Source organism: Schistocerca serialis, chromosome 1 (genome assembly GCF_023864345.2).
Source record: "Schistocerca serialis cubense isolate TAMUIC-IGC-003099 chromosome 1, iqSchSeri2.2, whole genome shotgun sequence".
In the NCBI taxonomy this organism is placed as follows: Eukaryota; Metazoa; Arthropoda; class Insecta; order Orthoptera; family Acrididae; genus Schistocerca; species Schistocerca serialis.
Genome location: NC_064638.1, coordinates 992,781,399 through 992,925,577, shown reverse-complemented (window position 1 = coordinate 992,925,577; position 144,179 = coordinate 992,781,399). Strand labels below are relative to the sequence as shown.

Here is a 144,179-nt window from a genome sequence, read left to right as displayed (position 1 = left end):
AAGACAATTGAACATTTGTGCCTTGCAGCTTTCCTGTCTGGACTTGCTTTTGACAATTTGTCTGACCTGATATTCTTTAGCATACACAATGTTGTATGCCTTGTGCCCTTATTGGTAACAATATTAATGTGACTGATCATAAGAAGATTATTTCGATGTGAACACATACGCCTCGGCCCTTAGTACTGGTTGTCTATGCAGTGAACCTGAAAACATACATATATATTTTCCTTGCCTTTTATTTTACTGGGTCACCTCTGGATAACATCATCTGACTGAGTGTCTGAATATACTCACTCTGATCTATTGTTGATAATTATTTGGGTTGACATTGGCAAATATGTGAGCTAAAACCATACTTATTACTCATTTGCTTTTTTGATTGAAGGTACTGGTGAAAAATTCAATGTCATTATTAAATTAAAAAATTGAGAAAACTCAACAAAAGTTAAATCTTGTGGTTACTAGGTTCAATGAAAAATAATACGATATTGACTGAAATAAACTGATATATTCTGAAAATAATTGAATATAAATTTTTAACTCTATATAGTGATTCACTTTATAAAACTTTAGTTTGGGGATCGTTTAAATAAAACAGATAAAAAATGTAACAACAAACTTACAATATGCAGTTAGCACTTAAATACCTATGATGTCTTCATGATGTCGATTTTTAATAATTCATAAATAATTACCCATTATATAATTATAGTATTCTTCAAGTAATATATAGCTGGTGGTGAACAGGCACACCACTCTGTCTCTACACACAACTGAACTGCACAAAGGTTGCCTCAAGAGTGTTTTATCGACAATGCTGCACGCTTTTCACCACACTCCCTATGTATCAAGGTGCAGGCTCTCCCGCCAACAAAGAGCTTGGTGCAGATACTTCACTGTCACTATCGATACACAACAAACTTAAATAAATTTTACAAAATATTTTTCTTAACTTTTTCTTACAAACTATAATTGTTATTTACATATCTTTACACACTATAATTGTTATTTACATATTTCTTAGCTTATAAATAGTTTTCATGGCCTGTTTGATTTTCTATTGAGGTATTTCAAAGTCGTCAGTAACAATGCCCCACTTTTCAGTAGCTTCTTCAATAGCTAACCTCTTCCCACTCTTATGCGGCAGAACAATAGAGGATGTCACAGTATTCATTAATGATGTACTCGCTACAGCCAGAAGGTATAACTGGTCAGACGAAATTACTCTGCGGATGGTCACCTTACGCCTTACAGATGAGGCCAAGACGTATGTGATGTATCATGTTGATCTGCTAATGGAGGGTTTGTGTCAGGGATGCAGTAAACAAAATAGTGCCAGGTTTTTAAGGAAAAGTTGAGTGGGTTGACAGGGAAGGCAAATGAGACTGTAGAAACGTTTTCTGACAGAACCCGTAAAATAAATGTGCAAGCATATGAGTTGATGGCAAATGCTGATGCAGATCGAGTCATACTAAGGAAGTCAGACAACAAACCACTCGATGTGTTTGTTTGAGGAATTTGTGCAAAGTTTTCACGAAGACTCCAAATGGAAAATCCAGAGGATTTGGCTGCAGCCCTGTGTAATACCATGCATCTGCAGGAGAAAGATACTGCTGTACAGGTATGCATTGATAAGCTACTTTTTGCTTCTGAAAAGAATTGTTACCGTTTTGGTAAAGAAAGGCATTTGAAGGAGCAACGCAATCAACTACAATGTTACAGATGTGGGCGTTTTGGTCACAAGGCAAGTAAGTGTGGGAATAAGAAGAAAAGTAAATAATCAACGGAAAACGTTAAACATTTAAATATAGATGGGAGTGTTTCGTCCATCATAAAACTTTCCCAGTAAGTCAGAACATTGCAGACTCTAAGGCACAGACGGATTGTTGTTTGATGGGCTCTGTAAATGGTAATGAATGTAAATTTCTAGTCGACACTGGTGCACATGTATCTATTATTAGATTAGACCTCACAGGTAGGAGAAGACTAGGGACTACGAGATATAAATTACATGGTGTGGGTAACAATGATTTGGTATCGCTGGGGACAACACAGTTCGTTTTTAGGACTGGAACAATAGTGTCATGAGCGTATAGAAGTGTTGCCAACTGTAGGACAAAGGTATTCTGCGATTCTTGGACTCGATTTCATGGACAACCATTATGCAAAAATTAATCTTTCACAGCACACGGTTGGACTTGATGGGAACTTATTTCCAATGGGTCCAACACCTATAAATGTTTCAGTGATATAATATACAGTACTCAAAAATTTCTTTTCGTATTTATACATAATTTTCATTAATTCCTTCACTAACCCATTTGAAAAATTCTCCACTTACTGTCAACAAAATAGTATTTGATAACGGAATGTGAACCTATGTGATATTCATTTTCACACATACTGAAGAAATGTGGAAAAAATCCTCTTTTAAATTCTTTCACATCAGATGTTTTTGGAAAATTACTAGGTGATGATTTTACAAAATTGATACTATCTATAATTTTTAAACCTAATTGGTCAATCTGTAATAACATTAATTTAATTCCAGAGCAGATAGTATATGGTTTTACTATCTTTTCAACACAGTGTTTCAGAACAAACTTGAATCATAACCTTGAGTGTAATGTGCTGTGAATGCATTTTTTTTCCTAGCTGATCAATGACAGAATTCATTGTCTTAAAATTTGTAAACAGTATCTCTTAAACATGCGAATAATTACAAGATTTGGAATATATGTTCCTGTTTCTTGCTGACATTCATAATAAAAAAACGTGTATTTTTCAATATATGAACAATGAATTTTCTTTGGTTGTCCTCTTTCACAACAAATAAGTTTTTTTCCATTAATTTTACTCTCATATTCGAAAAATTGAAAAACACAAGACTGTTTAAATCCTTCCATTATTATAACAACCATATTTACTACAATTTGGACAAACATTGACTTTATATTATTTAATTTTTCTTCTCTTTTTATAATCAGTATTTCATGTAACATTCATGATTTTTAATTTCTATTCCTTGTTTGCAGTTTTGATATATTTCAAAACCGCATTTGTATTTTTCTCATCCCAAACAGATCTTTTTACATTCTTCAGATTTATGAGCTGTATCACAAACTGATCTGGCCTTGAAACATTAACCAAAACGCATTGTTGTACTGGTACTACAACCAGATGAAAGGAAGAGGAAAATACAGCGATAATTTTTGCCAAGGGCATGCAGCTTTACTGTATGGTTAAATGAAATGTGGTCCTCTCGAGTAAAATATTTCAGAGGAAAAATAGTCCGTATTCAGATCTCCAGGTGGGGACTACTCAGTAGGATATCATTATCACGAGAAAGAAAACTGGCATTCTACAGATCAGTGTGTGGAATGTTAGATCCGTTAATGAGGCAGGTAGATTAGAATTTTTAAAAACAAAATGGATAAGTTAAAGTTAGATATAGTGGGAATAAGTGAAGTTCGGTGGCAGGAGGAAGAAGACCTCTGGTCAGGTGAATACAGGGCTATAAATACAAAATCAAATAGGGGTAATGCAGGAGTAGGTTAAATAACGATTAAAAAAGTAGGAGCGCTGGGGAGCTACTCCAAACAGCATAGTGAATGCATTATTGTAGCCAAGCGAGACACAAGCCCACACCTACCACAGTAGAACAAGTTTATATACCAAATATCTCTGCAGATGATGAAGAGATTGAATAAATGTGTAAAGTGATAAAAGAAATTAATCAGATAGTTAAGGGAGATGAAAATTTAGTAGTTATGGGGGACTGCAATTCGATAGTAGGAAAAGCGAGAGGAGGAAAAGAAGTAGGTAAATATGGACTGGGGATAAGGAATAAAAGAGAAGTCGCCTGGTAGAATTTGTGCAAAGTTTAACTTATCATAGCTATCACTTGGTTTAAGAATCATGAAAGAAGGCTGTATACGTGGAAGAGGCCTGGAGATATGGGACATTTCAGATGGGTTACATAATAGTAAGACAGAGATTTAGGAATCTATTTTTAAATTGTAAGACAGTTCGAGTAGCAGATGTGGACTCTGACCAGAATTTATCGGTTATGAACTGTAGACTAAAACTGAAGAAACTGCAAATTTAAGGAGACGCGATCTGGATAAACTGAAAGAATCATAGATTGTAGAGAGTTTCAGAGAGAGCATTAGGGAACGATTGACAAATACAAGAGAAAGAAATGCAGTAGAAGAAGAAAGGGTAGCCTTGAGAGATGAAATAGTGAAGGCAGCAGAGGATAAAGTAGATAAAAAGGTCAGGGCTATTAGAAATCCTTGGATAACAGAAGAGATGTTGAATTTCATTGATGAAAGGAGAAAAAAATAAAGACATAGTAAATTAAGAAGGTGAAAAGTAAAACAAACTTATCAAAAGTGAGATCGACAGGAAATACAAAATGGCTAAGCACAGATGGCTACAGGATAAATGTAAGGATGTAGAGACATAGATCACTAGGGATAGGATAGATACTGCCTACAGGAAAATTAGAGAGACCTTTAGGGAAAAGAGAACACCTGTATGAATATCAAGAGTGCATGCAGAAAACCAGTACTAAGCAAAGAAGGGAAAGCGGAAATGTGGGAAGAGTATATAGAGGGTCTATACTAGGGCGATGTAGTTGAGAGCAATATTATTGAAATGGAAGAGGGTGTAGATGAAGATGAAATGGGAGATATGACACTTTGCGTAGAATTTGACAGAGCATTGAAAGACCTAAGTCAAAAAAAGGCCCCGGTGGTAGACAACATTCCATTAGAACTACTGATAGCTTTGTGGGAGCCAGCTCTAAAAAACTCTACCATCTGGCGAGCAAGATGTATGAGGGGTGAAATACCCTCAGATGTCAAGAAGATTATAATAATTCCAATCCGAATGAATGCTAGGGTCGACAAGTGTGAAAATCACTGAACTATCAGTTTAATAAGCCACAGTTGCGAAATACTAACACGAATTCTTTATAGATGAATGGAAAAACTGGTATAAGCCGATTTCGGTGAAGATCACATTGGAATCCATATAAATGTTGGAATACGCAAGGCAATACTGACCCTACAACTTATCTTAGAAAATAAATTAAGGAATGGCAAACCTACATTTGTAGCATTTGTAAACTTAGAGAAAGCTTTTGACAATGTTGACTGGAATACTCTCAAATTCTGAATGGTGGAAGGGGTAAAATACAGGGAGCGAAAGGCTATTTACAATTTGTACAGAAACCAGAAGGCAGTTATAGAAGTCAAGGGGGATGAAAGGAAAGCAGTGATTGAAAAGGGAGTGAGACAAGGTTGTAGCATATCCTCAGTGTTGTTCAATCTGTATACTGAGCAAGCAGTAAAGGAAACAAAAGAAAAATTTGGAATAGGAAGGAATAGAAAGTTTGAAGTCTGCCAATGACATAATTCTGTCAGAGACAGCAAAGTACTTGGAAAAGCAGTTGAACGGAGTGGACAGTGTCTTGAAAGGAGGATATAAGATCAACATCAACAAAAGCAAAACGAGCATAATGGAGTGAAGTCGATTTAAATCGAGTGATGATGAGGGTATTAGATTAGGAAATGAGACACTTAAAGCAGTAGATGAGTTTTGTTATTTGGGGACCAAACTAAATGATGATGGTCGAAGTAGAGAGGATATACAATGTAGACAGACAATGGCAAGGAAAGCGTTTCTGAAGAAGAGAAATTTGTTAACATTGTGTATAGATTTTAGTGTCAGGAAGTCTTTTCTGAAAGTATTTGTAAGGAGTGTAGCCATGTATGAAAGTGAAACATGGACGATAAATAGTTTGGACACGAAGAAAATAGAAGCTTTCGAAATGTGGTGCTGCAGAAGAATGCTGAAGATTAAGTGGGTAGATCACATAATTAATGACGATGTACTGAATAGAAATGGGGAGAAGAGAAATTTGTGGCACAACCTGACTAAAAGAAGGGATCCATTGGTAGGACACATTCTGAGGCATCAAGGGTTCACAAGTTTAGTATTGAAGCGATTTGTGGAGGGATTTCTAGAGATTAATATACTAAGCAGATTCAGAAGGATATATGTTGCAGTAGACACTCAGAGTTGAAAAAGCTTACACGCGATAGAGTAGCATGGAGACCTGCATCAAACTAGTCTCTGGACGGAAGACAACAACATCACAAACTTCTTGGTGACTGTTTAAACATTTATCGTTATAAGGGTATCTATTACAGTTTTTACAATATATCTTATTTTCCACAGTTTTGTCTTTAAGTTCTTTACATAATATACATATTTTTCTTCTATTTTACATTTATATTTGTTGTTTCTTACTGTTGGAATTATGTAATACATTTATGTCGGATATGAGAAAGTTCCAGAACATCGTTCTAGAATAAGTTATATCGAGTATGTTCGAGAAGTATCGATTGTGGTGACAGCTATGTTTGTGTATATATGCGTGAGTGATGAGGCGCAATAGATAGTCTTCGTGTGTCTTTTGTAAAGTGAACATATGTATATTTTAATAAAGTATTTTATAAGTAAAAGTGTGAACGTGATTCAAAATATGGTAGCAGAGCGTGGTTATTGAAAAGAAAAGTAGAAGTTAAATATTATATTGTGGCCGTCGTGTGTTATTCAGAAAGTTCGACATGGCTGATATAACTATTCCTGTATTTGATGGCGAGGACTATGGAAACTGGAAGCAGCGGATAATCATGTACCTAAAAATGAAGAAATGCCATACAGTGACTACGAGGGCAAAAGTGAGCTCAGACAACGAAACGTGGGATGAAGAGGACTTGAAGGCTATCAACTATATTTATGGTGCAATCACAAATAAGCAACTAGAATTCGTGAGTGACAGAGAAAGTGCTTTCGAGATCATGAAGAAATTTGATGAATTATATTCGAAAGAGTCTACAGCCCTTCAAATATTATGCAGAAACAAGTTGGAGAAATTGAGGTTAAGTGATTATAGTGATACGGGGACATTTTTCAGTGCATTTGAAAAAACTGTAAATGAGCTGAAATCTGCAGGCGCTAAAGTAACGGAAAAGGACAAGTTAAATTATATGCTGCGAACGTTACCAGAGTCAATGAGCTATATTGGGGACTTAGTGGACGTCTTGAAGGAAGAGGACCAGACAGTTGAATACGTTAAAAGTAAGATTCAGTTATTGAATGCAAAAACTGGAAATGAAGAGGTAAAATCAAATGCATTTCACACAGAAAGAAAATTGAATTCAAGAAATCAGGAGCAAGTATGTTATCGATGCGGCAAAGCAGGTCACTTCAAAGGTGATTGTAACCTGGGAAGAACAAGTAACAGAGGCACATGGCATCGTGGACTACATTTTCAAAGTAGCGACAGAGGTAATGGAAATATGCAGCGTGGAGGCTATAGCAATGTACAGCGTGGAAATTACGGCAACATGCAGCGTGGAGGTTATGGCAGCAGGCAACGTGGTCGAGGAGAACAGCATGGTTATAGCAGCGGTCGGCATCACAGCAAGCAAGGTTACCATCAGAGTGATCATGGTATGAGTAGTTTTATAACAAAGGTTAATTCTATGATAGGTCAAAATAGAACAGTAGAGTCAAGTAACAACAATCAAATTCAAATCAATTGGTTATTAGACAGTGGCTGTACTGATCATGTTATTAATAATGAGGAATATTTTTCTAAGAGTATAACTTTAAAACAACCTATAAATGTAAAAATTGCTGATGGAAAAATTTTGCAAGCTACTAAAGTTGGTAATGTAATTAGTAATTTTCCTGTCTATGATCAAATGGTTCCAATTAATATGCGAGATGTTTTCTTTGTAAAAGACATAGACAAAAACTTCATCAGTTATGCCAAAATTACAGATAATCACAAAATTGTATCGGTAGGGAATAATGCTAAAATTTTTGATAAAGCTAATGGATTGATTGCGATTGCATGGAAAGGGAGTCGGTTGTATAAAATGAGTAGTACTATTAATAAAGGAGAAGTTAATGTTAATGTTATGAGTAAAGACAATAATATGACAACAAAGGAAAAATGGCACCGCATTTTGGGACATGTTAATTTCAATTATCTAAATACTTTATGTAAACATCAATTGTTAGTTGGGGTTCCTTCAGCACTAGAATCAGAATTTATGAAGTGTAAAATCTGTATCGAAATCAAAATTCATAATGTTCCTTTTAAAAATAATAGAACCAAAGCAAAAGAAATCTTAGAAATTGTTCCCACAGATCTAAATGGACTTCACTCAAATACTGGAATGCATGGGGAAAGATATTTTCTTTCTTTCATTGATGATTACAGTAAGGCAGCTCGTGTTTACACCATAAAATCTAAAGATCAAGTATACAATTGTTTTGTAGAGTATATTAATGAAGTTGAGAATCTCACTGGGAAAACTGTTAAAAAGATAAGATGTGACAATGGGAAGGAATATTTAAATGAAAATGTCTATGAATTTGTGAGACAAAAAGGAATTGTATTGAATGCTTGTCCACCTTATGTGCATGAGCTTAATGGTACTGCTGAAAGGTATAACAGATCCATCATGGACATGTCTCGGTGTCTGCTAGCCGAAGCGCGAGTAGACACGAGATTTTGGCCTGAAGTGGTTTGTGCAGCAGTGTACCTCAAAAACAGAACTTTAGCTAACACCATTGAAAGGAAAACTCCTTATGAGATATTACTGGGGAACAGACCTAATGTTAATCATTTGAAGTTGTATGGGAGTAGAGTTTTTGTAAGAGTACCTGAGCAACTGAGGAAGTCGAAATGGGATAGGAAAGCCGATTTGGGGGTTTTAATGGGTTATTGTGAAGTAGGCTACAGACTGCTAATAAATAATAAGATAGTTGTTGCTCGACATGTGGACATTGTTGAAAGTGGTGTTAAATGTATTGGGTTTAAAGATTATGATTCAGTAAGTGAATATTCTAGTGATTCTGAACACGAAAGTATAGAAAATGAAACTGAACTAATAGAAAAACAGAAGGAAATTGAGAAAAATGAAAAGCTTTCTGATAATCATGAACCACAGAAAGTACTTGAGTTGAGGAGATCATCTAGAGAAAGAAAACCAAAAATATTAAATGATTATGTTTACAGCAATTTTATTTATGTAAACTTTTGCAGTGCAAATAGCCCGGAAAGCTTTGAGGAGGCGATTAACAGCGCTGAATCAAATTATTGGGAAAAAGCAATGAAAAAGGAAATTGATTGTTTGAACAAAAACAAAACATGGGAATTAGTAGATAAACCAGTTGATAAAGAAGCCATTGATGTAAAGTGGGTTTTCACAAAGAAATCAGAAAGTGTTAACAAAACAAGATTAGTTGTCAGGGGGTTTCAACTAAAAGAAGTCGTTGAGGATATTCTCCAGTAACCAATATGCAAACATTAAAGATTTTGTTGTCATACTGTTGTCAAGAAGGTTTGGTTATAGAACAAATGGACGTAGAGACTGCGTTTCTAAATTGTAAAGTTTTATCTGAAGTTTATGTAAAGCAGCCAAGAGGATATGATGATGGTACGGATAGAGTCTGTAAATTGTATAAAGCATTGTATGGTTTGCGAGAAAGCTCACGAGCTTGGTACAATTGTCTTGACGAGTTTTTAAGAAGTTTAGGTTTTAAAAGGAGTAAATATGATTATTGTCTTTATGTATTGCGAGATGGAGATGTCTTGATTTATTTGATTATTTTTGTCGACGATTTGCTCATTTGCTGTGTGAGAAAAGAAAAAATTGTTAAGATTAAGAACTTATTGTCAAAACGATTTAATATGAAAGATTTAGGTGAGGTAAAAAGATATCTTGGTATCGATATTGATTATGATTGTGAAACAAGAGTTATGAGTTTGAGTCAAGAAAAATATATTGATTCGTTAGCTGCGAAATATAAAATTGAAGATTCGATTTTGTACAAAACTCCAATGGTAGTAAATTTAAAGTTAGAACCAGCGTATGAAGATTGTAATGACGTTAGATATAGAAACTTGATAGGTGCACTCTTGTACGTAAGTTTGGGTACTAGACCAGATATTAGGTATAGTGTGAATACTTGAGCAGATTCAAAAGTTGTTACAGTAGTACTCATTTTAAATATGCTTTGAGAATTTTGAAATATTTATATTTAACTAAAGATTTGAAATTAAACTATTGTAGGAATGAAAGTGCTGAGATATTAGATTGTTTTGTTGATTCAGATTGGGCAGGTGATAGTGTGGATAGAAAGTCAACTGCTGGTTATGTAATTAGATTATTTGGTAATGTTGTATTTTGGAAGTTAAGAAAACAAGCGAGTGTTACAAAGGCTTCAACTTTCGCAGAATATGTAGCATTGTCTGAAGCTGTAAGCGAGGTGAAACTTGTACATGATATTTTAGACATTTTTAATGTTAAATTTGAAAAACCTATTGTCATATATGAAGATAATTCAGGAGCATTAAATATAGCAAAGTTTGGTAATTTTACAAAGAATTCAAAATACATAGAAGTGCATTAACATTTTGTGAATGAGTATTATTTACAGGGACTCATTGATATTGTTAAAGTAGATTCAAATGAAAATGTTGCAGATATATTCACAAAGTCGTTATGTAAAGAAAAATTCATTAAAATTAGGAATATGTTAAACATCGCGATATAAATGTAAGGAGGTGTGTTGGAATTATGTAATACATTTATATCGGATATGAGAAAGTTCCAGAACATCGTTCTAGAATAAGTTATATCGAGTATGTTCGAGAAGTATCGATTGTGGTGACAGCTATGTTTGTGTATATATGCGTGAGTGATGAGGCGCAATAGATAGTCTTCATGTGTCTTTTGTAAAGTGAACATATGTATATTTTAATAAAGTATTTTATAAGTAAAAGTGTGAACGTGATTCAAAACAGTTACATTTATTATAGAAATATGACAATCCCAGAAATGCTTTCATACTGTTAATTTAATCAAAATGGCTGTAATTTCTATACAGATAAATTTTCACTACATGCTCTGGATCTTAATAAATAACCGAATTGAAATTTTCAGTACATACAACATTTGCTTGAATATCCTCTCAATATTCCACATTTTTAATATCGGCTAGAGTAGATCCCTCTGTGTTGTATGCACCAAACTGAGTATATAAAGCTAGTTAGTTCCTTCTGTAATTTGTATTTATCACCTCTTAATTTCTTAATTTCAGTAGTAATCAGTTCCCTTTCTAAGATTAAATTTGTCTGATTTGTTAAACCTACTATTATTGCTCTAGGACAGCACAGATTATCACCATCTTTAATTCTAGTAATACACCTTTTATTCTTTTTATCATCAGTTAAATTTATTATTTTATTTCCAGTACCACCTCTTGAAATTCCCAACATTTCAATATTAAATGAAGATTTGATATTTCAAAAGATTGTCAGATGTTGATATATCGCTGAGTTTATTGAACAAGACTTGAAGAGATCGTTTAGTATTATTCAATGCATTACATCCAGTGGAAATTGAATGATGTCGTTTTGGATTTGAAATTTTTATGTTCAACTTATCATCCTTTCCTGAAGTTGCTTCATTTTTAGACACTTGTAAAACTAAGTTAAGTCTTTTGTTGTATAATCTGTTTTGTCAATAACTGTATCAAGTTTATTAATATTATCATCGTTGAAAACAATTTTAGAGTTAACAGACCAGGTTTGAATTTTTTTAATAGATCTGCATTTCATTTCTTTAATATCCAATAAATCATTCTGCAACTGTTTTTTTCTCTTTTTCTTGTTCAAACAGTCTCACTATTAACAAGTCTCACTATTCACTCTTGTCCCCGTGATCAATTTTTTTTTCAAAGACATCGTCGTCAAATCTGTAAAAATAATTTATGTTTGGCGCACATCTTGATCATGATCTAGTCTTCCAGAATAATTCTTGATGAAAATGAAAATATTGTGAGGCAATTAAATTAATTATTTCTGATGATGTTTAATTTACTATATCCTCTAATACCAAGGTTTTTAACACTAGTTTTAAGTTATGATACTTTCAGATTATCAAGATTTCTTTTTTCAACCTGCTGTAGTTATTAAAATTAGTTCTTCTGTATATTTTACGAAATTGAGTAACAGTGAAGTGTTCCATTTCTTTTGTTTTCTACTTATAAAGGAAAAATGAGATTTTTCAAAAAAATGTGAAACTTTTTACTTTAGAAGCATTAGACTTTTTAATCAATCTTTGTTTATAATGACCCTTTAGACAAATCTTACATCTACTAGAAAGTTTGTCCCTAAATGTTGGATTTTAGTAAAAACAACCAAAATCTTTGACTTCTCTACAAATTATCACACTCACTATCGCCGTTTTCCAATGGTTCAGATTATTCATCGTTGCAAAGTCTTTTTAAATGTTTCTTGTATTAGTTGGCTGAAACATATTTTCAGGATACACAAAGAACTTGAAAATTATTATCATTTTTATAAAATTCTTTACAAATTAGTGTATCCTTATCCTTTGTATATTTAAGCAAAAGTTGTCAAGTGGCTTCTCTACCTCACATTTATTATTATTCTTCAGTTTCATCCATTAAGATGTATTTTCACTAGCTTAAATTTTTTTATGGAACAATTTTATTTTTATCGATTAAACTCTTGTGTGAATTATCAAATCCCAAACATTTAACATGTACATTATTGTCTTCCTTTTTCAGAACTTTATCGACAAGATATAAATCTGTAAAAGTCGTTTTCAGTATTTCTTGTTCATAAAAATTTCCTTTCCCTTCTTCTCCATTCAAAACACTTTTATTTGTAAGTTATTAGGTCAGAATTAACAATGTCGCCTATTTCAAAAATTACCATTGACCAGTATGCAGTATATCCTTTCTCTAATATTCCTCTCAATTTACTTATTCTTACTTTATCACCTAGTTTATATTTACAATCACTATCTGGTAAATTCATTTTGTAAACAGGTTTCAATAAGACTTCTTCATTTTCTTTGTTTATGTCTTTTGGTTTCATTTATAATGTTGAATGTTTTGTATTATTATATCCGTCAACTAGATTTTTAACTAAATCGATCTGTTTATAATTTCCTATAATACAATTTTTTAAAATCTTTCTTTCAGTGCTCTATTGAATCTTTCAACAACCATAGGTTTTAATTTAGGAAACTTAAAGCAATTATTAATATTGTAGTTTTTCATTATTTCTTGAAATTCTTCATTATTTAAATTTTTACCTGTATGTCTCTGCTAATTTCTTCCTTTTCTCGACTTTTTTTCCTATAAAATCAACCACATTATTACCTCTTTTGTCCTTAAGTCGAATAGCATAAGCACTTTTCGAAAAACCATTGGTAACCATTAATATATATTTATATATTTTATTTATTTTTGATAATCCTTTCAAATTACTGGTATCCATTCCAACTAGATCCGATTGCCACAAATTGTCAAGAGAAATTATAGGTCTTCTTTTAAAAAATTTTCTCGTCGGTTTTTGTAATTCATTAACAAGTTCCTCACAAATATTAACATTCTTTAATCCATTGTCTAAAAGTTTTTGAACAACTCTACTCTTTCTACACTGAAGTGCCAAAGAAACTGGTATAGGCATATGTATTCAAATACAGAGATATGTAAACAGGCAGAATACGGTACTGTGGTCAGAATCGCCTATATAAGTCAAGTGTCTGGCGCATTTGTTAGATCAGTTATTGCTGCTACAATGGCAGGTTATCAAAATTTCAGTGAGTTTGAATATGGTGTTATAGTTGGCACATGAGTGATAGCTTACAGCATGCTGGAGGTAGCAATGATGTGGGAATTTACCCGTATGACCATTCCACAATTATACCGTCAATATCAGAAAACTGGTAAAACATCAACTCTCTGACATCCCTGCAGCCAGAAAAAGATCCTGCAACAAAGGGACCAATGACGACTGAAGAAAATCTTTCAGTGTGACAGAAGTGCAATCCTTCCACAAACTGCTGCAGATTTCAGTGCTGGGCTGTCAACAAGCATCAACATGCAAACCATTTAACGAAACATCATCGATATGGTCTTCCACAGCTGAAGGCCATCTCGTGTACACTTGATGACTACATGACAAAAAACTTTATCTCTCACCTAGGCCCGTCAACACAACATTGGACTACTGATGCCACGAAACATGTTGCCTGGTCGTACGAGTCTCGTTCCAGATTGAATCAGGCAGATGGACGTTGTACAGGTATGAAGACAATCTCATGAATCCATGGACTCTGCATGTCAGCAGGGGACTGTTCAAGCTTATGGAGGCTCTGTAATGTGTGGAGCATGTGTAGTTGGAGTGATATGGAACACCTCATATGTCTAGATATGACTCTGACAGGTGACATGTACGTAAGCATTCTGGCATTCTATCTGATCACCTGCATTAATTCATGTCCATTGTGCATTCCGTCGAATTAGCGCAATTCCAAGTAGGACACTGCAACACCCCACACGTCCAGAATTGCTACAGAGTGGGTCCAGGAACACTCTTCTGAGTTAACACATCCACTGGCCACCAAACTCCCCAGACATTAATATTGTTGAGCACATCTGGGATGCTTTGCAATGTGCTGCTCAGAAGATATTCCCAACCTGTTGTTCTCTTACCGATTTATGGGCTACTCTGCAGTATTCATGGTGTCAGTTCCCTCCAGCACTACTTCAGACGTTTGTGGACTCCATACTATGTCATGTTGTGGGAGTTCCATTTTTTTTGTAACTAGTTTGATAAGTTACATGAAGTTGATTAATATTTCCATGAAAATGCGTTTTAGTAACGTAATTATTGATCTGTGTTAGAATACTTGAGTATTCTGGTTTTGTAACAATATTGGTTACTTCTTTTTCTAAATACTGATTATTAACAACATCTGTTTAATCGATTGAGACTGTTACAATTAGTATTGTTCTACCAAGATAACTAAGGTAACTATTACTAGAATTAAAAATCCTGCTTAATTCTTTAAGAAACTCTTTGATCATGGTTTTTATTTTTAGATCTACTGAAGGTTGAAAACTTGGGATAGATTAAAAAATGTTTCAAAAAAAATTGTTGTTGGGTTTGTTTTTTTCAGTTCTGAATGTAACTGTAGACTTACATCTCCTTCAGCCAATGCTAATTCTTTCTTAATTTATGGGTATACTGACTGAACTTCTTTTACTTTTTTCTAACAACTCTAATAATGGTTCAATTGTTTCCTTAATTTTTGGAACTATTGATGATTCAAAACCAAATGTCATATTTTTATATTCCGATTGGAACTCTTCAAATTTTGAATCATTTCTTCTTTAATCTTTGGTTCTAATGACTGAATAATTTTGATTCTTGATTGTAATATTATTATCTTCTTATTAAAGTTAGATAATTATTCTTTAATTTTTGGCTCTAGTGATTTGATATCTTTGATTCTTTAAATTCTCCATTGTCTTTAATATTTAGCTTATTTCCAGAAATATGCAATCATTTCATTTAAAATTTCATATCAAATTGTATTTTGATAATATTACCAAAACAAATAAACATAAATGACCAAAATAAGTTCGTTGATATTATGTATTAATTCAGTTTTATAATATAAGTCATTTTTCCCCACATTATTTACAAATTGTTGGGTGTTACTACCACCAATTGAATCAAATTCAAATTACATATTTTCAGATTTATAATTACAAATTACTAATCCAACATGATTATATGTATATAAATTAACTATTCCACATTCAGTAACTTTGAATTAGTAGGTAATTTGCCAATCATGAATACATCACAAAAGAGTCAGTACCTTTATGTCTACGTCTAATAAAAGATTCTTAAACTGTTTCTCAATTTTCAAGATTGGAATAGTCAAATATAACACCTAAACTATACTCACATTCTTCTAACAGAATCATTTATTCACTGTTTCGAATAAAAGTAGCAATTTTTTAATTAATTTATCTTAGTTGTTCAAACCCTTTCATAAATTTTTGATATTTTGGCTGATCTAAGTTTTTAGAATAAATGTACAAATCATTAATTTCATTCCAGTTCACCATCCTGGAGCTAGAATGTAATCATTGATCCTTAATGGTGTATTTCCACAATGACTGAGTCCTACTTTCAATCACTGAATAGAATTTTATAAAAGTTTACTGTGTTCGTCTTTTAATTTTTTTCTGGAATTCTTATTTTCAGTTTTATTTATTTACATTATTTATATAAATAATAAATGAGTTGTGTTTTTCATCTGAGAGGAAAATCCTCAGTTCTTAGGAAAATATCAGTAGTTCTTATATGCGGTACCTATAAAAACGTTACATTAATTGTTTTTTATTCAACTTTTTTAATATGGAATACTGCACTGAAAAGTAATAACAAACTGTGATCAAGATGTAATAGAAATTCCGGTTGGTCAGTCACTTTTAAAAAACTTGGAAAAATGTATAAATACTAAAAAACCAAATATACACATTAAAGAAGATAATATTTTAATACAGTTATTATTGAAAGTGACATTAAAATATTTATGTACAAAGAAGATAGTATTGGAAAAATTTTAGGTTTTAATGGTCAAGTTGTTGAACCCATTCGTATGCTGTTCAAATTACAAAATATAAATTTATATCTGGTTGATGGAATGTTTGTAAAACATTTTGATCATTTTCGTAGAGAAACTAATATTATTGCTTCATTTAAATCAAACAATGAATTTAAGGACCGATAATGTATGAACCAAATTTTCCTCTACATATTCCAGTTTATGATACTATTCAGAATATAGAAATAACTGTAAATCATGAAAATTGTACTTTGATGACTTCAGTGGTTCAACAGTTACAGTTATTCTAAAAATGTATCAATAATTTTTTCCATGACAAATGAATAAGATTGAAAGCTACTAGTTTTACTCTTTGTCTGTCAATGAAAATAATTTAAATGAACCAAAGAAGGAAACCGAGATTAATATAAATATTGGTGAAGAATGGATTCATCCAAATTATGCAGAGATTCATATGAATTTCAGTATTATTGGAAACGATGGAAAAGATTATCAAAATTACAGCAAAAAATTAAATAAAAAATTAATCCGTAATTATCTGGTAAGACTGTTCAATGTTATCACTGTCATAACAGGAAACAATATTGTGTCTCGAAAAGAAAATCCGTTAATTTCTTCATTGGTCCTTATTTCATTGACTCCATTTCTATTAATTGAAATGAGTACAGAGGGACATTCTTAATAACGATAAAAAGAAATGCAAGAAAAAGGATGGACCTCTTCTGTTAGAAATATTCTTTGGATTTTTTAAAGATTATAAAGAAATAATGTGAGAAGGAGATTAATTTTCACTTGGAGTTCAAGTTCTGGAGATTCTACTCATATAAGTCTTATCAAAATCAAGCTGGAGCTGCACATGTGACCACACGTTATAAGGAAGGAAAAAATGTAGAATTTATGGAAATCTGTGCTCCAATCATTAAATATGAACCTGTATATTCAGTCATACTAGAACAAGAGACTGAAAAATCCTAAAATTTCCATTTCTTTCTTTGAACCACAAGCGACTGAAACTGCCCAATTAAGTGACAAAAACTTTGAACTAGATATTACTAATTATTATAATTCTTCTGAATTTGATATGGTTTACTTTATTAATGTTGTTTTACAAACTACTCGAAAAATAATCAATTAATTGATTCTTCTTTATTCGAAGATATTAGGGTACAAAATATTTACATAAAGACAGGACATTTTAACCACACAGGAAATCGTAATTAAATTAATTGCAACTTTCAATAAAACTGGAGCAAATGTAGTCTCGATATATTGCTCACTTGCTAGAACAACAATTCACATGCACTGCGTAAGACATAAAATATCTTTGCCCTGTTAAAAGAGATCTGCAATAGAGGTGCAGGCCAGTACAGTCTCTGCAGCAACTGCAGTCACTCGCTGCTACAGTGTAGTTATTGTCTCTTGCTGGTACAGCACAGTTTATAGTTAGTAATTGTTAAAGTCACAGTGTAGAGCTAATTATATAATGTTATTATATGGAACTGAATAACAATTGTGATCAGCTGCTTAACAAATAAATAACTGTTAATATAATGAAAACTCAACAGTGTAATTGAATCAGCCATGTATTGTAAGGAAAATTTTGTTATTTTTATTGACATGCATGTAGTTAAGTCACTTGTTTGAGATGTTAATATGAATTTGTTTCAACCTTTTCTTTTTTGATTCGTCAGCACCAGTTGACCCAGATTTGTAATATATTCAATTTTCCTGTGTAATGGATTGTAGATCTTTATCAATTATGTAAAAAAATCGGAATATAATTCTTTTTACCATTCAACTATAAAAGTATAATTTCCAATTAAGTCATTGACAGTCCCGATCCAGGCCTTTATCTAAATTAAAATATTCCAGAATTTTTGTCAGATCATAGTCATGTGTTCTTTAGTAATCAGACGACCAGCTGTGGAGCTGTGTCACTAAGTAAAGTCAGTTTTTCTCGTAATTCAGATCTTAGACAAATGTTATCCAGTAGTAGTAGATCCGCCAGCATTGGACCAAGCTGTGCCATTTACGAGGAGATATATAGATAGCATTATCAAGCGATACCATCAAGAGGTAAGAATTTTTCAGTTTATTTCTCATGGACAGATTCGGATTGATTTCGCAGGGCCATGACGTAGCGCTGCTTACGTCAAAATTTATCAGTTTTGCATGAGTTAAGATTTATCAGTTTTTGTACATCAGATATAATTATCCAAATTTAATTGTTTTTATTTTTTTATTTTCTGTTTGCTAAGGTTACACATTATAATTTTCTTTTCATTTATACGGGAAGGTTACACTACTGCCTGATCGTAATTTTTGGGAATTTTCTGAGAAGAAGTCAGTTATATATCTGCTCTTATTTATCTAGTGTTAAGTGTTGTTTGAATTTGGCACAACGCATTTGCTAATTTGTCATATTTTTTTCACAGATCATCGGCAATTTATTGCTCTTTGTTGTCATTGTACTTGTTCCACTTTCTGTCCGCTTTATCTTTATTTGAATTTGTGTTCACCTTTAACTTATGAAAATGCTGTGAAAAACTGCAAACAGTATATCGCGAAGTGCAATGTTTGAAAGCGCCAATTTGAGTAGTTTAACTGACAATACTAGGAACATTCAGTCTCAAAGTTAAGTCCACAGTAAATGTAACAGCAATAGATGACACAGTGCGTTCCACTACTTCAAACAGTGTCCAGTCTCATGTATCAGATGTGCAGAATTTAACAGTGAGCAACTAAATGTTACTAGTGAAAACGTGCAAAAAATGGTTCAAATGGCTCTGAGTACTATGGGACTTAACTACTGAGGTCATCAGTCCCATAGAACTTAGAACTATGGCCGGCGAAAACGTGCAATTTACTCAAAATACCTCAGATTTATTTGGGTCCGAGGTAGTGACCAACAGTGCACAGCCAGTCAGCAGACCTTTTCATGAAACAGACAATGACCAAATGGTTACAGAACATGTATCAAATGCAGTTACACTATTACACAGCACAAGAAACAGAGTTGCTAATTTTGATGTTAATCAAGTTAGGGCAATATTGCTATACATTAATGAATCGAACATACAACCTAACGAAAATTTCAAACAGTCGAATGAAAAACTAGGCAACAATTATAAACAACTTAAGAAACGCCTTGATTAGTCGGTTGAAAAACGCAATGAAAATTTCAAACAGGTTAACGAAAAACTTGACACCTCTATTGAACAGTTTACTGAACAAATATCAGCCGTTGCCGTGCAATGCAATGAAACTAAAAAAATTACATGAGGAAGTTAAGGCGTGTGCCAGGAATAGTAGTGAAGAAATCAGATCCATTGCACAAGAGATACGCAAACCACGCGAAGCTACAACAAAAATACTTAGTGATGAAACAAAGCAGTCGCCAAAGAATGTTCAGAAAGCACAACACAGTTACACAATGAGATTAAAGTAGTATCAGCAGAACTTTCGCGCTCTTTGCATGCAAAAATTGACGAGAAATTTGAACAGGACGCGCAAATAGACGAACATTTTAATTATCATCTACAAAACAGTGAAATGCGTTACTGCAAATTCATACAAGAACAGAATAAAGTAAAGAAAGAATTCATGCAAACAATTACTACAAAGAGAAAGGAAGATAAGCGTAAGTTGTTCACTAATGCAAAAACATACGTTGACACCAACATTGCTACTGTATCGAATGAAATTAACACAGCAAACAATCGAACACAGAACTACAGGATAACCTTATCGATCTGAAAACAAAAGCAGACACTAGTGTTCAGACCTTAGAAAACAAATACACAGAAGTCTTTCAGATAGTTACTAGGAGACTTGAACAACTGGAATTAGTACAGGATCCCGATGCCATTAAGGCAGACTTTAAGAAATTAAACAAAACCACGCGTAAAATGCAAAAACAGGTTGATGCTTGTGACGCCAGAAATGACAATCAGGTAAAAGCACTAACCAAAAAATTCGATGAATTAGCTAGCCGAGTTGACATTATCGAGAACATTAATGACACTGAATCAAACGATACGTCATCAGTTTCCTTCAAACAGATATCCGAATTTCAAAATATGCAGCAAACAATCAGTCAGTTAGATATATCCAAAAATATGTTACGTCGCAAAGTGTCATCTTTACAGCATGAAGTCACAGAATTGAACATTTGTCACACTCCCAAAGCCAACACAACTTAGGTAGATTACAGAGTGTACATGACTTACATTCCAAACAGATGCAGACAAACACATTCTTATACAACCATGCACTTGCTTAAACTTATAGAGACGGTGACTTTGACTACAATCACTTTTTAGCCATTAGGAAATTTAAGATATTTAAGAATGACAGAACATAAATTCACCCCTTGGACTGGATACAATAATTTACTTTTGCATTTCCAACAACCTGGCCTGTAACACACAAGCTAGAATTTATTTGCAGCCTTTTAGAAGGTGAACTGGCAACTCTAATGAGACCAATTGCAAGACAACGTAATTTAGTAGTTGAAGAATTTCAAAATACTTTTCTGTCAACTTGTTCATCGAAAACGACACAGCGCGGTATCAAGGATCAATTAATCAGCCAACTGAATTTTGAAAACTCAGATTTCGCCACTATCACACAATTATTTGAACATATGGTACAGAAAAACCAATATTTATGCGATCCATACAACGAGTCAGCACTAATCCAACTATGTATTTCGAAATTACCACGATCGTTAAGAGTATTGCTCTTAACTGGACAACAGAAACAAAACATTGGCATTTAGAGATTTATTACAACTTTTGGAAGTCCAGCAGTCAGATTATTCATTCATAAATAAAAATTTTCCACAATATAACCAAGGCCAACAGGTATACGGCAACTACGATCAGTCACGCTATTTAGTAGCGAAAGAGATAGACGTTCCCGAAATGACAAGAACTACCAGCACAATTTTAATAACAGACAGAATTTTAATCATCAGTATCCACAAAATTATTAGCAACCACAGACATATTTTGGAACAATCGAGGGTTTTCCCCACAACAGCAACAGAACCAGCCGGATAGCATACCTAACGAACAATGTAATTTCCAAGGTCAGCCAAACCTTAATGTTACGCCGCCTGCACGTATAGCATCGGCTCCGCCGAGCAGTAACGCTCAGCAAGAAGAATACCAATACGTGGAGAAAAACCAATATTTCAACTCTCATCGCAGTGCGCCATATAACAGTAACTATCATGACAAACGCAAATGCAATGAGCACAGTTTTCAGCTCGCATTTAATAACAGTAGGTTTTGTCAGCAGCAGAATCATCCACAACCACAGATTATCTTGAATGAACCAGACAGTCGATATCATCTTCAACCTAGTATGTCAGAATGAAGTAACTGAACAGTACAGATATTTGAAATGCCACAGCATCCTCCTGCAAATAACAGCACGCCAGATACAGTACCAGTTGCGTCTTCCAGGAACGTGAGCAACGCTTTTGATACACAAGATTTTGTTCACGAAAATGTCATTACTTTTGACGATATCCGAGATACGCTTTTACATGAAAGACCAGTTATACAAAAAACAATTCCCACTCTGTTATTGAAGTAAAAATTGGATCATTCACATTTCCAGCAGTAACCGATTCTGGATTCCCTATTTCGGTAATAAATTAAGAGACTTTCAACAAATGTAACAACGAAAACAATTATCCTACGTTACCACTAGGCAGAACTAAAGTAAGAGTTGCTGTATCCGGTAAAGGAGTAGATGAAAAATTACAGACACACTTATCATTTTTTATTGCAGGTCATATGTTTCACACAAACTTTTGGATTGTTCCTTTATTGACAACAGGCGCTATTTTAGGCACGAATTTTTTGGTACAACACAACAAAATCTTTGATTTCAAAAAGACTTATTTGATGTTAAAGAATGGAAAAGAACAACTTGTACTGAAATTTCATCCCACATTATCAGCAGAAGAACAGGCAATTAATCGAATAGAAGTCATTTTTACATCCCGTTACACGGACTGGCATTCCACCTTTTTCACAGATACATATGTACACAACTACAATAAACCAGAGGAATTTGATTACGACATGATACAAACGATTTCTGAGGAAGTAAAACAGAGCAACGCAAATACAGATGATGAACGTGGTCAACTACACCATATTCTTTTACAGTAAGCCCCAGTTTTTGACAACATCACTGGTACTGTGTCCGGTTATATGTACGAATTTGAAGTTAAACAGCATGATACATTTAAAGCCAAACATTATCCTGTTCCTTATATCTATGGAGAACAAGTCAAGAAAGAACTAAAAGCTATGCTAGACCAAGGCACTATCGAATCGGCAGTTAGTCCGTATGTAAACCCGCTTCACATTGTTAAGAAGAAGGATGGCTCACTTTACCTTGTACTTGATTCTCGTCACGTTAATGACAGTATCTTTACTGAAACCGTTCGCCCACAGACCTAAAAGAACTTCTTCAGAAATTTCATGGTACTTCTACCTATTCCACCTTAGACTTAAAATCCGGGTTTTGGTAGATTCGACTCAATCTGAACTACAGAAAGTACACAGATTTTCTCTGTTTTGGTGATTGTTATCAATTTTTCAAAATACTGTTTGGTTTAACAATTTCTTCAGCAGCATTTATTCGTGGTATGAACACCATACTTCCGAAAGCACTTAAAGATAGAACTACAACGCTAATTATAGCAGAAGCTAACTGGTCTCAACATAATTTCATTCTTGAACAACTGTTACAAACTTTTCGTGCACAAGGACTCACAGTTAACGTTAGGGAATCGCACTTTGGCAAAACCTCGATAAAATTGCTTGTACATGTAATCTCAGCAGAAGGCATTGCGCCTTACCCTTAAAAACTTCAAGCTATACGCGACATTTCCGGTCCAATGGCTAAGAAACAACTCTGTACTTTTCTTGGATTAATTAATTGTTTTGTAAATTTATTCGTTACTCTGCTTTGGACACCCCTATAATATGCCAGTTGACAGGCAAAAACACTATTTGGTCCTTTGATAACCAGGCACAATCTGAATTTATTAATCTGAAACATGTCTTGTTGAACGCATAACTTTTATCACACCCAGATCCCACCAAAAATTTTTGCATTGCTACAGACAGTTGTAGCACCGCTCTAGGTGTACACATTTTTCAGGAAATCGAAAAATATGGTACTACAGTAACCAAAAACATCGCATTTGCAAGTCGCTTTCCATCATCTGCTGAATGGAATCATTCGGTTACAGAGCTTGAAACCCTATGTGTTGTTTGGGCATTTACCAGAATTAGGCATTTTCTTTATGGAAAACATACTACTATTTACACAGACCTTAGAGCTATACCGTTTTTACTTTCCGCCAAATTCACACATGACAGATTAAGTAGATGGAAACTTTATTTACAGGAATTTGATTTTAAAATTGTTCACATTTCCAGTACCAAAAATATTCTAGTAGCCGCGCTGTCCCGTTATCTCAGCAATAATCAGCAAGACGTCGCAGCCAACCTCCGCCAAACAAATTTCAGCCTCATATACAGGGTGAGTCACCTAGCGTTACCGCTGGATATATTTCGTAAACCACATCAAATACTGACGAACCGATTCCACAGACCGAACGTGAGGAGAGGGGCTAGTGTAATTGTTTAATACAAACCATACAAAAATGAATGGAAGTATGTTTTTTAACACAAACCTACGTTTTTTTTTTTAAATGGAACCACGTTAGTTTTGTTAGCACATGTGAACATATAAACAAATACGTAATCAGTGCCGTTCGTTACATTGTAAAATGTTAATTGCATCCGGAGATATTGTAACCTAAAGTTGACGCTTGAAACCTCCGACGTTCAGTTGCGTGTTGTAACAAACACGGGCCACGGTCAGCGAGCAGCATCTGCAGGGACATGTTTACGATGACGACCGTGTTTACGAGTGTGGCTGTAGTGCACCATTGTGGTTTGGTCTAGCTGTCGCGGTGTCCGCATGTAGCGCTTGCTGCTATTGTTATTCTGCATTCGTCTCCGCACGCAGACCAACTGTAGTACACTGTGTTACCAGACGTCTGTGATAGTGTAGTGTTGCAGGAACTGTGACCATGGTGTATTCAAACTCTGAAAAGGCGGAGATGATACTCATCTACGGCGAGTGTCGACGAAATGCAGCTGAAGCTTGCAGGGTGTATGCAGAACGGTACCCGGACAGAGAGCATCCAACGTGCCGCACATTGCAAAACATCTACCGCCAAATGTATGCAACAAGTATGGTCGTAGCACGCAAACGGGTCCGTAACAGGCCCGTCACAGAAGAAGCGGGTGCAGTTGGTGTGTTAGCTGCTGTTGCCATGAACCCACACATGAGTACACGGGATATTGCGAGAGCCGGTGGACTGAGTCAAAGTAGTGTCATGCGCATACTGCATCGTCACCGCTTTCACCCGTTTCATGTGTCGCTATATCAGCAATTACATGGTGATTATTGGTTATTGGTTATTCTATTGGTTATGAACTGCAGATTGAAACTGAAGAAACTGCAAAAAGGTGGGAATTTAAGGAGATGGGACCTGGATAAACTGAAAGAACCAGAGGTTGTAGAGAGTTTCAGGGAGAGCATAAGGGAACAATTGAAAGGAATGGGGGAAAGAAATACAGTAGAAGAAGAATGGGTAGCTCTGAGGGATGAAGTAGTGAAGGCAGCAGAGGATCAAGTAGGTAAAAAGACGAGGGCTAATAGAAATCCTTGGGTAACAGAAGAAACATTGAAATTAATTGATGAAAGGAGAAAATATAAAAATGCAGTAAATGAAGCAGGCAGAAAGAAATACAAACGTCTCAAAAATGAGATCGACAGGAAGTGCAAAATGGCTAAGCAGGGATGGCTAGAGGACAAATGTAAGGATGTAGAGGCTTGTCTCACTAGGGGTAAGATAGATACTGCCTACAGGAAAATTAAAGAGACCTTTGGAGAGAAGAGAACCACTTGTATGAATATCAAGAGCTCAGATGGAAACCCAGTTCTAAGCAAAGAAGGGAAAGCAGAAAGGTGGAAGGAGTATATAGAGGGTTTATACAAGGGCGATGTACTTGAGGACAATATTATGGAAATGAAAGAGGATGTAGATGAAGATGAAATGGGACATAAGATACTGCGTGAAGAGTTTGACAGAGCACTGAAAGACCTGAGTCGAAACAAGGCCCCGGGAGTAGACAACATTCCATTAGAACTACTGATGGCCTTGGGAGAGCCAGTCATGACAAAACTCTACCATCTGGTGAGCAAGATGTATGAGACAGGTGAAATACCCACAGACTTCAAGAAGAATATAATAATTCCAATCCCAAAGAAAGCAGGTGTTGACAGACGTGAAAATTACCGAACTATCAGTTTAATAAGTCACAGCTGCAAAATACTAACGCGAATTCTTTACAAACGAATGGAAAAACTGGTAGAAGCGGACATCGGGGAAGATCAGTTTGGATTCCATAGAAATGTTGGAACACGTGAGGCAATACTAACCTTACGACTTATCTTAGAAGAAAGATTAAGAAAAGGCAAACCTATGTTTCTGGCATTTGTAGACTTAGAGAAAGCTTTTGACAACGTTAACTGGAATACTCTCTTTCAAATTCTGAAGGTGGCAGGGGTAAAATACAAGGAGCAAAAGGCTATTTACAATTTGTACAGAAACCAGATGGCAGTTATAAGAGTCGAGGGGCATGAAAGGGAAGCAGTGGTTGGGAAAGGAGTGAGACAGGGTTGTAGCCTCTCCCTGATGTTATTCAATCTGTATATTGAGCAAGCAGTAAAGGAAACAAAAGAAAAGTTCGGAGTAGGTATTAAAATTCATGGAGAAGAAGTAAAAACTTTAAGGTTCGCTGATGACATTGTAATTCTGTCAGAGACAGCAAAGGACTTGGAAGAGCAGTTGAACGGAATGGACAGTGTCTTGAAAGGAGGATATAAGATGAACATCAACAAAGGCAAAACGAGGATAATGGAATGTACTCAGGTTAAATCGGGTGATGCTGAGGGGATTAGATTGGGAAATGAGACACTTGAAGTGGTAAAGGAGTTTTGCTATTTAGGGAGTAAAATGACTGATGATGGTCGAAGTAGAGAGGATATAAAATGTAGACTGGCAATGGTAAGGAAATCGTTTCTGAAGAAGAGAAATTTGTTAACATCGAGTATAGATTTAAATGTCAGTTAGTCGTTTCTGAAAGTATTTGTATGGAGTGTAGCCATGTATGGAAGTGAAACATGGACGATAAATATTTTGGACAAGAAGAGAATAGAAGCTTTCGAAATGTGGTACTAGAGAAGAATGCTGAAGATTAGATGGGTAGATCACATAACTAATGAGGAAGTATTGAATAGGTTTGGAGAGAAGAGAAGTTTGTGGCACAACTTGACTAGAAGAAGGGATCGGTTGGTAGGACATGTTCTGAGGCATCAAGGGATCACCAGTTTAGAATTGGAGAGCAGCGTGGAGGGTAAAAATCGTAGAGGGAGACCAAGTGATGAATACACTAAGGAGATTCAGAATGATGTAGGTTGCAGTAGGTACTGGGAGATGAAGAAGGTTGCACAGGATGGAATAGCATGGAGAGACAGGAATAACGTTACCATTAGAAACAATTATACTGTATGCAACAACATTCTGTTTAGGCGTTCTCGCCCTAACAGCAATGGTTGGTTATTCTGCATTCCTGAAGAGCTTGTTAACAAATTAAAGTGATATACTCATTTAAGCTACGCCCATTATGGAGCCAGAAAATGTTTTCTCATCCTAAGATAGAACTGTCATTTTGCCAACATGGAGAAACATATTCGACAAGTGTCATGTAAAAAAAAAATGGTTCAAATGGCTCTGAGCACTATGGGACTCAACTGCTGTGGTTATCAGTCCCCTAGAACTTAGAACTACTTAAACCTAACTAACCTAAGGACATCACACACATCCATGCCCGAGGCAGGATTCGAACCTGCGACCGTAGCAGTCGCACGGTTCCGGACCGCGCGCCTAGAACCGCGAGACCACCGCGGCCGGCTGTCATGTAAAATCTGCCAGAAAGCTAAATCATCCAATACTTCACATATTCCACCGTTATATCCGATTGTACCAATTAAATTAAGGCATATGGCCGCTGTAGACATCTTTGGACCGATTCCTAGATCTAATAGAGCTTTTTGTTACATCTTTTTCGCTGTTGAAATCACTTCTAAATTTGTTACCTTTACTCTGCTACGCAAAGCTACTTCTAAATCCGTTTCAAATGTATTTATGAAACATTTTCTACTCCATGTAGGTCATGTACTGGAAGTAATTTCCAACAATGGACCACAATTTCGATCTGCAACATGAACACATATGTTACAAGCTGGAAACATCTCTCAGATTTATATATCCAAATATCATGTTTCCTCCAACCCTTCTGAATGTTGGATACAGGAAATTGGTAAATTATGTAGAATATACTGCCATAAGAAACATATTGATTGGGACAAACATATTTTTTCATTCCAAGATGTAATTAATTCTATACCAAATGAATCCACTATGTTATTTCCTACTGTTATTTTGAAGAACGTTGAACCACCCAATAAAATTAATGAACTTGTATCTTTTCCTACATCACGTCGACTATGTCACTATGAAATAATAGACATTGCCTTCAACAATCTCATGCGTGCCGATCAGCGCCGCAGAAGACAGCAAAACAGGTTTGTAAACTCCTTGAATACCGCATAGGATAGAAAATATTGGCACGCACTCATTATTTGTCCAACAGAGGAAAGAGTAGATGCATTAAATTTGAACTTCTGGTCTGTATAGAATCTGCAGCACTCCTCACCTCAATGTAGTACATATCGAAACTTAATGAACCAGAAAGTCTAAAGGTAACCACCACATTCCAAACGTGAAACCCTTTATAGGATGAACTTGTCTTATGATTTATCACACTGTAACGCCATTTCCAGTTACATTTACATTTATATCGCCACATACTGATTATAATTGTATTTATCTTGGCAAATTCCTGGCAAGATGACTTAGCAGGTCGCTTCTCTTGTTGTGATATCAGACTACGCACATTTTCTAAATAACATAACTTTTCTTGGCAAATTTCTAGTAACTTGAACATAGCAGGTCAGTTCACAGACCTAGCACATTTTCCACTTTATAATGCATGTATGATTGTTTTCCTATAGAAAGTAGAATATTCTCTATAAATACTATGTTGTTTTTAAGATATAGCAAACATCATTTCACTTTTAAATTTTGCTTTATGATATCCCACTATCTTTTTATTTCATATTTCTTTATGGCACTACATTATGATACTGAGTATGCATTTCTGCACTTGAATATATTCTTGTCTATGGATTTGTAACTTCCTCATTCTTCTATTATGTTATTCTCTACGCACATACCTTGACGTATGTTATAAAAAATTTCTATGTTATATTTGATCATATCTTAAGAAATAAGTTTTCCCTTAATCTGTATATAATGTAAATACTAGATATTGATCCATATTCATCATTTTCAGAAAGCAATACCCTGTAAAAGAAATAAGTTAAATATTCACACTGTTTACTGTAAACTGACGTGAATATTTAACCATCAGAATGAAAAGGAGAAAATGCAACACTTTGCCATGAAAAGTAATTGGACCGAAATTAACAAGCATTAACAAGAAAACACTATACATATGGTATGCCTTGACTACTTATCTTTATTTTGGAGTATGACACGATTATGGCAGGCTATCAAGTAAAGCTATAAATGTAGATTTTAGTAATGAGGTATGTTAGATGTAAGAAACTCTATAATATGTGAAATGATGATGAGAATGAAATAATATGAAAGAGAAAGATGCAATGCATGAAGTAATATAGAAGAGAATGATAATGGTAATAATGTTATATGAAAGAGAATGATATTAGAGAAGTCATGCCTTGAGCTGACAGAAACAAATGATGATGATGAATACTGAAGTCTTTATTTTTTACATGTGATGATAATGGTGAAGTTTTCCCTTTAGTTATGAGATACTATGTAGTTGTTTATGTATTTGTTGTATTTTGGCAGTATATTGCATAGTATAATGAATGAATATTTTTGGGAGGGACTGCTAGAATACATTCATATTAAAACAACTTTTCATTACCTGTTGATTTAGAGTTTATCACTTTTTCTGCATAATACGCAGCTTAATAATCCACATTGTATTTTTTCCACGAATAACATTTCATGCCATCAGAATCACTTTTGAAATATGTTTCTTATGGTATTTGCTACAGACACTTAGTTATTAAGCTTGTTCCACTACTTGTATTTTATATACATCTTTCTATCAGTCACGAATGTGATCACATATACTTTACTTATTTGATAACCTGGCAGCAGCTGACTCATGACGAGTGACAAATGACGTTAATCATATTATTTCCAGCAGTAAATCAAAAGCAAATATTCTCATGCACCAGCAGTTAACCATTAATTCCAAAGCAATGCATTGCTAGTCCATAATACAAAAATATACGTACTATATACTCCAAAATTCCGTTCTTGCTTGTGTACAGATTCCATTACCTGTATGTATCATCATGCTAGGCACCCTGATCACTAGATTAAATGGCATACATTTTACGTAACTCTCATGCCAGTTACACAATATTACATGTACTTACTAGCAGCTAAATGCTACATATAATAACACCTGTTTCTCGAGAATAAATTGTATATCATTTGTTTCAGTTAATGAAATTTTGAAAGGCCACTGAGTGCCAATATTTCTCCAGCTAAGAATATATAAGATTACTTCTGCTGATTTCTATGTTACACTTATTTAATGTTTCAATTTTACTGCTTGGTCTTCGAACGCCACAACATTTTGTAAAATTGTCATGTAAAGCTTCCTAGAAGCCATGCAAATGAGTGACATAAAAAATTTTTCTTCATCTACTAATTACGTCAAATCAAGTATATATCTATGTAAAACCGCTAATGAAACGCTCGTGTGAGCTTAACGTACATATGTTATGGGACAGCAACTCAGCTTATATTTTATAACTACGGACTGACATCAGTAACGTAATTTTCACAAAATGTTATAAGACTAAATGTATCCTTCAATATCTGACCCAATTATCACCAATTAATAATAATTGTTATCAGCTGCAGAGCTAAATGATACCATGGAATAGGCCAGTATTGCACTAATCTGTGCCATTTACGAGCAGATATATAGACAGCGTTATCTGGCGACACCATCATGCGGTACGAATTTTTCAGTTTATTTCTCATGGACAGATTCAGATTGATTTCACAGGGCCATGGTGTAGCGCTGCTTACATCAAAATTTATCAGTTTTTCATGAGTTAAGATTTCAGTTTTCATATGTCAGAATTGAATTAACCAAATTTAATTACTTTTATTTTTTGTTCAAGAAGGTTACACATCATAATTTTACATTTTTTGTTTATACAGGATGGTTACAAGCAAACCAAATGATACAGCAGCATATGTAGTTATGTAAAGGAAAAAAAATTTAACTTATATGCCACAACACAGAATTTTAACTGAAGATTTTTAAGCTGAAAAATTCATTATTTTAATAAATTAAAATGGTTATGTGAATACCTTGAGCATTTCTTATGAATTATCACTGTTTCAAATTTAACCATGTTTATCTTCGTTTCAAATTTTCAAACTGTCCAGATTTTTCTAAAAATTAACTCTACTGCCTTCAGTGAAGTAGCAAAAATAATTCGTCAAAAGTTAATTCACGAAACTGCATTCTGTGCAGTAGTAAAAATAATTCATCAAAAGTTTCTTCACGAAACCATGCTCAGTGTAGTAGTAAAATAATTCGTCAAAAGTTTGTTCATGAGCTTATATGCAGTGTAGTAGCAAAAAATAGTTCATCAAAAGTTTGTTCACGAAATTACCACAAATGCCCTCAACATGCTTTTATACTACTGAAGGATCCAGGTAGGAATATTTGTAGCTGCATAATAAAAGAAATAATAACATATTACACATTTTATTACCGATACCACGTTACAGAGATAGTCTAACGTAACAGTCGCGACACTGCTGTAAAAGTTGTTACCATTTGGCCGACCGTGGTGGCCAAGCGGTTCTAGGCGCTTCAGTTGGGAACCGCGCGACTACTACGGTCGCAGTATCGAATCCTGCCTCGGGCACCGATGTGTGTGATGTCCTTAGATTAGTTAGGTTTAAGTAGTTCTAAGTTCTAGGGGACTGATGACCTCAGATGTTAAGTCCCATAGTGCTCAGAGCCATTTGAACCGTTTTGTTACCATTTGACAGTGGGAGCGACACTAGCGTTCCAAGAGGCGAGAATGGAAAACTTCAGATGTGTTGTAAGCATAATGTTTGTTTTGCATCCCTTTCCTACGTGATTTACGAACTATTTGAAATATTTTTTGACTCCAAGTGTTTGTCTTTTATCAGAAGACATAGATGTTTCTAAAAATGAGTGTAAAATAAGTGCAAGTAGGGATAAATCTCATGAACGCAGTAGTAAGTTACAGCAGGTTCGTGATGAAACACCTGTAATGTTGAATAGAACTGCAGCTTACCACGTTGATATCAATGGGATATAAACACATAGATTCACACATAAGAAGCACAGTGATGCACCTCTATATGCAAAAGGGATCGACGCCTCATTTGTTGGTCTGTAGGCCCACTGTGTTTTACTCATTGTTGCCTGTTGCTACAAGAACGACCTTCATCTTCATATTATTCTAAGTGGGACAAGCAACTGTCAAATAGTGGGTGAAATATACTGTGATTGTAAATCCCAAGACCTGAAAGCCAGTAACACCGTCAGAAGTGCTGTCATATGATAAATTTGCCATTAGAGGCTTTTCATCCAGTGACATATGCTCTAGTTTATCAGTGTAGGAGAAATACTGCGCCTTCTGCATTAAAATGTGGAACATATTGTTTTTTATACAACATTTTAGTCTTATGCCTTCCACATACCTCTGTAATGTATGCACTGATGGAAACATGAAACAGCGAACAGTTTATTTTTGTCTTTCCATCTTGCAGATGGCATGCTAATCTGGCTTAACAACAAGACAATTGCATCTTTTTTTAAATATCGGGGTCCTATAGTCATCAAAATTTATTTGTCCTTCTTCACCTCATGATACTGATACAGTTTTTATTGCTGGCTCTACTTAAAATGATAGGCACTTTCCTTGTCCCGTAACAGTTTTGCACGAAGTCCTGCTATCTGCACATTCTGATACTCCACACGCTTTTTCTAGACACAAATAAATGCACTTAATTTTACCACTTCATCGTCAAGGCAGGTCTGTGGTGGCGATTCAGATGAATCTGGGACTGACAGATGGAGAATTCAACAGACTGCCTCTGTGCCACAGGAGTGTTTCCAGCTTAAGACGGATTGTCGAACCTTTGTGGCAGTTTCCTATCCACTGTTAGTTGAAGTGTCTTATTTGGAATATCAAACAATGTGGTTAATTGCATTCTACGCGAGATTATTATTGTCTGCATTCATGAAATGGTTTTGTTCGACGTGTGACAAAAATTAACATTGTTATAAAGGTAAGCAAGGTCCTTTTTCATAAGATGTTCTGGTCTGCTATTCACTATCCATTTTCTACTTCTAAAACGGAACATTAGTCACCAATAAACATTTAGTTTGCTAGAAATCCTGACGATACAGTTTAGTACCATTGTGGTATATACCTCTAGGGTCCTCCTCAGGAAACCTGAAAAAAGGCGGATGTGGTATCTTCTTCTTGTATTTGCTGTAATTTATTGCATTACACTACATTCTCATTTGCAAAAACCATTGTACAAACCAAATTAAACAACTACTATTAGCTTTCGTTTTCACGATAGTGCCGAACTCTACAGTTCAACTTACTAGCAGCCTGGCGCATTACTGGCGCAGTAGGCAACAAAACCGAAGCGAAGTGTGACCACTATTATGTTAGATTGTAACACACTGGAGAGTGAATGCGCACACAGCTATTGTTTAGAAGGTACTGCTAGCCAGTGATGTTGCTGTAACAGAGTTCTGCCCTGCTGACCTCAGAGTTTTATAAAGCAATCGATGGCTGAACGCCAACTCACACTGATTATCATGTTACGTCAGAAATACTGCCCAATACATTACAAAAGACGGCATTCACACAGGCCATTTACGGACCGTCGCGTAACGTCACGTCTTGTCAATGTTACCCAGGAAGAACGTTTTAACAGTATCCTTGTCTGCTAACATCGGAAGTTAACCTACGTTCGCCGTGTACGTTCATGCTGTAGTAGCTAATTTTATGATTTTGCCTCTTCTTAATCTATACTTTGTTATTTTGTTTTGTTTTCTTGACAAACTGCAAATGTTAGATGACGACTTGGATATTTTTTCCATTGAGTGGTCTTCCACTAACGAGGTCAGTTACCTGAGAGTGAAAAATTGTTTAGATTTTGCAATAATTGCTTGGAAGACAAAAGAGGGCTGTTTGCAATGCTTTAATTATGGAAAGGATGAGTGAACTATCTCCCACGAAGAAAGAAGACCTAAATGGCAACTGCAGCGGAGATGGAGACATTAGCATAGTGCAATTGACAAATGATTTTTAAAAAAAGAAAAACAACAAAAATGTAGTGTCTGTTCCCCAGAGGAGCTGCTACAAAAGGGTACTGTTCTCCATGTCAGGAGTGATCTAACTCGATGCTGGCTGCAGCTTCTAAAATACTTGCCACAGGCTTTGTGACGACTTGTTGTGTAGGTACATGATGAAGAACCCCCAGTGTACTGTAATGTTAATGTTTATTTTTTTTTGAAATTGAAACACCGATCGATCATTAGCATTGGCAAAGACATTAATTGTGAATGCGCGGTGGGGTGCAGACAAATGAAGGGACTTTCATTCAATTATTTGTGTATTAATTTGTTTTAGACAGTCTCAGTCAGGGCTCTCCAGTATGTAGAAGTTTTGTTACGCTGTACTGCTCAGAGTATAATGGACTATGAGTCTTTTGTATCATATGTGTTTCCAAATAAGAGAAGTCTTAATAACAGTGTTAAGCATTTTTATTAAAGTGAAATAGAACCAAGTCAAAAACAATTCCTTCATATTTTGCATCATCTTGGGAGTCACTGGTCTTTCCTGGAGTCGGCAGCCTGCATCTACAATTGAAATGGAAGAAAAGAAGTCCAAGGTCATATTTCCGTAGAATTAACAGAAGGAGAAGCTTTCCAAAGACGAGAAATATAATTAATATGTGTATAGGGACGGATTCAGAGAAAGAAACGACGCAAGGTAAAGTGAATGAACAATAGCACAATTTTGTACATGCAGAACATTTCATAAAAATGCAATTGTACTAATATTCTCCCTTCATTGAAAGCAAAAGGTCAATTACTAATCAATTTCTTTCATTCTTTTCCTTTAATATTTTTAATTATATGTTTTTTATTATATTACACTGTCTGTAAAACCATTGTTACATCCTTATGGGAATACTGTCCCAATGATATGATCCCAAAGTAGAGTGTCCCCCAAAAGTGACGCCCCTTGGTAGGGCCCAATCAGCGTGGAAAGTATGCAAGGTTTCCCATCGCAAGGACAGCGACAGATAAACAAGGCGAGTGCACACATTCTATCTTGCATGTCTGTCTGAACGTTGGGACTATAACTGGACGATGCAGTGCACTAGCTAAGGTACTCGAAAAGAAACATATTGACATTTGTGCAGTGGCAAGAAACAAGGTGGAGTTGGCAATAGCCATATGACTTTGGTCGTGGTTACAAACTGATGTATACAATGGAACCCACAGAACAAGTAACAGCATCGGCATTGTCATATCATTGAAATTCGATGGTTCTGCCTCTGAGGTAGGGTGTTACGACGATAGCCTTATGAAAATTATCTAAATTTCAGACAGCCAAAAAGTCCACTTCTTCAATGCCTCTGAGCCATAAACCAGCCTGAGTACAGAAACGGAAGATGCCTTCTGGACAGCACTTGACGAGAAGACTCCTGAAATTTCAACAGAAGACTACCTCATCGTCGCTAGTGACCTAAATGGACATATCGGATAAAGAAAAGAAGATCATGACGTCCATAGTGGCCATGGATATAGAGAGAAGAACGATGATGGCCAGCATCTCCTCGATTATGCAGAAAATCATGATATGATCATCACAAACACTTTGTTCAAAATATGTGAAACTCATCTAATCATGTACTACAATGGATCAAACGCATCTCAGATTGACTATTTCCTATTAAAAGGTCAGAACCTTAAAATTATGTTAGACACGAAAGTTGTTCCATATGAAACCGTCACAATGCAACACCGACCAGTCATCTGTAATCTTAGAATAAACCCACCAAGTCCTGGGTACTCTGCCAGGAATGGACCATAAAGAATCAAACTGTGGCGCTTCAGAGAGAAGGAGGCTGACATTACGACAGAATTTACAGAGCCACCAATTACCACAATAGATTATTGCTGGAGTAAACTGAAGACCACTATTCATGAAGCTACATGCTCTATCCTCAGAATAATAAAACTGGGACGACGAAGGATCAACAAAGACACGTGGTTCTGAAATGACAATGTAAAGGACACAATATGCAGCAAGAAAAAAATTATACCATGAGTTTTTTGGAGACAAAACACTATCCCAATAGAACGCCTGCAAACAAGATTGTGGAGAGGCGAAGAAGGACATTATAGTAAAAGTCTTAAGATTTCTACACAAAACAAGACACACACAAAGGAGAACGTGACATTTATCGACAAGTCAAATCAAAATACTGGAAAACGGAAGACATATAACACTTTAATTGCATCAATAACGAAACTAGTGAGCTACTGGTCGACTGGAGGAAACCAAGGGAACGCTGGCGAGATTACTTTGAGAGAATTTCGCCTGAGGAATTACCCCATCCAACAAACCAACCATGTTAGCTGTTAAAGGACTAGTCAAGAAAATCACCATTCCTGAAGTCGAGGCTGATCTCAAGAAGAGATGGAATGAGGTAAAGCCACTAACACCGACGATCTCCCAGCAGTGTTCTGAAGGCCGGTCCACATGCAACGATCTGTCTGCGCAAATGTCTGCGCACATCACTTCTGCGCAGACAGATCGTTGCGTGTGGACAGAAGATTTGCACCGACCTGAGGTGTGTGCAAACCTGGAAGTTGGAGTTGGAGGTTTGAGCGAAACCTCTCAAATCCGTGGGTTCAAACCAAATCTGTGCAGACAAGTTGGAGCGTGTGGACAGGAGATCGCCGCAAATCTGGCGCGAAACAGCTGTTTGTTCAGTCTAGTGTTTGTATTTGTGCGCACAGGGCATTAAAATGGCTGATACTCGTCAGTGTTCTCGAGAGTTTGTAAGTGAATTCATTGAAATATATAGAAACCACCCATGTTTGTGGAAGATTAAAGTAAAGAATATAGTGACTGAGACAAAAAGACAGCAGCATACAATGCTCTAATTGAAAAATTGCGGGTATTATTTCACTCAACTCTTGTTTCGATATTGCAGTTGAAAATTCCAAATCCTTGTAGCTCCTTCCTGTTGCTAGGAATCTTAATGCTACCGCCAGCCGTTCATGAGGAGAAATTGCTCTTCTCTATACAAGTATTTCTTCTCATAATATGAGGGGCAACAAGCTTTAAGAGATAATTATAAGTTTCGACATCCACCCGAAAATAACTTCGCCAGTCGTTAGGTTCGCCCTGAAACTCCCGCAGTAAATTTACGTGAGAAAACTGCTTTCGCTTTAGCAGCCACTGTCTACACCATTTTGACCGCTTTCTCTGTTTTCTGCGGTTGGTCTGAATGTTTTTTTCAACACAGGTTGCGAACACAGACCACAACAGAACGTCCTCCATCTCTGTATTTCAAAATAAGTGAATTAAATTTTTGACGTTTACGTGGAGCGTAGTCGCTTGTTACTGATTTTTTTTCTACACCGACAGATGGCGGACGAGTAGTAGATTGGGGTTTGTGTCGTGTGCACACACTACATTTGCAGCGATCTTTTGCATGTACAGACATCTGCGCCGATGTCTGCGCAGACAGATCGTTGCGTGTGGACTGGGCTTGACTCCAACTCCCAGTTTTGCGCCTATGTAATATCTGTGCTGTGCTATGGTACTTCAGCTACTCAAATTAAACTCCAAAAATTAGTACAGAGTGACATTTATTATAAGATTAACACAGTTTTACGTTTGTCTGAAGCGTTACCAAATACCTCATAACAAAGTCTTCACAGGTAAGATAATGCCATTAAGTTCCAGAGCAGGAACAGTTTATGAGCAATATGCCATTACAGAAAGACAAAGTTCATGATGCTTCAACCATGTGGATTCCCTAGCAGTTATTTCCAGCCATATAAGTTATCCCACATTTCACAATGATAACTTCATAATACTAACAGCACCTATATTGCTCCAAAACGAGATCAGCTCAGAATTATTAAAATGCAAATTTTAGTGTAAACATTTCAAGTTTTCCCAGTCGTTCTGTATCTGCACATCTCTATGTTATAGTTTTCTGCAGAAGACCCCTGCACTTTTTTTTTTAAATTTTTACTTAAAACCAGTAATAGAATTACTAAAATCTGAAACCAACGATAACATTACTAAAATCCAAATCTACAATCTAATCCATTCATTAATAAATTGAAAAGCACATTAATATAGGTCATTATGATCATCAAGATACAAAATAATCTTTACATAGCTTGCAATCATTGGCGAAATGGTTCTCATAGTTGCATCTTCTGTCATCAGCATTGTACGTTTTCATTCATCCAGTTGCCATTACTTGTTTGGGGACTTTTTGTTTTCTGCCTAAACAGGTAACACTAATTACCATATGTAAGGTTCATCTGAAACACAGGTGGTGTACGATACAGCTCCTGTTCCATAGGAAGATACAGAAAAATCGTGAGGTCTGATGATATAATTAACAATCCACAGTTAGGTAAAAATAGTTTGATACCAAAAATGCACTGAAACCCAGACTCCACAACACTGTGCTGCAGACCGTATACCCGCACCACAGCATGTACACTAATCTGACAGGTAGACAATCACCAATAACGTCTCTTGTGTTACATTAGTTCTAAGTTGCTTAATGGGCCATAATGCAAGGACCAACTATACCTCCCATAAGTCTGTGGCAAAACACCTTGATAACAAGCAATGAACGATGTTAGTTCAGAGCAGCAAATGCCCTTCCGCATGGAATTACTCAGAAGGTGTATCACATAACAGCCAATGACTCAGCCCATCTGTACTACAGAAGAGAAAGCTGCTCCCATCTACCACGTTCCATGAAAAGAAACATACCATCATGTCCACGCTAGATGGGTCTAGTTCCTCGCTAAAGATAGTGACCAAAGTCCACAGACTTAATCACAGCGACCACTACACATTTCCACATGAGTCACAGACACTGACTGCTGTAGTCCCACTTGTTACACAGAGGTTCTGTTATGAACTGCCCCACATATAGCCCACACTTACTGGTTACCTCTCTATGGTCTCCCATGTAACAACCGTTCTGGCTGCTATAGCAGTCTACCCAGCAATGCACGACACACAACCCATCAACTGACACAAACCTGTCAAAAGGCAAAGATGTGCCAATCGGCACAGTGCAAATGAGCCATTCACATTATGCAATCTGTCTACATAAATGTGAAGTATGTGGATAATCTTGAGAACAGATCGTTGCCTGTGGACTTTAAATACATAGAGAATTTATCTGTGGCTGTAAGATAAGTTGCACAAAGGCCATTCACATTGACTGTCATGACACCGTTACATTACAGCACCACCACATCTAGATGTACATATTCACAGTGTCTGTCACGTCACATCACATCAAGTTAATTTAAGTCATGTGATCTCAACTTCATTGCTGTCTTCAACTGTTTTTTTTCATGGGAATTGCGATCTTCACAAGATGATTTTCAACTGATTTTATATGTGAAATGCACATACACAGTGTGGTAGCTTAGATATATGGATACTGGAGTCCACATTTGTACAAAAATGACATTTATTGGACTCAAATGATTTGCAGCTTGCAGGGAGAGCTGTATATTAGAATAGGAAGACAAAAGTGCAAAGCAATGCATAAATGAGCATAGAAGCGAAAATTATCATTACTTAGTGCAGAAGGAGGATTTCCGTCACTATACAAGGAGCTCGAGGAAGATGAATTTGCATTTTATAAGTATTTTGAGAACTCGAAGAGCAAGTTTTTTCATTTGTTACATCAAGTTGCACATAAAAATACTAGAAGAACGAGACCATTATGAGCTAACGCCTCGTCTCATAAAAAATTGGTTTGTTTAAGGGTAAGTTTAGTTGCCAGTCCAGCACAAATTTTTGTGCAGTAGTCAAATCTCCCTCAATACCTTTCCTTTCACGATTTATAATTTTTCTTGTATTTTGTTTTTGGTAGTGCAAGTGTCTTATTTGTATTGGGTTAGCTAATGAAGACACATAAATATTGACCATTGATGCTTGCAAAACTGTTTGACACACAGTCCAGAGAGCCACTTAACAACAACCAAACCAGCCACAAATACATACATACACAAACAACTCTAATACATTCCTTAATGTACACTTCACAAAAAAATTTTGGGCCACTGTAACAGTGTCTGAAGGCTTCAGCCCATTTCTTTATGAAACATTACACATGCCTGATAATATAAAAATAAATTCCACTTACTAATCAATCTGATTCTATCTGCAGTACTGTTTTCACCTCAAGTTGCAGCTGTATTACAGTCCATTTCACTGTAAAATGTTAAATGCAGTACCTGTATCCATAAAAATCCACTTTATAATTGTAGTAGAGGGCAAGTAATTCAGTACACTCACGTTTTAAAGTTCAGACTGCTGTCTCACTGCTTCAGTTAATCTTTCATTACTAATTGTAAGTTGCAACAGAAAAAATTACGAAACAAAACAATTTGTAACAAATAACGAAGAACAAACAACTGATATCAACCGTAAGAACCATGTTGAAACGAAATATGGAGATGTGTGAATGGCTGTGAATCAGGAGGAAGTTAGCTTGGGGGGATCACGTGATCAATAATGGATCGATGATGTCGGCCATCAAAACTGACTTCCAAAGAAAACTTGACGGCGCCATATGTGACGCCCAGAGTGGATGCTGCTATTTGAAATGCATTGCAAACTCTTATGATGTGACAAGACATAACGTGATGGCCCGGGTGAATTGGCCTTAAGTCAATGTAGCAAAGAAGTAATTTGTCATTATTTTCAGAAATTTGTTCATTTTTCTTGTCCATGATAAAGAATTTTTTTGAAACCTTTCAAAACAATATTTACATAAGCAGCGATAATTTTCTCTAAGTTTTGGAGCTCTGCAGATTAAGGAAAATTAACACTGTCTTTTACAATACCGTCAAATCACAGCACCATCACATCAAGGCGTATTAACACTATCCGTCACATTGCAACACGTCCTTGGATAACACAAGAGATATGGAATTTAATTGATGAAAGGAAAAAACACAAAAATGCGAGAGTGATTTGAAAAGTTCTCGGAATCACCTCGAGAGATCAGCGCTAGTGCAACGAATTGTTCATGTGATATACATTGGACTGTTGTCTGTAAACACGTGCCACATCACTGCTCTTGGAACAGAGTTGTGGCAGTGACGTGGCTCTGTTGTTGTTCCCGTATAGTGATTTGCGAAGATGGAAAAAAATCGAGATTTGAGCAATGATTAAGTACTTTGTATAGAAACCTATGAAAGCGAAGGACATTCATGCCGATTTTCAGAATACGTTGGGGGACTCTGTTACTTCATATTCAACTGTTGTAGAAAATGGTTCAAATGGCTCTGAGCACTATGGGACTCAACTGCTGAGGTCATTAGTCCCCTAGAACTTAGAACTAGTTAAACCTAACTAACCTAAGGACATCACAAACATCCATGCCTGAGGCAGGATTCGAACCTGCGACCGTAGCGGTCTTGCGGTTCCAGACTGCAGCGCCTTTAACCGCACGGCCACTTCGGCCGGCCAACTGTTGTAGAAATTAATTTAAATTAGGTCGGGAGAGCTTAGATGATGATCCCTGCAGTGGTCAGCCAAGATGTGTCACTTTTCCAGAAATCATTTCAAAAGTGCACAAAATTGTCATGGAGGATCGACAATTGAAAGTGTGTGAAATTGCTCATGCTTTACAGATGTCATCTGAAAGGGTACATCACATTTTAACTGAAGAATTAAAAATGAAAAAAATTATTTGCAAGGTGAGTGGAGCAACAACACAATGCGCACCTGCTCACATGTGCTGTCGCCATGGCAAATTTACACGAACTAAGGTATGAATTGTTGCCACACACGCCTTATTTACCTAATATGGCTCCGTCAGACTTCCATCTATACCCAAAATTTAATTTTTTTTTGTGGACAAAGATTCACTTCAAACAGAGAATTGATAGCTGGAGTTGACAACAGTTTTCAGACCTGGAGGAAACTCATTTTCGAGATGCGATCAAGGCACTGGAACAACATTGGACCAAATGCACTAATCTACAAGGAAACTACATAGAAAAGTGAAAAAAGTTTCAGTGATTTAAGTACTTTTTTTCTATTCCGTTCCAAGAACTTTTCAAACCACCCTGGTACATCAAATGCAGCTGGCGAAAGAGAATACAATCGTTTAACAAGTCAGATTTACATGAATTGTTATATGGGTAAGCAGAAATGACTAGAGGACAACCGAGCGAGGTGGCGCAGTGGTTAGCACACTGGACTCGCATTCGGGAGGACGACGGTTCAATCCCATCTCCAGCCATCCTGATTTAGGTTTTCCGTTATTTCCCTAAATCGTTTCAGGCAAATGCCGGGATGGTTCCTTTGAAAGGGCACTGCCGATTTCCTTCTCAATCCTTTCCTAACCCGAGCTTGCGCTCCGTCTCTAATGACCTCGTTGTCGACGGGACGTTAAACACTAACCACCACCACCACCACCACCACTAGAGGACAAATATGGGGTTTAGAAACATATTTCATTAGGAAAAAAATAGATACCACTTACAGGAAAATTAAACAGGCCTTTGTGGAAAAGGGGTGCAACTGTGTGAATATGAAGAGCTCAGATGGGAAACCTGTTCTAAGCAAAGAAGGGAAAGGTGAAAGGCAGAAGGAGTATATAGGGGTCTCTACAAGGGAGATAAACTTGACGACAATATTATAAAAAGAGAAGTGGACGTAGATGAAGGTAAGATAGGGAATACGATACTGCAAGAATAATTTGACAGAGTCTGAAAGACCTCAGTCGAAACAAGGCCCTGGGAGTAGACAATACTCCATCAGTGCAGCTCATAACTTTGGGAGAACCAGCCATGATAAAACTCTCCCATCTGGTGCGAAAGCTGTATGAGGCAGGCGAAATATCCTCAGACTTAAAAAAGAATATAATAATTCCAATTCCAAAGAAAACAGTTGCTGATGGGTGTGAAGATTACGTAATTATTGGTTTAATAAGCCATGGCTACAAAACACCAACACGAATTCTTTACAGAAGGATGAAAAAACTGCTAGAAGCTGACCTTGGAGGAGAACAGTTTGTATTCCAGAGAAATGTAGGAACACATGAGGCAATACTGACCCTTCGACTTATCTTAAAAGGGAGGTTTAGGAAAACCAAACCTATATTTGTAGCACTTGAAGAATTAGAGACAGCTTTTGACATTGTTGGCTGGGATACTCTATTTGAAGTATTGAAGGTAGCATGAGTAAAATACAGGAAGCGAAAGGCTATTTAGAAATTGTACAGAAACCAGATGGCAGTAATATGAGTCAAGGGACATGAAAGGGAAGCAGTGGTTGAGAAAGAAGTGAGACAGTTATTCAATCTGTATATTTTTCAATCTGTATATTGAATGTTATTCAATCTGTATATTGAATAAGTAGGAAACGAAACCAAAGAAAAAATATAGTTGGAATTAAAATTCAGGGAGAAGGATTAAAATCTTCAAGGTTTGCCAGTGACATTGTAATTCTGGCAGGGATAGCAAAGGACTTGAAAGAGAAATCGAATGGAATGGACAGTGTTTTGAAAAATGGATAAGATGAACATTAACAAAAGCAAAACAAGAATGTAGTCGAATTAAATCAGGTGATGTTGAGGGAATTAGATTAAGAAACAATACACTTAAAGTGGTAGATGAGTTTTGGTACTTGGGCAGCAAAATAGCTGATGACTGCCGAAGTAGAGAGGATATAAAGTGTAGACTCGAAATGGCAAGGAAAGCGTTTATGAAGGAAAGAAATTTGTTAACATCGAATAAAGATTTAAGCATTAGGAAATCTTTTCTGAAAGTATTTGTCCGGAGTAAAGCCATGCACTGAAGTGTATCTCGGACGATAAACAGTTTAGAATAGAAGAGATTAGAAGCTTTCGAAATGTGTTGCTTCAGAAGAAAGTTAAAGGTTAGATTGGTAGATCATGTAAATAACGAGGAGGAACTGAGTAGAATTGGGGAAACAAGAAATTTGAGACACAACTTGACCAAAAGAAACGATCAGCTGATAGAACACATTCTGAGACATCAAGGGATCACCAATTTAGTACTGAAGAGAAGTGGGGGGGAGGGTAAAACTCATAGAGGGGGACCAAGAGATGAATACAGTAAGGAGAGTCAGAAGGGTGTAAGTTGCAGTAGTTATTCAGTTATGAAGAGGGTTGCACATGATAGACTAGTGTGGATAGGTGCATTAAACCAGTCTTTGGACTGAAGACTACAACAACAACATTAAAGAATTATAAATTTTAACATAAGAAATAACTCAATGAAACAGTTTATAACAAAAGTAACAAACCAGGAACAATTCATATTAACTGCGAAAATCATGGCAAAACCTAATATGGAGATGTGCACATGGCCATGTGTCGGGAGAAAATGAACTTGTGGGTCAAGTGATCAACAAAGGATGGATGACGTTTGTCGCCAAACTTTCTCTCCTAAAAACCTTGACGTTGCCATGATGTGCCATGATGTGACGTGAAATGACGGTCATCAGTGTGGATGCCGCAATCTGAATTTATTTATTTATTTTGCGTTCGATATGCCAGAAGCAAGGAACAAGAGTGGAAGGATGTTTATAGTGCCAATAACATAGATGATAAATATAATGCTTTCCTTAACACATTTCTCATACTCTTTTAGAGTTGCTTTCCAATAGAACATTCTAATCGAGGTACTACCAGTAACAGGCAGCCCAGGCAGCTGACGAGTGGGATAAGGATATCATGTAGAACAATGCAGGAATTATATCTAAATGTTAGAAGTAGCCACAATCAAGCTGTAGTAAACCACTACAAACAGTATTGTAAGGTGCTTAAAAATGTTATTAGGAAGGAGGGGAGTATGTGGTATGCAAATAGAATAGCTAATTCACAGGATAAAATTAAACCCATATGGTCAGTTGTGAAGGAAGTCTCTGGTTAGCAATCAGTTGGATGATATAAAGAAGTCAGATATATGTACAGTATTTAACAATCATTTTATGAGCATTGCTGGTGAATTAAATAAAAACGTAGTTTCTACAGGGAATCATATAACTCTGTTGGCAAAGGCCTTTCCAAGTTTGCGGTATGAAATACTCGTCTCTGATACAGACAAGGGGGAGACTGAGTCAGTAATTGAATCACTGAAGAATAAGGACTCCCATGGTTATGGTGGAGTGCCTAGCAGAATATTAAAGTACTGTGCTGCACATGTGGGCCCTGTATTTATCCATATTTGTAATTTTTCCTTTAGGAAAGGTCAGTTTCCTGGAGGATTAAAGTACTCAGTAGTAAATCCGCTTTATAAAAAGGGAGACAATTTTAGACCTATTCCTATTCCATCAGTGTTCGCTAAAGTTATTGAAAAGGCTGTGTATTTAAGGATAATTGATCATTATATATCATACGATTTGCTATCAAATGTACAGTTCGGCTTTAGAAGTCAGTTAACAACTGAAAATGCTATATTCTCTTTCCTCTTAGAGATACTGAGTGGGTTAAACAAAAGGTTTCGTGCGCTAGACATATTTGTTGATTTAACTAAAGCATTTGATTGTGTTGATCTCAAAATATTGCTCGAGAAGTTGGGCCATTACCGAATATGGGGAGTAGCTCACAATTAGTTCCCCTCTTACTTTAGCAACAGACAGCAAAAGGTCATTATCCACAATGTTGAAAATGGATGTTATATGGGGTCTGAGTGGGGTGTGGTCTAGTGGGGGCTGCCCCAAGGATCAGTATTGGGTCCACTCATTTTCCTTATTTATATAAATGATATGCCCTCTAGCAGTACATGTAACTCTAAAATATTTCTGTTTGCTGATGACACTAGCTTGGTAGTAAAGGATGTTGTGTCAAACACTGGCTTGGTTTCAAATAGTGCAGTTCATGACCTAAACTCGTGGCTTGTAGAAAATAAACTGTCTAAATCATAATTACACTCAGTTTTTACAGTTTCTAACACACAACTCAACAAAATCAGACTTTTAATTTCACAGAATGTGCTTCTGATTAGTGAAACTGAAGAGTTCAAATTTATAAGTGTACAGACGGATAGTAAACTGTCATGGAAAGCCCACATTCAGGATCTTGTTGAAAGACTTAATGCTGCCATTTTTTACTATTCGCTTATTTTCATTCGCTTATGTCATATGGTATCATAATCTGGGGTAGCTCTTTCCATCCTAAAACGATATTTATGAATCAGAAATGGGCGGTTTGGGCACTAAGTGGTGTAAGTCCACGAACCTCTTGTCGACCCCTGTTCATGAGTGTCGGTATTTTGACATTAGCCTCTCAATATATATATCCCTTATTGTCATTTCTTGTTAACAGTGTTATCTTATTCCCAAGAATAAGCAGCTTTCACTCAGTTAATACTCAGTAGAAATCAAAACTGCATTTGGACCAGATTTCATTAACTCTTGTGCAGAAAGGTGTGCAGTATACTACAGCATCCATTTTCAATAAGCTAATACTCGAATTCAAGAATCTTAGCAGTAATTCACGCGCTTTCAAATGGAAACTAAAGAGTTTCCTAATGGGTCACACCTTCTATTCTGTCGAGGAGTTCCTTGAAAAAATAAGCTGATTCTTGTTGTATTGTGGTCTGTGTTTACTTAAACTTATGGACTGAATTTTTTGAGTCCATAAAAATTTTATTTTTATCTGTTATTACTTTTATATTGTAATTTCATGTACTGACACGTACCATGAGCTTGGAGATAAGCTCCTCAATTTGGTCCTATGGAGCCTGAAGTGTAAATAAATAAATAAAATACCTTCCAGTACTATACACAACCAGTACGGGAAACTTAATCAATATGCATATGTAACAAAACATTATTTATTATAAATTTAGTTATACATATTACAGTACTTACAAGCCTATAGTACATACATGTTGTAATCTGTCAAAAATTAACAATTATACAGAAACACTTAAATTACAAAGCCAAGAAACGGGACAGCGTGTGAGTCTAGGCAGATTCTCTAGTGAACCATCCTGAAAACCATGAATTTCACACTCAGTTATGTGCTGCATCGCCTGTATTTCGCCGCAGTCACAGTGAGGATCGTCCACATATCCCCACTACGCCATCAGCTCGTTTCACCGTCCAAAACCAGTTGTACATTTACATCCATACTCCGCAAGCCACCTGACGGTGTGTGGCGGAGGGTTCCTTGAGTACCTCTATCGGTTCTCCCTTCTGTTCCACCCTTGTATTGTTCGTGGAAAGAAAGATTATCGGTATGCCTCTGTGTGGGTTCTAATCTCTCTGATTTTATCCTAATGGTCTCTTCACGAGGTATACGTAAGAGGGAGCAATATACTGCTTGACTCCTCGGTGAAAGTATGTTCTCGCAACTTCAACAAAAGCCTGTACCGAGCTACTGAGCGTCTCTCCTGCAGAGTCTTCCACTGGAGTTTATCTATCATCTCTTTATCTCTTTCGCAATCACTAAATGATCCCATAATGAAGCACGCTGCTCTCTGTTGGATCTTCTCTATCTCTTCTATCAACCCTATCTGGTACAGATCCCACACTGGTGAGCAGTATTCAAGCAGTGGGGAATAAGTGTACTGTAACCTACTTCCTGTATTTTTGGACTGCATTTCCTTAGGATTCTGCCAATGAATCTCAGTCTGGCATCTGCTTTATCGACGATTAATTTTATATGGTCATTCCATTTTAAATCACTCCTAATGCCTACTCCCAGATAATTTATGGAATTAATTGCTTCCAGTTGCTGGCCTGCTATACTGCAGCTAAATGATAAAGGATCTTAGCAGAACATAACACTTGTCTACATTGAGATTCAATTGCTATTCCCTGCACCATGCATCAATTCGTTGCAGATCCTCCTGCATTGCAGTACAATTTTCCATTGTTACAACCTCTCGATATACCACAGCATCATCCGCAAAAATCCTCAGTGAACTTCCAATGTTATCCACAAGGTCATTTATGTATCTTGTGAATAGCAACGGTCCTACGACACTACCCTGTGGCACACCTGAAATCACTCTTACTTCGGAAGACTTGTCTCCATTGAGAATGAGATGCTGCGTTCTGTTATCTAGGAACTCCTCAATCCAATCACACAATTGGTCTCATAGTCCATATGCTCTTACTTTGTTCATTAAACGACTGTGGGGAACTGTATCGAATGCCTTGCGGAAGTCAAGAAACACGCCATCTACCTGGGAACCCGTGTCTATGGCACTCTAAGTCTCGTGGACGAATAGCGCGAGCTGGGTTTCACACGATCGTCATTTTCGAAACCCGTGCTGATTCCTACAGAGTAGATTTCTAATCTCCACAAAAGTCATTATACTCGAACGTAATATGTGTTCCAAAATTCTACAACTGATCGACGTTAGAGATATAGGTCTATAATTCTGCACATCTGTTCGACGACCCTTCTTGAAAACGGGGATGACCTGTGCCCTTTTCCAATCTCTTGGAATACTATGCTCTTCTGGAGACCTACGGTACACCACTGCAAGAAGGGGGGCAAGTTCCTTCGCGTATTCTGAGTAAAATTCCTCTTTTGAGCGATTTAAATTGTTTTTCTATCCCTCTGTCATCTGTTTAGATATCTGCCATTTTGTCATCTGTGCGACAATCTCGAGAAGGAACTACAGTGCAGTCTTCCTCTGTGAAACAGCTTTGTGAGAAGACATTTAGTATTTCGGCCTTTTGTCTGTCATTCTCTGTTTCAATACCATTTTGGTCAGAGAATCTCTGGACATTTTGTTTTGTTCCACCTACCGCTTTTGACATAAGAGCAAAATTTCTTAGAATTTTCTTCCAAGCCAGTACATTGTGTTTAGTACCATATAGGTTCTTCGAGGGACATTGAGGCCAGGAACATGATGAGCCGAGTTCTTAATGAGATGTCTATAGTTAACATTTGCCTGATGCCATACCTGTTTCCATTCTGCTATGGTGTCCTGATTGCTTGAGGAGTGAGTCCAGAAAGGATTTCTTGACTTTAATCGTGTCGGGCCATGCAGATCAACGTGTATTGGGAGTGTGGTGTCAGCAGCAGTTTTTTGCATTTCTCTTTGGACTGCTTGTTGTCTGTGGAATAAGGGAGGTTCAGTGTTTGCCAGCACACAGACCCATGGTGTTGGTGTAGGTCTCACTGTTCCAGTTATTGTTTGCAATGTGTCATTTAGGCGAACATCTACTTTACTGACGTGTGAACTGTTAGCCCATACAGGCGCACAGGAATCTGCAAAGCTGTAGACCAGAGACCAGAGCATAGGAGGAGGTGCGAAGTGTCGTAGCATTACTTCCCCAGGTAGAAAGCTACAGATCTCTCTCTCTGCTATGTGTGATATACAGACTTCTCGAGAAAATTGTCCTAAAGAGAGTAATGCAGCAATACCCGTGGAGCAAGCTGGTTTCAAGTCGAAGAGGAGCTGCTGCGATCAAGTCCTGGCGCTAACCACGCATATTTAACGTGATTTTCAGAACAAGAAAAAGACCGGTGCAGTATTTATAGATCTCTCAGCTGCATATGACACAATATGGCTTAAAGGATCACTGTGCTACAGTAGTCAAATGTAAGAAGCCGCCATCTGAAATGCAGTGCAGACTGTTGTGATGTCGCTGTTGTGATGTGGAGGCCTTTAGTTGAAATCAGAATCGTCAGCATTTATCGATTTGCCGAAGAAAAATTTTGAAAGTGTGTGTGTAGGCACTGGAAATTTCACAGTCGATCTAAATTTCCTTGTTTAATTAAAATTCATAAGATTCATGTCGACATTGCTTAGTATTATCTTTCTTCGTACCAATAGTTAATTTGGTGTATAGTGAAATATCGTTGGTGTTCCCTGTGTTGCACTGTTATCACTGATCATTTTGGAATGACGAACAGCGTCTTTGATTATTGGCGTCGAGGTGTCCATGTTGTGATAGTGGTGAAGCCGAATGCTTGTTAAATATTAATTTATAACAATTTCGAAACTTCATTGCAGTCAAGGAGGGTTAAGACGAGGTTGGACGCGTTTCGCCGAACTTAGATAGGTTTAAATGTGAGTAGTTGAGATAATGATGTTGCTTTTATGCCTGTAAACGCCATTTTATGATTTGTTTGAAGTGCCGAAGTTTTTTGTATATTAGCCCTTCTTTTTTTGTTATTAGGTGTTTTATTTTGATTTATAATTTTAAGTCGTTATAATTTCCAAGGAATCGTTGAGGATATTTCATTGTAGCATTTTATGCATAATAGGAAATTGGTCCTGACGCCATTTTGAATCTGATTCCTGGCCCGGCGCCGGGTAGTAGACTTTGCTGTAAGGTGACTGGTTAAATTGTTTATTATTAGAAAAGCAGGGTAAGTAAAAGCATAAGGGAAATAGAAAATTATTTTAATGTTTGTTAAAGCAAGTGAACCTTTAAGAGTTCAATTATGTAAGCGTACGTATGCAGCTGAACATTTTGAATTTAGCGGTAGGTATTTATTGCGATTGATGATAAAACATGTTTTATGGTAGACTGCGGTTTATTTTCCAGTTTGTATTGGTATGAGAGTTACAACAATTAAAACGGGGACAGCGGTAATGGCAACCATTTTGTTTTTCTCCTTGATACAGATTTCTCACCAGTCGTGTCATTATCCATGCTTTACGGGTTTGTCCAGTTATTTTCTTCGTACGTTTAAGTACGCCCTTAATGCTAAAATGAAAGTGCTGTAGTAAAAGTTGTGCCAGTCGTCATGAATGATTTACTGCTTTTGTAATTTGAATGTTTCCAAATGTTGATTTTTCTTGTATAAATCTCAGAAACGAAGGTCGTAAAAAACTCAGTAGTTGGTGTTTTTTTTTTTTTTTTTTTTTCGTTTTATTGGTATAACATTTGATGATTCTTCATTGATTTCTTACCGCACTTTTCCATGTAGAATGTCAATCGATGGTAAAGTTCTTCGCGGAAAAACGGGGCAAATGTGTCCTGAAACTTTCTTCTTAATAAGTGAAAGTTGACGCGTACTTGTTACCTGGTTTTCGCTGAATTTGAGCGGTTTGTGTAATGTGAAGTTTATTGAAGCTCTGCAAATAGATTACGTAGCTAAGTTTTACGTGTTTTAAAAACTAGTATGCACATAGGATAATGCAAAAATACGTTGTTACACAGATTGCAAGCATACCAGCTCTAGAGATCTGTTTTGCCTTGTATTTTATGCTTTTAATACTTTTCATTGACAAGATGTGTGCTGTAGGGAACTGTCATCTGGTTCTAATTCGCTGTGACTGTGTTGTAATAAACAGTTGCTCAGTATGTAACACTGTTTTCTTAAAAGGTAGATAGTACTCGAAATTAATTTTTAAAAAGCTGTATTAATGTACATTCATAAATGGCTATTTAATACCATATTATGCATATAGGCCATACTCCACACGTAAAATATGAAACATGCAAGTGAGAGCCATTATGGAGCTCTGTTACAACATTTCCTTTGCGTTCGGTGTAAATGATAGCTCTCCAACTTAATGTACGTCATGGGGCTATGGTACAGATTAATCTGTTCCATCAGCTAATATTCCAGAGGCTAGCTGCGGTATCACAATCTAGTCACAGGCTATTCTGCAAAAGGCCCTTATACTCAGTTTACAAACCTTGCTTGTCAAATTACTTGGCTGTATGGTGACACTGTGGGAGAAATTGATAGCAGATTTTACAATCCAGTTTCATGTTTGTATCTGTCAAGAAGTAGAAAGTTGCTTACCTGATTATTATTCATAACTTTTTAAAAACTTAGTTTAGTTTGTTCTGCATTGCACTTAATATATTGTGCACTAGTGTCAAAATACTTCACACTATGGTATGCACAGTGAGATAGCTGCTTCAGAATTTGGGTTAAATTTGGCAGCCATATGGATAGCTACAGTTAATTTAGCAAATGAGTTTGATCATTGACAGGGGCTTTGACTTACTTTTGCACATGTTACTGTTTTAATCATATAAATGAAAACTGTAATGGAAAAGAAATGGATGGAGCATATCCCATTCCCACCTCCAAGGGCAAAAGTATGTATGATCAACTGATGTAGCTTGGTAGCATTCACCTCATTGCTAATCCGAACACAAAGGGGAAATTATGGCTATTATTTTTCCGAGAACTTGCAGTTCTGTATGCAGTAATGGTTGCATACTGTGGAATAACGTTTTCTGGAGGTCTCCATTTGGATCTCTGGATGGGATTACTTGGGTTAATGGAAACGTCAGATTCCACCTGTCGGTAATTTCCAAGAATGATTGCCTATCGAAGTCACGGGTTCCAAATGATACATATCAAATGTGTGATTGTAAATCAATCATGTGACTTTGGTGGTGGACGTTATGATCAATTATTTGTGATTGTCAGTTTTATTTGTTTTCAGTCTACCCCTTGGTTGTTATTAATTACATACCTCCACGAATTGCTTGTGAGTTGGTAGGGAAAACCAGACGGTTTCTGTCGGTAGTGAGTGGGATGTCTGGTGGTGTTGACATTTCTTAGGCGGATTCTCTCACATGGAAAAATGCAATTCCATGCTCATCCAGCATATAAAATTGACTTTTTGTCGCAAATATGGAATATTACTGGCTGAGGAAAGCAGGGACTGTGTAGACTAGTGCGAAGTGTGTACAACTTCGTAAGAAAAGTTTTGATGCAGAAATACTGTTAGTTTCATTGTGGACAGTGTCGAAAACGAAAGAGTATCGGTAAGAATACTTGGTTCGACTCTTCCAAATTATCCATCCAGACCAGCGTAAGTCTTTTATCTTGCTGGATTCGACACTTCACCTTGCAAGTGACTGCATCGGAAATTTACTTATCTGTTAATACCGTGTGGGACTATTTCCGGTTTTACAGAGAAGTGTTAAGTGGTAGTGCCGAACGACAGTGTATCGATTGGTATACCGAGTAAAGTTGTTTAAGTGAACGATTCTCACATAGCAAGAAGAACCAGAGAGGACGACCTTCAAAGAATGAAATCGATCATATTTGGGTAGTGGATGGAATAGAACGCGAGTCCCAGAAATGTTTTGTTGTCAGAGTATTATCCAGAGACAAGATCACATTAGTGTGTCTGATAAAGCACTTCATACTGCCTAGTAGTAAAGTCATGACAGACAGGTTTCAGTTCTACAAGACACTCAAAGCAGAAGGATTCGACCACAAGTTCGTCAACAACTCTGTAGAGTTTGTGTCTTTGGATGACCCCAGTGTGCACATGCAGAACATCGAGCGGCTATGGAAATATATGAAGTCTTCCGTTAACAGAGAAGGTCGTCCAGGACAGAGACGAACTGTACTTGTTTCAGTACCTCTGTTTCCACAACTTGCATTTGAGGGGAAAAATTAACACGTGACACTCTATACCCATATTCCTGCGTGATACTGGCAGAGTTTACCCAGGCTATGGCAAAAAGGTAATTGTTCCCGTAGCGTACACATCACAACACCAATGACAAGTAAGGTAAGTGGTCTCCTTTGTAATTATAAGTACTTGTGTAACGCTCATCTTGTGTTGTTGCTGTAATGACCACCGTAAACATACTCATAATGCCTGCCACTAGAATCGCATGATCGATTTACAAGATCACGTTCGATATGTATCGTTTGGACCTCACAACTTCGGTAGGCAATCATTCTTGGAAATTACCCGCCTGTCTGCTTTGACCAATGACATCACCATTCACAACTACTCCCATATCACGACTATGACGTCATTACGTAAACGTGACAACAAACACAAAAAGATCGAAAAACCATCAAACACACATTCCTCCAAAAATATAATGAAACTAATGGGACAAGCGGTGAAATTGGGGGTTTTTGGGTAGGAACAAACTAAAAGTAAACACATGCCACTAAACCAAATGACAAATATGATAAAATGACCACAACCTTCCCAAAACCAACTAAAAACAATATCCACTGGAATCGAACACTTCCCTTGACCTAAATAGGTCAACAGAAAATACAGATACCAAATCATGAGACCCAAAACTACAACCAAGTCCACAATCATCACTACCTCAAAAAGCACAACAAACCAACAAAATTGGAAATGAACACTTCCCTTGACCTATTTAGGTCAACAGCAACTACCGATACCACACTGTAAGTCTCAAAACTTGCACCACCACCACTCTTAATTTTACCACAAAAAAAAAAACTTGAAAATCAAAATTGGAATCTAACATTTCCCTGACCTGTTACTCTTACGACATCTCCACATATAGCTGTCCCTGATCTGAGACACCAGAACTTTATTAAGCCTCAATTCTTCACGACACACTGAATACTTCACGACTTCAGCCAACAGGCCGAATAGCTAAAGAAATTTTGCTAGAGACAACGCACTGACCCCCATTATTGCAGACAACCGAAAACTGTTGACCTTGTCAGTCATATCCATACCTACCAAAGACATAAGCAAAACGATTTACCAGCATTCACACATGATGAATAAAAAAACTATGGAAACGTTGACATAACAAAACCAAAATTGTTAACTCACTGAAAAATATTCCGCTGAAAGCACAGTCACCACTGATACCACACAAGTGCAATGCTACCACGCAAATGAACCCCATACGCCACGTAATGCGCTAACCATAAAAACACCACCAGAGAGGACCACCAACTGAAACAATATGCCACCGATAAACATGCAACACAAGCAAACTAAACCAAAAACATCACCTAACATACAACACACACACACACACACACACACACACACACACACACACACACACACACACCACCAGAGAGCACCACCGCTAACATCAAAACGACACTGAAACGCGCCAATGTAACAACCTAAACTCCGTGCCGCCGTGACTTCACAAACCACAACAGCCTTACGTCACGGATCAAAGCCGACGGGTGGAATCGGACTCTTCAGTTGGCCCAATTACTTAGTAGGATGTTAGCGGGAAAGAAAGAACTTTCATTCTGTGGATCAGTGTGTGTAATGTTAGATTTATTGTCGGGTAGACAGGTTAGAGAATTCAAAGAAGGGAATAGATAAATTGAAATTAGATCAGTGGGTCTCGGTGAATTGCAGTGGCAGGAATAACAGGACTTGTTAACTTAGGATTTATAATAAAGATTGAACAGGGGTAATGCAGAAATAGGCTATAATGCATAAGGAAAGATTGGTAAGACATTGTGAACAGCTGAGGGAACATATTGGCTTGCTACTTAAATAGTATGACATTTGGTATTTGGACAGCAAAATAACTGACAAAGTCGAGAGGATATAAAATGCAGACAGACCAGTAGTGAGAAAACCACATTTTAATAGTAAAATTAGTTATCATAAATTCTAGATGTTTGGATGTTGGTCTTTTTCTGAAGGTATTCACCTGCAGTATAGCCTTGTTAAGAAGTGACACGTGGACAATAAACAATTCAGACAAGAGAAGAGCAGCTTTTGAAATGTGGCGCTGTGGTGGTATGTAAAGGTAAATGGGTTGTTCGAATAACTAATGTGGTAGTATGGAACCAAATTGGGGAGAGGGGGAATGTATAGCACATTGTGATCCAACAGGAGTTTATCTGTGATTCTTGAGTTTCTCCCGGCGTATTTGATAATCAAAATATCCACGGGTATGCTGCCGGTCTATAGTGTCCAACGGGCACAATATTTCGGCGATCATACATGTCGCCATCATCAGGTGAACTGACGGACTGAGCTCCTGTGAACGTGCCGGCACGGAGATCCGTGCCAGCACGTTCACAGGAGCTCAGTCCGTCAGTTCACCTGATGATGGCGACATGTATGATCGCCGAAATATTGTGCCCGTTGGACACTATAGACCGGCAGCATACCCATGGATATTTTGATTAGGAGTTTATCTGTTGGGTAATAGAACTGTGGTGGGGGGAGGGGGGGGCATAAGAACTGTAGATGGACTCTTAAAAGTATAGTATGCTGGTTCAAATGACTAGGTTGCGGTTATTGTGAAGAGGCTTGTGCCGAATAAACTGCGGTGAATAGATGCATTAACACATCCTGGTCGCTGTCCGTAGAAGTTATGGTTGTATTCTGATTACTGCAATAGTCAGAATCTGAGTGAAGCTCTCCTAATTAATTCATGATGCATTATTTCCAAGCCATGATGGCTTGTAGTCAGTTGTTCACTCTTTCAGTATGTCGGACAGCTGCTAGATGGCTGTGCCTGCTTCCATGGGTGGCTTGACAAATTAAGAGTGTCATCAGTTCCTGTGTATTTTTTGTTAGTGTTTTTTCATAGTGGCCTGAACTGCAAATGTTTGTCATAAGATGGGGCACAGCTCGACTGACATATTCTAGTCATGTTTCAAGAATCTGGTTCTGATGTTGACGATGATAGTTTTGAAATGGCTGATAGTATTTGTGAAACACAGTAATATGCTTTTCTGCATCTTACAAGTAGGAGCCAAACAAACTTGAAAAAGTGTAAAACTTCTGGGGGACTGCAGCAATCACTTTGGCCCAATTAGAATGTGTTAAACCAGTCCTCCATCTGAAAACAAAATTCAGAAAATCTACACAATAAACGAGGCCCAGATTAAAGGTGTGCATTTGTACAAGCTGTGAAAAATGCAATTGTTTAACATTTACCCCTTTTCGTTTTTGGAAACCCTATCAAATGTTGGCTCAGTAGTGAGGACGGGAGGCAATGTGAATGTTGCCTTAACAGTTTATCTTGTTGGATGGTGTGAAACATCCAGCTGCAAGCTGGGTAATTCCATGAAAAGCCATAGCAAAATGGAAAATATTGAAATGCAACAACTTGTCTTCCTGTATCTCAAACGAAGTCAGATTCTGCTGGTCTGCTTTGACCTGTGCTGGCAAAAAGTGGACATCCGTTTCCAGCATTTACAAGGTGATTATAATGCCAGTAAACACATCCACAAAAAGATATAAACAGTGTAAAATATTTCACTCCATAAATAAAATGGATCCAACTGGACAGCTGTGGGAAGTAGCAGGTTTAGGTTGGTGACAAGCTTAATATTCAGTAAGAATATCACCAATCCAAAACAAAACAGAAAAATAACCTGAAATCCTCGAGAATAAATTGGAAAAAGAAAATAGAAAAAAACAATTGAAATCGAATATTTCATTTGACTTATACAGCTCAACAAAAAATAGCAATACCAGAGCCCCTCCCTCCCCAAAGAAAAACACACATGTGCATGCACGAAGAACTGACATTACAAATTTTGTGGGATATATAACTCAAAAAGAAAAATGATACCAAAAAGTGCCAACACAACAATGAAAACCAGTGTTGCAGAGTTCACTTGAACTATGTTGGTAAAGCAAAGCCCATGATATCAAGAACCCACATCTAGCAGAACTGTAAGTTGAGATGAAAAATTTTCCATCAGTCACAGATTTTTGTTTTTAATTTGACCACCACAGTCTACAATACCTACCGTTATAAAATAATATAATGGAGTATATATGCACAAGGAGTAAAGCTGGAATTTTTCCATGCAGAAAAAAATTTGAGAAAAACCCTGGAATTTTTAGAATTCAAGAAATTTTTCGTTACTGTAGTTTTCAGTTAATTTTTCGTATTTTTGACTCGTAAGAAACGATCAACAATAAATTTTACTTTAGCCTACTACTGCAGAATAATACTGCGGAAGTAAAACGTAAAAGAATAACTAAGAAAAAAATTTTGGTTGCAAAGAAAATGTCATATATAACAAAAAGTGCATATACATCTGCTGACAGAATATCAACGACTATAGGATGAAGACAGTGATACTTTCTAACAACAAACTGCTTTTGATGAGTGTGATTTCACTGTCATTTACGTTTGTGCCAGGTCACAGGAAAATATTGTGGATGAATGGTGGTTCAGAAGTGTTGGTGGTTCAGAAGTGTTACTTAAAGTAAACGTCCTTTCACACAAGATGAATTGTTACATGTGAGAATGTGCAATGAATTTCGTAAATCAGAGCATTAGAGCCTTTCAGAACTTCAGGTTTAGGACCAGCCACATAGGCTTTAAAGCCCAGCTGTTTATGTTATGCTTAAAATTTGACTGGCACATTTGTATTTGACGTATCTTAAAGGGTAATATACGCCAAAATAGACCAATATTATATGTAGCAGCTTGGCTTTTCTTGTAGCTATGTTGCATGTATATTAATTTAAAACATTGATTTCTATTTATCTGGTTATGCTAGCTATAGCATAGCAGCTATTGGCTGACTATATCACATGTCCTTTGCTCTGGATATTCTGTCATTGGCTGGCAAGATCATGCGACATGAGCTATGATTGATTGGCTGACAGAAGTGAATCACAATTTAGATTTCAATACTTCAGAAGTTACCGTGCTGTATTTAGTGGGATTTGTATTTATACTTTTGAAACACGGAAATAAGAAGTGGACATGTTGCTGCACATCATAGAGCTTTCCAAAAAGATGTTTTTTCTTACTTTTGTTCCCTGAAGTGGCAGAAGTTAGACATTGGTGTATAAAACCTTTACCATTCAACGGATTGACAAGTTTTACAAATTGAAAGGAACATTTGATAAGTGGTGTCGGCTTTGGCTGGTGACGAATATTAATGATTGCTGTCATGTAATTTTTTTTGTGTGTATATATTCAGATTTGTTGTTAGTAGGCGAAGCAAACTGACATGATGCAAAAAATAAAGCTGGTTGTTATGATAGATCTGTAGCTTCGTCAGAGGTGTGGGCTAGGTTGGGAGGTAAGTTTAATTCAGAGTTTGCAAAGCCAATGAATGTGGCACTAAAAATGTGGTTGTGACGGGCTGATCTGTAGTGTAGGCGATTTTAAAGAACACCATGAACATCATCTTATTGTCATCATATTGTTTACTTTCATCTATTTTATGTACTCACCATGGTGTTATCGGTGTTTGTACAAATGAATCCCAGCAAGAGAATGTCCTTGGTTGTTCTGCTGTTTTCCCTGACACAGTTTTTAAAATGTGTCTTCCAGAACAATTTACAAGTTACAATGTGGAATTATATGGTACTCTGATGGCACTGGAGATGGTTCACATATGTCATACAAGGAGTCTTGTCTGTTTGCACTTGCTTAGTGCACTACAAGCACTTCACCAAATGTATCCAGTAGACCAGTTGATTCAGCTCATCCATGACTCCTTACAGTGGCTACAACACTGACAAGGTGATCTTTTGATGGGTACCTGGCCATATCAGGACACAGGGAAATGACATGCTGACAAAGTTGCCAAGGAAGCATGTGAGGATGGTGCTCTCCATCAGTGTCCCATCCTTCTGTACGCCATCATCTCATTTTCTGACACCTACATACATACTCCACAATCCACCATATGGTGTATGGCGGAGGGTACCTCTTACCACAACTAGCATCTTCTCGCCCTGTTCCACTCCCAAACAGAACGAGGAAAAAATGACAGCCTATCTGCCTCTGTATGAGCCCTAATCTCTCTTATCTTTGTGGTCTTTCTGCGAAATATAAGTTGGCGGCAGTAAAATTGTACTGCAGGCAGCCTCAAATGCTGGTTCTATAAATTTCCTCAGTAGCGATTCACGAAAAGAACGCCTCCTTTCCTCCAGAGACTCCCACCTGAGTTACTGAAGCATTTCCGTAACACTTGCGTGATGATCAAACCTAGCAGTAACAAATCTAGCAGCCCGCCTCTGAATTGCTTCTATGTCCTCCCTCAATACGACCTGATAGGGATCCCAAACGCTCAAGCAGTACTCAAGAATAGGTCGTATTAGTGTTTTGTAAGCGGTCTCCTTTACATATGAACCACATCTTCCCAAAATTCTACCAATGCACTGAAGACGACTATCCACCTTCCCCACAACTGTCATTACATGCTTGTCCCACTTCATATCACTTTGCAATATTACGCCCAATTTAATTGACGTGACTGTCAAGTGCTACACTACTAATGGAGTATTCAAACATTACGGGATTCTTTTTCCTATTCATCTGCATTAATTTACATTAATCTATATTTAGAGTTAGCTGCCATTCTTTACACCAATCACAAATCCTGTCCAAGTCCTCTTGTATCATCCTACAGTCACTCAACGAGGACACCTTCCCGTACAGCACAGCATCATCAGCAAACAGCCACACATTGCTATCCACCCTATCCAAAAGATCATTTATGTAGATAGAAAACAGCAGACCTACCACACTTCCCTGGGGCACTCCAGTGCTAATTTCTTTAAAAGAAAGTGAACTTTTCTCAGGGGGAAAACGTCACTGAAGATGATATTAAAAAGTATGGTCTTCCGTTTTAAAAAGTTAGATGGACGAAAACTGTTACTAGAAAAACCTCATGTTGTTGCAGCTCGTACCATTGTCTTACGCAAAATTGTAGGAAAGGGCATACACTCAGTCATATGGTTAGGCGAAACCTGGGTCAACGCTGGCGGATCAGTTGAGAAATGCTGGTCAGATGATATTCTGAATAGCAGCAGTCATCAGTCAACAGGAAGAGGATCATGATCGTGGCCCATGCAGGATCTTCAAACAGCTTTGTGTCTGAAGGACTTGCAGTTTTTCGATTGGAAAAAAAAAAAATTGTGACTATTATGCGGATATGGACCACCCATGATTTCTACAGTGGTTTAAAAATTTGTTGCTCCAGTTTAGCGTTCAAACAGTTTTTGTGATGGACAATGCGCCGCACCATTCTGTGATTTTAGATCAAGCTTCCACCGCTAGTGACTGTAAAGAAACTATGGTGCAGTGGTTGCAGGTGAGACATTGCTGCGGACATGAGCATGATAAAACTGCTGTTATACTCGCTCGTGAAGCAAAATAAGCCTGTGACGCCTTAATATGTTGTAGGTGAAATTGCAAGCGAACAGGGTCACTTGGTAATTAGGCTACTGCCTTATCACTGTCATTTTAATCCAGTTGAATTGGTTTGAAGTGAAGTCAAGGCATACATTAGAAGTAACAAGAATACTTTTACTATAACAGAGGTGGAAAGACTGCTACGTGAAGGTCTTGCTATGGTAGACGCTACCTCGTGGAGGAAAAAAGTAGACCATATTTCTAAACTGATAAGAGAAGCACAGGCTATAGATGGCATTATAAATTAAAACGAACAGTTAATGATTTCTCTTAATGATGATGACGAAGACAACGGTTTTGGTGCCGATTCTGATGACAGTGAAGGAGAACTGTATGGAATTACACCATTGACATCATAAACTGGTTAGTGCAAATGTATACAAGATTCTTTTTTTCTCTCTGCAATCGGGTGGGCTGTGTGTGTTCTTTATTTCTTTCTATCAGTGTGAATAGCATATTATTCGGTACATGCAGTTATTACTGTAACAATATGGACGACTTTTCATAAATATTGTCATTAACTTCAGGTGTTATTTCCCGGTTTAATATGCTATCAAACGCTTCCTCTCCGTTGTCGTTCTCTCCATTGTTAGAAAAACGTACTTTGTTGCACTTACATATAAATGTTGATTGTGGCTTACATTTACAAAATGTACTTTGGAGTTGCGGGCTTGTGCGGTGGCAGCTATTGCAACCTCGCAATCACAGTGTAGCCAACCACATACGAGCTGTCAAGTGACATGTTTCACCTGCCTGGGTATAGTGTGACAGCACATTGATATAGTTAATCTGTGAGAGTTGATTAACTAATTCAGTATTTTGGATGGTGTAGATTTCCAATATAAAATTCAGTGCACCAGTTTTCAAGGGATGTAGTCAGTTAGAAGTTTGGATTCCACCTGTCTGCTTTGACTAGTGACACAACTGTGTTGTACGTGATCATGGTGGTGTATTTTTGAATCAAACTGTTTGTATATAGAATGTTGTGGTGTTCTGTGGTGCTTTTGAGTTAGATCTTTGTTTTGAACTTCTTTGTTAGGTATCTTAGTGAATTGTCATTGTTGTTTTAAGTGTGTGAGCTTTCTATGAAGAACTTTTGCTGGCTTGTGGTGAATTAGTATGATTTTGTGCTGTGTGTGTGTGTGTGTGTGTGTGTGTGTGTGTGTGTGTGTGTGTAAAGGGTTAGTGCTTGTTTGGTATTATTAATGCTGTGTGTTTCATATTGTTGGATTTTTCTTTTTTTCAGTTATGGGTGTGACAAAAAATTGGGCAAAAATATGGTGTTCATGATAAAAATTCTTCGTTATTTTGACTGATTGCTGAAGATTTTATTTTTTAGTGTACGTGTGTGGAGGGAGACCCAAATTTGTGATGAATTTGGTTGATAAGTAATATGTTGTTTTGTTTGTTGTATAATGTATGATATGTGGGTTAATAGTTGGTTGTGTATATGTTTTAGTTTAGTTTTTTTATTGATTGCTTAATGAAGTAGGATCAGTTTATTCTATCTCGTGAGATTTTTTTTTAATAAGCCAAAAAACACTTATCAGCTACTGAAGCATATTGGTGGAATAAGAAAGTGAAATATGGTAAAATAGTGAAATATAGATAAATGATCGCTTTTAGATTCACATTCAATTATTTTAATGATAGCGCTTACTAGAACACAGAACTGCTTTATTATCTATGCCTCGAAGTGAAGACATTACTATCTACGACTAAGGAATGACGTCATTGTTCAAAGCCGACGGGTTGTATCCTCTGCTACACTAGACTCAATTTTTGTTATTAGTTATGAGTTTTGGTTAGTAGGGCTGTGGACTTTGCTTTATACAGATGGGCTTAGTGAAGGTATGGATAATGTATTTGACAGTTTGAGTGTGTTTGTTTTGTGGGCTTTGTTTTAGCTGCTGTATAGATCAAGTGACATTTAGGCATCAAGTTTTGGAATTGTGTGGGGGTCCATGGTAGGTTCACAGTAGCTTCTATAGGTCAAGTGAAATTCGTGATACCAGTTGTGTGTGGGTTCCTTGTACCAAGGCATTCGTTTGAACTACATAAGTAAGCAGAATTTGTGATACCAGTGTTTTTCATTTTTGTTGAATGTTGAGAATTCTATTTACTTGATTTATGATAAATATTCGTTGTGAATGGTGTCAGATGTTGGGTTTCTGTCTGCCCAGAACCACCTGCTTCTCACAGTTTCCCTGTTAGTCTCATATCTGGAGTCTTAATATTTCACATACCGTTTGTTATATATTGTGTAATGGGTGGCAATAGGGTAAATATATTGCATACACCTGAAATAAGGGCGCAGGTCAATGTAGAAGTGTCAAATTGCAGCTTTTGGTAAGCCCATAACTTGTTACAAAAAGCATTTAAAGCTACAATTGTCATAAAAAGTTCAGGTTTTTGGATGTTGTTATCTAGTAGTTTGTGAGGCATGCAGAAAATTTTTTTGAGTGTACCCTTCGAAATAGTCTTCTGTGAAGTGTGTCTTGAAAGGTATTACTGTGCTCTTTGAGGGTTGTCACATCTTTCCCATCTCAACTTCATTTCCTCTTATGTTTACCGTATTTACTCGAATCTAAGCCGCACTTTTTTTCCGGTTTTTGTAATTAAAAAAAAAGCCTGCGTCTTAGAATCGAGTGCAAAGTAAGCGTAATTTCTGAAAAATGTTGGTAGGTGCCGCCACAACTAACTTCTGCCATCAAATATATGTAGCGTTACACAGGCATGCTTTGCAGGTGCAAAGATACATACTGGCGCCAAAACCTCTGCGTCAGTAAATAAATTAATAAAAAATAGGTGGAAGACGAGCTTTTTATCCTCTGCCCCGAATTTCGACCACTGCATTTTCATACATTATCCATCGAAGTAAATACAAATTCTGTATTGTTCATCTTCGAATGTTGCAATGTTTCAATGTACTACGAAAATCCGACTGGCAAGACTGTTAGGGATGTTTGTCAATATGGCCAACTCTACGTTCTGAATTTTTTCCTACCTGTGAGAAGAGATGGGATCTGGACTCACAGTGAAGAAGAACTCCAGAATTTCCTCTCCAACCGCAACTCCTTTGGTTCCATCAGATTCGCCTGGTCCTACTCCAAATCCCATGCCACTTTCCTTGATGTTGACCTCCACCTGTCCAATGGCCAGCTTCACACGTCCATCCACATCAAACCCACCAACAAGCAACAGTACCTCCATTACGACAGCTGCCACCCATTCCACATCAAACGGTCCCTTCCCTACAGCCTAGGTCTTCGTGGCAAACGAATCTGCTCCAGTCCGGAATCCCTGAAGCATTACACCAACAACCTGACAACAGCTTTCGCATCCCGCAACTACCCTCCCGACCTGGTACAGAAGCAAATAACCAGAGCCACTTCCTCATCCTCTGAAACCCAGAACCTCCCACAGAAGAACCCCAAAAGTGCCCCACTTGTGACAGGATACTTTCCGGGACTGGATCAGACTCTGAATGTGGCTCTCCAGCAGGGATACGACTTCCTCAAATCCTGCCCTGAAATGAGATCCATCCTTCATGAAATCCTCCCCACTCCACCAAGAGTGCTTTTCCGCCATCCACCTAACCGTCGTAACCCCTAAGTTCATCCCTATGAAATCCCCAAACCACCTTCCCTACACTCTGGCTCCTACCCTTGTAACCACCCCCGGTGTAAAACCTGTCCCATGCACCCTCCCACCACCACCTACTCCAGTCCTGTAACCCAGAAGGTGTACACGATCAAAGGCAGAGCCACGTGTGAAAGCACCCACGTGATCTACCAACTGACCTGCCTACACTGTGACGCATTCTATGTGGGAATGACCAGCGACAAACTGTCCATTCGCATGAATGGACACAGGCAGACAGTGTTTCTTGGTAACGAGGATCACCCTGTGGCTAAACATGCCTTGGTGCACGGCCAGCACATCTTGGCACAGTGTTACACCGTCCGGGTTATCTGGATACTTCCCACTAACACCAACCTATCCGAACTCCGGAGATGGGAACTTGCTCTTCAATATATCCTCTCTTCCCGTTATCCACCAGGCCTCAGTCTCTGCTAATTTCAAGTTGCTGCCACTCATACCTCACCTGTCATTCAACAACATCTTTGCCCCTGCACTTCTGCCTCGACTGACATCTCTGCCCAAACTCTTTGTCTTTAAATATGTCTGCTTGTGTCTGTATATGTGTGGATGGATATGTGTGTGTGTGTGAGTGTATACCCGTCCTTTTTTCCCCCTAAGGTAAGTCTTTCCGCTCCCGGGATTGGAATGACTCCTTACCCTCTCCCTTAAAACCCACATCCTTTCGTCTTTCCCTCTCCTTCCCTCTTTCCTGATGAGGCAACAGTTTGTTGCGAAAGCTTGAATTTTGTGTGTATGTTTGTGTTTGTGTGTCTGTCGACCTGCCAGCACTTTCATTTGGTAAGTCACATCATCTTTGTTTTTAGATATATTTTTCCTACGTGGAATGATTCCCTCTATTATAACCATATATATATATAAAGCTGCGGTAGTACGCACAAAAGCAAGCCATGCCATGAGCGGCGACAGGCCGTAAACACTCATCAGAATGCAACAAACAATGCAAGACACAGTACAGTAATGCATCTTCAGCTTAGAGTGATGTAAACACCTATAACAAAGAGAACGGCACTTATCAGATCAAAGAAAATTAAGCAATCAATTCAAACCAGATGAAGCACGTGGAAAAGGAAGGGCACCCGTATAAATACGGACGGAGCACTTGACACGTAGCAATGTCTACCTCGTAAAGCTTAACTGCTGAGCTTAAGACTCCTACCAAACTACTGTAGCTGTATCGTCATTCATTTGACCTAAATTGTGTCTCATATTACAATGGATCAACTGTGTTTCGATTTGGAGGTGCGGCCTAAAACTTTTATCTCCCCTAGAATTTAGTCTCAAATTTCAGGTGCGGCTTGGATTCGGGAAACATTTGTTTTCCTTTTATTTCGAGTCTCATTTTTCAGGTGTGGTTTAGAATCGAGTGTGGCTTAGATTCAAGTAAATACGGTATATAACAGCCTTTCCTTTGTATACTATTCCTATATATTCTTCCCCCTTTGCGTTCCTTTCTGATCTTCGTATTAACCTGCCATCTGAGCTCTTCATGCTCATACAGCTGCTTCTTTCTCCAAAAGATTTTGAATTTTTCTATAGATGGCATCTATCTTTTCCATCGCCATGCATAGATCTACAACTTTGCATTTTTCCTCTAGCCATACCTGCTTTGCCATTTGACACTTTTCCTCATTCGTTTTTTAGATGTGTTTACTCTTTGCTTGCCAGTGTTTCATTTCCTTGTTATGTCATTTGAAATACTGTTTTTGTTTCAGCTAATTGACGGTTTTGATTGCACTGGCCATTCCAAGATGAGCTACAGCAACTATAGGCAGAGGTGAGTGGCACATTTTGAAAACTTTGTTCAGTTCATGTAACTTACAGAAAAAAGCTGCTATTATAATTCATAAGTAACAATGCTTAAAGTGGACACTAGCTTACCAACTAGTGTTGGTAAGTTGCATTCTCTCCCCCTTTCCCCCTCCATGAACTACCACGTGGAGAGCAGTCCAATCACCTTCTGTGACTTCACAATTCTCTTATTGTCAATCTCCACATTTTGTTGCTTTCTCCCACATATACCTGTTTATTTACGCTGTTTCTAACTCCCCTTTCTCATCTTTTGTCATACTACCTCCAATTTTCTTTCCATAATTTTTGAGATGGTAATGTAATTCTTCAGCATGTAAGCAACAAAAAGTGACCTGGCTGGTATGATTTGAAAGTGGACGCTTCTACTGAAGTAGCTATTTGTACTTGAACTGGGCCCACTAAATATTTTAGATGGCAAAACAGTACCAGTTTACCTGCTGGAGGGATTCTTGGGTAAGAGACGAAGTATTTATACAGGTACCCTTCCATTTCCACGTGCTTCATCTGGTTTGAATTGATTGCTTAATTTTCTTTGATCTGATAAGTGCCGTTCTCTTTGTTATAGGTGTTTACATCACTCTATAAGCTGAAGATGCATTACTGTACTGTGTCTTGCATTGTTTGTTGCATCCTGTAAAATGTTAATAGCAATAGATTTTGAAGCTTAGAGGTCTTTTCTTACTAAAATCTAGACCTTGTGGGTCTATCTTCAAATCACACTAAGGTACCTGATGTACAGTAATTGCAAAATCTGACACATAATCTACCACGAGCAGTGGAAGAGTTATTTTTGTGGTTGTCTACATAATTTGCTTGTGTACTGCAAATTCTTTACACAGTGACCTGTGGTGTAAACTCTTGGGCATTTCATAATTTACTGTAACTAAAACGTTGTTGAACTTATAACAAATTTAGACCTAAAAACAGGACATTTTTGTGGGTATCAAACGTTCATGTGCTAGGTGATGAATCTGGATATGTTAATGAAATACACTAGGTGATCTAAAAGTACCCAGACACCCCCCAAAACATAAGTTTTTCATATTATGTGCATTGTGCTGCCACCTACTGCCAGGTACCTCCATATCAGCACCTCAGTAGCCATTACACATTGTTAGAGAGCAGTATGGGGCACTCTGCTGAACTCACGGACTTCGAACGTGGTCAGGTGATGGGTGTCACTTGGGTCATACATTTGTACTTAAGATTTCCACACAACATCTCTAGGTTCATTGTTCCCAATGTGGTAGTGAAGTGGAAACATGAAGGGACTTGAACAGCACAAAAGTGTAAAAGTCTGTTGACTGACTTGAGACCACTGACAGTTGAAGAGGGTCATAATGTGTAATAGGCAGACATCTATCCAGACCATCACACAGGAATTCCAAACTGCATCAGGATCCACTGCAAGTACTAAGACAGTTAAGCGGGAGGTGAGAAAACTTTGATTTCATGGTCGAGCAGCTGCTCATAAGCCACACGTCATACTGGTAAATGCCAAACGAGAACTCGTTTGGTGTAAGGAGCATAAACATTGGATGATTGAACAGTGGAAAAATGTTGTGTGGCGTGATGAATTACAGTACACAATGTGGCGATCCGATGGCATGGTGTGGGTGTGGCGAATGCCCACTGAATGTCATCTGCCAGAGTGTGTAGTGCCAACAACAAAATTCAGAGGCAGTGGTGTTGAGGTGAGGTCGTGTTTTTCATGGAGGGGGTTTCCACCCCTTGGGAGGGGGTTTGCACCCCTTGTTCTGCATGGCATTATCACAGCATGGGCCTACATTGATGAACTAAACTACTTCTTGCTTTCCACTGTTGAACAGCAGTTGCGGGGTGGGGGGGCAATTCCAGAATTACTGGTGTAGGGCACCACAAATTTGTAATTTTCAGCCAGGTGTCTGGATACTTCTGATGATAGTGTACCTTTGGAGCAGCAACATTAAGTAAGTTAAAAGGTCAGCAATAAGTTGACATTATAAAAGAGTATTGCGAATTAATGCGTGGATTAAGATAGAGTACAGGTGAACCATAGAAGATGTGCAATGTTAGATGTGGTTGTTACAGTGGGGCTAAACAGACGAAAGGTGGGTCTTACTGTTCTTAAGGAAAGACCTTGATACGCAAACAAGTGGAAAATTTTCTTTATCTTCCATAATTTGTCGCTATGGGCTCTTGGAACTTATTGTATTTCTGATAATCCAACTCTGCAGAACGTAGACAAGCACAAGCTCCCTTCTACCCCCCTTACATTGCAACCTGTGTGTCGGTCAGTGAATGAATGGTTCATATTTGAGTGTTAATGGTACTTCTTTGTTACTACAGTTTGGTGTTTTTCTATTTGTAATGAAATGATGCTCTCACTTGTCGTACTGGTTCATGAATTCAGTTTATTATAACTTTTTGAGTTTCTCCTCTATCTGTTTGCTGTAGCTGCAGAAATAATGCACTTTTGGATTTTTGGTAGTGCACCATCTGGAATGACAAGAGGACGTGGTTTTGGTGGCCGTGGTGGATCACGTGGTGGCCGTGGAGGTGGTGAAAGTTCATGGGGTTCTGCTGGACGTGGTACAGGTAGAGGTGGCTTTTCGGGTCCATCACGAGGAAGATTCAATTGGTACAAGGAACATTCTTCGCCCAGTTTTGATTCTCGCAGTAGATATGGCTCAGGTAAGTTATTGAAGTTCAGAAATTTTTTATTGAAGGCTATTGACTTTTAGGTGTTTGAAAATGTGTTCTTAAGTTGATTGGTTTCATATGCCCAGAAAAATAGTTAATAGCCCAAGAATCCTAATCTCCATGTAGTAGGGTGCAGATTAGACAATTCACAAGAAGATATTGTGTGTAGCCTATTGTGTACAAACAGTTGCAATGGCATGTTGGATAACTGTTACACTTTTCATGCTTTTGACGGAAGTACTAATAATGTGGCCCACTTCTTTGGTCTGCAGTTTGACTTCTTGCAAGCTACAATTTCCCAACAAAAAATAGGAAAGTTGTTGCTCATCCGTTGTGTAAAAATTTTATTGATCATTTATCTTTTGGTGGCTGTAGACACTGTTGCAATAAGTGTCGCAAACTTCATATAAAACAGTTTTCATTCTTATAAAACAATACAAAAACATACTTTTTTGCGTACTTCACGATAATTTGTCAACACAGGGTGTCATTTATACTATGTTGAAGTAGAGCTATCTATGTTTAGCAAAAAGTGTTTGAGAAAAGGTAGTTATTCATGAACTAAGTAGGAATCCCTGAATAATTGTTCCCTACAACAACCTTTCTTGCTGTGCAAAGTAACTCCAGTTAAGGAATACTTCTGTTCTTTTTGTATACTGTTTTTGTTTCATTGTAGAAATTATTATATTGGTTTGATTTTAGAAATAATTATATTTGTTTCATTGTAGAAATTATTTGTAGATATAGTGGATTTTTTAAATGGTGTCAACTATTTTAGAACTAGTCTTTGCACAGGCACAAATGGATTGTCTATATTTCTGTGAGCAGAACAGTGGAGCTGTACTGTCTTGGTGTCATTAAGATGAAGTAGCTATGCTAATACAAATAAAGATCAGTCAGTGCTCCTAGTTTTCCTATATGTTACAAACTGCTCGTATATACATAATATTGCCATTTGGCAACACACACAGGGTGTATATGCTCCGGGGCAATGGGAGAAATCTGGGAATTTTACATCTGGGGAAAAAATAAGTTTTTAGAACTGCAGAAATTTTTCATTGTTTTAGTTTCAGTTAAATTTTTTTGGTTGATGAACTGATAGCCTAACAAAGAATTTTACTTTAGCCCACTGCTGCAGAATAATACTGCACCAATAAAACAGAAATGAGAGAATAACACCAAAATAAAACATTTGTCGGAAAGAAAATGAGCCATTTACAACAACAAAGTACAGTGCACAAACAAGTGTCTGTTAAAGCAAAATGTCAAAGGCTTTAGGATGAAGACTATGCAATACTTTGTGACAACAAACTGCTTTTGATGGATGTGATGTCACAGCTACTTACAGTTTCCAACAGATCACAGGAAAAATCTTGCAAATGCTTGTTGTTGTTGTGGTCTTCAGTCCTGAGACTGGTTTGATGCAGCTCTCCATGCTACTCTATCCTGTGCAAGCTTCTTCATCTCCCAGTACCTACTGCAACCTACATCCTTCTGAATCTGCTTAGTGTATTCATCTCTTGGTCTCCCTCTACAATTTTTACCCTCCACACTGCCCTCCAGTACTAAATTTGTGATCTCTTGATGCCTCAAAACATGTTCTACCAACCGATCCCTTCTTCTGATCAAGTTGTGCCACAAACTTCTTTTCTCACCAATCCTATTCAATACCTCCTCATTAGTTATGTGATCTACCCACCTTATCTTCAGCATTCTTCTGTAGCACCACATTTCAAAAGCTTCTATTCTCTTCTTGTCCATACTAGTTATCGTCCATGTTTCACTTCCATACATGGCTACACTCCATACAAATACTTTCAGAAACGATTTCCTGACACTTAAATCTATACTCGATGTTAACAAATTTCTCTTCTTCAGAAACGATTTCCTTGCCATTGCCAGTCTACATTTTATATCCTCTCTACTTTGACCATCATCAGTTATTTTACTCCCTAAATAACAAAACTCCTTTACTACTATAAGTGTCTCATTTCCTAATCTAATTCCCTCAGCATCACCCGATTTAATTTGACTACATTCCATTATCCTCGTTTTGCTTTTGTTGATATTCATCTTATATCCTCCTTTCAAGACACTGTTCATTCTGTTCAACTGCTCTTCCAAGTCCTTTGCTGTCTCTGACAGAATTACAATGTCATCGGCGAACCTCAACGTTTTTATTTCTGCTCCATGAATTTTAATACCTACTCCGAATTTTTCTTTTGTTTCCTTTACTGCTTACTCAATATACAGATTGAATAACATCGGGGACAGGCTACAGCCCTGTCTCACTCCCTTCCCAACCGCTGCTTCCCTTTCATGCCCCTCGACTCTTATAACTGCCATCTGGTTTCTGTACAAATTGTAAATAGCCTTTCGCTCCCTGTATTTTACCCCTGCCACCTTTAGAATGTGAAAGAGAGTATTCCAGTCAACATTGTCAAAAGCTTTCTCTAAGTCTACAAATGCTAGAAACGTAGGTTTGCCTTTTCTTAATCTTTCTTCTAAGATAAGTCCTAAGGTTAGTATTGCCTCACGTGTTCCAACATTTCTACGGAATCCAAACTGATCTTCCCCGAGGTCCGCTTCTACCAGTTTTTCCATTCGTCTGTAAAGAATTCGCATTAGTATTTTGCAGCTGTGACTTATTAAACTGATAGTTCGGTAATTTTCACATCTGTCAACACCTGCTTTCTTTGGGATTGGAATTATTATATTCTTCTTGAAGTCTGAGGGTATTTCACCTGTCTCATACATCTTGCTCACCGGATGGTAGAGTTTTGTCAGGACTGGCTCTCCCAAGGCCATCAGTAGTTCTAATGGAATATATTCTCTGAATATCTGGCATCATTAGCTGACAAGACCATGTGATGTAAGCTATGATTGGCTGACAAAAGTGCATTACAATCTCGATTTCAGTGTTTCAGAAGCCACCTTGCTGTGTATGTGGTGGAATTTGTATTTACACTTTCTTAATATGAAAATATGCAATGTACATATTGTTTCAGAATATACTGTTCTTTTGCTGGATTTTCGTTTCCTCATGTGCCGGCAAGTTCTATGCCAATCTATAAAACCTTTACCATTCAAAGGATTGATATGTTTTACAGCTCCTGGGGAAACAGTGTATTTTCACATGGGAAAAATCTCTATTTTTTAACTGTGAAAACCAGGAAAAATCTAGTATTTTTTCCTTTTTGAGTATACACCCTGGCAGTTTGACTGCATGGATCCGAGCTGTGTGTTATGTTTGCTGCAATTGTGTGTAAATACATGCACGAGCCTATCAATCACATTTAAAGAAATTATATTCATAAAGTATTTCTGACCTACCCCAGCTTTGCGGGGGTAGCATTATCTCTGGCCAGACTGCTTGTCTGGTGTGGCAGTAATTTTATACGCAAACCTTCCCCTCATGTAATGGTCTATCTAATAGTGAAAACCATATTAAAATCCCCGCTGTAGTTCCTGGGATTAGCCTTCACGTACAGATAGAAAAATGCAGTGGGGAACATTTATATATGTAGATTGGTGCTTAACATAAGCATAGATTGTTCTTGTTTGTTAATTAATCAATGGCACTCCAGGCTGGAATATTTTCAGTTTGTTGCCGTATGGCCACACTGTGATCTTGTTGCTGTGAACATCACAGTAACTGTTTCTATTTTCAGTAGGATCAGAACAATGCTATTTATTACTATTATATTGTAGATACAGTGTCCAATTCCAGTTTCGTGCTTTTGTGGTGAAGATGCTATGCACCAGTTAGGAATACTCTGGAAAAAAAAAAACAACATACAGAATTGGATGACAGTCAAAGAAGTGTTATGGGTAGCTCAGTGGAGTAGAGGCCTGGACTCTAGCATTCTTCTTGGAACTTCCAGTATAGTTATTTCTGAGATTGTTGCCGAAGAAAAAGTAGGGGAAAAAGAATGAAATGCCAGCAGTGTTAAATGAAGTCATTGTAGTTGCAGAAAAATGAAATGCTCCAAACATGAATAAAAAGTTTAAACTTACTTGCACAAGTAAGAAGTCCTGGAAAGAACTAAACATTCCTAAATAGATTGTTACACTCCATATACCTTCTCATAAATGCCTTCTGAAAGAATAGTTTCATACATTTCTTGGAAGTGAAATGTGGGACACTATTGTAGAAGAGGGGAAAAGACTTTGATTTTAAAAAATCCTTGATGAACAGTGTACTATTCAGAGGGTGTTATTCAGTGAAAGAGTACAACCTGAAGAAACCAAAAGGGTTGGTGCTTTAAACTATTTTTACATCAGATCTGAATTGCTTGGTGTGCAACTTTGACTACATACTTAAGGTATTAATAAAAAATTTTATTGACATAAGAGCCAGTGGAAATTTTGTGCCAAGACTTTGTAGAGATAATATCAGAGTACAAAAATTGTAATATATTTTTGCAAATAGAAATAAGAAAAAAAGGCTCTGTGAGATACATATTGCCTAAAATAATGTGTGTGACTCTGACAAGAGAATGAAGATATCTGGATGATGTGCAACATATGAAGCAGTGAATTGTGATAAATATACAGTATTCTGCTGTGAAGTGATGTAACAGACTTGTCAGTGCTCAATAATTTTGTGGGAGTAAATCTGAGGACTGAAGTAGAAAAAATGACAGAAAGCTGAAATTAGTTAAGGTTGCTTGTCCCAGATATCATTTCATGGAATGTGTGGATTCTGTGTATTCTGTGATAGACTTGCATAGGTTCCAAATTCGTTCAAAGAGATACTATAGAATAGTTCTTCATATTCTTCGCCTGATGGCAGTGAGTCTGGTTGTTTACATAAGATGTACTATCAAGTGGAATTCATTGGAGAAGAACACTTGTCTTAGTGCAGAGCTCAAGGAGGGCTTAGGCAAAGGTTTGCTTTTAAGAGTGGGAAAAGTGATGCAAGAAAGGCATAGTTCCATTGAGAGCTCGAAGACTGCAAAGGGACGAGCTGCTATCCTGCTTGAGACATGCAACTGGATGGTGTAGAACATTTGCCTATTAAAGATATGAAAGGGAGCTTAAAGATTCCGTCGTGCGTTGGAATAGTCAGAGCAAAGTGTGTGAAATGCGAGGTGCATTTATATTTCACTGCAAATAGCTGTTTTTAGAAATTCCATGCTAAGTGATTGCATGAGGTATCAAACTGTTAGTGTGTGACTAAAAATAATATGAAAAATTGCAGATAAAATAATAATTTCCTTCACATGTAATGTCTCATTTTATTACTTGAAGCATATTTATATCTGAATAAAATCATCAGGTTTCTGATGGCTATCTCCACCATCGTTGTCAAGAGTAAAACCATTAACTGCTGGGGCTGGTATGGTTTTCCATGTAGATAGAAAAGTTTACAGCCCCTGGCACCACTCAGAGGACCAAAACGACACAAGTCCGGAAGGAGATTTGGGTGGCTCGAAGCAGCTCTGGCCCACTGCTGGACCGAGTGACATCAGGTGGCGCAAGTGGCTGGCGCTATATTTGGAACGGCTTCTCCCACCTCCCTACAAGTGTCGAGCATTGTCTTTGCTTCCGTTAGATATCCAAAGTCCACCCCAATGCCCTATGGAGAGTGTACTGCTGGACTCTCTTTAAATTGTTGCCATCCATTCTAGTCTCAACTGCCTCCTTTGTAACATAATTCCCTTAAAAGTTGACAGATGTGCCAAGACTCAAGTTTTCAAACTGTACTTTGTGTCTGTTTTCTAGGCAATACTCAGCTATGTCCGACTTGTAAGGCTCAGATTCCCTTTGTTTAATATGTCACTTCTGCTCAGTATGACACAGCGCAATTGGGTGAATTGTTTGACCTATGCACATGCTTCCACATTCACAAGGGGTGCCATACACCCCAGGAACACGAAGAGCTATAGCAGGATGCAGCGTATCTCGTATTTTGGAGGCGAGTTGGAACACTAGTCTTGGTCCATGTCTCTGCAGCACACACAACTTGCTGCACGTTGACCCACAGAAAAGAGATTTTATGCAGACAAGCCACTGCAAAAATATGGGACATGTATTTACATATTTCATAAAGTTGTTTAGGTATATGTGTAAATAAAAATATTGTCCTCTTGGTAATTGTATGTATTGTGGTGTAGGTCAACAAACCTAAAATGCTGAGTAAATTGAAAGTAAACAAAAATTTCTGTGTTTAAACTGTTTTTGTCAGAACCTACACCCAAATTTTTCTATTGACATTGGCATCTTTAAAAAACTAGTGCAGTAGAGGGTTAACGTAAAATATTATTTAAAAAGAAATTGTAATGCTTATGGTGAGTCTTTTAATAAAGGTTTCTAGTAGTATATAAATAAGAAAATCCAGTCATCACATAGTTTTAACTCACCTGTATGCTACATAAATTGCTCAGCTTTAGAATTCTGTTACTTCTATGAATCTGTAATTTTAAAAAGTTGTTTCTTTGGTATATTTGTTGTATTACTTCTTTGGAAAAGAATAATTTAAATTTGTCCTGCTTAGAACATCCTTGCTTTTGTTCTTAGGTGGTGTTGGAGATGGAAGTGACAGGTACTCGAGTCGTGGAAGGGGTGATGACTCTTATCGTCGTTACAGCAGAATGGTCAGTACTGGAATACTTGCAGATTTATTAGATATTGCCTCTAGAATTCCAGCTGTAAACACTGTTACCTGTCACTGTCAGGTTAATGATTTAGTTCTGCTGTTAGGTTAGTAACAAATTGTTTGTAATTTAAGCATGTAAAAAAAATATGCACTGCCATAAATTGTGGTGTTAGTGTAGAAATTTTAATGAGTGGTGAATGATTCTGAGTGGAGACCTAACACTGTAGGAGTGTTGCACAAACTGTAAGTGAAAATTTGCTTTCCTTCAGCTAATTTTGTTTTGTATGTGGTGTAATACTCTTTCTTTTGAAATTTTGTCTCAAGGGATATGTCAGAAATACTAGGTACTGAAAATAAGGAAAGTATGTGTAAAAGTGAAACTGAAAAAGCAGAGGAACTGCTTCAATGCAGTTATAATTTATTAGTGAACCTATTTCAGAGAAATCCCTATCAGTGAGATTTTCTTTCCCTCCTCTGAAAATTTCGTAACTCTTTCAGGCCCTGCATGCACAATTAGGCATTTCTGCTCTTGCCTGGTTTATTTCCTTGCGATTAGCACTGGGAAGTTCCAACAAGCACTGTACAATCTTGGTTGGAGGTTTCTGATGGGTGCAGTGCTGTTTAGTTCCATAGTTAGTTCGCGGATGGCACCAGCAGTTGACAAACTTGTAATTAGTTAAGATGGTGTCCAGGAAGCATGTGTTGGACTGTGTGTTATAAAAATCAGTTCTGTTAGATTGTTTTCGTGGTGTAAATCTACTTTAAATATATCATCTTATTTAAATATAAATTGTTAGTTTATTTGAAAATTAATGGAGTTGTAAACTGAAACATTAGAGCATCCACAATTGTGGATGTTGATCCTTTTTAAGACAATTCTGTTGACAAAGTGCTGATATCAACATTTGTTTCAACATCTGTATCATGTCTGATGATCAGTTGATTTTATGTGATCCTGTGATGATTTGTCATTACTGTGATAATATAACCGTGTCTTAGAGTTATTATTAATCGAAAATAAATTCAAATTATTTGTGCAATTTAGCCATCTGTGAGAGCTTATATGATCGCTGTTTTGCTAAACCTTTCATTTATATATTATTTAAGCAATAACAACACCCAAGATTCTAATTAGCTGCCAACTACAAAGAGAAATGTTATAAACTGCTGGAAAAGTTCTTCTGGTCCATTCTCCTCGGGTGAAGGTTTTGAAGAAGCATCCATTTCACAGCACAGTGAAGAAGACGTATAACAATAAGAGGTTGTCAAAGTTAGAAATCCAGCATCTTATTTTCTAAATTATTTCAGTGAACAATTGTTCTGAGAAGCTGCAGCCCATATAGACATTTACTAAATGATTAAAACGGGGCAGCTTGCAACAAGTTCCCAGGAAAGAGACACGTCAACTGTAAGTGCAATCAATGGAAGAAATTGAGGTGTGTGATCAGCAGATGGAGGCATATTGTACGCATGTTAAAACGAAGTAGTGGATTCTGAAGATAAATGAAATCTGATGGGAATGACGTGCATACCTTCTGGTAAAGGCTGGGCTGTGTTGGACTGATTGCATGAGCTGTTATCTTCCTGATTGCTTATTAGTTGCTCTGTCTGTAGTTGGTGGGTGTGAACAATCAGCTAAGTTGTGTGCACTGTGCTCTGTGGGGTCCAGCAAAAGAAAGGAGTACACCATCAGAGATACTGGCATTCATGGGGATTAAAATGAGATTGCTACATCAGCTCCACCAACGTAACTTCCATGTAATAAACAGAAATGGAATGAGGACGAAGATGCGTCATACACTCAGCTGCTTTATGCTATGACAGAGAGAGATATATACAACATTATCACTTTGATCAATGTGTAACTGCAGTCTGTTGGGTTATGAAGAGTGGTGGTGCAGAATTTGTGCCTATCCACACCCTTCTCTTAATGTTTAATTGAACGTAGCAGCTCCTATCGAAGATAAAGGCATGGTATGAAGTCACCATCAGACCCTCCATACGGAACCCAATATGTTGCTTCCAGTGTCAGTGTTGTAACCATACTTGCATGTTCTGTAAAAATACAGCCAAATGTGTAATCTGTCACAAGGGTGTTCATTGGGGTGATTGTCCGCTTCCTTCTCCCCTCTGCATCAACTGCACAGAGAGCCGTGCTGCTTCATTCTGCTAATACCCAGTGGACCTAGATGAGCGAGCCCAGGAGATCTGGGTGAAGGAAAAGGTACCCCTCATATGTTGCTCACAAAATGTTAGCTGGTCGAAAGCCTTGCATACTTCAATACTGTTGCTGCATCAGTACCCACAAAAAATATAGCCGTGCATACCTGTGAGTTCCAGTTCAGTGCCACAGTGGTGAAATTGCCCAGTGCTAAGGTGGCGTTCTCACCTCTGCCCACTTCAGTAAGTTTTTCAGCACACACAACTCCATTTATCCACAGTGGTGAAGTCGCTTGTGATGCTACCAGAACATAAATGTAAGAAGGAATTCTCCAGAGATGACTTTTTGTGCACTTAGGTAGCAAATCATACAGATGTAGAGGTACTAAGAAGTTGAACAAACAATGACACCCTATGACATTTCTGTCCGGCTGACTTCCCTTTTACCAGTGCAAATCACCAACCATTTTCCTATCTGGTGCTAGCTAACTGACCTAGGGATGTTAATGGTATCCCTGAAGAAATAATGGAAGACGATCCTCTAACCTCAGAACCCTGTAGTGGTGTACCCGAAATCTGGCACTCGGCAGCTGCTGAAGTAATTGCCCCTTATAGGAGAAATATGTCCTGTCATCTAATATGGCTCTTCTCCAGTGGCACGATCATGGCATGAGATCACACAGGACAGACTTAACGGCTGCTTTGTGATTACATTGCCCAGTTAGAAATTATGCCCTGAAGGCTGCTTTGACCACCTACACTTCACTCCGGCACATTTCTATTCCTGTTCTGAGGGAAGAACTCCAGCTCATGGAGTTGTGATGCTCATTTGGGACGACATTCATAGCCAAACCGTTTCATTGAACACCCAGCTACAGGCTGTTGACGTCCGGCTTTTTCTCCTCATTTACAGCTTTTGTCTTTGTAATATCTTCATATGTGCATCATCTGGTCTCACCAGTGCAGACTACTGCAGGTTACTGCTCAACTCCTTCAACCCTTTTTGCTATTCTCACTATCCCATATGGGGTTCTCAATTGGGGCTCTTTGAGAACTTGCATGAGAGGCCCTCCCCCTATATTCTGAACCAGTTTACACTCATTTCTCTCAACACTTGTGGATGCCCATTTCCTTGAGATTTCATGCACACTTTCTCCCATCTGGATCTCTCATTCTGTAATGCACAGCTGCCATCATAAAGAGTGGTCTGTCTTCTCAGACGCATCGAGTGACCATTTTCCGTGTATAATTCGCCTGCTAACTCGCGTCCCATATGTGTGCAAGATCAACTGGCAGCTTTCTATAGCTGACTGGAGGCTCTATTCTTCACATGCAACCTTTGACGAAATTTCCACAACGGTGTGATCAGGTAGAGTATCTGACAAATGTCATCCTTACTGCTGCAGAATGTTCCATTACCCAAAACTTTCTCCTACTGTGACATGTCCCAGTCCCATGGTGGACTGAGGGATTGTGCAATGTGCTTCATGTGCAGAAACGTGCTCTCTAACACCATCCCACAACTGTATTTGTTATAAACAGTTGTGTGCAAAGTGTCGTTGCATTATTGTACTACCGAGCGAGGTGGCGCAGTGGTTAGCACACTGGACTCGCATTCGGGAGGACGACGGTTCAATCCAGTCTCCGGCCATCCTGATTTAGGTTTTCCGTGATTTCCCTAAATCGTTTCAGGCAAATGCCGGAATGGTTCCTTTGAAAGGGCACGGCCGATTTCCATCCCAATCCTTCCGTAACACGAGCTTGCGCTCCGTCACTAATGACCTCGTTGTCGACGGGACGTTAAACACTAACTACCACCACCACCATTATTGGAGATATCAAAAAGAAAGGTGGATTTCTTTTAACCAATTTCTCCCACTTCCATTATTTGGGATAACCTATGTCAAATTGATGGAAACAGGTACATCCCCCAATTCCTGGCGAACAGTGTCATTGTCGATCCTGTCGGTATTTCTGGCACCTTGGGTTGATACTTAAGAGATCTCAAGCTGCGCCCGTTATTATTCAGCCTTCATATCTCAAAAAGAGAAGAGAGGCTTTGAGAGATAACTTTCCCCCCTCAGAATCGTGAATGCTACAGTGCCACTTTTACTATGAGGAGCTCGAACGTGCTCTCACCTTGTCACGGTCCTCTGCTCCAGGACCAGACGATATTCACATTTAGTTGTTGTGGCACCTCTTTCTTGATGCCAAGCACTTTCTCCTTAATACATATAATCGCATCAGAACAGATTGCGTGTTTCCCAGATGTTGGTGTGAAGCCACTGTGATCCCCATACCCACACGAGGTAAGGACAAACCTCTTCCGTCGAGCTGCCGTCCAATTTCCTTTACCAGCAGTGTCTTCAAGGTGATGGTATGCAAGATCAGTGGTCAGCTGGTATGGTGACTTGTCTTGGAGTTTGCCAACAAATGCACAAGTGGATTTTTAAACAACATTCTGCAGTTCATCTCGTCACCATGTCAACCCATATTATGAAAAATTTTCTGTTTAAATGCTAGACTGTAGCTATGCTTTTTGATTTGGAGAAGGCTTAAGATACCTGCTGGAGGACAGGCATCCTCCATACAGTGTGCATGTGGGGCTTCCAAGGCTGCCTGCCCCATAGTTTTTAAGACTGTGTTTCCACAGTAAGTGAGGTTTCGGCTTTTTTGAACACTTTCATTCAGAACAGGGTGCCTGAGGACTCTGTGATGAGTGTAGCCCTATTTGCCATAGCGGTTAACCCTATAATGGATCGTCTCCCGAAGGGCCTCTCAGGCTCTCTTCGTCGATGTCTTTACAATCTACTGGTGCACTCAACGGACGCATTGACCTAAGTGACAACTTCTACAATGTCTCTACTGTACTCGTGGAGCATTGACAACAGCTTCAACTTTCCCACAGATACAATGGTCATTCTGAACGTCTGGTGGCATCAGGAGTTTCTTCAACCAACCTTCTATCTCTGTCTTGTTGCTCTTCAGTTTGTCGAAACCATGAAATTCTTGAGGCTCACACTCGATAGGAAACTCTTTTGGTCTTCCCACATAATCTTATCTAGCAGCACACTGTACCTGATCTCTGAATATCCTACACTACTTCACAGGGGCGAACCGGAAAATTCTCAGTTTATACCAATCCATTGTCTGATCTAAGTGGACTAAAGATGTCCCATTTCCTATTCTGCACAACTTTCATTTTACACTGCCATTGAGGTATACATTTGGCCATTGGAGCTTTCTACACAAGACCAGTAAGAGTATCTATGCAGATGCTGCTGTCACTGGCAACAAACATTTTAGATACTGGCTTCTAGAACAGTGCTCTATTTTTACTGCAGAGGTTTCTGCCTTCTATCAGACCACCTGGTACATGTAACAACACTGGCTTCTTGATTGTGTATTATGTCCAGATTCATTTCGTGCCCTCCAGAGCTTCTGTGTTATATATACATACTGCCTCTTAGTAAAACAAATCCAAGAATGCTTCCACTTGCTTGCTGATCATGGAGCCAACATGTTGATGTGGATCTCTGTTCACAAAGAAGTGTGGGGAATGATGCTGGTGCAAAGACTGCAGTCGGACTATCTTGTCATTTAGCTATTAGATTCCTTGAGATGACATCTGTTGCTGCGCATAGGAACATTGTTACTCTGGCACAAACACTGGTCTTTTCTATATGGGATGAAACTCCGGGAAATTTAACGCCTCCCAACAGCTTGGACAACTTCCTCCTGCCCCTGTAGTTGTGAAGAGATGCTTTAATGGCTACATGTTGGGTACTGTCATTTAAGTGAAGACTCCTCACTACTCTGTGCGTATTGCAACCAACCATTTGCAGTGCGCCATTTTCTGACCTAGTGCTGATTTTATAACTATACATTTTAAGGTATGTTTGCAATCTGAACTATGTTCAGCGGCTACAGCACGAGCTATAGATGGTGTTTTACTTGTGCAATATGGCAAAGCAAATTTTATTTTCAACCTTTTGATCAACCTCCTTAGAGGATAAGGGCTTGGTTTTTAGCTATCCTTCTATTCCAGTTGATTAGGCTCTAGAGTATAATTGCCTTGAAATTCATTTGGTAACAGACCATTTTAATTTAGGAAATAGGTGCTTATGGCCTATATCCTACATCCATAACAAAAGCTGTCTCAGCATGGAATGCAAAAGAACTTCTGACAGTGAAAGGCTTAAGAACCATCTCTCATTTTTGTAACGCCTAGGGGTCCATCTCGACTCACATGATGAGTGTAATTATTGTCCTTGAATAAAAGTGCCATTTCTGTTTGTCTCATTGTGTAAATTTTACATTTTGTACTATACTGTAGCAATTATTTCTACGTATGGTCCAAGTTTCAGATCATGCTATTTTAGTTGGCACTGATACACCATGCGAAAGTTGCTTTTGCCTTAAGTTTTGCACACCAGTGTATGAAAGTCGGCAAATTGAAACAGGTCTTTTACCAAACTCTAGGAGGATGTTTCTTTCATTTTGGAATGATTTTTCTGGGTGCTTCCTTCGAATACAAATCTCATTTTGTGATTTTACAGGTGACGTGAAATAAAAACCTGTTCATTTATGTGAAGGATGTGGATCTAGTATGTATATCATGATTGGCGGAATAAACAGATGCTTTTGTTATTAGTAGTATTTTAGTTTCCAGCACTAGTGTGTTACTAAGAGGGTATTGTGACAAATTAAATTCCTAAGCTCAATGGTATGGTGCCATGTTCAGACAGTAGCTTGTGCTTGTGGTTTAGCAGTGATGAATGAAGGAAGAGTAGGGGAGTAAAGATTAAAAAAAAGGGCTGTTACGTTATAGATATTAACCAAAAGATAGAGAAGTGAAAAATACAAATATAATTTCTCACCAAAAGTTGTACCATCAGAAAATTGCGAAATCATAGGTGCTATTTTATGAGTGACACTTTCACATGCATGGGGATTCCCAAAGTTTGCCAAGAATTTTCTAGAAAATGAAAATTTCTCATTGTAATAATAACCAAAGTAACAGGCAATTTTATGAAAAGTATTGATTCATGGAAGCAAAAAAATTTTGGGCTACAAAACTATAATGCTTCATTTTGGAAAGAATCACAAACGTGAAGTCTTCAGATCAAGTAAAACATTTCTAGAAAGAGGAGAATAAGGGTTTTCCAATAAGCTGTCAACTATAAGATTTTTTTAAAGAAACGGTTGAGTTTTGATGTGCATGTGATTTTCAGGTGTTGAGCTATATTTATTTCTTTAAATAGAATGTCTCCATAGGAACTAAATAAACTATTGTCATCAGCAGTAGCTGAATTGTACTGTCAATAATGAGGTTCAGCAAGGTGGAGTGTGAATAAGAAATTAATACATGTGACTCAGTTCACTAAATTATATTAACATATTGCTTTTCTTATTGTGGTAGTCACAAGATTTTTCCAGTCCAATTACTATAAAAGTTAAAATTCAGCAAGCAGCATGCATTATATACAAATGGCACCATTTGAATTAAAAAGTTTCTTCTGTCAGATTAATAACAAAGGTAATTTGAACATTTCTCCAACAAATTATGAAGGAACACTGCTTTTTTAATATTATGTTTCTGCAATCATTTACTTACTTATGTTGGTGGTTGTATGCTTCTCTTTGCAGGAAGGCCCTGGTGGTTACTCAGGTAGAGATCATCATAGATCACCTGAAAGAAAACGAATGAGGAGTGATGGCTATCCACAGGTTTGTGTTACAATCAGTTAATCAAAACTGTACAGAATTTTAATGCATTCAGTTGTCCAGAGACTAACATGATTTCACACTTGTTACCGTGGTATATTTTGTTACTTTTGAAACACTTGAGTTCAATTTTACTGAATTAATGAATTTGAGGGTAGCTCTGCAAACAGTCACATCATTGTTATGAGATTTATCAAGAAGATCCCTCTCTGTTGGATACAGAACAGTTAATGGGGGGAAAATTTCAGCACAACACTGCTTAAAAATTTCTGATCATCCCCATTTGAAAGTCTGATGTTACAGAAACATACATATCGTATCTATTTTCTTCTGTCCTAACTGTTTGTGTATTTGTGTTGTGAAGTATAATAATTGAAATAACTTGAAAAGTACATTAATGTTCTATTGTATTTACTAGCAGGAAATAACTGAAATCATGAGGGTAGCAAGATTCTAAAACTCTTTTGACACTGGATGCTGATAGTACTGGAAGGCAGATTGTTACTGAAAGTGTGTACTTACAGATATGCAAGTGTTAATTTTCTGTAAGTAAAATTCAGTTAGTTGCACACACAGAAGTAGAGGAAGCCCTCATATGGAGGGAATGAGATTTCCTGCATTACATTTATGAAATAACATCCCCCCCCCCCCCCCCCGCGCGCGCGCCCACACACCCACACACACACACACACACACACACACACACACACACGGAAGTGTATTGAACAGAGGTGTGAGATATTGTTGGTGGGAGTGTGGGAAAAATTGTTTTTGGTGATGGGGTGAGGAGAAAACTGTATGTTGGTTCAAGAAGCTTATTGGTGCCATATTTAAATGTCCAAGTTATTTATTGTCATTTTAGTTACATGAATTTAATTGTGACTGGTAAATATGGCACAGAAAGTCAGTGGTACCAGTTTTTTGGGAAATTGAAATGAAGGCATTTAAAGATCATTCCATGACATATGAAGTTCAGGAATCAGCTCCACCTGGTTTTGAAATATACTGAAATTTAAGCTACAAAATGCCTAGGGTTGCGAAATCTTGATGAGCTATTTGTCAGTTTTGGCCACATCTAAGGGGACCAAAAATTGAAGCTGTTTTTAATGTTTGTGGGTTATTTGGGTTAGAGGTGTAACATTTTATACCAAAGTGTCAAAATTTCTGCAATGAAGCATTTACCATTTTTGTGCTATACACCGAATGGGGGGAAATCAGTCACAATAATTCTCAAGCATTTGTGACTGCAGGAATTTAAGTATACCAAATGCCCTTCAGAAGTTCCTCAGAAGTTACTTCCACTGAACTTCGTCAGACATTTGTAATTGCTGTAAAAGTTATTAGCATGTAAACATGCTATCAAAATTTTTATCAAATTTTTGCTTAATTTGAGGCCTGTTGCTAAACATAACCATCTCCTGTTCATTTTTGGTTCATTGGAAATAACATGTGTGTTCATAGTAAGACTTTCCACAGTTTTCCTGAATTTGTGTAGCAGGTTCTGCTGCACAGAACTTGTGTTAGGTGGACAACTGGCCATCAATGCCATAAGATCACTCCATTTCACCTGTTTATTGCATTTGAAACCGGAATCTTTTTTCTAGGACATTAATTTACTAAATAGAGATGGAGAATTAGTTATTTGTGGTGAAAATAAAACTATTTTAAAATCAAACAATAGAAAATCCAGTGTGGTTTCAGTTGCCTGAGACTGCAGTGTGTGTGTGTGTGTGTGTGTGTGTGTGTGTGTGTGTGTGTGTGTGTGTGGGGGGGGGGGGGGGGGGGTGACTAATGCTATTGGCCGAAAGCTTTAAGTGTGAAAATCCTTTTTGTTTTTCCTATCTGCGACTCAGCATCTCCGCTGTATGGTGAGTAGCAACTTTCCTTCTCAGAATATTGTTACAAACTATTTGAAAATGTAGTTTTTATTAAAAGTTACTCAAGTTAAATTTGCTGTAGGAAAAATTTTGAAGTGTTTTGGAAAATGAAGTCCTGCTTCGCATTATTCACAATAGTACCTGGTATCTCCCAGCTACTTGCTCACATTTTTGCCTTTCAGAGGAAAATTCAATGTTTCTCCAGCTAGAATCAATTTAGGAAAATCTTTTTCTCTAACAAGAAGTTCCTTGGTGGTGAAATTGACTTTTTGAAGCCTAGTAAATGGTGATGTAGGTTAAGATCCCAGTGATCACACCCTGCAGCCATTCATCCTGGTGGATTCTGCTTTGCAAATAATTGACGAAAAAATTTTGGCATTTTGCATGATGATTAATAGCGTTAAAAATGTGTTTTATGTAGAACATGGTGTAATGGATAGGTTAAGGGCTTTACATGCAGGAAGTTGAGAGTTCGTATGTCGACATGAGCATTAAATTTTTATTAATTTTAGATCTTTATTGAAATGACTTTGATCATTTTTATTCAAGTAATTGTTTTAAATGTAGTTTTTATTTATATTCCTTTGTTCCATAATTTTAATCAATGTAAGAAGTTTTTCGTCTCATTTTTTTTCTTTATATCATTCTTTTCCACTCGGAATGTTTGTGATTGTGAATTTATGTATAACAGTATTCAGTTTCTTGAAAATTCTGGTATCATTTAAAAAACAAAATAGTAATCTATATATATTGACTGTGCAATGGTATGAAAAATGTATTTTTTATTAAAAGGTATGCAAGGTTTTTTGTGTAGTAATTGTCATTCATTTAAAATATAGAGTAAAGTCCTGTTGCACTATGGACAAAGGTGGAAATTTGACTGAAAGAAGAGTTTATAAGTAAAATAAAAATCAAGCAATATGGGGGAATAGATATAATGAATGCAATAACCTGAACAAAAAAATAGGATGTTGCAACCAAAGAAAATAAATGAAAATTAGTACTTAAAATTAATAAAAACACGTGAACAAAGATTTAAACTCAAAGAAGAGTGATAGGAAGAAAAATGATCAAATGAAGTTACTATGATTAATATGTGACAAAGGAATGGAAAAAAAAATTACATTTAAATGAATTAACCAAACAAGTAATCATCAGTCATTCAGATATAGATCAGTATGTGATACCTAGGTTCTTAACCTACATAACCGTATACATGGTTTCAAGAAGTTGATCCCACCACAGGGGACCTCTGCTTGTGAGTCTGTTTACAAGTCCACTATTTAGAGTGGGAATTGATTCAACAAGGTTTCCTTTGTTCATCAAAGCCACTGCCATTTCAGTGGCAAAATTGACAAAAGTTTTGCTAGTAGACTTGACTTCTATATAAAACGTATGAATTTACAATCATCACCATGAAAATGTGAAAAAATGTTTTTTTCGCCACTTTATTTGCTTCCTCTCAAAATCGTGGTAGCCCACGGCTGCTAGCTGTGGCCTACACCAGCCTTTTTGTTATTGTAATCCGAAATATAGGGTGGGTTAATCTTCTTTCAGCTTCTGAGCAATTAGATCTCTAGATAGCCAGTTTCTTTTTCTCAGAAATGTAATGTAAGGCACTTACGAAAATAAATACAAAGTGTGTAGCAGAAAACATACATGTTAGCACTGCTTATGACATTGTAAGGTGGGGCATATGGAAACAAAGGGTAATGTGAACACCAAAAAACTTTTACCACAGTGTTGTCTGTTTTCATTTTCTGCCAATATGATGAAAAGTGATGGCATCTGTGTTTTTGGTGGTAGTAAAGTATCAGAGAGGTATTTCTGTACAGATGTAAGACAACTTTGGAATATATTTACTAAATTGAGAAGTGGCCAATATAGATCCTATATTGCTGAGTTTATTGGAGCATTATCTGTGCAGTGTGGGAGCTATGGTGCTAGTCTGTAAAGTGTTAAGAAAGGTTTTGTTTGTGTCATAGACTCTCTGTGTAAGGCTCAAAAAATGAGCTTGAAAATTCTGTCGAGCATATACCAATGGTTATCATGACCAACAAATTGATGACTGGAAAAAAAGATGGCTACTCACCTGTTGTTGATTCTATTACACACTCATATTTTGTTGGTGGCAGTTTAGTATAGGAGCTAAGGTGATATTTGTTGGTGGTTGAAACCAACAAATAGAAAAAAGTGTGTGTGTGTGTGTGTGTGTGTGTGTGTGTGTGTCGTGCGCATAGATTGTAACTAAGAAATTAGTCACTTGGAGTCCAAGAACACAGTGGGCGATGTGCTGCCAACTCAATGCCAAACCTGCAATTTTTTAAAAAGTTTTGTTTACTGGGCAACATAGATGTTGAAGCATGAGGCTGTCTAATTATGAGCAGCCTAGATGTTGGTCGTGGCTTATCACTTAAGTGTGGAGTGTTTCGGCAATTCAGGGTACCATCAGATCATCTTATAATAGATGGAGAAAAAGCTATTCAGTGTATTCAAACATGATCAGCAAATTTTGTTGAGTCTATGCTCTGCTTACAGATTAAATGATTTGATTCTGTTGGGAAGCTTTCCTCCTCATACAGTATGAATTCTTGTGAAAGCAACCCTTACGCAAAAACAGTTTTACTAAAATGGCTTGCATGCTCTTTGTAAAGCAAGAGCAACTAAATTAAGCTCACAAAAGTGTGTCCAGTATGGCAGAATGATGTTCACAAGAAACTTGCTGCTCTATTATCCTCAAAGGCTTCAGGATCTGCTGTTGATAAACCAGTGGAAACTGCAGAAAGGGTCAGTTCGCATTTGTCTTGGTCACTCTCCACTACAATGTCAGTCCTTGCATAAGATTCACAATACTTCAGAAAAAAAGTGAAATTAATTAGCATATTTTGATTCCTGGTGGATTTAACTGAGATCCGTTTTTGCAGCATCAGAGGCATATACTATATTGTCATAACCTACTGAGCGAATTGAAGCTAAAACGTTTTCTTCAAATGCCAAGATTCGAAAACATTAACATTTGTTGCAAAAAGTTTGTTTCCACACTGTATGACGATATGAGAAATTTTTAGCAAGAAGAAAAGTCATTTATGATAACCTATAAAGTAATATTTCAGCTTTATTGTAGGATCATGAATTTAGTTTGAATGAAACATTAGATTGAAGGATGTAGCTACTGTACAAATGTGTGTTTCTCTTAGAAAATGCACATGCTACAACAATGGAGCATGCTCATGTGACAGTATTTTCAAGCTCACTTTTAACTTGATCCTGAGGACCTCCAAAATAACTGCTCGTGGTAATGAAACCAAGGTAAATGAAATGGCGATAATATGTGAAATGAAGACATCAAAGTAAGCACAAATTTGAAAATATTGATGACATGTTTGTGTTATTAAGGACCTCAAACATTTACAATTTGTGGTAATTGTGACTATAGATGTGAATTTTGGCTTAAAAAGTGGAAATACAAAATTATTTAACAAATGCTATTTCATAGTGAGCTGTATACAGATGAACTATTTTATCAGATACAGTTTTATAATAGCTTTATTTTCTGCACATAAATACCAAATATGTACTGTTCACAGTTACTGGTATTTAAATCTAGTAGAAGCGCACTTTCTAAAGATAATGTGCATAAGAACATTTTTGCAAAATAAAAATGGCACAAACACAACAATGTATCAGTGTGCTCGATGCTCTGGTGTCTTGCAGATTGTGGGCGTTCAGTGGTGGGAATCAGCACCTTAGAACAAAGAAACTTGTAAATTTGTGTGTTAACTAAGCTTCAAGCATTGGTGTAATGTGGACACTTTAACGTGGCAGTTTCGGGTGGCAGGTGTTGAGCTACAGTTGTTTCAGATACCGGTGTAGGTCAGGCTTGAATTTATGACACCGCCAACATCATTAAACAGTTCTGCAGTAGCTGTTACTGTATACTTTGCACTGTGCATTGCTCCTCCTCCTTAAAAGTAAATAAACAATATTGTTGAGAAAACTAATTCTGATCCATTGGAATTCAATTAAGACCACCAGACACTATGTGTTAATTTACACTTTACAGAAATGCAGAACATGTATAGGATGGAATGTAACAACATTATGAAGAGGCTGGTTTCTACTCATCATATAGCAAAGATGCTGAGTCACAGATAAGCACAACAATAAGACTTGTTACAAAATAAGCTCTCGGGCAACAAGGCCTTTGACACACACACACACACACACACACACACACACACACACACACACACACACGTGTGGCTTCAGCTGCCAGACTGCAGTCGCACGTGTGTGTGCGCGCGCGCGCGCGCGCGCGTGTGTGTGTGTGTGTGTGTGTGTGTGTGTGTGTGTGTGTGTGTGACAAAGACCTTGTTAGCAGAAAGCTTATTTTATAACAGTCTTACAAGGGGCTTGTTTTTATTCACAGCTTCTCTTCCTTCTGACAGTCAAAATTGTAGTTTATGTTCACAGCCTACTACCAATTTATAATGTCCACATTAGTGCGTCCAGAAAACTGAATCCATACCAAAAGTCTTTCTCCACTTGCGAACAGTTATCAGCGTTGCCACAGGTTCTGGAAATCAGCGAATTTCAAACAAGTCGGGGAAACTTGGAGGGGGGGGCGGGAGAGAGACTGGAAAAGTCTTTGTCTCAGATGAAACGGTTTGTTTACTGAGGTGTTAAGCATCGTCGCTGGATGCATGCACCACTTTCCTCCTCCCTCATTACTAATGCTTCCCCTTCCTACTACTCTCCTCAGGTTGCAGCCCGTGCTGCTGCCACCACTTCACACCACTAGCCTAGCAGCTGACCATGAGAGGCAGGAAGGCATGAGTGGTGGTTTGTTCGGATATGATTCTGAGAGACAGTAGACTCTGCCGCCAGTGACGGTGGTCATGTTTACATGAGTTGTATGTGAGTGATTGTGTGAATGTGTGTGCGCTTTTATTTTCTGACAAAAGCTATGGCTGAAAATTTAGTTGTGAGAGCTTTTTCTATGTTCCTGCCTGCAGCTCAGCAATCCTCTTTTTATGGTGCGTTGCTACCTATCCTCATTATTATTGATTCTCAGAGTATTGAACAAATTACCTGTTGCATTGCTTGATCACTGCGGTCTCATTTCAACACCACTCAGTCTGTGACTCGTGAATAACTGGCAACACGAGTGGATTTGTCACGGGCCAAAACCGCAGGCCATTTCTGCCAGTATCTGTAATGGATCAGGCCTGTCTACCTGAAGCCATGCAGTTCCCACTAATGTGCATGCCCTGCTGGTTGGATCTAGTCTCACTGATCTGCCCACTGGCTGGGTCTGTCTGAGTGGCAAATGCAGCAGATTTTCATGGTTTATTCATGGACTCAGATCCGCAGTGCTCCTGAGCGGGCCAGAGACCATGGGGCGATGGATATCAGTAATTGCAACAGTATCACCACAAGTATGTTGTACAGTGGAGTTTTATAGGCATTTTATATGTTCTGGACATTTTATATGTTCTGGTACATTTTGGCACTTCAATAGTAGTTCATATGTTACAAAGTATGGTGGTAGTTCAGTTGCTGGCGGTTTGTACTCTATGTACTTATATATTTCTTGAAAGAAAAATCACACAATATCAGTAAAATAATAGGTGTAACACAGTGGGGTAATAACCGACAATAATGAACATAGTAGAACTAACCTTTTATTCCGGTTACCTACAGTGTTGGTTTATAAGATTCTTCCCCACCTTATACACTTCTTTGAAGGGGCCTACTTTTTCTGGGGTTATTTCTGGAATCGGTGAAGGTATTATCAATGTGTCTTGCGACTTGAAGGAAATCCGTATTTTTGGCATGAAATGTTTTATTTTATTGAAATAAAATAACATTAGTGGTCTTTATGAACCTTACATACCATTTGGAATGTAACAATATTATGAAAAGGATTATCAGGAAAGACCACCTGCTTGCAACTTTTTTAGATATTTCCTCATTTGCACTATTGTTTCTTGTACCATAGCTGCAAAGACAGATTATCAGCTTTCATATTAACTTACCTTTGAGATGTCAAAATTTCTCAGGGGAAAATGCTAAAACTTGTCTGGAAATCAGGGAGTTTCACTTGTGGAACTTGTGGCAACTCTGGTTATTTTGTGTTGTATTTTTACCCAAAGTTCCTTGTCGGTTCTGTCTGTAGCATTGTCACAGGTATGGGTCACACGTGTGTGTCCATGAAAGGTTGAAATAATTACTCTGCAGGTTTCGTGAATTGGTTTTAGAAAGATATTGTCTTGAAACACCTTAAACCAGAGATGTGAAAATTGTGTTGCTGCTTAGCAGAAGCAGTCATTTGTTGAAAGATTTGGAGAGCTGAAAGAAGAAAACAAGCAAAGACCATTTCGGAAAACGCTTTTGAAATTTTTGTATACGCAAGTCTTAAAGCTCCCAAATAACTGCTTATTCTTGTTAGTTTCAAAGAACAAAGGTTTTTTCAGGCACAAAATGTGACCACTTTGTAAATTTGAGCGTCCAGTCATTTATAAACAAAGAATTTAGATGCAAATTTTGCCAAAAAAGATGAAAATTACACCAAAAATGTGTGCTACATTTTGAGGTCCATATGTATTTTACATACTTCCAAAATGCTCGGAAATGACAACTGCAGTTTGGTAAAAGTGAGTAAAAAGTAACTTCAGTGCAGAAGTGCACTCAGCATGCTTTATCTACTCCAAAGTTATTGCAGCCATAAAGTAGATTAAAATTATTATTCTTTCCTAAATAAGTTTTCTTAACTTTGATCATAAAAGTTTAATTTGATCGCAGTCAAGCCCCAGGTTCTGCTCTGAGTGAAGTGATGTGATTAATACATGTGAAAAAAGTTCGTGTGTCAGGCACGACTTACATCCTACATATGTACTATTTGCTGGCAGTTTTAAACAAGTTGCACCACCTGAGCGTATCTCTCAGGCAAGCTTACTCTTCTAGCCTCATGAGGGTGGATTTTGGGGCAGGGGCATGGTGGTTGGGGGTGAGGTGTCTTTTGCCACTTATTGGCTCTGGAGGACCCTCAGCCTACCTCCTTTATTAGCCACCTTGGTGAAGCCTACTTTCCTCTGTCACTATTGATGTGGTTAGCCTCTTTTTGTGCCACATGCTATTTCCCGTTTTAGGGGCAGCGCTCTGGTGCCTAGTGGGTGCTGTTCTCTTCTTTAAAATTGGCTGCAGTGGATTGGGCTGGGACAGCTGTGGGATGGATGGCTGCTGTTGTTGCAGAACCCAGGGAGACATTCTCCTGGGCCCCTCACACCTATTGGCAGTTATTTCTCTTACTTCATTTTATTTTTGTTGGTCCAAGTGATATCCATTACAATTTTAGCCTTCTCATTTTTCTGTTATGAAAATCCTATCTAGAAGCTACTTACATCTCCATTCTTAATCAGGTTGGAGGGGGTGAGAAGCAGGTGGGCTTTATCTCGCCACAGATGAGCCGTGGAAGACCCTTAGTCTGCACTGACTTAGTATTAGCTTGACTCGTGTATTTTCACTTGTCTTAAAAATTTTTCTCAGCTCTAGCATCAATATTGCTTTCAAGGCCTTGATTTTATCACTCCTACATAGTTTCATAATTCAATAAGGTCATTGAGTGCACCAATTATCAACAAATTCTCTCTTGACTGAGGGACAGATGACCTTGCTGTTGAGTTCCTCAGTCCCCAACCAACCATATGTGAGAGATATCAGACAGAATGGGAATTCTGTTTGAAAATTTATCGGAATTTGAAGTTAGTTGTACACAAAATGTTATCCATATTGGGCATCTGTTCTGGCACAGTTTTAAGTTTGAAGCATTGACATAATGTTCTTTCTGTTTAATAAGAATCTAGAGTACTTTTATCTTTTTGCCATTGTGTTAATGCTACAGTAGGGAAGTACTTAGAGATTCAGGATGGCTTTAAGGATTCTAATAGACTCTGAGCTGGCAAGTCATGGAATACCTCCTAATATAGAATTGATCCTCCATTTGCCTGGCATAGTGCAACAACTTCACGTGGTATGGATTCAACAAGTCAGTGAAGTCCCGTGCAGAAATATTGAGCCATGTTGCCTCTATAGCCATCTGTAATTGCAAAAGTGTTGACTGCAGGATTTTGTGCATGAGCAGACCTCTTGGTTAGGCAGTTATTACACTTATCATATTTCTTTTACAGGGAAATGTGATCAAATATTCCTCAAATTTCTTTGGCAATGATCTTTCATATTTTCATCAAAGTTCAACATGGCTGACAAAAATAATTTACTATGTGCTGCAGTTATTTGTACCACAGTTGCAGCAGAATAGAAAGGAAACATACTTTGGTGAAACTGTGGATTTCATGTTGTGATAATAAAAGCATTCAGAAAATTTGTTCAGAGAGCTGCAAGTGGATGATGTCAAGTCTTACATAAATTATTTAAGATTGAGTGAGAGTGCATTTCAGTATTTGCTCAGTAAGTGGTTCCTCATATAAAAAAATACTCACTTGAGAAATGCGACATGTGCTGAAGACAGGCTCACCATAACACTGCAATGTCTTGCTACAGGAGAGAGCTATTTTAGCGTACAGTACAGCACTTAAATATCTCAGCGCACAGTAACCAAAATAATTCTAGAAACGTATTAAGCTATCTATAAACTACCGGAGGAGGTATATCTGAAGGTAAATAAATGTTTATACACTATATGGGCAATAAGAAATTTATTTTTGAATAATTCAATTAATAGAATTCGTGCTTTCAACACCCACAAAATTAATAAAAGGTACAAAACAGATGAAGTGGCATCAAGAATTCCAAAATTGACAAAGTAGAGTGTAGAGCTAATAAAAAATTTATTGTGAAGTATTTCGTATTCCAGCTTGCTGAAAAACTGCCTGGATGTTTCCCCAAATAGATGGTTGGTCATAGATGTGTTGTTGGATTGGGAGTTGCCTGCAGCGTATCCCACCTTCCCATCACCACACAATTAATGGCGTGCTCTGTGTCCCTTGCTCCCCCCCCTCCCCCCCCCCCCCCAATCCCACTTGAAGCAAGGTTATTAAAAAGAGCTGAAGGAACACACCAACTTAATTTTGCAGCCTTTTTTACAAATGCTACAGACGTCACAGTTGTAGTGGTGCCAGCACTTGCAGTTAAATTTCACATGGCAGCGACCCAGAAGACGAACAGCTTATGATCAAATCTAAGGTTCTAGATTTGATGACCTTTCTTTGATGAAAGGTGAGATTTGACAAGAGTTCCCTATTACACTACCAAATTTCTTTCAAATAAATATTTGATGTATTAGCTTTGACAAAGAGATATGATAATGTAACAACAGCCTTGTGTCCAATAAATGTTAAGAGGGGATTCACATTTGGCTATCTGAGTAGCAGTTAATTCGCTTGAATTGTCCAGAATGTTCTTCAAATTAGTCACAAACGGTTCTGGCCCGGTGACATGGCCCATTGTCAACCATAAAAATTCCATCATTGTTTGGGAACAAAAGGCCATGAATGAATGGCTTCAAAGTAGCTGAACATAACCATTTACAGTCAATGATCAGTTCAGTCGGATGAGAGGACCCAGTTCATTCCAAGTAGGCACAGCCCACACATTTATGGTGCCACTGCCAGCTTGCACAGTGCCTTGTTGACAGCTTGGGTCCATGGCTTTGTGAGATCTGTGCCACACTTGAAACCCACCATCAGTCTTACCAACTGAAATCGTGACCCATCTGAGTAAGCCTATTTTTCCTGTCATCTAGGGTCCAACTAATATGGTCACAAGCCCAGGAGAAGCACTACAAGTAATGTCATGCTGTTAACAAAGGCACTTGAACCAATTATCTGCTGCATAGCCCAGTGATGCTATATTTTGCCACAATGTGTGTATGTCCCACATTGATTTCTGTGGTTATTTCACTCAGTGTAAGCAGTTTAAGCATACTCGCCAAGTTTAAGATAAGCTATAAGAGCACATTTCTCAAAAGTGAATGGAATGTTTGAATGGTTATGTTGAACCCTTACATTTGCTCCCAGTAATCCTCCTCTCCCCCCTCCCAAAGTGCCAATGTATTGTGTATAAAATATCCATATAATTACATAAGTTGCTCCTCGTGTTAGGATTTTTAGTGGAGACTGAGCTGATGTGGTTATGATACTGCTGGTTCAGGAGGCTGAGCTTGGGAGTTGATTTAAGTCGCTGTTGTAGACTGAGGCGTCAATGAAACAGTGTTATCTGGAAACATATTTGTTACTTACGATCTTTCAGTGTCGGTTGTCTACCCCAGTGGGACAGTAGGCATGCCGATTTGCAGTCTAGAGTGCAGGAAGGCTGTGGACATTGTGCTTCGTAGTTTGTGGCCTTGATGTAGGTCAGGCCCCAACGGCGATGTCGTGAAGGTAGCTGGAACAGGAGTCTATAGGTATAGGCTCACCATGACGCGCCAATGACACACATGGCTTGCACCTGTGCTCTCTAAGACAGATGTGCATTTTAGTGGGTGCCAACAGCATATCATGGATGATGGGAGTCATGTTCTAAGCCCAGGACCCAAATTAGCAACACAGTATAGAGCCAGGGAGGCGGTACTCAAGTGGCTCGCCCGACAGGTTGTAGGTAGTAGTCACCTAGTACAGCCCTTTGTGAGGGTAACGTCCAGTTTTGTCTACATCTTCAGTCATGGAGGTGACCCAACAGCATTGGCTGCTTGCTGTGGTGAAGTTCCATTACAGCTGATAAACTGTGATCTCAAAGGCGATGTGTTTTCTCGTCAGCAGGCAGTGCACTATGATATACCAACCAAGTTATCCTGAAAATGGTGATACTGTTATTGCTGGAATCATAGATACAGACAGATGACAAGAGACAGGGAGAGTGAGGCTTCTGAAACAGTCGTAGTAAGCTGAACATAATGTCATCGTAGCTGGCGATGTGGTTATTTGCCCTCACTATTTGGTGGGGTCTCAGAAACTGTCAGTTCTCCTTGTCTTCACACTTGTCAGTGCTAGGACACCATGGAGTGGCAGAGCTCGGAGGTTACATGTTACAGGTCTGTATTGAAAGGCTTGTAGAATGACGCCTCGGATGCTGCCATATTGTGCTGTTTGCATGGTTAATTACAGTCGGGCTCAATGTAGAAATGTAGTACAAGCAGCCCCCTGCCTTCTGCAACATTGGCACTATTTTTGTGCCCCAGGTACCAGTTGTGACAAGGCATTGAGCCAGATCAGGTTCTTTACCATCTGTGCCAGATAATGACTTAAAAATTTATATGTGCCCTGGGGATTTGATCTGCTGGGCAACAGTTAGCTTGGTTAAGTATTAATGAAGAAATATATTTGAACTTCCTGTCATTTGTAAGTTCTTGATCAGAAAGGATGTGATGGAAGAAGCAACAACTCCACATAAAAGTTGCAATTTATAGTGATTGAAAAGCCTTCTAAATACAAGCATCTATCTATTTGCATATTTTATAATTGTTAGCTTATGTTCCTAGTCTCTAATAGCTATGGGTTTATAATTTCCTTCCAGTTAATTTTTTCTCTTCCATTTGGCCCCCATGAAAGTATCTTTTTAATAGCACATTTCTCAGAAGAGTCAGTTGCTATATATTTTGTAAAAAGATTACATATAGTATCCCTCTTTGCCTTCTACTGATACTCTCTCAAATGCTACAGATTCAAAGCTTATTTTCATATCAAAATGAACTCATATTAATTTGTGATTGATTTTCTTCAAATTGCTCAAAATGATGCCTCTGCAGAGACCACCCTCACAGCTACAAGTGGTTGTACCGTCTTGCACAGAGTTTATACACAAGCTCATTGCTTTTGCTTGTTGGTATGTAGAAGAGATTTAGTTACTCAAGCCATAAACATTTTGAATGTTCAGATGTTTGCCCACTAACTTGCTGTGCAGATGCTTAAGTGGGTTTGTCAAACTGCAGACACTGTGTGTAAGCAGGAGCAAGTTGCAAAACCCTGTATGTGTGACTCAGATTTTCCATTGGGGAGTTTGTGAATTAGCTGCAAACAGATTTCCTATCCTGTCATGGGAAGTTAAACTCTCAAACCTACTTTACTCCATTTGATTTGAGAAGACTGGCACAATGACTGACATTTGATTGCTACGTACGGAATCAATCAATCTATCTGTCTTATGATTTACAGGGGAATGGTGTGATGTTATATTTTGCAACCTCTTATAAAATTTTTGTACTACAATAATGCATCCAGTGAAATCCCGTGTCAAAATTGCATGTGCTAAATTGCATGAAGTATTCTTTTACAGTATAAGAGTAAGGAAAGATTTTGACCTTTCACAAAGGAAAAAGTATCCAAACTCATTAGTACCGTTACTACTGGGGTAACATAGCACAAATCCATTGTAAATTGACAAGAACACTTCCGTTTCTCCTATGTTAGTTTGATTGGTAGATAAAACCTTGTTAATAGTACTTGTATTTTGACAATATTATGAAAAGGAAAGCTGCTACTCACCATATAGTAGAGACGCTGAGTCACAGATATGCACAACAAAGACTTGTCACACTATAATCTCTCTCTCTCTCTCTCCTCTCTCTCTCTCTCTCTCTCTCTCTCTCTCTCTAGGCAGCTGCTAGAGGCTGCAGTCGCATGCGCCTGCATGTGTGTCCGTGTAGTCTGTTTTGACAAAGGCCGTGATGACTGAAAGCTTTTATTGTCACAGTCTTTCTGTTGTGCCTATCTGCGACTCAGCGTTTCCACTGTACGGCGAATAGCAACTTTCATTTTCATAATATTGTTACATTCTATCCCGGATTTTCCATTGTGTAATTGTATTTTCTTTATATAAGCAAACTAACAAATTTTTTATTTTTGTGCAGGTTATAGAGCCCTACTTCGTGCGATATCATTGAATCCTTGTAATGTTTTCAGTCTTGCAATGTCAAAATAGGGAGTATGTGGTATGAAACTGAAATAACAGAATTGTTCCAATATTTTATTTGAAATATTTAACTGTCATAAAATAAGTACCAGATTTTGTTGAATTCTTGGTGAGGACAGATGTGTTTTATACATTGATAAAAAAATAGTTGGCATAAAGTGATTACTTAAAGCAAATGGCACATGTTACAGTAAGTACTGTTGCAATGTATAAGGAACTGGATCGCTCTCTTGAGCAAGAAACTGTTCATAGTAACATTATTGTGTGATTTCGACTGTGAATTGTGAGGTTCCTTTATGATACTTCAAATCATATGTAACTAATGCCGAGACAGAACAACAGTTGACTACAAACATTTTAAGCTCTGTCAGATAATGTTTTGTAGGAGTTTGGTTACAAAACAAATGACATTTGGTGCAAATTTGTGTACTTAACATTGATGACCAAAATGTTAAGATCATCTGCACATCAGTGCTGCATAAATTCAACAAGGCTTTCATGGGTGCTGGAGGTATATCGCATCATATGTCTACACGCAGGTCACACATTACTCATAAATTATGGGCTGGTGGTTTGTGGTCATGGAACTGGTGGCAGATACTATCTCAAATGTGTTACATTGGATTAAGATCAGGTGCATTCAGTGGGCAAGACTTGTTCACTATAATTCTCAAACCACTGTATCATGATTCTTGCTTGTGACTTTTAATGTTATCCTTCTGGAATATGCCATTGTCATTGGGCTGGATGTTAATGTGGTCCACTGGTGTGTCAATGATGTCCAAAGTGGTCTTGATGCTTTTGTTACCATAGGTCCCATGGAAGCTCAGGGAATGTGCCCCAGAGCATAATACTATCCCTATTGACCTGCTTCTATGTTTACAGTGCAAATTTTGAGCAGCTATTCGCATGAAGGATGGCATTTCTAGGCGCGATCACTCACCTGTTGTCTCAGATGTAATTAAACACATTTCTATTTATACAGGACAAATCTCTATCATTTCGTACCAACTGCAATCTCAACAGACAATGTTGTTGGACAACAGGGAACAAGTAGGAATAATCTGCTGCAGTGCTCAATGTTGAACATAGTGCAACTGAACTGCTTCTTGTACTGAGTGAGGTGGTGCAGTGGTTAGTACACTGGACCCGCATTCGGGAAGACGACAGGTCACTCACGACTGCCCATCCTAATTTAAATATTCTGTGATTCACAAAATCCCTTCTCATAAATGCCTTTATGGTTCTTGTGAAAGGAAACGACAGACTTCCTTCCCCATCGTGCCCTATCACGATGGGCCCCGATGATCTCGCTGTTTTGTCTCCTCCCCCAAATCAACCCTATCTTCATTTACAAAATGGACAAGCTGTTGACCTTCACACACCAACACCTTGTCATCTACTTGTAGTTTCACCATCCTTGAAATATTTCCCATATATGCTTAAAACAGTAGCACATGAACAGTCAACCAGCTTCACCAATTCAAAGATTATCAATCACAAGCTCCAGCCTGTAATGATCTGCTCGTCATAAGCCACGTGTGGGGGTTTTCCCATTTGTGGATCATATTGTCCCTCCATTTATTTCCCTTGCAATGTCAAGTGCCCACAACACACCAGACAGCTTTCCTTCTTGCAATGGACAGTGGTCATAATGTTTTGACACACGAGAGTATATTCAACTAGTTGTAGATGTCTTGAAAGTAGGACCTACTGGATAAACACTCTTTCCCTTTAAGAAGCCAAAATTCCAGTAGTGCCAACACACACTTTAAATATTGATGAATCTGTTCCTAGCTTTTAGAACTGTTGCTTCATCAGAAGGACAGAGGCGATAAGTTGTGTAAAGTTGGGAGGGAGATTACTCTGATCCTAGAATGTGAAGGACTCACTTGATATGTTGAGAGGTGACAGAAAAATGAAAGTCAGAGGTGAGAATTCAAAACATTGTGCTAGCTTTGGCCCAGATGACAGGACAGTGAGACAAGCAATGACCACCAAACTGGCATATCACTAAATCAGAAAATCAAACTGTAACCATGAAACTTTGATAGTCCTCGTCTACAGATCAGCTCTTCACTGCAACACATTTCAACCCAATGGATGACATGATCAAGACCCTGGTTGAAGAAGTTGGCATTTTGGCTGTTCAGGAATCCTTCTGCTTTGAAAATCATCATTGTGGAAATGCTTGCCACACTAAAGTTTCTTCATCAGGGGAAAGAGGTAGTAGTCACCGGGTGCCACTCCAGGAGATTAGTAGATGATACGGCATCCAATAGACCATTGCAGCAGCAGCATCATCACAGCAGCTGTCCTGTGCAGTATGAGCCTTGACATCACCCAGTAATCTGGTCACGAGATTTCGGTAGAATGCTGCTGTGATGATTTACCCTTTAAAGAGGCATCCATACAATGCTTTTTGTGTTCAACTTCACATATGCGCACAGATTTCCAACAGCACAACTATGCATGCGCATTTGTACGTGGCTAATTTACTGGGAATGGAGGCCACAGGTAAGGCACGTTGCTTCCCGACTTGGTGGGAATCTTAGTGCTTTTTAGCAGACTAAAGGCCACTTGGACCTGAGTGTGTGTAGTAAGTTGAGATTGTGCTGTGAAGCGATCAATGTGCAATAATTTGTGTTGACTTCAAAGGGAGCGTGCTGAAATTTATAGATTACACGAGTCATATGGAATGCTGCTGCTAAAGATTATTTTAATAAAAATTGGAAATGTGATGCCCTGAGTGTAAAGTATTACATAAGTCTCCAATCATATAATTGCGAAGAACAAGACACTGTAAGTTTCAGAGTAGTAAAACAACGAAGAAAGGGCCACAATTTATGAAAAGTGTAGTATATGAAAACTGTGGACGAATATTCATGCTGTGGTAACTTAGAAAACACAATTGCTGAGGAGCTTGACATCTGAACAAAAGAAATGATGGGCTAAATGCAGCTCCTCAGCAAACTACTAGAAATAGAAATGAAAGACATTGACAAAGCAAAGCATACAGAACTGGAAAACACAACCTCCCTTCCAGTGGCTGCTGGTGCTCATGTAGTTCTCAAAGTGTGTGTAGTCTGAGGATGTTAATCTACATATAATATTTCATAATTAAAGTTGTGTAAAAACTTTTTTATAAAATGATGCATTGAAAGACAATTACGCTTTACGTAGTGATGACAACCTCCCTCAACTATTTTTCAGTTTCAGGAATAAGCACTGAAATGAAATGCTTAGTTTTGGAATAAGAAATATACACGTATCACTTTTAAACAGTTTAAGTCGCTGGTTACTAGCTAACGAAATACTGTTGCCAGCCTTATCGCTAAGCAGAAAATGTAAAACCTCACTGTGACATCCTCCTGAAATTTGCAAACAAAATGTTGCCACTTTGTATTTCTTGTACATCTGTTATTTAGATACTTCTTCACCTACTGTCACTTCTGTGTTTTCTTTTTCTGTCATACTTTTGTGACAATAAATGCAGCACAAATTCCCAAGCAAAGAAGGGGAATCCATTGCAGACTGCTTGCGAAGTGATGCAACGTATGGACGTGAGAACGCCCATGCGTGTGTGCATCCTATCCACAAATTTTTGTGTGTGCCCTGTTATTCCTGTGCATCTGTGATTGCGCCCGAGGAAAGACACATCTTGTGAACATATATTAATGACCATCAGAAGTTAACCCTATTCCTTGGCAGTCAAAAGCTCAGAATCACCTTTACCTATAATGGCATAGTCTACGCTTTTTCATTGTTGTTGAATCCTCATTCCAGCTACTCGTTTCGTTTTTTTGTCATAGTGATACACTGACTTGTCCATAGTGAAGAGGCAGCTAGAGAAGGCTGCCTAGATTTGCTTGACAAAGCTGCAACATTTCCGCTGCTGCCTTTGTTCTGCAGGCTACTTGATTAGGTGTAAGGAGTCACAGAAACCAGCAAGCAGTGACTTGTGTTAAAAGCTGGTCCTTCACTTTTCCCATTATCGTCTAAATTGCAATACACTGGTTTTCAGGGTCAAGGGCTTCCACTTCCCTTGAGATGCCATCTTCTTCACAGAAGGATGGTCTACTGCTTTGTTCATTGTCTTGTTTGACAATACTGAAAGTGTCTGTGCCACCTAACCACTGTTTCATATTGCTGCACAATGCTCCACTGCATCAAGAAGCTGTGTCCTCTTATTTTGGCTCCTCTAGTGGTGTACTAAAGTACTGTAGTGCACATGGTCGTAGTTTACTTTGACTACTACTCATATTCCTGCATACAAGCATCCTCCTGGACTTGAGGAGGGATGTATGAGAAACTACTTGGAATCATATATATGCTAATGTAACTCTTGCTGTTTGAGAGAGAATTGAATCAAATTTTGCACATGGTGACGTTATATTTATTGGCTATAATCAAGCTCTTTCCAATTTTTTGTCAAATAATTTGATCAGAATGTTGATGGGTGCTTTCAGAACGCATCAGGAATGTTTCCTCAAAGGTTAGTTTACTTATCACTTTCAAAAAGTGGTATGTTTTTCTTAGTAATTAGCTAAACAAATCTATATACCAGCTTTTTAATAAGTCTTAGAAGTCTCGCAAGAATTTTTAACTTATGTGTGAGATACACAGCAATTTTTTCTTCACAAAAATTTACTACAATGCACTTTGAAAAATTTTGTACCACATGATTAAAATTATGGTACGTACAAAGTCTGTAGCAAATTTCACATTTTTATTCGCAGTGCTTCAGCAGAAAATGTGCCTTATGCACTGAAAAATGAAAGTTGTGGGAAATGCAGAAAAGATAGGATTTATGCCAAAAATGAGTACCTTAATGTTGGCTGTAACAATACATCTGGTCCTTATTGTCTTTGTGTAGCTGTTTTTTTCTAGTGTGATCTTTCTTGCATTCCCTTTTGGTGAAACCAAACGATGGAAACTTCAGGTAGGAATATCAGTAATGTAGGAAGAGAGATTGCTACTTTAAAGAGAGACGTTAATTCACAGTAAGTAGCAATCTCTCTTCCTACATTGTTGGTGTGCCCTTTTGGCAGATATCATTCACCGACATTTCAGTACTAGCATTTCACATCATCAATCTTAACAGTTTTTCAGTGAATCAAATTCCATCAGATCCTAGTCTCACAAGGGTGCTGGTTCTTCCAGCATTACCACCATTGAATGCCGGAAAAGCATCTTACAAGGAAATTCTAACAGTAGCAGATAAGTGAAATGTTGTCTTTGGGTCTCTCTCCCAAATGAAGTTATTAAAGCTTTCATTAGGGTTTTGTGTTCAGCGTGTGTATTTCTTCAAAATGGTAATTGATTAAATCGTAAGTGGGGGCACACAGCCACCTATACTCTACAGATGTCTTCTCTGATGGCAGGAAATAATAAAATATCACAAACAAGGCAAGGACAGACTTGCGGAGAAAAGGAGGTGGCTCTGCTCATTTGTTGAAACAACATAGCTTTTACATCTTTTGTAGTACAAATTAAACTCTGAAAATTGGAGACAACATTTCTAACATGCTACTGAACTATGTGATGGCAAAAAATTTCAACATTCTGATCAATTTTACATACATACCCCCTAAACTTCCGTTGATGTTAATTCTCCGCCGCCCCCCCCCCCCCCCCCCCCCCCCCCCCGCCCTTTTCTTTCATCTTCATCTTTCCCCAACTCTTTAGTTCTTACGTGCCCACCACCAACATCTCTGCTTTCCTCTTGGTTCTTAATTGGATTTTTCATGTTTCTCATCTTAGAAATTGAACTGTACTTCTCATTCTGTCCTGTCATCTGTCCCAAAGTTGATACATTACTTACCAAAATACAAGGTATTACCTTTCATGTGCCATATCCCTGACATCCTGCCCCCCTTTCATCCTGGTTTACACATCAGGTGAGTCCCTTGCATCCTGGTGTCTTGAGTGACCTGCCTCCCTTCCCAAACATATTCCTCTTTCCTCCCCGATAAAGGAACCAACAATTTGGAAAGCTAAAAACATAATTTTTTCCTAAACTTTTTTGTTATAGGCAGTATTGGAATTTTACCTCCTGAAGGTTATTGGTGGCTACTAAACTCTCTCTACATAACTTTTCAGTTAGATTGCACAGAATTCCTTAAGCACCCTTATGAAGGATTTATGTTCCAGGAGGCACGTTTTCTTTTATTGTGATTTTGTGAATGAGTGTTAGGTGCAAAGCTTCCATTCACATTTCACTGATGTTACAGAACACAATGCATTCTGAACCATTTGGCTGGTATGTTTGTGCTATTCTTTAATGAGAGCTTTTTAAAGTTCCAGAAAAGGAAAGCCACATTGTGAGAAGTATTTCCTTGATGTTATATTTTGAATAGTTGCAGGACTCTACTCCTTTGGTGGCTCCATTTTCCTGAATTGTCACAAAGATCCGGTTGCCTCCAGAGTTCACTGTATTCAGTGCCTAATTATCTCTGATCATCAGGGAACTGGAGGAGATGAGATGTGCCATACTGCTAAATTCCTCATCTCTTCAGGCACTGTGAGTGCCCTTTAGTCTCTGCAGCAGTTGTATCCAGCCAATAAAGTAGTCCTGGATGTCTGCCTCCACTTACTAAGGCTGGAAAAGGAGATGTCTTCTGCTGAGTTGCAGGGCACACAGGTGGTGTGGAGATGGAAGGGTGGGTGTAGCAGGCAGAGGCATGTTGTGCCCCCTCAGCTCAGTTTGTCGTTCTCCTGCATGCATCTTACTGTTGAGGCACAGTCGTATATTGATGGGACGATGAGTGGTTTTAAGTGACACACTAAGCTCCATATAGTAAAGCCCACAATGTGGCCATGTGTACCTCCTTCCATTCGTGCAGATGGGACGAGGTTCTCCTTACTCGTCTTTGCTTAGGCCACAGCCCTATGACTCAAAGCTTCTTGCTACTGTGAGAGTAGGCTCCAATGTGTGTTGCTTGTGACATAGAGATCACTGTGTGCCACATTTTGTTAGATGGTGTTTTATTTCCAGACAAGAGGGTAGTGGCAGATTTGCCAGCCCTCTGTTTTAAATGACTTCAAACAAATATGGTTAGAGTTTTAAGGTTTTGTGATTTGTCTAATTTGTTCTATTAAATTTTATGGATATGTCCTTAATGTGGTAACAGTGACTGGCTCATCCATATTTTTTATTTGTGGTCAACCAATCACATTTCCCTGTTCCTTCCTTTTAGCCCCATTTAATTCTGTTTTAATCTCAGGAATAGCACCTTATACCCCATCTCCATTTTCCGGAAGGTGTGTGACATTGAGTGTTACAGTAAGTCAATGTGAGTGTAGTGGCTGAGAGTGGATGAGTATCATTTTATAGTTTTCCTTCTCACTGTGTGACAGTGAATGTGAATGTAACTAAAATTGTAAAAACTGCGCTGTTGCTACATAGTTGTCACAGCCAAGTTACTCAGTGTTTCTATCCATTATCTCAGGGTAACAAAGAAATGAGTTTGAAACAATATAGATGGTTGGAAATTCATAGTCTCAAAATAATTCTCACATCAGTTCTTTCATTTTGAAATATTACTGATTGTACACCAAGGAACTGTCAGACAGCAAAAGAAATGTTTTTCCGAAGTGCTTAAGTGTCCTTCAGGTTTCATGAACAAATCTGTATGAGGCTAAGCAGTTTTACCATTGTTTAACCTATTACGCTGTCACAATCTTGTGGGATTGCCAACTGTCAGCAAATGTGTAAATGATTTGCTAACTTCGGGACATTTGCTTCATGCCCAGCACAGCTCGTGAAGACTCCAGTACACAGAATTGCAAGATGGATTGGCAAGCTCAGGTCAAAATGAATAATACGACTGTAGGAAATCGTCTTGCCTTCAATCAGATGCTGACACTCTTTTTGACGGTGTGATATGAAATTGTATCTTGGTAAATTTTCCTTGCTCATTGTTAAAGTTCTTTGGCAAGTGGAAGATGTCTTCAAATCACAATTGAAAATGAATATAACATGATTTAGAAACTGTCCAGGAAAGTGACCTGCTGACAGTGAACTGATGTTTAATGTTCTGCATATCTGATAGTGGTTGAAAAATATGTGCCTGCTATAATTTGTATACCAAGTTTCTAATCACATTATCACTACATCAGTGAAAAAGATGGAACAATCAACCAACCCAGGATTGTTATTGGAATAATTTCAGATGAAGTGCTAAAAATTACAAAGTTTCAGGCCGTCAGTTATAACTTATTCCAGAAAGTTAACCTCAGAACATCTTCCATGCTTCGTTACTGGAATACGTGTATCGATTATGCATGCACACTCTAGCTTATGGAGAATAAATAGTATAAGTGATGAGGTAAGCAATGCATTATGAAGAATGTCCCCTTCCCAGAAAGGCAGTTCACACAAAAATTAATTTTCTAAGGTCAGAGGTGTTTTGTTATCCATTTGTTAAGGATTGTTTTAATGACAATCTTTTGTTATGCTCCTAACATGCTTGAGAGCTGCTGGTCACTATCTCAGAAAAATCAACTCGGTATGACAGAAAATTAGTGTAGTTGTTACAGATTCTAAATAAACGAGGAAGTGATTATTTTGAGTATGAATCGGTTCCATTTCATGCATGTTGTTTCCTTATGATTCCAGTATGAACATTGCAGCAGATACTTCATCTAAATGTTAAGTTTTGTAAAAATCTGAATTGCCATTAGTATACATCTTCCTTTACAATTAAAAATTCAATAAGTAAGATATTTTGCAGTTGAGAATTTTCTTCAATTTAATTTTTAGTTTGATCTCTGCATGTCATGTACACCAGTTGAGACAAAGAATTTTCATTTCATGGTCTCATCTCTTTAGTGTGTAGCCCTTTTTTTAGAAAGGGAATCTTCTGTTGAGGGTATTGTTGGTCATATAAATAACAGAGAAATCGGGAAATGCTATCTCTTTTTTCCTTGTTGCAGGTACAGGTTTGTGCAGGATATTTCATTTACTAAATAAGACTTAATGGAAACTCATTTCGTGTAAAATACCAAAATTTGAGGAATTTTTCATTGAGTCATATTATCGCAAATTCTGAATTTGAGATGACTGAATACTGCTGCTCAGCTGCTAGAATTGTAATAGGAATGATATTGGAGGTTGTGCTCTGAATTAATGATGCAGCTACTCTTTGAAATTGTGATCTAAGACATTCCTGAATTATCATAAAGAGTAAAATTAGAGTAGTTAAGTATGCAAACAGATGCAATGGGCCTGCAGACTCTGGTGGATACTAATTTAAAATTGTGCATGTTGTGTTTACGATTGAAAGCTTTCACTGGTGAGAACTGAGTATGTGGTTACTTTTCCAAAGTGTGAACTCTGAACAAACTGATGCTTGTGATTGCGTGAGCTTCCTCGTACGAACTCTTGGATTCAAGAGCTGCTTGCAGAATTTATCTATTCTTTGCAGATTCATATTTATATTTGACATTAAGAGCATATGAAAATCATAATTTGGTTGAATGTTGCAGCAGAATCGGAAGTGCATCAGCTTTTGGGCCTTGTACAATTTTATTATATAGTTCACTAGACTTGTTAAATGACTTTAAAATGTTACTGCATGGTCTTGGTTGTGTAACTGTTGGGAAATAGATTTTACCGTGATGGAACTAGAAGCTGTAATAAAAAGATTGTCAAAATCAAAAATGATTCTGCACTGTTTCTGCCCATTTATGATAGCTGTAGAGAAGAGTGAAAAGTTGATGACAGATTATTTCACATTATAAAGTGTTTCAGCCAAGAGCTATGATATAATATTTAATAGATAATGCCTGGAAAAAAATGCTGATACACTGGCCTGTGAAGTAAGACATTTAATTCCTAGACTTGCAAGTTCTTGTCTGCTGTTCAGATATCTGTTTATGGTTACTGTTGTAAATTGAGTTTCTATGAAATTTCCCAACAATGCAGAAGAAAAATGTGATGTTGTTGTTCAACTTTTGATTTTGAATTTCAGTATTCTGAAACATGATGTATAATTGCAGTGAATGTTACTTATTTCAGACAAATGGCCGAATTGTTCACGTAAATGGATCCCGCACATGCCTGTAATGGTTTTCTTGTTTTGACTTTGCATACAGGCCTCATCTGCCAGACGCAGCCATGAAGGAAGCTATGGGGGTGGGACCGACTACAATAGTCGCTATAGTTACACTGAGGATAAGGGAGGTTACGGAGAGGAGAGGGGCCGCGGATATCGCGAGGAAAGGCGGTCCGCAGGAGCTTTCAGAGACCGCTCAAGGGAAGATTATCCCCACAGAAAAGCAGATCATCTGGATTCAGACATGCCTCCACCCTCAAGTGGACCTCCTCGCCATGTGTCCTCCCCCCGTGGCTCCTTCAGGGGAAGAATTAGTAGCAGAGGCTCAAGAGGCCTATCAAGATTCATGCTCGCCAGAAGAGCTGACTCCATACTCGCCAGGAAGAGGAGATTAGTTGATTCTTACACGGTCCGCAAGCAATATCTAGCAAGAGCTCATGCAGAGAGTTTGAGGAGGCTCAAGATGCAAAAGTTAAGGAGGTAATAGCTGTTAAAATATATTTTAAAAAAGCATATGAAAATGATTGAAAAAATGTGATGTATCATACAGAACAGGAGGATTGTCAACTGGTCAAAGTATTTTTTTCTTTTGACACTGAATATTCCTGGAAAGTAGTTTGAAAGAAGAAAAAGCAAAACACATGATAAGCATTTCGCTGATAATGGCTTAGATGCCAGTGATTATCTGTATTTTACATGTAAAAATGTGATGTCATGTGTTAGGAATGAATAGTTTGTATAAGTAATACCATTTTTAATGGTATGTGTGTAGAAAAACCAGTTGACCTCTGTTACTATGGTAAATGAGAGATAGCAAAACCTCTAAACTAATTGCATGTAAGAATTATGTGTACTATGCTGTGTAAAGCATAAGCAGACAGTTACTAATGATGAAACTCTACAGAAATGAAAATGATTAATTAGGTTTTCAAATACAGATTTTTGAAGAGATAAATGCCCCAAGAAATGGCATATCTTCTTACTTTGTACTAAGCATTCCATTGATATGAAGCATAGATGAAATTTTATGTGACGGAGAAGGGGGAGGGGGTACTTCATTATTATGAAATGGTTAGAACCTGAAATGAACATCATCTACAGATGTACTAAAGTATAGTTACATAAACTTAGTATGTATTATGTTTTCTTCTTATTTTGTTCTCTTATTTAAATCCTCTGTGAAAGTAGGCTCAGAGAAGCAGCTGCAAAGAAAGAGAGTGCAAAGGCAGAAAAAGATTCTGCAAAAGCTACAGAAGATATAAGTGACGAGGAGAAAGAAGCAAACTGGGAAGAAGGCAAAGCAGCCAAGGTAAGATAAGGTTCATATTTGTTGTTACGAAACAAAGAAGTCCTAAATGTTTTTTGAAGTGCCATTGAAAATTTTTCTGTAAGTGTTACTTGTTACTGTTATCATTATTCGAAAAAGCCACCTGTTGTTACTCTTTAGGCTAATGTTTGCTACTGCAGTAGCAGAAAATGGTAAGTGGTGAAAGTCATGGAAACTAGTTTCATATCACCTCTATGCTTGTGCAGTATTTTCTTGCAGTATCATTGCAGTTATTTTCTGCCAAAACACCCTACTCAACAGGGGTTAAAAATGGATTGTTGATTTAGGAGCAGGTGATTCATTTTCACTTAAACAAATGCAGTGTGAAACAATACTACTGACCATTACACTTGATTCACCAGGAAGGATAGAAAACATAATTTTTTCTTGTGTGTTCGCTGTGTAGTAGGAAATAAAAATGAATAAATTTGTAGATGCTTAAGGGGTATACGGCGTGCAAAATTTAGTACATGAAACTACCACCTGTTGAAGTTACAATACAACCCTAACCTTGCTGGGAATAGTGGAGTGATACTGTTGTGTACCCTATTGGATTCATTACAATTGCAGCAGTTATGTTTGTTCCTGTGGACACTAGTCGCATTGGCCTGTTAATGTCTGCACGACATTGAGAATGGCCCTCCCGAACCCATGAACAGTGTGTCAATTGTGGGAGCCCAATGAACATGAATAGCCTGGGACAGGATAATTTTGTGAAACAGCAATGGGAAAAATAATATAAAATTAGCAGTTTTTAATACAGTAATATGAAATTAATGTTTTTTTATGAAAAATTAATATATTTGTAATTTTGCTGTACAAAAATGCTACAAATTTGAAGATAGCAGTTCACTAATGAGCCTACTTGTAACTTATTGTTACATAGTGTCAGAATTGCATTTAAAATTCTAATTTCCTCAAGGCTAAGGTTAGCATATAATCTTAAAATAACAGCTCAATTTTTCCTGTTCTGTTGAACTCAATACAATGGGACAATATGCAGTAGTCTGGAGAAGCCTTGATCCTGCCTCTTGTCAAATTGATGTGCTGGTGGGTGTTTAACCATCTTAAATAAGGCAGAACCCAATTGTCCAATATTCAAATGCAGATTTCTGATTTGAAACCTATTGCATAAACTTCCCCTATATAGAGAAAGGAGGTAGTGTTTCTCCTAACAATTTGTGTGGTTGCTCGGAAATGCTAATCATTTACGTATTCAAGCATGTAGGATATTTCATGCCAAATTGGTGTTTCTTGTGTGCTGTTGCAATGTTCATTGCTAGCACAGTATTATCTTTTCAGTTTTTAGTGTCCATTGAATCGTGTGGTTTGGAAACACAGGTTGATTCAATCCTTTGTCACACAAGATAATTTAGGAAGTTTGTCTTATGACACAGCAGCCACCATGATGATTAAGGCATTTAGTGTGTAAAATTGTGTGTTGAGTATGCTGTAAAAGACAAATATTAATGGATTTGACAAGAAAATCGTACAATTAATTTCATAATATGTCACATTGATGTAAAGCAGTGTATTGGACTCAAATTCTTCAATTTTCACAAAAATACTTTAGTGTCATGTACTGCATTTCCACACAGTTAACCTACTATTCCGGCACTTTTACATTTTGGATTAGAGATTTGCAATCTGCCTCTTCTTTCGTGTTCTGAAAAATATGGTCTTTGCACAAAATCTTGAAGTTTCAAGGAGTCTGTATTTTCTTGCATTAACATTTCCAGATCAGATTTGTATGGTCTCTTAATGGCTACTTTTTACTTCCACTCATGAGTAGATAATGGTTAAATTGTAACTGTGTTGTATGCTTCCTTCAGTATTATACAAAGTTACAATCTGTTTCCTTTTCTGTCAGCAGTCTCTCTTGTCTGTAAGATAATGAATGGACAGAACTAATGGCAAAGAGAATTTCTGTTGATGTTCAGTGTACTTATACTGCAAAAGTGAGATGTATATCACTGTTGTTGAGATTGTGCTTTAGCACAATTGTGCTTTAGCACAATTGTGCTTTAGCACAATTGTGCTTTAGCACAATTGTGCTTTAGCACAATTGTGCTTAGCTTTTGCATTTGGCAGGAACACACAAGAGGTTGGGTCATGTTTTGCCAGTTGACCTGTTGTTACAGAGTACACACACTTTCAGTGGTAATCTTTGGGAAATGGGAAAAGTTAACATAAAGATTTTGTTGTTAAAGAATAACAAAAGGCAGTGAATGTGTAAGGAATTTGTCATTCATTGTTGATTGTGTGTACTGCATAAGCCAACTTCTATGGAACTGGAATTATCCTTTCCTCCTAGAGCACATGTGAAAAGTAATAGTGGGCTATTATGTTAATGTTTGTTAACAATGAATGACCCAAAAAAAATTTTTTTTTAGGTGATATAAATGAAACCTCAGGACTTAAGCAGGGCAATAATACTCACAACTGTGCTGCTGATTGTCACTTCATCACAAAAAAGTCATATACATTACACACATTCCTCTCATTTGCTGCGGATTTCAAGAAAACCACTTCATATCAAAACTTTAAACAGTTGTAAGATACTTAACGAGAATTATGGTAGCAAAATTGTTTAAAAGATTTGTGATTTTTCTTGATAATAGCACATGGATCCCTATAAAGTGAACAATACTTGTCCTAATTTAATTTTTTGTGGAATTTGTAAAAAGTATTTCCTGTCGGTAGTGAAGCAAAGGAACACTTAACACTGCTAACATCGTAGAAAGGTAAATCCTTTGCAGCCTTCTGTCTGGCATTTTGACCATATTATTCTGAACATGGCAGTCACACATGGTAACAAATTGTATATAAAAACAAACCCCACTTCCCTGACATAAAGTTGGCATTGAGTCCTGAGATATCATATACAAAATCCAAAATTTTAATGCTTATAAGTTATACATTAATTTATAGTTAGCTATTAACTAAAGAATGTCTTCACAGCTTTAATGAGTTATTGAAGCATGTGAAAACACTTTGTTAGAAAAAGACCTGTCTTCAGTGTTACTTCGCAGAATCTGAAGTTTGCAGTCAATGCTGACACCCATGGGCTCAGCAGGATGATGAACAGGGGAGTTTTGCAAGTGTGGTGTGTATTGTATATGATAACTCAGGTCAGAAAAGGTTCAGTTGTGTACATAATGAAGAAAAAATAAAACCTGGAGGTATATGGCACTAGGGGCTGAAGAGCTTATAGTCTTCCTGCTGTCCAAAACGATTTTTGTTGGTCAGGATTAGTCCAGTCAATTGAAGGAAAATTTTGTAGGAGTAGGAGGTGGTGGTGGTGGTGAATGCATTAAATACGAAAAATCAAGTGTGGTAGATTGGGGTTTAAAGGTCACTTCCATGTATAAAATTAAACTACATTAGATTTCCTACAAAAAGATCTTATTCATTTTTTCCTTTGGAAATACTACATTTAGCATTGCAGGGAATGGAAAAATCAGGGCACTAAGTGTTTCAATGTTATAAAATCAATGTGTGTTGTAAAATGAACTGTGTTAAGAACAAATTTTAAATGTATTCTAGTGTTTCCGACTTGGTGTGAGTGTGAATCTGTGTTACTTCTGTTTATTCCTCCAAACCACCTTCCACTTCTTTACGAGGTGACTTGGAATTAGCAGCCACTATTCGTTACTGGATAGCCGGCTGCTGGAAATCCTCTGGACTTCTTCTCTGTTGAATAACACTAGGTACAGGAATTTTTAGACTCTTTTCTACTTATGAAATAAGTTGACATACAAACTTTACTTTTCATCAGTTAATGATGTATTTGACTTTGATACACAATAAAACTCTTAATTTCAACATCAGTAATTAACTTCCGGTAAGTACCTCGTACAATCGAACTTCAGAAACAAATTGAATTACAGTTAAGAAAGTTGGCTTTGATAACATAACTTTTCTTAACATGACTCAGAAAATAGTCTTGCATATAGCAAGGCTACGTCAAGAGTTCTCAAGAGTTCTTTTTCAACTGTCTTTGTTTTAATAACAATAGTCAATGACCCAATAAGCGCAGTGCTGCATATAAGCTCCATGGTTCTTCCTTACACACACATCTGTAGATTGCCTGACAGCTTCTTGTCGGTGCTGTTTGTCCACCTTGTCTTTCTTCCTGCGACTGCGCACAAACATGAGTAGTGCAGTAGGTAGGATTCTACCATCCGACACTCATATCCAGAACATCGTGTGTTAGAGACGGTAGATAGAATTTATACAGAAATTCTCGAATCACTACAGTATGTACCACATCTGAGTGAAGCAGGTCTATTTTGAGGGATAAATTGCAATCAGCAAGTGTAATGGTTGAAAGGCAGGGGTGAAGATTAGAAGCATTTAGGAAAGGTAGGTCGCTGGATTGTTAGTCACGCTGTTCTTTCCTTCATAAGTCTGCAAAACGAAGCACGAACTGGCAGTTCCCCATTTTCTCGGGTGCACTGTCACAAATATGAACTACAGTGTGTTTCACAAAGGTACATCGACCCAGCCACAGCATGGTTTATGAATCACTGTTGTCACATTGTGCAGACATGTCCAGGGGTGTTCACTTTCCCCAAAGTGCCGTTACACTGCGTGGAATATAGATATGCATATAGACAGAATCTACAGAATTCTCTGCACGCTGTTCTGCAATTGTAGAGGGAAATGGATACTTAGTCATCCTGTATGGCAGCTGCGGCATTCTTCTGGGAAAGGCAACTTCTCCTGTGAGTGCTGTTCACTTTTTGATTTAAAGACTACACCTTCCTGTCCAGTTCTCTCTTGTGAGTGGATAAAATAACTCCACTGAGCTGGTATTAATAGATTGGAATTGCTTTCAGTGCAGTAGTGAGTACTTATTTGCTGCTGTTAAATGCTCTACTATGTAAAAAGAGCTAAACATTTAGCCGTTACTTGTCTGCTGTGCTGAAGACCCTGCACAAAGTGTAGCATGGTAATATGTATTTGATATGTCAATTTCATTGTCTCCATGATTTGTGGCTGGAATAATTTTCACAGCTTGAAGGTATAAACTGCACCACCCTAGCCCCAGTTCTCCAAATCTCTGAAGAGGCCTGAAGGCTTAAATTGACTCCTTCCATAACCGATGTAGGTCACTTAATTGTTAAGGAACTTCAGATATTTCCACAAAAATCAAGCAATGCATTACAGCAGGTTATTCCTCCTAGATTTTAACATGATGAGTCCTATTTAATCAGACATACCAACACTCACCTAGACAGATTCACAATGGGTGTGTGGCTTAACTCAGTGCAGTCCACTCAAGTGCCAAAAATTTATGAATGGAAGAGATTAATGGTGAGAGAAGTGCAGTAACTTTCTGATAACACAGTTAATCAGTTTTACAATGTGCCGTCAGTAGAGACAGCAGCAAGTTGCCACATTTATTAAAACAATCCTTCTCACCAACACCACGTTGGTCAAATTAAGCACTTCTCATCCATTGTTTAACAGAATAATTTTGTTTATTGGGTTACAGTTATAGATGAGTAACCGTAGATATTTCCATAGTTGCTCATGAATTCTTAGATCACTTCTATACTGATGTGAGAATGTTACAATATCTCTGTCTTTAAACGGACTGTCCGCCCACCTGTTTCTCATTGACTGTGTTGAACCAGCAGCTGACAACCTCTTTCATTCTCGTCATATGTCATCTTGAGTGTCAACATTGTAGCATGTAATTATGGCATTGGCCCCTATCAAGAGTTTTGCAGTCCCCTGCAGAAATTAATATTATTGTTGAGTGTTTGTTCAATTTTGACTAGAAATGGATTCAGTCACATTCCAGTTTAAACATGGCAGATGTTCCTAAAGACAGTGTACACAGTATAGATTCCCATTGTTGGCAGTGTGATGCAACATGTAGGGTGCAAGTCATGTGTAACAACAGTAAGTAGTACATAAATATAAGATCACAATCATGGTTCAGTTCAATTATTGAATTTCTGCTTGGCCTGTGATCTACTGATGTCGGCACTATCTCCATGATGTGTCCTGCCTCTGTAATTTTTCTCACAGCAGTATTACAGTTGTGGTGCACAACTTAATTATCTCACAACTATGTCAGTTTAATATGAATGAGTTCATTCATTAGATGTTTCATTATGGACCTATTTTCTTCGTCGCCCCTTAATGTCACTGTGTTATCAAGCTGATCAAATGCTGGTAACATCTTCACCCAATATTTTAATAGAACAACAGTGACTGTCTTACTCTTTTGTAACCCACTTACTAGATCATTACACACTCTCATAATCAAAATATTGATCTAGCTTCAGAACCAAGGAATGTCTTTTGAAGGATAACATTTCTGCCTTTGAATGAATGTTACCCTTACTGGAATAGCAGTTTTAATGTTGGTACGTAGTGTCCATACGTGTACGAGAAATTTAATTGCAAACATGTTCAAATACAATAGTTCGTAACATGATGGAATTGTGCTGTTTCCTCCCGTATTTCACACAATTATTTTTTAAGCATAGCAGTAGTTTGTTGTGTCTAGTTCATAGTTTCTCGTATATCCTGTGTGCACTGTCGCCATGAGTCAAGTGTCACATGATTGTTTGAGCATTCTCAATACTGTATTGAGCACTTTGACATATTGGGAAATCTTGAGTCCTTTTGAATATGAGTATCATTTGCCCAGTTGTGTCCTTTCATTTCTTCAAAATATATCTGCATGTGACCTCAATAGCAAAAGCTCTATAAATGTGAGACAACCCCTATATAATATATTAACCAGTATAAAAAGTTAAGCTCAGCAGCAATAGTTACGTGTGAGTATGATGATACTGTGTATTTTGAATTATGAATTTGGAAGAAAAACATTGTCTTATAATCAGGAAAATGTTAGTAGTAATTGAGGGTTCTGGTAGAATTGTTACTCGTAACAGTTAGTCTGGCAGCATTGTATTCAGAGTAAATGTACTCAAGGTACACCCTTGGCACTAAGTATGTTGTAACCTAAGTGCATAACGTGAGAGATGGAGCATGCACATATCTGCTGATCCAAGAGTCTGATAGCTGGATTTGTCATACTACAGTCCAAACTTTAATTTTTTATGTTGACAGGGGCACCATCCTCTCTCCAACATGTTTATCTACTTCAATTGTTCATTAATGTATTCAGTTATGCAACACCGTTGACAATGTTTTTATGCTGCATGGGTCCATATTTTGCTATTTTGTTACTACCTTTTGACATTGTATTGCACATCTGTATTCATTATCTTACATGAAATAACTAAATTTTAGAAGGCTGAAGAGCAAGAAGGCGAAGGGGAAGGAGAAGGTGGAGACGAGGAGGAAGACGACGAGGATGATGCTGAAGAGGAGTTAGAGGAAGGGGAGACACCTGACAAAAAGGAAAAGAAGACGAAAAAGGTTAAAAAAGAGGTTAAGAAAGAAACCAAAGATGAGGAACCGGAAGAAGGAGAAGAAGTTGAGGAAGAAGAGGAAGAAACAGAAGGTGGAGAAAAAACAGATAAGACTGAGAGTGAGAAGAAAGAAACTAAAAGTAATGGAGGAGTTCATGTGAGTATGGCACAGATAAATGCTAGAATGTAATATGCTTTCAATTATGTGTGTATCACACTATAATAAATTAAATATGCTGTAAAGTTTGCATTAATAGATTCCATGGCAGCAAAGAAACATGCTTAATCTTGGGTAAGAAAAAATTCATTTCCTTATATTTAAAAAATTCATTTCCTTACGTTTAAAAAATTCTACCCTGCAGCGCCCTGCTTCATGAGTGGAGGAGCGTGCATACACATGGTATTTTTTGTATTTATCAATGTAGTTGTTAATTACATAATTTGTTTGCACATAGTGATGGGTGATGCTGATACCCGTAAACCCCCAGTTTTCTAAAGAATCTAATTCCCATGTATCAGACAGCTTCAGATGTCTCATTACGTTTCAAATTAGGTTGTTGTTGTGGTCTTCAGTCCTGAGACTGGTTTGATGCAGCTCTCCATGCTACTCTATCCTGTGCAAGCTTTTTCATCTCCCAGTACCTACTGCAACCTACATCCTTCTGAATCTGCTTAGTGTAGTCATCTCTTGGTCTCCCTCTACGATTTTTACCCTCCACGCTGCCCTCCAATACTAAATTGGTGATCCCTTGATGCCTCAGAACATGTCCTACCAACCGATCCCTTCTTCTGGTCAAGTTGTGCCACAAGCTTCTCTTCTCCCCAATCCTATTCAATACTTCCTCATTAGTTATGTGATCTACCCATCTAATCTTCAGCATTCTTCTGTAGCACCACATTTCGAAAGCTTCTATTCTCTTCTCAAATTAGGTATTGTGTTAAATATTTGAGTTTAAGCACGCGGGTAAGTTTCGCAAAGTTTGAAATTTTGCACAAGCTTTGTTGGAAGTAGCTAAGTGCCCCCATTCTCAAATTCTGGCTTGATATATAGTCTGTTTGTTTGCGTGTCATCAGTTGTGCTGCCTCAAGATAAATGCAGTTTCTAATTGTAATACTTTTCATATTACATTTGCTGATAACCTCAGTGTTGAGTGCCCTTAATATCCTCCTTTCTAGTTTGTTAAACTTAGACATAATAGAAGATTACAGCTCTCAACGAGTAAATTGGCAGCAATTTAAATTTTTAAACTCGATAAAAATCAAATTTGCCCTCCACCACCACTTTCAAAGCCATTGTATATTTATGTGCAACTAGCACCAGGTTCTGTGACAGTGTTTTAATAGTATAGATGCCTGTTAAGAAGAAATGCCATTTGTCACTTAACCCTTTCACTGTCAGGCCTTTATATATCTGGGTGGCTCATGAATAGCTGGCCACACAAGTGGATTTCCACACTGGGCCAAAACTGCATTCCTTTTCTGCAGTTATCTGTAATGGATGGTGCCTGCTGATCTGAAGCCATTCGGGTCCCACTAATGTACAGCCCCTACCTGTCAGATCTAGTCTCACTGATCTCCCTGCAGGCCGTGTCTGTTTGTGTGTGGTGCTCATCAGCAGGCCAGAGGCCATGGGTAATGCATTTCAGGATTTGTAAATGTCTCACTGCAGTTTATAAACATTTCATTTGTTCTAGTACATTTTGGTACTTGCAAAGTAGTCTATATGTTGGAAAGTACAGACGATAATAAGAAATTTGTCAGTCGTTAACGGTTTGTGCATGTACTTGTAGATTTTTCGAAAGAAAAATCACAAAATACCTGTAAAATAATAGATATAACACAATGGGTAATAACTCGCAATAATGAAACATAGTAGAACCATCATTTTATTGCTGTCACCAACAGTGCTGGTTTACACAATTCTTCCCCTCCGTATACCCTTCTTTCAAGAGGCCTACATTTTTGTGAGGTCATTTCTGGAATCAGTGAAGGTATTTTAAATCTGTCTTGCAACTCCAAGGAAATCCATATTTTTGTCACCAAATATGTCTTGTTTTAGCGAAGTAAAATAATTGTGGTCTAAATAAACAACATATACCATTTGGCTTGCTTTTTTCATCTATAAACTGTTAATTACAAAAAATGTTGATGTTGCTCCTTAATATTTTCTCATACCAGTAAACGTCATCTGCTTGCAAGCTTTTGTTAGATATTCCCTTATTTGCACTATTGTTTCTTGTACCTTAGCTGCAAAGACAGATTGTCAACTTACGTCTTAACTTACCCTTGAGATGTCAAAATTTGTGAGGGAAAAATTCTAAAACTTACTAGGGAATTTCACATGGGGAAACTTGTGGCAACCCTGAACTGCCAGAATGTTGAATGCAAACATGCATGCATTATGTTGCACAAGTGCCGTATATCATTTTGTGGGATGGAGTTCCATGCCTGTTCTACTCCATTGATCATTAGAGGGGTAGTTACTACTGTTTGTGGCCGAGACTGGAATGATCAAGCAGGCCAAGGCATGTCCACACACTGTTGAGCATGATGGACTGCAGCATTGGTATGTGGGCCAGTGTTATCCTGTTGGAAAGCACCCTCTGGAATGCTGTTCATGAGTGGCAGCACAACAGGCAGAATCTCAACATTGACATGCAATTTTGCAGTCGTGGTGCATGGGATAACCATGATAGTGCTTCTACTGTCATATGAAATCGCACCTCAGACAATAATTCAAAAGTGTAGGTCCAATGTGTCTGGGCTCAGTGGAATGCATGCTACAGGGCACCTGTTTTAGAGCTGTCCTTGAAGTAACAGATATGTAACGGTTTGTTGTTACTGTGGTGCCAACTGTTGCTCAAATTGCTGCTGCAGAGAGCAGTATGATGTGCCACAGCCATACTCAAAACACGATGGTCTTCCCTCTCAGTAGTGTCATGTGGCCATCTGGAGCCCAGTGTTCTTGTGACCATACAGTCTTATGACCACTGCTGCCAGCAGGGCATGTACAGTGGCTACATTCCTACCAAGTCTGTCTGTGCAATATTGCAGAAGAAAATGTAGTTTCTTTTAGCCCTATTACATGACCTCATTCAGACTCTGAGGTGTTGATAATGGCATCTTGAGCACTCTATCTGTAGAGTAAGAATGTCTGTATTCTTAAGATGCCACTCTTAAGTGTAAAAAGTGCATTGTTTTACTGTCATTCATTGTTGTTCACTTGCTTCAGTGCACTGAATGGCATCATCTTCCACTTACGGCGGTATGCTTTCTCCATCTCGGAGCAGAAAGAAGAATATTAAACTGGATGAACAATGAATTTCATCTGAAAGGTCACAAGTTTAGTGAAACTAGTTCTGGTTTCAAAGACATTTTGTTGTGTGAACAATGAATCTGAAATATTAGATCATTTTGAACATTTTGTTACTCCAGAACTTGAGTCAAATTTATTTTGAGACAAACAGATATTTTCAGAATTTACTTTCTCACACAGATTCAGCAGTCATCTAGACAGGCTAGACAGCTCATCGAAAAGAACAGTGTCAAAATTGGGTTAAAAAACAAAATGGGGTTTCTTCTGTTGAATCTTTTAAGAAACTGACAGGCCCTGTTTCCCAGTTATTTCCACCCATACCTGGAGGAAAACAGAAGCCTCAGAGATATTGCTACATATGTTCTAAGCCTGAATTGGCTCCAAAAAGAAGAATAAGGTCCAAATATATTGTTCAGATTGCAGCATCGTTTTATGTATTTCCGAAAGTATCATACATTGAAGAAATTCTAAGTGATTGTTTTTTCAAAGCCGTAAAAATAAGTATTAAGAGTTATGTTTGGATGCCCCTAAGTTTCATTTAGTTAGAATTTTAAAAAATGAAAAAGAAAATCACGAGAAAGTCTGTTCCTGGCTGTGGACAGAGGTTTTCTGTCCACTTTCCCAACATCACAGTGAAAGGATTAAGTGCTTATCACATCCGTTGCTCATTGTCAGGTATGTTTTCTGTGAGTGTTTGACAAGGGGTAATAGTTGAATTGAAAATTATTAAAAGTAATTGGAAAGTTTTAGTTCAAATGGGGCCATTTTATAATTTTCTCCTTTTTTGTGTATTATTTGAAGTTTATGAAATTTACATATTATTAAAATCTCTCCCTAAAAGGAGTGCATCAGCATTTGATAGTACTAAAACTATTCTTAATCAGATAGTGTGAACACAGTGCTTTTAGGTGTGGTACTTTCGGAATTCATATGCTATTTCTTTTTACTGGCTTTAGGGAGCCAACTGTATCTGAAACCTACAGCTTCATGTGGATTTTCAACAATGATGCTAGCAAATAAATAAATTTTAAATGTTGATATATTAAAGTGACGTTATGAATCATTGTGAGAGGTGAAACCAGTCAGTCCCTGGTAATCACACCCTTTTTACTTGACTGGCACTTGCCCATTGAGCTATCGAATACTGATGGCTAAATGATTTGCAACAAAATTTATTGATCTCATTTTGTACATGTTTACTATTGATAAGTGTTCTCTTGACACCATGTGAACTGAGATAAGTATTTACGTTGCTTTTGTTATGTGTCATTTTTCACTGTTCTAATGTATGTGCTTACCTTTAAATGAACTGTAAACTTGAACATGTTGGTTGTAGTTTGAAATATAAACGTAAGAAGCCCAAAGCAAGTCTGTACTCTTAGACATGAGAATTATTTTCTACTGTTAATGAACCCAATATTATGTAACATATGGTTGGCTTGCTACTGCTACAGTCAGGCTCCCCACATTCTGTACTGAGTGCCACTTTGTCACAGCACTGGTGCTGAGATACTTCATTCTGGTCACTTTGAAATACTTCCATCCGATTTTAATAAAACTTTGCAGTAACAAATTTGAGGGTTGCACATCTTAGTCTAATATCTTTGCTCGATGAAGGACTGAATTTCTTTTTGTTCTTCATCATAGTTACTATGCTGCATCAAATTAAGTAAAGCTTCGCATGGAATATCAGAGTTTGCAAAGTTATAAGGCATTGTGTGAACTTCATATATGGTTGACTGTAGCTCATACATTGCTGTGTATGAAATGTAGATAAGATATCGAAATTTTAATTAAAATTGGTAGCGGAACGATTTCATTTCATTCCCGAGCTAGTGGGTTTTATATCTCATGGACAGTCGTGTGCAGCCCAATCTGTCCCTTTGCATCGGTAATTATGTGGTCCTAACAGTTGTCATATTTCATAAATACTTCGTTCCAGAGTTAGTGTGTTCTATATCTGGCGGACAGTAATTCGTGGCCTAGTCTGTCCTTGTGAATCGGTAATCATGTGATACTTCATTAATTCAGAGATACAGAAGTAACTCTAATGCAGCAGTGAGAGGGTTGGTGGAATGGGACACTTGAACATGCCAATAGCCCTCAAGGAAAACTGGGAGGTCAATTTGAAGTACTTCCTCTGCAGCAGGGGGTTGGTGGAGCACAATAATTTAACTAGTCCTTAGTGGTCAGAGAGATGGGTCCAAGAGACAATTGACAGTTGTAGTCAACACACTTCTATTTACAATTTCTGTTTGGTGTTACTTCCTAGCTATGGTGTTACTTCCTAGCTTAACAAATTTCTGTATCAAGGAAGTTTCTTGCATTCGACTGTTGAGAGATTCAGATTACAAGGAGTTAATTTAAAAAATTAAATTTGAATAAGACTAAAGTGCTCTTTGGTTGTTCAGATCATTGGAAGTTTGAATGAATGCTATTCTGTTGTGACTGTTGCTTATGTACAGAATGTACTGTAATTCCTTTGTCTAAGAATGGTCCATAAGGTGCTAATGAAAGAAATATGTCTTGAATATAGAAAGCTTAATTAAAAATGATAGGCATCTGTTGTGGTGACATTGTTGATATCTGGTATTACTTTTAACATTGGACAAACAGTTCATAATCATACTACGGAATATTTATCTTTTGTCATTGTCTTTCAAGATGAACATTGAAAGGATGACATTTGTAGGTTGTAATTGAGTGGAAAATGTGATTCATTACACATGATGGATGTAATCACATGGAACACATCATTCTCGGGAGATGACATACTAATACCATGTTATGCCAGATCTTGCCTTGAAAATGGCCCCAGTTCGGCAAGGAATGATGTCCAGAAATATCTTCAGGCATACCATATCAAGATCAAGCCACTCCTTGACGAATAGGTGCTGTAGGTAGCAAATGATGAGGATATTGATTGCTACATTTCACTGGCTGTTCCAAAGTGTCCCAGACCGCACTGTGGTCATGTGCAGGACCAAACATAAAAACTTTCTGCCACTCTGTCATGTCTCCATGTTGAGCCAACTGATTCCATACAACCAACTTGGCACATACACACAACTTGAACAACTTTATGGTATGATTTACATCAATGATGGAATGTTGTGTAACTGCCTGATAGCAATTTTACGCCATATACAGCACTACAACGTGACCAGTATGCTATATTGAGATTATTCTTCTTCTTCTTCCTTTATTTATTCCCCCCCCCCCCCCCCCCCCCCCCCCCCCCCGGTCATGTTAGAATTGTTGTCAAGATTGGAAATAAAATACTTGAGTTAGAAATCATTTGAAGACTTATGTTGCAGTAATCAGTTGGACAATATATTTTTCAGAAAGCATGTATTTCATTGCAATTTGCTATCATGTATCATCTCCTTTCCCGTCTCGTCACGTACCATTCCTCCCTTTCTTCATGGTGGATTCCCTGTTTTTAATGTTTGTTATTCAGCTAAATGGGATACTTCAGTCAACACGGCTTGTACTGTTGCATTGGATACCTCCAATCTTTTTTCTTCATTGGAATTTGAGATTACAGATTCAGTGTGTGTCATCAAATATTTGGAGATTACTGTTAAAATAACTTATTACAGTCCTAAGTTTCACACCATGAGCTCTCAAAAAGTGTCAGAAACAGTCGTCCTTTTTAGCACATTGACTGCCATAAGGTTGCTACTGTCCTTCTGGAAGTAATGTTAAGAATAGAAATGTTGTTTTAGGTAGTAAAATTCTTAGTAGCATAAATGAAACTGAAGGAAGCCATGTACACACATTGCCAGTTTTAAAGTACATTCCTAAAAGGATTAGTATATCGGCTGGAATTTAATGGCATATTTAAGTAGTTAAGGGTGCAGGTAAATTTAATATTCTTTACTTATTGATGTAGTTATCGAAAGTACACAGCAAATCGTACCACGTTATTACCAGATATCTGTACGTGTTTCACTGTTGGTAAGGTATTATAAGAGATACTTATATTATGAAAGTTAAAAACTATGAAGAGTGTTGGCTATTCCCGTTAGAATCCTTATACTGTTAGTGAGTTATAGTATTTACTTAATATTGGGCTGTTTACAGTGTTATTTAAATGCAGGTTACAATTAAGCAGGGTTCTGATGATCGAGCAGTGAGTGAAGAAGAGGGCCATCGCCGGACCAACTTCCTGTCAAGGCCTTTCATTCGGTTGACTTGCCCACACTGTTATTCGAGGTGCATAACATTCAAGGTAATAAGAACTTTTGTTATGAAATACACTTTAAGCCTTTGTCTTAAATTTGGATAGGTGCATCCACGAAATGCGTTTTTTTGTTCACCTTTGCGTGTACATTTGATCCTTCGCAGCGCAAAGAAATTATGCATTTTGTGCATGTTTGTTTTGTGGAAAATTGATGCAGTGCATAAAAGCACAGTGCTTCTTGGCTTTGTAGGAATTTTTAACATTATTTGCTAATAGTACAGCATTAGCAGCATGTTGATAGCATGTACATATATGTATTGGTGTGTCAGTGAGTCTTGTCAGTAAATCAGCACATCAGAATTCTGGACACTACATGCTTATTCTGCAAGCCTAGTTAAAAGTTTATCTTTGATATGACAGCAGGCGATGAAGTAGCCTCAAAATAAATATTAGGTTTGAGCATAAGTTCAAAGCATTTTTCTGTAAGTTTATTAAACACAACAGATACATATAAGACTACAGTCATTGATAACTCTCCTTCACTATTTACCAGTCTGCCAAAGCTGGGATAATTTCTCGATTGTGCGAATGTAGAAATCGCATGGTTTTGAGGTGAAAAATTCAAGAGCCATGTTCAAAGAGCATTTTCATCCAGAAAGTAAGTTCCTTGAAGGTTTTTCAATAGAGTGGAAAAGACGAAAATCTGATAGCACAAGATCAGGTGAATAAGGTAGGTACAGAATGACTTCCCCTACCCAACTCCTGTATAGTGTTTTTTGTCGGTCCAGCAGAATTCAGGCGGGTGTTACTGTGGAGTAGCATCACTTCATGCAGTCTTACTGGACAGGGTTCTTGATTTTTGCCTGCAAGAGCTCTGTTGACAGTCGCCGCTGGAAGGTGGTTTTGCTTAAGAGACTGCGCATTGGGCATAGCCCTTTCACACATGGCTTCATCCTCCGGGTGAAGGATCCACCTTCCTGTGAAGTTTGTGGCATGCTGCTTTCAGTTCAGCATATTGTGGCTCTGTGTCCTGTGTACTGATAATAGGGCAGCCCTCATTCTCGCTGGAGATCTGCACACGGTCCTCGTAGATACTGATACCAGTGTTCAGAGAGTGGTGAAATTTTGTGAACTATCAGGCCTCATCCCTAAACTGATGGGGAAGGGCGGCAGACTTTCGTATGGTATAAACTGCTCTGCATGTGGGGACAGCCTTTGTCCCCACCCATGAGATTTCATGTTGACTTTTCGTCCGGGTGCTGATGACCGTGATGTCGAGTGCCCCCTGAACCAACTCAAGATCGTCATCATCATCGTCATCTGTTGAAGTAAGTGTCAGTAGTGATGGTTGCACCCCGGGGAACAATTCACAGTACACAATATTTAGACTGAACCATTCCGTTCTTCTCTGTTAGCATAGGGACACCATTTCTCATTATTTGTAACAATATGGGATAGGAATGGTCGGTGTTGTTCACGAGCCAGTTGATCATGAACAAGCAGAGTTGCACATACGGCCTCCCAATGAAGTGACTTCTGTGATTCTGGCTTAAAGCACACGGTATACCCTTACACCTAATTTTTGAACCTTACCCATTGCATGCAAATGTCACAAGACAGTGGAATAATCACAGTTCATCACATTTGCCAGCTCTTTAGTATTCTGATGTGGATCATTGTGGGTTCATATGTTTAAATGTTCATCAGACCCCGAAGGTCTACCTGTATGTAGAGTCATTAATATCAAAACAAGTCTCCTTCAAGTGAGAAAACCATTTTCTTCCCTGCTCTGTCAAATGGCATTATTCCCATACACGGTACAAATGTTGCTTTGCTGCTGTCAACTGTTGGTTGAACCCAATGAATGTCAGAAATGTTCATAATTCTCCACTTGACATGTCATTTTCTAGCGTCCACTATCCCAAATGACAATATAACAATATGTGAACTCAAATAGCAACAGTAAACCACAAATAAAAATTGACAGTCCATAAATAAACCCATAGCAACTGGAATACCATCATGCGAAACAAAAACGCTTTGAACGTATGCACCAATTTAATAATTTTTTGTGTAATAAACTGTAAAATATAACATAAATTTAATTTTAAATGAACGTTTTGACATTGAAATGTGTGAAAGTGACAAAATGTTACAGACAGTTCCACTGTTTATTACCCTAAAGAGTTCAGAGATTTTTATAATTTCGTGACAACTGGCGAAGAGTGTCTAAGCCAATAAGTTTTTCTATTATTTTTATATATTTGAAAATAAACTTTAATTTCATTGTATGATAAATATAACACGACATTGAATTCATGGTCACTAATAATCTCTTGTCTAATTTGCAAATTTTAGGATTAATTAAAGAAAGTTTTTTTCTTAAATATGAAATTAGTTCCTTAAACTTGGGCATAGGAAATTTTCGAGGTAAGTTCCTTTATCAGTTGTTTTCTACGTGACCTTGTTTTGCTTAGAGATGTGCATTATTGATTTCCATGTTGTTGTTGTTGTTGTTGTTGTTGTGGTCTTCACTCCTGAGACTGGTTTGATGCAGCTCTCCATGCTACTCTATCCTGTCCATGCTTCATCGCCCAGTACCTACTGCAGCCTACATCCTTCTGAATCTGCTTAGTGTATTCATCTCTTGGTCTCCCTCTACGATTTTTACCCTCCATGCTGCCCTCCAATGCTAAATTGGGTGATCCCTTGGTGCCTCAGAACATGTCCTACCAACCGATCTTTTCTTCTTGTCCAGTTGTGCAACAAGCTCCTCTTCTCCCCAATTTTATTCAATACCTCCTCATTAGTTATGTGATCGACCCATATAATCTTCAGCATTCTTCTGTAGCACCACATTTTGAAAGCTTCTATTCTCTTCCTGTCTAAACTATTTATCGTCCATGATTCACTTCCATACATGGCTACAGTCCATACAAATAGTTTCAGAAATGAATTCCTGACATTTAAATCTATACTCGATGTTAACAAATTTTTCTACTTCAGAAACGCTTTCCTTGCCATTGCCAGTCTACATTTTATATCTTCTCTACTTCGACCATCATCAGTTATTTTGCTCCGCAAATAGCAAAACTCCTTTACTGCTTTAAGTGTGTCATTTCCTAATCTAATACCCTCAGCATCACCCGGCTTAACTCGACTACATTCCATTATCCTCGTTTTGCTTTTGTTGATGTTCATCTTATATCCTCCTTTCAAGACACTGTCCATTCCGTTCAACTGCTCTTCCAAGTCCTTTGCTGTCTCTGACAGAATTACAATGTCATTGGTGAACCTCAAAGTTTTTATTTCTTCTCCATGGATTTTAATACCTACTCGGAATTTTTCTTTGGTTTCCTTTACTGCTTGCTCAATATACAGATTGAATAACATTGGGGAGAGGCTCCACCCCTGTCTCACTCCCTTCCCAACCACTGCTTCCCTTCCATGCCCCTCGACTCTCATAACTGCCATCTGATTTCTGTACAAATTGTAAATAGCCTTTCGCTCCCTGTATTTCACCCCTGCCACCTTCAGAATTTGAAAGAGAGTATTCCAGTCAACATTGTCAAAAGCTTTCTCTAAGTCTACAAATACTAGAAACGTAGGTTTGCCTTTCCTTAATCTTTCTTTAAGATAAGTCGTAGGGTCAGTATTGCCTCACGTGTTCCAACATTTCTACGGAATCCAAACTGATCTTCCCCAACGTCGGCTTCTACCAGTTTTTCCATTCGTCTGTAAAGAATTTGCGTTAGTACTTTGCAGCTGTGACTTATTAAACTGATAGTTCGGTAATTTTCAAATCTGTCAACATCTGCTTTCTTTGGGATTGGAATTATTATATTCTTCTTGAAGTCTGAGGGTATTTCGCCTGTCTCACACATCTTGCTCGCCAGATGGTAGAGCTTTGTCAGGACTGGCTGTCCCAAGGCCGTCAGTAGTTCTAATGGAATGTTGTCTGCTTCCGGGGCCTTGTTTCGACTTAGGTCTTTCAGTGCCCTGTCACTCTCTTCACGCAATATCATATCTCCCATTTCATCTTCATCTACATCCTCTTCAATTTCCATAATATTGCCCTGAAGTACATCGCCCTTGTATAGACCCTCTATATACTCCTTCCACCTTTCTGCTTTCCCTTCTTTGCTTAGAACTGGGTTTCCGTCTGATCTCTTGATATTCATACAAGTGGCTCTCTTATCTCCAAAGGTCTCTGTAATTTTCCTGTAGGCAGTATCTATCTTACCCCTAGTGAGATAAGCCTCTACGTCCTTACATTTGTCCTCTAGCCATCCCTGCTTAGCCATTTTGCACTTCCTGTCGATATCATTTTTGAGACGTTTGTATTCCTTTTTGCCTGCTTCATTTACTGCATTTTTATATTTTTCTACTAGCCCTCATCTTTTTACCTACTTGATCCTCTGCTGCCTTCACTATTTCATCCCTCAAATCTACCCATTCTTCTTCTATTGTATTTCTTTCCCCCATTCCTGTCAATTGTTCCCTTATGCTCTCCCTGAAACCCTGTACAACCTCTGGTTCTTTCAGTTTATCTAGGTACAATCTCCTTAAATTCCCACCTTTTTGCAGTTCCTTCAGTTTTAATCTACAGTTCATAACCAATAGATTGTGGTCAGAGTCCACATCTGCCCCTGGAAATGTCTTAAAATTTAAAACCTGGTTCCTAAATCTGTCTTACCATTATATAATCTATCTGATACCTTTTAGTATCTCCAGGGTTCTTCCATGTATACAACCACAAAGATATTGCTGTGACTCTTTGATTGCAAGCTTATTGAGGCCACTTCTGGATGTTATAGTGCATATGCATTCGTTATGTAGTTTCTACCAATTTAAGATTTCCAGTTTCTGTTTCCGTATGTCTGCATTAGCTTACAAGAAAAGAATATCTGTCTGTGTATGTATAAAATGTAATAGCAATTAGCATTTTTTTGAGATTCCAGATGGTTCTTATGTTCAGTAGCAATTAAACAAGCAAAAATATTACTAATTACACTTCTTTTGTCTAGTTAAAAATCTGACATTGTGTTTACAAGGGTGTTCTCATCCTTAAATTTTTGATTGGCAAGTCGTTTTTTAGACAGTTGGTACAAATACATTACATCTGACCAGTTTAGAATAAATTGAGCTAAAGTATGGGCTGTGTGAAAATCAGTCTGATAAAATAAAACGTAAGTGCACTGTGATATAATGCATACTGAACTATGAAAAATTCATTTTTATTACTGGTTTTGATATTTGTGACAATGTGTTAACTTCTGTTTTCAAGTACGTAACAAAAAGTTCATAAGTTACTGAGATGTTTCTTCTCGTCGCAGGAGTATGCATTGCATCTGTACTCATCAAAACATGGTAATGCAATGCGTAAGCAGGCTTTGAAACATAAACAGACTCTTGCCCGCATGCGTTTGTCGCAGCGCCAGAAACAACGCATTATTGAAGAAAATGAAGAACTGAAAGGCACTTTGTCATCAAGAAACAATTTTTGCCCAATTTGTAAGTTGTATTACAGACAACTTAAAACAAAACACCAAGTGTCAGAAGCACACCGTGTGAGTACTATTTTCAGATTAACTATGTAATTTATTAGACACCACTCCCCCCTCTCCCTCCCCTGCACATTCCACTCACCCACCCCCAGTGGCTTAAAATTTTACTGTTTCAAAATAATTCATACTGCAAGTCACTACCAAGTCAAATTTCTCACTGACTACCTGGACTGCTGTCATGAGTAAATACAAAATGTTAGTCACAATCCTAGGTGGGTTGGTATAAGTGGTTCTCAGACGTGATGTAGATACAAACTGTCGTACTCATCATGTTCTGTACGAGCAAACAAAAACTCTCCCACCCCAATCCCAGAAAAAATTAATAGCTCTCCTCTTCCTGATGGTGTTGTGTATTTATTAGCAGATAAAAATATTTTGCCTTGAGCAAAAGTCTATCTGTAGCTGACCCACAGTTTAGATGTATTTGCAGGTTTGTTGGAAGCTTGTTCTGAAAATTTATTTATCCTACAGGCTATGAGGAAGTTTTTGATGCCATATTGCAGCACTTGCCGAATGGGTTTCAAATCTCCCATGATGTATGAAAATCACATATGTTCACTGGATCATATCAAGGTATTTGGAAATATTTTTTTCTTACATAAATTTAATTTTGTTCTAAATTGCATTTTTAACCTCTTGCCTCTCCAAACAGAGAAAGGCACTCCTAGATGAAAGAATGAGGGCTCGTCGTTCAAGAAGTAATGAGCCAAGTGGAGGTGAAGAGGAAGAGAAGGAAGTAAACATGGATAAATTCATGATCTTGGATTCTGTGGGTACAGTTGATGGTAAGACAGTACTATTTCTAAATGCTTAACTGTGCATCTTGTTGCGCAAGCTTTTATGCCTGGAGTTACACTGATGGCTAAATATATCGTAGAATTCAGTTACTGCTTACAAGTATGTGTTAATTCATGCAGTCCCAACATCCACTATGAGTGTTACTAACATCTTGTGCTCAACGTTTCCAGAAGTGTTCTTAAAGACATTGCGCGTATTTGGGGAAGAATGTTACTAATGATATGATAATGTAAATATGGTAAATAGGTGGTAAATTCTCGTAACTTATCTGACAAATTCACTGGAAGTTAATGAGAAAGATGTTCATAGTCATCACTTAACCCTTTGAGCAATGACTTATTAAAACTGAGGTGAAATTATGTGTTACTTACAGAATGTAGCGTTATTTCTTAATTTTAATGTGTCATTAAGCCACAAACTGTTGGTCCCGGTATGAAACCACTGCAGTGATACCAACTTTAGTAGAGTTGCACACAAAAACTGACACCTTTTTATTCATCGCAGATGAATGTTTTTAATTCTGTCAACTATGTATTAAACAGAAGTATTATTGCAAAGTAAACAGAACTAAGAATAAAATATCAAAAGTAGAATCCATTATGTTAAGATTATACTTCATTTTAAATATCTAAAAAGTCTTATCACTTCATGTTCAGTACTATCAAATGAAAACACAACAGTGGAAAGCACACTCTTCCTTTCACCTTACATAGTCCAACTTTGCATATAGAACATTTCCATTTTCTTTGTTTGGGATTTTATTATTATTATTATTATTATTATTATTATTATTACTATTAATTTTTTTTTACTATGACTTGCTCATCCTCAAAGAGGTGGTGGAATATACACGCCAATAAGCTGTGTAGTTACCTCACACATGAAGGATTTTGCTGATATCTTCGCCAACTTACTGTAAATGAAAGGTTACATCTGTTTAAAATAGAAAATGGCACTTACCAAATGATCCTAGCTTCTATTGAAATAGTTTCCTTGGCTATCTGTTCACGATTGTCAATGTTTCTGAAAGTCTTTAAAGCATATAGGGAAATTTTCAGCTGCACTATTTATAAGCTCATTACTCACAGCCTGTTGGATGTCTGCAATATCTTGAGGAAGCTTTTGTTTCAGGCACTATTTTACACGCAGAAACAAGAAAAAATTGCACAGTGAGAGGTGGTGGATCTAAGATGGCAGTAACAGCATGTCTGGCCAGATTCTTGGTAAAGCAGAATGGGATGTTGCATTATCATGCAGTGAGAGCAAGTCCTTAGAATGGCACAAGTTAGGGAGGCGACATCAGAACTACTTGTCGCAAATGTTTTAAGACTTCAGTGTAAACAAGTTCGGTTCACTGTTTGGCCTGGAGGAACACGCTAATGGTAAACTAATCCTTTACCATTAAAGAATGTGATCAACATTCTTTGTTCTTAAAGGTTGACATTTGACTTTTTTTGAGCTGTTGATCCAGGGCTCTGCCATTCGCTACTTCGACCCTTCATGAGAGGGTCATACTGGTAGCATAAATTTTCATCTCCAGCAATAATTATGACATGAATGAGGAGTTACATCAGGCTCCATCCTACAGTTCAGCAGAAAGTCATCTTTCCTCTTTCTCGTTGTCAGTGTTTTAGGAACAAGTTTTGCATTATTTTCCATTCTCTAAATCTTCGCATAAAATCTTATGACACATTTTACGATTCAAATTAATTTGTTCTGATATCGTACGCACAGTTACACGATGACCACCTTGCAATAACTGCCTTACATTCTTCATGTTTGCAGCAGTATGTGCTGTAGATAGACATCCAGATCTGGGATTGTCTTCCACTGAATCTCTACCCTCACAAAACCTTTTGGACCACTCGAAAACAAGACTTCCTGAAAGTGCCTCACCTGCAATTTCTTCCTTAACCATTGTGTTCCTGAGTGTAACACAAAACTTAATATTCACTCTCTACTCCCAATTGGCATCTGTTGTTGTTGTTGTTGTAACTAATGCGCTACGAACCCAAACAGTGTGTTGCTAAGCACAGCCCTGCCACCTAGTGAGTTGATGTGGAAACATGGCCAAGGAAATGTTGAGGGCACATGCATACAAGGTAACATGAAGACATTTGTCCTTTTTTAGTTTTGCAGACTCAGGAATTAAAAATATCTATCCTGGAGTTTTGCTGGAAAAGGAGTACTTAATATTAGCTAAAATGTAGAAACTGTCACAGTTGCTGATGATGTAAATTATCATTGGAAGGAAAAAACCTGAATTGGAACACTATAACCTCTCCCTCAACTCCCATTTGTTTCAAGAACCACTGCATCTGCCTGGAGCTCATAGTTCCTTTCTTGTTGCAAGATGTTGCACAGATTAATATTTTTGTACTAGTTAAGTCAGAAACCACAATTTCAATAGGCACAAAGTGAAAATACTTTGGTGGTCTCTTTATGAAACTACTTAGGCTGAAAGGGCTAGTACAGTGTGTGTTCGTGCTTTCCAATTGAGTTCATTGTGTTGTTTCTTTGACAGATAGTGGCGATGAAGAGTCAGAAGGTGAGGGGAAGTCAAAGGAAAATAAAGATGGTGAAGAGAAGAAATCGAAAACAAAAATTTGTTTAGGTAAGGCCAGTTGTAAGCATAAGTAATTCTGTGTTTGTTTTCATAAATGTTATTGTATGTATTTTAGTTTCTAAAAGTAATTATTAAATATTTCACCAAAAAATTCTTTTAGAATGCATAAGATGTTAATGTAACATTTCATGTGACACTTCAATACTGCATAGAAATTTCCACTACCATATGTGGACAAACAAATGTAGGCCTTCTGAATCTGATTTTAAATGATGAAGAATGAAGTATGATTCAGTCACAATTAAGGATTAACTGTACAGGCAAAATGGCAATAGTGGTATTAACGTTTTGTGACTGATCTTGTGGCACAATTTTGAAACTGCTGCATGTATCCTAAGGTTTGGCAGTATCTATAATTAGTCAGTTTTTGCTTTATGTCTCAAGAAAACATGTATGAATGACTCATTTTTGTATAACATATCTAAGTTAACCACTTCAAAGAGCTGTGATTAAACAATGGATGCATTAATTTTATGTAGAATAATTCTCTAAAAAATTACCTCTCATCATATTGTATAGTTTGTACGGAATGGAATACTCTCAAAAAGTAATTAAATGTTTATGAATAACTTAAGTCAGGAAAGATTATGCGAGGAGAATGAATTTGTCACGTGTCACTTGTTCCTTGTGAGTCACTGGTAACATCCAGTCATCAAGTCGTCACATTGGATCGGCAATAATAAAGAACTTTCTTGCATCAATTGATGTTGATGGTTGTTTGTGCCTTCTCACTGTTGTACATACTTTTGCACAATTCATATTTGTAACTGCACAGTTCAGTGGAGAGAGTGTATTAAGTTATTTATAGAACCAGCGTATTGTCTGCTTCTTTAAATAGGTAGTCTACTTATGACTATTAAAATTACCATGCATGTTGTAATTTAAAGAAAGTGGCACATTCGGTGTAAAGTATTTTGGGTTTTGTCTTTTACAGGTGCAGAGTACGTTAAGAAAGTAGAAGTTTATTTTTGCGATTTGTGTCGTCTTTATCTGCCACGGTTTGATAATCCAGAAAGAGAACTTTCAATTCATTGTCGCACACGCACACACTTACAGCGCTATGTGCGTTACCGCGATGATAGGGCTCTCAGAAAAGAAGCAGAGAGAATTCATCGCAAGGAAATGGCTAAAGAAAATGCAGAAAAAGATTCTTCCAAAGATGAAGAAAAGGGAGAATCAAATGAGGTTGGTGGATCTGAATTGATCAGTTAATTAAAGTACATTAGATTGTATGTTGCTCCTTGTAATTTTAGTTTCCACTTGAAAACTAGTGACTGATAATTAATATTCTATAGTTGAAATTTACTTGCTTGTGTGCTCATTGAAATTTTTAAATGCAGAATGAGGATGACAAGGATGCTACTGAGAATAAGGATGATTCTACCAAGGATGGAGATGGGTCTGGAAAGAAAGAAAATGAGGAAGGTGATGCTTCGCATGATGAATCTAGAGCAGCAGATCTTTCTTTCGAAAACAATGCTGAGTGTCGCATGGATGGAGAAAATGTTGACGTTGATTTGGATCAAGATTTGGAAGCTGGAATGGATGACAAACTTTGGGCTGATGTTGATAAAGATTTAGGAGACTTACTTAGAGAAGTAGAACCTGGAAATAAGTCTTCTGATGAAGATGAAGATTCTAGAGCAGAGGGTGGCAGATACGACAGATTTCGCTATAGTGAAAAGGGTAATGCGACAGCTAACCCATCAGATTCAGAAGTAGTTGAATCTACCACAAAAACTGCTGCAGAGGCAGAAGATGAGCCAATGGCAGAGGGTGATGGTGATGAGAAAAAGTCTTCAGATGGTAAAACTGAAGGAGAAAGTACAGTGAAGAAAGGCGGTAATACAACTCCAACACCTTCAACAACTGTTGATTAAACGCATTTTAAAAAATTTTTCAAGATTTTCATTAGACATTTCCATGTATAGGTTAGAAGTTAATTTGAAATAGGTGTAGAAACTATATATATATGTATCTCTAACTATATAAACAACACAGAAAATGTGTGCACATATGATCTGCAGCTCCCCTATGAAGAATTGCTTAGAAAAATACATAATTAGTGTCACTTGCAATCAAAGTCAATCTTTTACATACATTTTTGTTGCAGCAGTGTGTTCTCCTTGAAAACTTTGTCAAAACACAATTACAATGCTTGTATGTGGACGTATAGATATGTGATGGTGTTCGTTTCCTGGCTTTATAGAACACATTTGCGTTAACACACGAAGCTGTAATGTGTTGTATTGTTGTAAACATCTCAGATCCACAGTGGATGAAATGAGTTCCATTAAGTCATCCATAAATTGTTTCTCTCATCCCTTTGCTTTCTTCGCATATATTTTAGGCTATGAAAAGGAATGTATGCCAGATATCATAATGACTTACTGTTGCATACATATATCTTACAAATTAAAAACAAAGGAATGTTGTAAGTTGGTGTTTAAAAATGTACATGCTGAGCTCTTGACTGAATAAGGGTATTTGTGTTCTGTGATCATCTAGCTATTTTAACGTAGTTATTCATGTATGGACCTGTTAGAAATTTGTAGTTATTCTATATAATACCTGAAGGAAGTTGTAGACAAAACCAATTGTTGATAGACTTTCAGGCAATATCAAATGTATTTCATGTATGTCTATGGTAAATAAATTTTAGTTATTCTTACATCAATTTGATTCTGAATGTAAACCATTCGTTACTAATATATTGGGATAATCATTGCACATCAGTCAGCTTTAGACATACATTTTGTTTTGATAGCAGCTTGAAAGTTGAGAGGAGCAATAGTACACGTGATAATCTAGAGGAGATCTCTATGTAGTGTCCTCTTTTACTAATCAAAATGCCCTTGGTCCCAGGTTCAAACCCACCAATGCTTAATTTTGAATAATCATCAGCAGTGGCAACCAAAGGTTTCTGGCAAAAGTTATGTTCTGCCAGTGGCCTTGTCAAAGAGGGTGGAGGAGTGGTTGGACGTTCAGGGCAGCTTTGCCCTTGGGTTGGGCATAAAACCTGTATAAGTGAAGGAAATTAAATGTACAGTACCATGTTCATACAATAATTTGTGATGATGAATTTCATCTGTTTATAAAAAAAATCACAGACTTGTAACAGCAAATGAAAACTCACCAAAAATTGAAATTGGTATCTTGGTACATTTGATACAGCTATTTTATTACATGTTGTGACTCCAAATTACACTTCAGAATGTCTGTTTTTGAGAGATCTTTCTTTTTGTGTTCACAGAGAAGAAAGCAAAAAGTGAAGAGCGTACAGTGAGCTCTGGTGTATACAGCAAACAAGCTCATTTTATGTGTGATAAAAGCCCCTTTTATACGAGTGACTTCCTTGTCTCAATTGATTACTGTCATTTTATTTCCGTATAGTGTCTCATCTGTTTTGAATGGTCATTTTCATTTACATAACAGTGCCAAAATTGCTAGTGTTTTGAAAGATGTCTGCTGTTGATTATAGAATCTGAAATGGTGAAAGTTAGATTGGGGATTATCCGTTTTAAGGAAAAATCACAATATAACAAAAAATATAGGTGAAAGCAGTGACAATAGAGCTTATTAATGACAGAAGCAGAATTCACAGTGGAAGTTCTTGTCAAACTGTTCACACCCTTGAGAACTGAAAGAATAGGAAGTGTCATCCAAACATTGCAGAACACATACAAGAAAATACAGGGTTATTACAAATGATTGAAGCGATTTCACAGCTCTACAATAACTTTATTATTTGAGATATTTTCACAATGCTTTGCACACACATACAAAAACTCAAAAAGTTTTTTTAGGCATTCACAAATGTTCGATATGTGCCCCTTTAGTGATTCGGCAGACATCAAGCCGATAATAAAGTTCCTCCCACACTCGGCATAGCATGTCCCCATCAATGAGTTCGAAAGTATCGTTGATGCGAGCTCGGAGTTCTGGCACGTTTCTTGGTAGAGGAGGTTTAAACACTGAATCTTTCACATAACCCCACAGAAAGAAATCGCATGGGGTTAAGTCGGGAGAGCGTGGAGGCCATGACATGAATTGCTGATCATGATCTCCACCACGACCGATCCATCGGTTTTCCAATCTCCTGTTTAAGAAATGCTGAACATCATGATTGAATTGCGGTGGAGCACCATCCTGTTGAAAGATGAAGTCGGCGCTGTCGGTCTCCAGTTGTGGCATGAGCCAATTTTCCAGCATGTCCAGATACACGTGTCCTGTAACCATTTTCGCAGAAGAAAAAGGGGCCGTAAACTTTAAACCGTGAGATTGCACAAAACACGTTAACTTTTGTTGAATTGTGAATTTGCTGCACGAATGCGTGAGGATTCTCTACCGCCCAGATGCGCTCATTGTGCCTGTTCACTTCACCATTAAGAAAAAATGTTGCTTCATTGCTGAAAACAAGTTTCGCACTGAACACATCCTCTTCCATGAGCTGTTGCAACCGCGCCGAAAATTCAAAGCGTTTGACTTTGTCATCGGGTGTCAGGGCTTGTAGCAATTGTAAACGGTAAGGCTTCTGCTTTAGCCTTTTCTGTAAGATTTTCCAAACCGTCGGCTGTGGTACATTTAGCTCCCAGCTTGCTTCATTCGTTGACTTCTGCGGGCTACGCGTGAAACATGCCCGCACGCTTTCAACCGTTTCTTCGCTCTCTGCAGGCCGACCCGTTGATTTCCCCTTACACAGGCATCCAGAAGCTTTAAACTGCGCATACCATCGCCGAATGGAGTTAGCAGTTGGTGGATCTTTGTTGAACTTCGTCCTGAAGTGTCGTTGCACTGTTATGACTGACTGATGTGAGTGCATTTCAAGCACGACATACGCTTTCTCGGCTCCTGTCGCCATTTTGTCTCACTGCGCTCTCGAGCGCTCTGGCGGCAGAAATCTGAAGTGCCGCTTCAGTCAAACAAAACTTTATGAGTTTTTTTACATATCTGTAGTGTGTCGTGACCATATGTCAATGAATGGAGCTACAGTGAATTTATGAAATCACTTCAATCATTTGTAATAGCCCTGTACATGCTTGCAAACCTGTCACAGTATGTAGAGTGCGGTTTTTTAAAAAAGTTTCACTGCTGAAATAATTTTCAGTAAATGGTTTATCTATTCACATTCTGTCTAAACAGGGTCGGTTCATTCTCTGTAAAATGTAAATACAGGGCTATTACAAATGATTGAAGCGATTTCATAAATTCACTGTAGCTCCATCCATTGACATATGGTCACGGCACACTACAGATACGTAGAAAAACTCATAAAGTTTTGTTCAGCTGAAGCCGCACTTCAGGTTTCTGCCGCCAGAGCGCTCGAGAGTGCAGTGAGACAAAATGGCGACAGGAGCCGAGAAAGCGTATGTCGTGCTTGAAATGCACTCACATCAGTCAGTCATAACAGTGCAACGACACTTCAGGACGAAGTTCAACAAAGATCCACCAACTGCTAACTCCATTCGGCAATGGTATGCGCAGTTTAAAGCTTCTGGATGCCTCTGTAAGGGAAAATCAACGTGTCGGCCTGCAGTGAGCGAAGAAACGGTTGAACGCGTGCGGGCAAGTTTCATGCGTAGCCCGCGGAAGTCGACGAATAAAGCAAGCAGGGAGCTAAACGTACCACAGCCGACGGTTTGGAAAATCTTACGGAAAAGGCTAAAGCTGAAGCCTTACCGTTTACAATTGCGACAAGCCCTGACACCCGATGACAAAGCAAACGCTTTGAATTTTCGGCGTGGTTGCAACAGCTCATGGAAGAGGATGCGTTCAGTGCGAAACTTGTTTTCAGCAATGAAGCAACATTTTTTCTTAATGGTGAAGTGAACTGACACAATGAGCGAATCTGGGTGGTAGAGAACCCTCACGCATTCGTGCAGCAAATTCGCAATTCACCAAAAGTTAACGTGTTTTGTGCAATCTCACGGTTTAAAGTTTACGGCCCCTTTTTCTTCTGCGAAAAAAACGTTACAGGACACGTATATCTGGACATGCTGGAAAATTGGCTCATGCCACAACTGGAGACCGACAGCGCCGACTTCGTCTTTCAACAGGATGGTGCTCCACCGCACTTCCATCATGATGTTCGGCATTTCTTAAACAGGAGATTGGAAAACCGATGGATCGGTCGTGGTGGAGATCATGATCGGCAATTCATGTCATGGCCTCCACGCTCTCCCGACTTAACCCCATGCGATTTCTTTCTGTGGGGTTATGTGAAAGATTCAGTGTTTAAACCTCCTCTACCAAGAAACGTGCCAGAACTCCGAGCTCGCATCAACGATGCTTTCGAACTCATTGATGGGGACATGCTGCGCCGAGTGTGGGAGGAACTTTATTATCGGCTTGATGTCTGCTGAATCACTAAAGGGGCACATATCGAACATTTGTGAATGCCTAAAAAAACTTTTTGAGTTTTTGTATGTGTGTGCAAAGCATTGTGAAAATATCTCAAATAATAAAGTTATTGTAGAGCTGTAAAATCGCTTCAGTCATTTGTAATAACCCTGTACTTTTTGGTTTTAGATATTTCTTCTCACTTGCAGAACACACACTAGTAGGAAAAAATACCAGGACCTTGGGTAACATTCCAGTGTAAGACAAAAACAAAGCAAAAAACACAACAAAGATTAAGAAGCTGCGAAAACATAAAATCCATATCTGTAATAGGGGTAAACTCAATTGAATAGGTTATAACTTACTGTTAGCAGGTACTGCCATAGTCAGTGCATACCCATCGTACAGCATCCTCAAAAATTGAGAACTCTACTCTCGGCACAATTTATAGATCATTGAAGTTAGACACACACTCGTGTCATGTTTGGTCGCCGATTTAGTTGCAAGTATGAAAGGTGCAAGCACGTAGAGTAGTAGATTTTGACCAGTAAGTCACGCGTGTAAAATGAGCTTTAGTGTAATGTGGTGCCTGTGCTGGCTGTTGATTGCATAACAAGTTGCAGCCAATAAGAGCTCACTAGCTGAAATTGCTGACGTTTCCTTTATTCTAACAGAGCATATTCTTGGACACTCAGTGCTTGAATTTAAAAGGTTAACAGTTGATACTGTTGCTGAATACAGTACATCAGAAATACATATGAAAGTACAAGGCTTGAATTATAAGTGGCACTAGAAAAGGTGGAGGCTGTGTCCCTCCAGTACATATTGGCTCTTCTAGCAGTAGTTGTATTATAATTGTGCATTGAAGCTGAAAACTGTGTTGGCAAAGCCAGTCTCTGGATTATGTCAGCATTTCCTCTCAGGTCACCCCTCTCTGCAGCAGCCAAAAATATTCCTTTAGCTCCACTACAACCCGTCGTTCAAACCATTTGTCTTTCGTGCCACTTAAAACTCGTTAAGAAATGAGTACAGCAATATTCATGTCTTAGGAATGAAATAAATAGCAACTGCAGGGCAGCTGAGGCAAAACTACTGCAGGAAAGATGTGAAGAAATCGAAAAAGAACTGTTTGTCAGGACTGATTCGCCATTTAAAAAAGTCAAAACACCCTCAGATGAAATTAACCCTTTCACCTTCCATGGGGCAGATACTTCAAATTAAATGTGTTTCTTTACAGAATTTAAGGGAATGTGTGTTACCACTTCTTTACACTCCTGGTATCTAGTGGCAGTATGTTGCACCAGCTGTAGTTCCTGTTTGTTGTGAAACATAGCCTTCAAGAGTGTGAGCAGTATATGTTCCACCAAACGGTTTTTTTTTATGGTTTCTGGGAAGTATATTTACCACAAAATTGTCTTTGGAAGCACACTTGCCACCATTGTTGTGGTATCCCAAAGCTCTTGGGAGTACATCTTATGGTAGTACACTGTGTCAGTTGTATGAAAACTGCTGCAACAATCAGCTGCTTCATGTTGTGGGGTCTCTACTGTTGTTAGAAAACTTTGCTTCACTTCTGCAGTATACATTGAGACATTTATCAGCTCATACTATGGATTGCATGATAGTGTCGAGGATTGTTCTCACATTGTGGTAATTAAACTTTAATATCAGTAACAATTATTATTTAAACAAAGTAAAAGAAAATGTAATAAAAACACAAAGGTCAATATTTTTTACATGTGATGTCAGCATGCAACTGCTCACAAAAGGGAAGTGGGAAATCCATTTACCACCAAAATTTTAATACCTTAGATAGGTGCCTCGGTGATGTGTATATATCACCATAGTTTTTTTGGCAATCACAAAAATAAAATTATCAAAAAATAGTAGTAATTTGATCACAATTCTAAAGGATAGCTGAATTGCTACAAAAATTGCCCGTGAGGGGTTACGGGCAAGGCTGGTAACATCAAGAGTGCAATGGGAATCCCACAGATAAACACAGAACGGAGCAGATAAGTGGAATGAGTACATTAGAGGCCTCTGTGAGGAAAAAGGACTTGGCTGATTTTGTATTGCAGGAAGAAATTAGTCTGTAGGAGCCAGTATTAGTCAGAATTTAAGAGCTCTGGAGGACTTGGGATTAAGTAAGACGGAAGGGATAGGTAAACATTCCACCGAAATTTCTAAAGTCATTGGGGTAAGTGGCAATCAGCTATTTAAGTTTGTGTGTAGAATCTGAGACTGGAGACATCCTATGAAGACTCATAAAAATATAGACAAAATGTTTGAGATAACAAGGGCAGATAATTGCGAAAACTATCACTTAATCAACTTATCAACTCGCATATTTAAGCTGTCGACAAGAATATACAATATTTGTGTGAATATAGGCTGTATCTAAGATTTTGATGTGAGATTACACTAAAAAATATATTTCAAATATAGATTGCGCTACTAAATTTACAAGAAAGTTCAGTTGGACAATACTTCGAGTAGCCCCTTTTACAGTGCTCACCTAGCTGCAGTGTAACTGTTAAGTTGGCACCTTAGAACAGTCTGCTAAAACCGTAGCTTCATCTGCTCTACCACTACATGGCAGGTCATGTATACCTGACAGGTGTCTTGGAAGTACCGGATTTATTGTGAGGGCTGGTGACATGAATAATCCAAGGGATAGTGTAAGTAAGTTGAGGGCAAGTGAACATTTGATTTGTTGGTTTGTGAGTGACGGTGGGAAAGGAGCACACTATATGCTTTACAAAATTAAACTTAGTTATCAGTTATGCTAAGGAAAATGGGAAGCTGGACTGATGGTGCTGAAAAAACATTTGTTAGTGTTGTGCAGCTGAACAGAAACATTTGAATAATTCGAAAGGTCAGTGTGCATTTCAAGGGAAAAAGTGCAAATATCCAGACGTGGAAGAGACTTGCTTGACTAGGAAATGTGAATATGCAGTTCAGACAGAAATGATTCAAATATAATGCCGAAAAACAGCACATAAAAGAAACATTTTCCCAGGAGAATTTGTTTTGTATGGGTGGGCTTGGCAATTTATGCAATGAAACAATCTTATCTGTTTGTCGCAGAACAACAATTGCAGAAAAACTGCCACAACCGTAAGAGAACAGTTCATTATCTTTCCAGCATTATGTAGTCTGATTTTATTTACTTTGCCAGATAGTGAATGCAGACTAAATGCTGCCAAGCAGCACTATGATAAATACTGTAGGTGAACGTAATGTACAAATACGTACATGTAGTGCTGAAGAGCAGCAGTGCACGGTGGTGGTAAGTATTAAAGCTGGTGGATGAAGACTGCCACCGTGTGTGGTTTTTAATCAGAAAATCTTCCCCAACGGAGAGAGCTTCCCACCTGGTATTGTTGCGATGATTGATGGATGACAGAGGATCTGGTCCTATTGATGGATGACAGAGGATCTGGTCCTAGACTGGATTTCTACAGTTGTGGATAAGCAGCCAGGAGCTCTTCTTTACTCAAAATCAGTGTTTTGTTGGGCAGTTTTTGCGTGCATATTTGTGATTGATTGAAACAGAATCTGAGAATGAAGGAAATTGTAACTTTATCATCTCGGGTGGCATGACGAGTGTGTTGCAACCTGTAGAGAGATTTTATAATAAACATTGCAAATTAATGCCAGAAGGCTATTTGCAATATTATTTTTGCGTCGGAAGTGTGCTGTTGGACTTAGGCTACTTGGCAGTCAGTATTGGAAGAACTTGTTAAGTAAAATAAAGGCAATTTAGAGTTATCTTGATGGAACTGAAGAGGACGTTCTTTAAGACAGTGAATCTGAGCAGCATTCTGGCTTGCCCAGTGACTGTGAAGATTCAGACTCTGGTGATGCTGACAAGGGAACCTCCCCATCGCACCCCCCCTCAGATTTAGTAATACAGTGGATAGGCCTTGAAAAACTGAACACAGATCAATTGAGAAAACAGGAAGAAGTTGTGTGGAACTATGAAAAAATAAGAAAAATATACAAACTGAGCAGTCCATGCGTAAGATAGGCAACATCAAGGATAGTGTGAG

The 144,179-nt window shown here is 37.8% G+C and overlaps 1 protein-coding gene across 4 annotated transcripts; it reads left to right on the top strand.

Annotated features, from left to right (window-relative positions):
- Positions 1-50,092: 50,092 nt before the first annotated feature.
- On the top strand, positions 50,093-136,456 carry LOC126412986 (neurofilament heavy polypeptide-like). Of its 4 annotated transcripts, XM_050082889.1 has the most exons (16): positions 50,095-50,251; positions 50,449-50,553; positions 66,437-66,498; positions 69,004-69,206; positions 75,738-75,814; positions 83,626-83,706; positions 108,606-109,045; positions 109,754-109,874; positions 117,171-117,449; positions 124,711-124,842; positions 130,131-130,364; positions 130,833-130,934; positions 131,014-131,146; positions 133,684-133,773; positions 134,720-134,970; positions 135,126-136,456. In XM_050082889.1, the coding sequence occupies exons 3-16, from the start codon at positions 66,473-66,475 to the stop codon at positions 135,663-135,665; spliced, it is 2,709 nt and encodes a 902-aa protein (XP_049938846.1). In that variant the 5' UTR covers positions 50,095-50,251; positions 50,449-50,553; positions 66,437-66,472; the 3' UTR covers positions 135,666-136,456. The 4 variants fall into 4 exon arrangements, with proteins under 4 accessions (XP_049938860.1, XP_049938853.1, XP_049938838.1 ...); XM_050082903.1 differs by lacking the exon at positions 50,449-50,553 and having other exon boundaries at positions 50,093-50,251; positions 124,726-124,842; XM_050082896.1 differs by lacking the exon at positions 50,449-50,553 and having other exon boundaries at positions 50,093-50,251; positions 124,723-124,842.
- Positions 136,457-144,179: the final 7,723 nt, after the last annotated feature.

Excerpts from the sequence above, each read along its gene's own strand:
- LOC126412986 (XM_050082881.1), top strand. The coding sequence starts at position 66,473 with ATGAGCTACAGCAACTATAGGCAGAG. Across the intron at positions 75,815-83,625 it reads ATCGTCGTTACAGCAGAATG|GAAGGCCCTGGTGGTTACTC; the intron begins GTCAGTACTGGA and ends TTCTCTTTGCAG. Across the intron at positions 130,365-130,832 it reads AAGTGTCAGAAGCACACCGT|GCTATGAGGAAGTTTTTGAT; the intron begins GTGAGTACTATT and ends TTTATCCTACAG.